Consider the following 136,923-nt stretch of genomic DNA (forward strand, 5'->3'; position numbering starts at 1 on the left):
GCAGGCCGTCACGGCGCAAGCTCATCCACATTGCTGCCTATTGTTATCACGGCTATGTATAGCGCAGCAGGCTTTCATCGGATATTAGGATGTATGTAAACACATGGCCTCCCACTGATTTATTAACAATAATTTGTAGAATTTCAAAAGCCATGTGGAACTTTCTTGCGAAATTTATTCTGATCAAGCAAGAATGTTTTACATGTGGATGCTTATGTGGAAGTGGGAGTCGCCGCTCGGAATTGAAGCGGATTTACATGGGACAGGAGATGTGAGCCAATCTCTTTTTTTGTCAATGGACGCTACAGCTTCTTGTTTGCTTTCAAAACTTAGCTTGTAGCAGACGTGTGGACATTTTCAGCATGACGTCCCTGATCCACTGGTGAAAGGACACTTTGATCCTGTCCTCTTTCATCTATAACTGCTTCAAACAACAAAGAGTATGCAGCAAAGTGGTTAAGATTGAATGACTGTCTGTGTCTTATGTGTTGTGTTGAATTATTTTGTTATGTTATTATGACTTCAAGATGGCACCGCGAGAGTGGCTGCCTTTACAGCAGCTCCTATACTTTTTGTCCTACTACTTCCTTCCTTTCATAACTTTGCTGCTGTAAATTGGGAGTTCCTCCATTGTGAGACGAATAAAGGTTTTCTTATTCTTATTCTTATTATTCATACATTTAAAATAATATCAGTAAGATGGCTCGTACAGTAATTAAAAACACAGCATCCCCGCCAGTGCCGCAGTGACCCACATTACCGACTTTCATGTGTATATATTGCCAGATATTGGTGATCCTGCCTTTTCCGGGTGTCTTTGCGTCAATACTAATATGATGGAACCTCTAAAGATGAAGGCTTCAGATATGATGACATTTTGGCCCAAATTTTGCGCAAAAAAAATACATTTAAAGCTCCAACCATGAGCATCGACTCATCAGGATGAAATACTGTATCAGCACGCATTTGACTTTTTCTTTGGCTTTTTTGAGTGACTATTAAAGTAATAAGACTCCAATGTCATTACAGTGGATATAAAATGTCTAAGCAGCCCTTTTCCCTTTCCATTTTTTGTGATGTAACAAATGACACCAAGATAATAATAATTTAAAATAAAATAAAAACGTTTTGGTGTGTCCTCTATGTGCTACGATTCAACTGAAAACAACAACTACACAAACTACCCCCATGTGTTTGGGGGCATTTTATCATGGTCCAAGGAAATTAAGGTTGAATGTTTAGGCCATCATCTCAAATGTTATGTTTGGCTCAAACTCAGCACTGCCAAACACCAAAAGAACATCAAACCTACAGTGAAGCTTGGTGAGAACATTATCCTACTTTGGAGCTGTTTTTCCTTCAGCTGAAACTACGGTCTTAGTCAAGGTGGATGGAATTAGTAGCAGTTCCAAATACCAGTCAGTGTGAGCCTGAAACCTCCAGGCTTCTGCCAGAAAATAAATAAAGAAATAAATCCCGGAAAAGCCTGACGGAGCAACTGAACTTTATTGCGCGTTAATTAATCAGAGTCACTTTGAAAGGCGGCAGGTGTGTGCCAACTCCCATTTAACATGAAGTTGAATGTACCGGTAATTGCTTGTGGAACGGTATTCCATTGATGTGAATACTGCCTGACTGCATGCTGTTCCTCTGAAGGTGGTTGTACAATCTTTTTTGGCTGCACCTCTGATGACTCTAGTAGCAAAAGATTGGAATTGCATAAAGGAGGAGGAACTAAACCATGCACGGTCCTACATACTTGACAGGTATTTTTGTCGATGATAAGATTTACATATAGATACACATGTATATGCATCATTACCTATTATTAAAGTTATGTGATATCGTTCTATCTTTTTTTTGAACATTTATACTAAGAATATATACTTAGCACTTATTGAAGTTAAGTTTGAGTGGTGTATGATATTAAAATGTTCCTATTAACAGCGAGTCACTTATTGTTACGTTTGTATGCCTGTTTAGAATATGGTAGTGATATTTAACAAAGCGTAAGTGCAATTTAAAAAAAAAAGTTGAATGTTAGTGATACTGGAAAAGGAGATTTGGTTTTCCCTCTTTCCAAGTAAAAATTTGAGTTTGAGATCATTTTTCATGACCTTCCATTGAATTCACTGATTTAAAAAAAATGTTTAGTATGTGCACAAACTTTGACATACACAATCACTAAGACCATCAGACCATAACATCTGTTTCTGCATTTATTTACTGGACCACAAGGACTTCAGTTAAGTGAACACCCCAACACTGTACTGTAAGGGTGGGGGCCCAGGGGCAAAAACAAACAATAATACAACTTCTTAAGCCATCCTTTCATCCATTCTGATCCTGTTCAGAAGGTCACGAGGAGCTGGACTGGAGCATATCCCAGCTGAGTCCTGGTGAAAGGCAAATTTACATTCTGAATCGGTTGCCACTGTCAACGTCGTCTTTATCATTCAAGGAACATAAGGAATTCATCACAGTTACTTTCACACATATGAATGAAGAACCACTGAGTTATTTTCATCGCTAACGATTAAAAGTGCATAAAATGAGTGTCATAAACACAATAAAAAAAAAAACAGGGACGTTATGCCCCAACATGACAACCAAACACCTCTCACCTGATGTGTCATACCCAGCCGGTGCCCTCGGCTACAAAACTCCCTCATGCTGAAGTAGAAAGGAATAAACACAAAGAACATTTTTCTTTTTTTGGGAATCTGTTTATGTCTTCCTCTGCATTTGCACCTGGCATGTTATCATGTTTCCGTTGTGTGTTTCTGGGTCTGCAGTGTTGTCTGTGTCGAAAGAGCGAGGGCGAGAAAGTGCTGATATTAATTTCGAGGCCGCCACAGCACCCACCACCTAAAAAAAAAAAAAAGCTCATGGGAAACAGTTGTTCTTTCCCACAAGCGGTGACACGTTCTGCTTTTATGACTGTTGCTATTCAGCGGCCACGTGACAGGGTTGCGTTCTCCATTACTATTTACAAATTAAAAAATGATGCCTGGTTGGAACAATATCTCATTTTTCTAATGTCCAAAAGGATGATTCATGATTCGAATGCTCTAGATCGGGGATGTCCAAACGTTTTCCACTGATGGGAAAAAAATGAAAGGAAGAGGGTGGCCCACTTCATCCCGTTTTTCGGAAACATGCTGAAACCAATAATTTTATGAATGAATTTGTGATAGTAGGTCAACATATGCTGTGAGTTTAAACATAGTAAAAGGAAAGGTAAGGCAGATTTATTTCAATTGTGAATTTTATACACAAGGTAACTACCGTATTGGCCTGAATATAAGACGGCCCTGATTATCTTTTTCAATACAGTACTCAAGTTTGAAAAAATACTTTTTGAACACCAAATTAATTTTTATACAGAAAATAATTAACAATAACAATATATTTGAGAGGAAAAGCATGTTATTTTGCCTCATTAAAATCTTAATATTTGAACATTTAAATATGTAAACTAAAGTGCAATCACATTCGTAAATGAATGGCTTCAGGTTTTTGAAATATAAATTACATCATAACTTCTCCTCAGCTGCCTGGCCGATCTTCAACCCACTTTTCTCCAGATTGTCGCTACGTTTCTCCATTTTCTGTTATCTCTTCTATTATTTTCTTCTCTTTTCTTTCTTACCGCTATTTTTTATTTTTCTTCTTCGTGGTACCGCTATTTTTATTTTTATTCTTCGTGACAGGGGTTCACTTTGGCCTGGGGAGTCAAGTTCAGCATTCGCTTCAATGATATCTGGCGCTATCTAGCGTCGGGAATGGGTGTAATGTCGAGACCCCGACTATAAGACGACACCCACTTTTTCAGTCTCATTAATGCAAAAAACACAGTCTTATAATCGGGCCAATAGTATAGTGTGATTTACATAAGTGTGATTTACGTAATTTAAAGAACAACATTTAAAAGCAGGTATCAACAGAACAGTTTAGACATTGAAAGCTAAGTCAGGAAAAAAATTGCTTCGTAAAGTTGTTCAAAGAATGTAGAGTGATTTTTGTGTTATCGTTGACAAAGTAAAATGCTGGTATTAGTGTAACATCTATTTTTAAATGATTTGTAATGTCTCTTTGTATTCAATTTAAAATACATTAAAATTTGTGATCGCGTTTGATAATCGAATGTATGAAGTAAAAAAAAAATCCTGTGACAATGTTTTGTTCCACTGGAAAAAATGAAATAAGAGAGAAAAGTAATATTGTTCAGTTTTTTGTCAAATTGTTTTTTTTTTTAAACATTGTGTGCTGCCTTTGATGTTATCACTATGATGTCATGTACTTAAAAAATGTCAACTTTGTTCTCCAATGAGGTACCAAGTGCAGTTGAATTTTAGCTCAAGGCAAAGAGTGCCACAATAAACTTGGAATGTGAAGATCACAAAATGGGCCTCTTTCAAACACAACTCATCTTTATCTTGAAATAAACCATCACAAGAGGAAACTACAAAATTCTAAACAACCTTCAATATCTTTTGTTGACGGTGGCATGTGCTTTTTATTATTTTTTTATTTACGCTGTGTTTCGCTTTACGGGAAAAATTAGGTTGCTAAGACTTTAGGTTGGCTCCATACCAAGAAAACAAACTAACTCTCTTACTCATTCATTTGCTTTTTTAATCCCAACTTCCAAATGTTTTCTTACAAATTGCGAAGACCAAGCAAATAATTGTACATAAATAAATAAAATGGTCAAATGGGACAACTTAGATCAAAAGACTCCCCTTTTCTAGTGACTCATATATTATATGGTTTGAGAGAGACTCAATCATGCCACTTGTTCCATGCCTGTCAAGCCCAGCCATTGAAATATTTATCTTGTCAGTGAAGACTCAAATTCACCTCACTTTGTTCTATATTTATAGTACCATCTACTCTGTGTTTCCTTTGACAAACACACATGCACGGAATCCAACTGAGTCACCAGGTCTTCCTTTGGCAAGTCAAAGTGTTCCACTGGAGCCTGCTGCAGCCCACGCAGAGTCACTGAGCACGGGCATGCCTTCACCGCAAAGTTTCCTCTAAAAGGATTCAGCAAGTCGCACACCCCCAGGCAACACCAAAAGTCCCGACAACAAACTGGAAAAGAGGATCAACAGGTGAGTTATGCCACTTCCTAAGTGAAAAATCAAGACAGGGATTAAAGAGGTAGACACAAGAGCTGGAGCTCCTCGAGTTGCCTCGAGGGGTCAGGCTTGATTGGAGTGGAGGTTTGATGAGGGTCCACCTCGTACCAGCCTCTCTTTTCAACAAACTCCGGGAGACGGGGCAATGCACAGCAAATATGAGTCATGGGATTAAGTCAGTTAGAGTGAAGAAGCATGTGACGATAATAACACAGCAAAAGGAGAATGGCGTCATGTTGACTCATAATTATTACTTTGTAAGTAGATCTTTTTTTTCGCCCCGACAAAAGAAAGCACTTCCTTCTTGTCGCTGTCTTTGTGTCTCGTGAACTAATCGAGTACCATGGACTTTTTTTTTTTTTTTGCATGACCTTTTAGAGCCATTTTCCCCCCTATTGCAGTACACTTCAAGAGGAGTGCTTCTGACTCGTTTGGGTGTGGTGTTTATTGGCCTGGCAACCAGCGACACAAAAACAGAGTCGGTCAGAGTCATTTACCTCTGCTCTCGTCTTCTACTACAACATCTATTTCAGTCTTTCATAAGGCTGGTTAATTAACCCTTTTTTTTTTTTTTTTTGCAAAGATTGAACAAATACTGTCTTATCCACACATCCGTTCAGTTTGTACGATAATGATTCCAAACTGGGGTATTTTGATCACTGCAGGAGATCATCAGAGTGCGAAGGAAATCAAAACATTTCATTTAATTTGACTGAAAATTCATTCATTCATTTTCCAATCCGCTTTATCCTCACGAGGGTCGCGGTGGGTGCTGGAGCCTATCCCAGCTGTCTTCGGGCAGTAGGCGGGGGACACCCTGAATCGGTCGCCAGCCAATCGCAGGGCACACAGAGACAAACAACCATCCGCGCTCACACTCACACCTAGGGACAATTTGGAGTGTTCAATTAGCCTGCATGCATGTTTTTGGAATGTGGGAGGAAACCGGAGTACCCGGAGAAAACCCACGCAGGCCCCGTGCAGAACAAGCAAACTCCACATAGGGAGGCCGGAGCTGGAATTGAACCTGGCGCCACTGCACTGTGAGGTCGACACGCTAACCACTGGATCACCGGGCCGCCCTTGACTGAAAATTATTATTCACTAATTGCAAATTTACCTTTGTTCATCTATCTGCTGTACAGTGTGGTGAGAGGGAGGACAATTGAAAGATCTTTTTTTTCATTAGATGACAGAGGGTAGAATAATCGTGTCCTGTTGTCATTCTTAATCGAATAAGTCACTGCTTCCTGCGAGTGCATCAGCTTTGTTGCTCATTAGACAGGCCCAGGTTTCATTGAGTGATTTAATATGTGAGTAAATTGAGAGAGACAATCATCATTTGAGGACTCACACTTTTTGAGACACTTTGGTTAAGTTTTCTTATGTAAAAGGAGTTGAATCAAAAAGCTGGTCAACGCTGTTCTGTGGCAATTGTAGGGTTGTAGGTGAGCTGGAGGTGATTTTTGGCTGGGGGCTTGGGGTCCAGGGTTTACCAAGCTTCTCGGCCAATTGTGAAAATGGGCATTTGCTGAACAGGTAATTTGATGTAGTTTCACTGATGTGTAATGCAAAAAGAATGTTGCCGTCTTCTTAAAAGCACTTACAAAACGTGTGTACTTTTCTCATATTGTGACCACACACTCTTGAGGGCAACCATAACTAAAATGTGCTTGCGATGCAAACAAGTTTGACGCCACTGCTTTCAATTAACCATCGGTGTGATAAGTCGTTTGTCGATATGTGCCCCTACGATTACCCGTTGAGCAGTCTAGGATGTACTGTGCAACTGCCCCCATGTCAGCGTGTTAGGCTTTAGCTTACCCCAAATGAGCACTTCTAATCAAAATGAATGTTGTACGTTATGTGATTTTGGTGACTCAAATATCATTTGATCATTTTCAGCATTATGTTTATCACGACAAGAAAAATATGATTGTCTATATCGTTACATCTTACTCAGTATTGATCGGCTGTGCAAAAGGGTCATACAGACAAGCGTCATACAGACTCATCGTAATCGTGTGTGCGTGTGTGTGTGTGTGTGCGCGCGCGTGTGTGTGTGTGTGTGACTTTCATGCTGAAATTGAGTTCAGTTTAACAAATATGGTTTCTTTCCCCATACTGTCACGTAATGGTTCTTTCTTAGAAATCAAATCCAACAGAGAAATAGCAGGAAAAGAGTTCCACTTTGTCGTTGAAGATGAATTTTGACAGTCACAACACGCTGAGAAGGCACATGTTTGGACTAATCTCCACAGTAGGATGAGGGTTAGTGATTAATTAACATGTTGGGTGTGTGCGGCGGTTTGGTCCACCTTCAGAACTTCCTCTGCCCTCTGAGCCTCTCCGCCCACACACACACACACACGCGCGCAGACACACACACGCGCACACACACCGCCTTGAATCAACCCACTGACAACTGCTGATGCATTCCAAAACCAACTGACGTCAAGTGGGCGGAACCCAGGCCGGGGCCGGGCTATAAAGTTGCTCGTCCACATTGTGCTTCATTCACAAATAGCCACCGTGGATTACTCCAGCACGAAGAGAGGCACCTTCCTCGGGCTGCTCTGACCCAGGTTGACGTAGACAATTTTCGTCCCAACATTCTCCCAAAAATGAAAATGTCCGCGGCCGAGATCTCGCAGGTGCTCAAAGAGGGCGAGTTGGAGAAGAGGAGCGACAACCTGCTCCAGTTCTGGAAAAGGAAGACTTGCGTCCTGACCCCCGACAGCCTCAACATGTACGCCGACACGCAAAAGCGCACCCGGGGCAAAGAGCTCAAGTTGCAGTGCATCAAGAAGGTGGACTGCGTGGAGCGCACCGGCAAGTTCGTCTACTTCACCATCGTCACCACGGACGACAAGGAGATCGACTTCCGCTGCCCGGGCGAGGACAACTGCTGGAATGCGGTGATCACCATGGCCCTCATCGACTACCAGAACCGAAAGGCCATTCAGGATTTCAAGACCCGTCAGGACAACGAGAGCGCGTCCCCGGGCCAGCAGGAGCGACGCATGGCGAGGGCCCCGTGAGATTAATATGGTGAGTTCACGTTCTCGTAAGAATATCTCGAAATAAAATGAGAAAGCGCTTCAAATTGAAAACTGTCATACACAAAATAGTATAAGCGTTGCGAAATTCAAATACAAGTGGGAAAAAAGTAGATACAAATAGAATGGAACTGCAATACAGCACAATAAAACTGTAAAAACACCAGACTAACTAAACAAATGAACTTTCCATCTCCTTAAAACTCGTTTTTATCCCATAGCCTAATTCCCTTCAAGTGGTTTCTCAACTCTCCACTCCTTGTTTCCCCTCAGGATGTGTGCGTGTGGCCCACACAAGAAATAATCATTCAAGGACCAACCAAAAGGGAACGATGACGTCACCGGGTCCAGAGATGAAGGATTGGACTGAGATGTCACAACGACTCTCGCATGTCCAGCACAGATTTTCCAAACTCCACTCACATGGACTGAAAAGTGAAGTTTGCTCTCATGGGAGGAAGGGGGGGGGGGGGGGGGGAGATGCCTATAAAAGAATGTCTGTTAATTTATTTGTTTCCAGGATAGGGTGTCTACTGGTAAACTGCACTTGTTTAAATTATTTGCTTGTTTCAAAGCGTTATGTGTTGATGTATTTATTTCAATAAATATACGTGCATCTTTTTGGACAAACTGAAGCGTTTCATTACTTTCGCTAAAGAGGTTATGTTTGTTAGGGGGGAAAAATGCTTCTGATTTCCACAAACCGTTTCGGAAGGGTGAGACATTTGAGTGCAGATTCATTTTTCCTCCTGCTTTTTTTTAACAATGCATTGTCTGCTTAATGTCTCGTTCTGTGACAAAAATCGGTACCAGTGGTGGGAAGTACAACTACTTTGTTCTTGGTTACTGTACTGATTTTTCAGACATCTGTACTTTACTGAAGTATTTATTTTTAGGATGATTTTTTTTCTTACTCTCTGAAAGAAGACGCTGTATTTCCTACACCTAACTTTTTTACGTTTTTAAACCTGGATAATGACTTTTTTTGGTGCCAAGTTATCAAATTAGGTATTGCACATAATTGACAGTAAAAACGATGTGTACCTTAACTTTTGTACTGAAGTACATTTCAGACTCTGTCTTTTTTTTTTTTTTTACATAAGTACAGGAGTTGAATTATACTCCTCCTGTTACCGGTGTCTCTATTTTCTGCAAGTATTTGTACATTAAACAGTACAAAGTGTGAGTAGTACTGACACCTCGAAACAGCACAAGTGATGAGCTTTTATCATTGTAAATAAAGTATCGACTTGGCAAAATTGGATGTATATACGTGAGATGGGTGCTGTATTTTTTTGGAACCGGTGCAGATGAATTTAAGCAAATTAGTCTTCGGCTTCAAGTGGTCCACTTTCTAAAACTGAATGCCATTCTCCAGAGTTCTTCCCAGCCTGCAGTGTGAGACTCTGCCCATATCTTATGACCTCGCAAGTAACAGTATACAGTTCACTCCGGGGAAGTTCTCTGCGACTACATTTCTCGGGAAATGCCAGACATGCTCAGTCGAAGGAGAAGGGTGGACCGGAAAGTCCCTTTCCTTTTCTGAGTCAGGTGGAATGTGGCTCTTTATTGTCAGCGGGAGTCTTTCAAGCTGAGGTCATAGCTGATAAGCAGAGTAGAGTTCTTCTGAACACACCTTAACTACTTCAAAGGTGTGGTGCGAGTGTGATCTGGCACACGTACTGTATGTTGTTTCACAATGTGCCTTGCATGAGCCCAAATGCATTGGGTGATTTTCTGACAGTTGTGAAGGAATGTGCTGGATGCGATTCTTTCCTCTCATGCTTCCTTGTTGGACTGGACTTCAAAATGTACTAAGTATTGAGCACTTGAAATTTCATGTCAATTTCTTCAAGTAGAAATTGTGAGAATGGAAATGCATAGATCAACTGTATTGCTCTTGAGCAGACTACCCTGTATTTTCATGACCGGTACAAGCCCAGCGTCTCCCGAGTTCGAAATATGCATGGAGGCAGACTAGACCAAAGCAAGCCGGCACATTTAAAAAAAAAAAAAGACAATTTGTGCTGTTGTGGGTGTGAACACAACCGGCTTCCCTACGTTGCCTTCAAATGTGGTGCACTCACATCTCACGTGAAGACATACCGAATCTGTGTGGAAATTGATGCACGACAAGATGAGCATTGCCTCTGTTTTTGGCTGGTGTGGCTGCAGGCAATGTAAGCTTAAAAAACATGTAAGGGGAAAAAGGAAACATAGGTAAGCATGGGAAATATCTTTTTTTTTTAACTCTTTACTTTTAACTCACCCTCAAGAATAAGCTCAAAACTCAGATCAGAAATGTTATTCCTTCCCACCGACTTTGTAAAAGTACGTAGTTTCTTGAAAAGAGCGAGGCCAAAGAAATAGAGTCGAGGCGTGTTGCGAGCGCACATGTGCCGAGGTCAGAGGTGAAAGGAGGCTAAAGCAGGAGGGAAATACAAGTTGGGGTCGCGGTCCTTTTCCCCAGCTTTGAAATGGGATTCGCCCTATGATAAAGGCAGATGGGCTTCCCTTCTAAAAATATGGTCGAACAAATTGGCACCATTTTAATCTCGCGCACGTGACGTGCCTAAGTCAAAGGGCTCACGAGGTCATGTGGGCTGAAGTTTTTGTTACTGTGGGAGAGCTGCTCATTCTTCTTTGTGAGTGCACAACGTTTAGCGCTACTCTGGGGGAACATTCCTGACTCAGCAGCAGGTCAGGAGTTGGACCTTGTCACGGGTGGAATGAACCCCGCACCCACGCGCATGCCGGCGTGCACAATGTGTCTTCCGCTCGAAGTTTTAACTATACAAACATCATCTCCATGTCGTACTTGCAGCGTCGCGATGAATACATTGTTTCGTACTGATGGAAAAGATAAGCGCACAAAGACATGCAGGATGCGTCATTCATTGTTAGACGGTTTTCCAAATTCCGAGTCATTCTGATCTGTCTCACAGAACTAAATAGGAATGTTTTTGTCTTATATATGGAGTCATTTACACTTCTTTCACCGGCTCCAATCGAATGAGGTCCACAAGATTCAATTAAAATACAGATAGAAGATATTTGATCAATCACACACTGTAAAAAAAAAAAATAAGTTGAGTGAACTGGAGATTTCACAAAGAGTTTACAGAACAAAGTGTTGCATTGATTGTGATCCAACTTAAAGTTACAAATAAAACAACTCAGCGAATTGTTTTCGAACAAACGATTTGCTTGCATTGTTGTGCTAACGAACATTGTTGACATGAATGTCGATAATTTATATTTTGAAGTTGATTCAACTTAAATTGCTGCTTTCGCCCAAGAAAATACAAAATTGTGTTTTGACAGTACTTGAGGGAAATTCATTTTCGATATTCCAAAATCACACATATCCTGTAAAATCATTACTCATCCTGCGTGTGTGTGTATGTATGTATATATATATATATACATACACACACACGCAGGATATATATATATATATACATACTGTACATATATATATATATATATATATATATATACACACACACACATATATATACTGTATATATATATATATATATATATATATATATATATATATATATATACTGTATATATATATATATATATATATATAGATAGATAGATAGATAGATAGATAGATAGATAGATAGATATATGTCCATCCATCCATCCATTTTCCGATCCGCTTTATCCTCACAATGGTCACAGGGCGTGCTGGAGCCTATCCCAGCTGTCTTCGGGCAGTCAGCGGGATACACCCTGGACTGGTTGCCAGCCAATCACAGGGTACACATAGACCAACAACCATTCGCACATGTATGTTTTTGGAATGTGAGATGAAACCAAGGTGCCCGGAGAAAACCCACACAGGCACGGGGAAAACATGCAAACTCCACACAGGAAGGGTGGGGCCTGGAATCGAACCCTGAACCTCTGCACTGTGAAGTGAACGTGCAAACCAGTGGCCCACCGTGCCACCTCATCTCAATCCACAAAAAATAGATATTTCAGTTATTGTATTTGCTTTTCAATTGTTGATCCTTTGGATATTTCGGCAATAGAATGACACAAACATATTATTGAAACACCTGGGAACAGTTTGAAATGGTGAAAGCAAATTCCATAATATGTCTAACTGAACATAGAATGAACTAACATGGCTGCCATGTTTGAGTCACACGTCGCTATGAGGTCTGGCACGTTGCCCACTTTTCCCACAATTTTCTTGTCATTTTAATGAGGTCAGGTTGCAGCTGGATGACGCCATTGCTCTAATGTGGGTGTCGCTCTGCTTACAGGAAGCCAACCCAACAGACGGTCGCCCCCTTGCTTCCTGTCAGAACATGAAAGGTGACGCCAACAGGATGAAACACCGGCGGCGTCAAGTGTAAATATAAAAGCTCTCAAAGCCAAACATCACAGTCCACCAGGATGTGACGCAAACGCTAAAGAAGTTTGCTCACGACCAACCACGACCAGAGTTATTTGATTCAAGAGGTGTTTTTTTTTTTTTTTTTTGCCTCCTCTGACAAGAGATTTTCACCAGCTTGTTTTACTGGAAACAACCTCCTTTGGTATTTTACAGCGTGATACATTACATTACTCAGGTGATCACATACCTGTGTCCATACGTGAGTCAGAGCCACGCCCTGAAGCTATGGCTCGGCCAAATATGAAAGCCAACGGTTTGATCAAGGCAAATGAGACAATGGAATGCTGGACCAAAAGCCTTTTTTTTCTTTTAATAATTCACTGGCATTCACATTCATTCCTTTAAATGGCATAGGCTTCCCATGTCAAATTTCCAAAAGGACCTGATTCTTTGTGTGCTGTCATGACAACAATGTTTGTTTATGTTTTTAATGGACATTCATATTTGCTGAGTGACTCACGGGGGAAAGAAGTCCACACATCGGCATCTCCGCCTCTTCTCTGGCCCACTTAGTGAAGTGAAGTTAGTGACGCAAAGACCTTCGGGCTCCAAGACACAATAGCGATACGAGAGATAACGGATAGAAGGATTCATTGCGTCACAACCCTGGCCCGTAAATCACAAGACAGAAACCAAAATATCCTCAATAATGATTATGACATTATGCTTTTGTGAGTATTTTCCCTTACGTTGACATTGCGCTTTCTGCGAGATCGTTACTCAGGAAACGCTGGAAATAAACATCATCCGCAAAAACAAGCATTTACATGTCAAAGTATAGTTATGTTGTTCTAAATATAGTTAACAAGAATGTTTTTCAAAGGGAATCTTGTGAATGTGGCACATATACACACACACATACACGCACCCACACACACACACACACGCACACACACACACACACACACACACACACACACACACACACACACACACACACACACACACACACGCACACACAAACGCACATACATCGAGAGTTGGTATAAGGGCAGCCAGCTGGGGATCATGTTGCTGGGCCTCAGCTGTCCGGACAAAAGCTTCAGGCCGAGGCAGGAGACATTGTCAGGAATGTCTGCAAGGCAGCAAGGAGGTGGACGTCTAAAGGATGAGCAGATGAAGGCGTCGCAAAGATTTACACCAAATAAAGACTTCAGAGGAGGACTTTAGTTGGATAGGATTTGAAATTGAAGTTAATACTTCAATATGTACAAAGCTGCAACATCAAAAACAAAACCAACAATGTAGAAAGTCACAGTAATCTGTGCGTGACGACTCTCATCACATTACATCTACGATGAAAATAAATAGGACTCGAAATGGTGTACAGTTTTGAAAAGCATGTCTTGACAATGATAATCACGCTATGTTTTGACTGACAAAGAACATACGAAGTTAACATAAATATATAATTCTCTACATTCAAATTCCGCATTGTATCTTGCAAAGCTGATTTGCGCTTGCGTTTGGGCTCACTAGATTGGACAGGTGTACCGAATGTTGTGGCAAATTTTCCCGGATTGTGCTGAACATTCGGCTGCCACAACAATTGCAGATTTTGTGCGGCACATATATTACAAATGTACAGGAGAGGTCGCTTTACTATACTCTACTTACATTTGCCAACAGTGTATGGGCCATTACATTTATTTCATGCATAAATGCACAACAAAATGAGGAAAATGTATTTTTTTAATCAAGCAAAGTTCCTACACATTAATCTGATTGCATATTTAATAAATAGGGCTTCTCTGCTTTGTGCAGATGATCTGGTGCTGTTGGCTTCTTCAAGCAGGGCTCTCCAACTCTCACTGGAGCAGTTCGCAGCCGAGTATAAAGCAGTCGGGATGTGAATCAGCACCTCCAAATCTGAAACAATGGTGCTCAGTCGGAAAAGGGCGGAGTGCCCTCTCCAGAGCGGGGATGAGATCCTGCCCCATGTGGAGGAGTTCAAACATCTTGCGGTCTTGTTCACAAGTGAGAGGAGGATGGAGCGGGAGATCGACAGATGGATTGCTGAAGGGGCTGAGTCAAAAGGCAAAGTTCTCGATTTATCGGTTGATCTAAGTTCCTACCCTCACTTATGGACTTAAGCCGTTGGCCTGTGACCGAAACAAAATACGATCCCGGATACCAGCAGCCAACATGAGTTTCCTCCGCAGGGTGTCCGGGCTCTCCCTTAGAGATAAGGTGAGAAGATTGGTCATCCGGGAGGGGGTCGGAGTCGAGCAGTTGGTCCTCTGAAGTGAGAGGGGCCAGATGAGGTGGCTCAGGCATTGTGTTAGGATGCTACCTGGATGCCTCCCAGCTGGCTTAGGAACACCTCGGGATACCTCAGAACAAATTTGACGAAGTGGCTAGGGAAAGGGTAGTCTGGGCCTCCCTGCTTAAGCTGCTGCCCACACGACTGGACCTTGGATAAGCGGAAAAGAATGATGATGAGGATTATGATTAAGCAATGACCCCCCCCCCCCCACCCAAAAAAAAAAAGGCGTCTGAGATTGACCACTGCACAATTTGAGTAGTTCAGTATGTGTACTATATTATCAGATGTTGAATTTAAAAAACAGACAATCAAATTTACAGTATTAGTAGAAACAGATAGCACAGATGATGAAAAGGCTCATATTTTGATATGAAAATCTCCGTTAACAGCAGCACTGTGACCTAGCGGCTGGCATGTATGTCTCACAGTTCGGAGTTTTGGGGTTGGAATTTTGCCGTGATATATTGACTGTCAACCTCTCAGTGCCTTGACCTCACAGTGCAGAGGTACCGGGTTCAATTCCAGCTCCGGCCTCCCTGCGTGGGTTTTCTCTGGGTACTCCAATTTCCTCCCACATTCCAGAAATATGTGGCAGGCTGATTGAACACTAAACACACTCAATTTTGGGTCTCTAGGTGTGAGTGTGAGCGCGAATGGTTGTTCGTTTCTGTGTGCCCTGCGATTGGCTGGCAACCGGTTCAGGTTGTCCCCCACCTACTGCCCGAAGACGGCTGGGATAGGCTCCAGCACGCCCCGCGACCCTTGTGAGGATAAACGGATCGGAAAATGGATGGATGGATGGACCTATCAAGGGTTTACTCTGCCATTTGTCCGAAGTCAGCCAGCAGCAAACCAATTGAGGACAAGTACTGAAGGAAATGGATGCTTGGATGACACATCATTCACACAACCGAACTTGCATAGCCAGTAAGTGGTTAGTACTGCTGCCACACAGAAAGAGCGTTAAAAACCATGCTTGGTCTTCTTTTGTGGAGTCTGCATGTGCTGTCTGTTGCTTCTCTCTGGACTCCCATTGTCCCCCCCCCCCCAAAATTGTTAGTATAATTTAACACTCGAAATTGTGTGAACATTTACGAGTTTTTTAGTGTGAGTCCACTGATTCACTGCGAAACAGTCCAGTTATAAAATGGACGAATGAACCAAAATGGAGAGCAAAACATGAACCTCCATCTGCATTGTTTTCAAGCACACGTGATATATCTTATAAGAGAAGAGTGAATTCCACAGTGACTGACTGATGAGAGTGTTGGTGGCTCAGAAGGTTTGGAGCTGTTTCACTCAGGCAAAAGAGGCTCCAGGGAGCCATTTGTCTTACTTGCACCTGCCTGAGTGGGTGTGTAAAGAAATGACCAAGAACAGATGACAAAAACATGATATCTCCCTGTCTCAATGTCAAATATGAGACACGATTATTTTGTTTAAGTTTAACTTCTTTTTGGACAATCTCTTCATCAAGTGTCGTGTTTCAGACATGCTGTTGAACTAAAGCCGTTGGATGTACATAGATGAATAATACGTGAGTAATTGAAGAAATCCAGACTATCGAGAGTGAGAGGAATCAGGGCAGGACAAGTGAGGACAAGGTGAAGAATAGTCATTGAGGTGTAGCTCAAAACTCCAACGCAGCACATTGTGTAACCGGCATGAAAGTGAAGGTGAAACAAATGCCTGCAATATAGTGTAATAACAATTCGGGGTAAACTTTATTATCATTATCAAAATGAGGGGAAATGATTTGAGTTCTGCACCAGAGGTGAGAGAGTGAAAGAGAAAGCAAGATGAATGAGTCGATTAAGGTCATGAAGGGGAAACCCACAACAGAGAATATTGCAAAAGGAAATATCCACGGGTAAAATCGCGCACCAAATAGTCAACTACTAAGATACTGCACCCTCAGAAGGAATCTATTTAATGCTTTCGGAAAGGAAATGGGTTAACTTTAGCAAACACAAAGACACACCAGCAAACACTGCCTAGATACATTCTTACTTGAGTTGATTATTTGATATTTTGCAGCAGGGAACTTCCAAGTTGATTTCTGCATTGGGGAAAGCAGTCGGGGGATTTGCATCATTTTAGTGGAAATGATTTAAATGAACTCCGGTAATAATGTGCAGATTCGTTTTATCCCTCAAGGCACATTGTAACGATGTTCGACCGTAACATACATTGTCCTTTTACCATCATGTAGAAAGGTCCATTATTTTAATATTAGCATGAACGTACAGTCACAAGTTACAGTCAGCTTTACTTTTTTTGACAATTATTATACAATATAATACTGTACTCCAGAATGAAACCAAAGATCAAAACCTGTTTCTATGGCAAACTTAAATTTGGTAAGCTGTACAAAGAAGAGGCATGGAGACTGTTGACATTGGTCTGCAGTCCCTTAGCCAATCAGGATGCAGAACACAATGCACTGTAAAAAAAACAACAACAAACAAATCCAAAAAAAAAAGCACAAAATCAAATCGGTAAAACAGCGAAGCCGTGAGAGGTGAACCGTGTCATAGCGAGGGTTCACTGTCCAACCGCTTCACGCGGTAGCCTCGCTGTGATGCTGCCATTTTCTTTTTTCAAAAGTAAAAGGTCAGGATTCCAAAAGGTCTTTCTCACACAAGTCATTTCCTCTGCAACAAATCCAATACTTTGTTTGGCTACTTGGCTCCAGCCGCGGTTCACATCCCCATTGCGGCTTTTGACCTGACTGCCAAATAATCACACCAGATTGATCATTTAACTAAGGTGTGTACCAAACAATGTTTAAACTGGGCGTCGGCTTCAACTTTACGTCTGCATACTTTCACAATCACCCAGGACCAGCATGCCTGGGAAATGAAAAATTATGATGTAATCATTCACTGGCCTAATTACAAATGGCTTTGTATGGCTTTTTATATGACAAGTTAAGCCTGGCACTAATTGGCTCTAATTTGAAGCCCCATTCACACTTTGCGAGTCCACTTTATAAATCTCATGCATGTAGAGGAAGGAAACGGAAAGACTAAGCCTTGCACAAGAAGGAAGTGCTTCTCTTCATGGCCTAAGGGTCTTTCCCAAGAAGAACAATGGTCCCCTCAGTCCGAATTCTGCCCTCGTGACTTTGCAAAGTGGCAACCTTTTGGCAAATATTCAACAGTTGTTTTGCATGCAACGTTAATCAAATTAGACAGCAGGGTCAAAATGCAACGTAGTGCTATCACATCACACTTTATTAGGTACCCCCGTGAAATCGACTGAGATCCTGTTTGAGAGTGTCTCTCTTTACAATCTTTTGCATTTTTCCCATTAGAAAAATTTGGGTGGAACATTTAGCATTATGGCATGTCAAAAGAGAAAATAATTGAATATATATATAAAAAATATCATGTGGCAGTTACAAAAAAAAAAAAATTACTGCGCGCTGACCAAAGAGTTTACATACAAAAAGTTATATTTTCCCACAGATGCCACTGAAATTATGTGAGGATACTCTAAATCACCGGTTACTTGGGAATGCAATTTTCGGTCTTGTCTTCTAGACAGGAAGTCCCAATGATGTCATCTCCCACAGATGTCATCTTTAAGGTGCACAGCTACATGCAGACACAAGGCAGGATGTCAAAAACAGCTCTCTTAAGCCAATGGCTAAAACATGACCGCAAACGTCTGGTTTTTATCCCCACGAGGCGCCGTATAATGTCCACGGCCGTTTGAGTGTAGATCTCCGTGAGTTGTGGGAACCCAATTTCAACGAGGACCTGTACCCAGTACTGAGGGAAGCGTGAAGAGAGACATATTTGCAGGCTTTTGCATGACAGATGAGAAGAGTAAGTGTGAAAAGTGAATCCTCTTATAAAACCTGCACCATATACGGTTGAAATGGAGACGTATTAGACACAGCGGCATTGAAATATGAAAACGGGGGCACACAAGCAAGACAAAGGCTATACAGTACAGCAGTCAGCAATGAGTAAGACAACAGTCTTACTCATTAAAGTTTCCCAAAGTTTGAGATTTTATTTTGGTTTTTTGAGAGCTACACGGTGCAGCACAACTAAACAGTTTTGCTCAGATTCCCGCATTTTTTAAATGGTTTTCCTTAGCAAAAAGAAGTTTAGTCAGGTATACTAAAAGTACACTTTGATTTACACTTTCTATATGAAATTGGAAGCAGTACTACTGTATCTTTTAATCACGATATTTTTATAAACTTTATTGAAGCATGCTTAGTATACTTGGCTTGTCCTAAAAAAGTATACAGACAGATACTTGTAGTATACTTTTAAAACTTAATTTGTTGCAATTTAGTATGAAAATGTACACTGTATATTTACATGTTTGGCTGGCAACCAGTCCAGATTGCACCTCAGATCTGGTAATTGTTTCAATGACCCAAATGAGGAAGTGCTATGGAAAATGGATGACTGGGTGTTTATTGTGCATACAGTGTAAAGAAATGTGCAGTTGTGAAAAAAATGTGAGAGATCATTCGAGAATCTCTTAAAAATTAAAAACAGATGTTGCATGGCTTCATTGGCTTGAGAAAAAAATTAAGTAATATGACAACAGAGTCCACTAGGCTAGTGAACGTCAAAGTGTGGCATGTAAGAATCACCGAATCAAAAAAATCCAGCAAGTATAGCTCAGCTGTATTTAACTTTAAATTACAATACATTTGCATTTCATATTCTAAAAGTGTTTGTTTTCCAAGAGCTATTTAGGTGCAATTTTCAGTTACCACATATGTGCAATTCTATTTGAATGAATATTTATTCGAGTACTTTTTTTAAACCCTTTTTGCGCAGTATTAATGTTCAAACTGTGCATTGTGTTAGTGGTTTACAATAATATTACATCAACTTTTTGGATGAACACTTGGGTCTATTGTGCTACTGTATTTTAATGTTGGTCGTCGTTGTGGTGGTACTCGGAGAGCAAAGTATTATTATTTTTTTTTTTTTCCGCTGCCGTTTGATGTAAAAAGAACCAAAGCAGTAGGCCATTCAACTGACAAACCTGGGGCTGATGACACTTTGTCTTTCTGGATAGAAACCCAGAAGTCGGGAACAGGAAGCCACTCAGCAAAAGAGTTTTAAATCAGCACTATGAAACGACAGAATTGAGCATGAATATGATTTCTCAATTTAATCTCTTTATTATTATTATTTTTCTTTTGGTATTAAATCTAGGGCGGCCCGGTAGTCGAGTGGTTAGCGCGTCGACTTCACAGTGCAGGGGTACCGGGTTCAATTCCAGCTCCGGCCTCCCTGTGTGGAGTTTGCATGTTCTCCCCGGGCCTGCGTGGGTTTTCTCCGGGTACTCCGGTTTCCTCCCACATTCCAAAAACATGCATGGCAGGCCGATTGAACACTCCAAATTGCTAGGTGTGACTGTGTGCGCGGATGGTTGTTCGTCTCTGTGTGCACTGAGATTGGCTGGCAACCGGTTCAGGGTGTCCCCCGCCTACTGCCCGGAGACAGCTGGGATAGGCTCCAGCACCCCCCACGACCCTAGTGAGGATAAAGCGGTTTGGAAAATGGATGGATGGATGGTATTAAATCTAAAATCCCGAAGAAAAAAACCATGCCATCTACTGGATCCGGCGGCATACTACTTCCCGTCTTAAATCCAGTCGCCACTGGTCAGACGTCGTTTTCCACAATGCAACACACATGAAGACAGAGGGGCCTTTCACAAAAATCTGAAACACAATCTGCATTCTTCATTCAACGACTGGCGAGTGTCTGCAGGCTGCGCCTCAGCGGCTGGGGTTTTGGCCGAGGTGAGGAGAGAGATGTTTTCAAGGGTGGGGGGGAGATGCAGGGCACATGGAGGGTGAGTGGATTGTTGGGTAATGAGTCACTGGAGCCTCCTTCAAAGCCTGCTGTGCAACCTCAACAACCCTCTCTGCTTCTCGCGCCCGAGCAGGGAGGTCTGCAGGAATCTGGGCCAAGATGGAAGAGCTGAGTGGGCAGTCGACATAGGAGTGAGCCGCAAAGAGGTCAAGTTCTTGCTACAAAGGCATGAGCGTTGTGATAAAGGCATCTACTGTTGAAAGTTTGGAGGCCGCTTGTAAAGTCGCACTTGTCGATGCTTTGCGTGCAACGCAATTCATTATTTTTCCCAGATGGAGCTCGATGATGTGCCTGCAGAAAATACCCAGGGGTGGCGTCCGCTCCTCATCGTTGAAATGTGTTTCTTTTTTTTTTTTTTTTACCATTCAGATTTCATATTCACCCCAAAAAAAGAAGCCTTATGATTTTTCCGTTCTGATTAGTTCAGCTATGTTTATACTTATGATTGGTTGAGCGTCTGCACCAATGATTGCTTTATAGGGGAGGATGATGTCAGACATGATTTAAAAGTCTTTTTCAAGGTGCACTTTCAAGGAAAACCAGACTTGGCTAGGTCCATTAAAGTCACTGCGGCCTGTTTCAACCCGGGGTGGGGCTACTTCACAGCTTGGGGAGAGATTTGTGTCAAAATTGTTCACAGAAATACATCTGCGATTTTCAGATCCACAAATATATTTGTGATTTTTTTTCAGATGCACGAATATATGCACGAGTTTCACATCTGTTTTTTTTATTGTAGGTTGTGCATTTTACATGACTTTCCATTTCTAAATATTCAATTCTGTATTGTGAAGTATTGAATGTGCATTTGTGTATCATCAGAAAGGCGAACTGTATTTTATTTATTTTTGACATCACCCTCCCCCCATTTCAAGATATCCACACCCACAGGTCTCAGATATTCCCATGTATTGAAAGGCCATCCCTCCTCCGTCCACGGGTAGGCAGTGTCGCTGGCTCCACTAAATGGGAATTTCCCGTTTCTTGAAAACTGAAAAATGAAATCCTTTATTTGATCTTCTAGAATGTGTCTACTAATATTAATCACACAGTGGTGCTACTGATGTTGAACCAAATGTTCCCATCAAAATTAAATGTCATGTTATTAATTCCTTCAAAAGCACCACCATTTGTGACCTTATTTTCATAAAGAAAATAAAAATCGCACGGCCGGTATGTAACGTATAAAAACATTGATTTTTTAATTTTTTTTTCAATTGAACTCGATCAACAAACAGCTGCAGCTGGTTTCATTTCACCTTCCACTCTTTGCTCTATTGGCCCCCCAGTAGCTGTTTACGAGGCGGACGGGGAAAAAAAGAAGACGACCGGCATCTTCGCACTCGCACCGCAACTTCGCCATGCTGCGATGACAGAACGAGTCGTGGCGTGAAGTGGAGGTGGCTCACCGCATCTAATAATGCGCGAGTAAACAGGGTGAGGCAACAAGATCAAACAAGTAACACTCACGCAGATGTCTCATCTATCTTTAGTGACCATGTGACCACATGAGGCTGCGAGACCACATACATGCACAACAGATCACAGGTCGCTTAGGTCACCACGCAGTCTATAAACTTTTAGGAGGTGTGACAAAAAGGGCACAATGCCCCCTTTTCCCTGATTGGATTTTCCGCTTAAACAAACACAACATAGTAGACAGTGGTGGGAAGAAACGAAGTATGGATTCATTTGTGATTGTACATTGGGAGATTTATTGGGCACTAAATACCTATTTGGTCCTCCGAATGTATTTCAACACCTCCAACTTCTGGCATTCAAAAATTCCCCTTCCAATCAGAAAAAAATAAAAATAAGGCGTATTGTTTCGCAGGGTCAATTTAGCAGACATAAAGCTGTTAAAATGTATCCTGGTGTTCATGCAGGACCTGATTCAGTCTGGATTATTCTGTCGGAATTCAGATTGCAGCTAAGTGACTTCTTTTTATGTTGTTGTAAGATATTGTTGATTGCATAATAGCCGGGTGGAAGTGATTCATCAACATTAAGGCTTTAATTGACGGTTATCACAGCTCACTCTTCCCTCTCGAAGCTTTGTGGATCCTCAGCTTTTGTCAGCACAGGACCATCTGTACCGCACTCATTCTTTTCCTTAATAACCGCACCAAACCCACACAACTGACAAGAAGAGGCACTGCTGCATTTCCAAACAAACGAGTGCCCAACCCTAAAGGGAAACAACTGAATGTCAATGATTCATCTTTTTGATCAAGACAGACGAACCTTTGGTGAGTCAACTTTGAACTTTGAAACTAAAAGCGTGCTTCTCTCTATCTCTGCAATGACAGAAAGATTGAATAAAATAAAAGAAGAAATGAAGTGTGCTTATGTAACACTTTATCTACACCATATGGCGCCCAAAGTGCTTTACAAAGCCTCACATTCTTCCATTCATGGGAGGCTGCTGCCAGGTCCACTGGGAACAAATTCGGCTTCAGTGTCTTGGTCACTGACAGGACACTTGAAGGACACATAGACATGGTCACTTGAGTTGAGAATCGAATGCACAACCTTCGAGTTGGGAGACAGCCATGCTACCACTGAGGCATGCCACCCTATAAAACATCCATCCATCCATTTTCCGAACCGCTTGATCCTCACTAGGGTCGCGGGGGGTGCTGGAGCCTATCCCAGCCGTCTTCGGGCAGTAGGCGGGGACACCCCGAATCAGTTGCCAGCCAATCGCAGGGCACACAGAGACGAACAACCATTCACGCCCACACTCACACCTAGGGACAATTTAGAGCGTCCAATCAGCCTGCCATGCATGTTTTTTCGGAATGTGGGAGGAAACCGGAGCACCCGGAGAAAACCCACGCAGGCCCGGGGAGAACATGCAAACTCCACACAGGGAGGCCGGAGCTGGAATTGAACCCGGTACCTCTGCACTGTGAAGCCGACGTGCTAACCACTGGGCTACCGGGCCGCCCGCCCTATAAAACATGAAACTGATATTTTCAACGTAATTTTTTAAAAATCACTCATTACACCAAGAGTTGGGTTCATGTAAATATCCATCCATCCATTTTCTATTGTTTGTCATCAATGTCACAGATGAGCCGGAGCCTATCCTAGCTGACTTACATTTTACCCTACCAAATAGAGCGGCGGAATACGACCTGGACTGATCACTCACCAGCCCAGAGCACCGAATGGTATTGCAAACCACCATTCATCCTCACATTCACATGACAGTTGATTTTGAGTCATCGGTCAACCTAATGTGCATGCCTCTGGAATGTGGTAGGATCCAGAAAATCTAAAAGCATCGACACAGAAGAGCCTGAGATAATTAGAATGCAGGAACCCTTGAAGATGAGGAAGACGTGCTAACACTAGTCCACCAGTCTCTTGCAAAATATGCTTTGCAGAAGTGGAGATCTCCAGCAGATTTTCATCAAAAGAGACAAAAAATTGTGGCCGACTTGTAATTGTTTTCGATTGTCTGACCACATTGTTGCGGGCTGCAATTCTGCATAAGGCAGCGTGCGCTATGAAAATCCTGAGACACTCGAGGAATTAATTTAAGGCCCCACGCAAACGCAAAAGAATGGGAGCCTTGTCGGTTTTGCTTACAGACAGTTAACGCCTCCTGCAACATAGAATTTGGTCATTGTCGCAAAATATGAATACCGAGCTTAACTGACGAACACAAATCACAACAGCTAGAGGAATTTTCAATTCTGGGATACGGTAAATGCCTCCACTACTTGTCCGACGGCAATTTGTGTTTGTTTGTTTAAGCATTTTACATTAGCAGGTTTCATGTAGTTTGACAAAACACTCATAGAAGGGACTCTCCAACTTGTTTCTCGGGCATTTTCATTTCAACTTACTCAGTACCACACCTCTGCAAGGAGCCAGTGATTTTTTTTGTTTGTTTTTTGGTTGATCACATTTTTACATTACTGGGCAAAAACAACAACAAAAAACATCCATTTATCCATTTTCAAATCCCACTTTTCCTCATTGGAGTCATAGGATAAATGGAGTGGACAGACAAGATTTCAGAAAAGGTATGTTTTGAATGGATCATAACCACTTGTGTGTCCTCTCTTCAAGCTACCAACAAAGAAACTTGCCTCTACATGTCAAACTGGCTACAGACAAGTTTGGTGGAAAAAAAAAAAAGAGATACATTTGACTCTCTCTCCGACGCACACGCACACACACACACACACACACACACACACACACACACACACACACACACACACACACACACACACACACACACACACACACACACACACACACACACAAAGCCTCAGGGAGCAGCACACAGCCAGACTCTCCTCCCTCTCTAGCCTGCTCCCCCTCAGTGGAAGACAAGTCCCAACAAGTCCTCTGTCTCGACTCAAAACGTGGTCTGGCTTTTTTGGGATAGGCCTGGATAGCCTGGAAGTGAAAAAACATCCTGCCTGAGTCCAAAACAACCACTGCAGCACATCTTGCTGTGGGTGCAGGACTTCCCACTGAGATCAAGTTGAAGAGGAGGAGGGTGGACCTGGTCTGAGACCACTGAGACTAAAAGAAAGCATTTTTTTGGCCCGAATAAAGCAGTTAGCTTAGCTTAGCACAAAGATGGACAACAAAGACATTGTTACACAAAGTTTTTCCAGCAATTAGACTTCAGCAAACGCAGGACCAACGGTGAAATAAAATAGTTACCGTCCACATTAGGTCACGAATAATCGTGTCGAACGTCTTCTTCACTTGTTTTGACACTTTGAAATGCACATTATCGCCACCTACACGATATAAGGGGAATAGCATGGACCATATTTTACAGGGCAATCGTGATATGGTTGTAAAAATAAAATAGGAGCCTTAATACTGATTGAAGACTTTGTGCTCACCAAATGTTCATTGACTGACTTTCAGTCTCAGGGGACTGTACTTTGGCTGTCAATTGGAATTTAAAATGCTTCAGCGTAGTGAGCAGTGGCGGGCCGTGCATTTCAACCTTAGGCCTTCAGTGACGTCACATACATCAACACAATACAGTGTAGGCTCGTCAAGCAGCACTTAATTCCAGGAGCATTTAGAACCATCAAGTATGCATTCACAAATATGAGCAGGAAACTAAATTTATAGATATTGTCAAAAATAAAAAGATGATTTAAAAATACTAAATAAAATGCCACCCAAATTACGCTGTGTGATCTTAAACAAGTCTGTCCAATAAATTGCGCAATGTCGCAGTTTCATATAAGACACCAACCAAACAATAACAAAACAAACTATTCTTTGAAAATAAAGTAAACAGATCATTTGCATTTTGAAAATCGGCGATACAACAGCAAATGACTGTAAATGTTGAGCAGCTGAGCTTGAACGAACGTTCGTGGACGAAGGTGACTACAATGCGCCATTATAAATTGCAGGTGAGCAGATTTATTTGATACATTTTTGTATTTTTATTTTTTGTATTTTTATTTCGTTACCATTAATTTAATACTAACGAAATAAAATGACAAGAAGAAATGTAAAATAAAATTCATTTACTCACCAATGTAGTGCCTGTTCACTGAGCTGCAAATCTACGCGAGTGTCCCCAAACGTTTTTAAATGCACCGTAGTTTGTAAGTGCCCAGCCGTGCTCTGATGTTTCCTTGTTGCCTTGGTAAAACAACTTAAATGGGTAAATCCAGTGTGGCTCCAAACACCAAATCGGTCCGTTGCAAGCAATAGGCATTCCCAGCAGTACAATTTGCAGCGTTTCTCAAAGGCTGTGAGCCACGGGTACCGTTCATAATTGCTCGTCTGAAAATGACGGACAAACCCTTTTCCTTGCTGGGACAGGCTAGCTAGCGCAGGAGTTGGGTGACCTCTTCGTACAGTATCAGCTTTTCGTGGAAGGTCCGTCTTGAAAATTGTGTGGAAAGTAGTTCTGCAACCAGATCAACGTCTTCTTCTTCAGCCATTTTGGGTTAAAATGCAGTGATAGCTCCCTCTAGCAGGCGTTATCCAATCACCGAACGCGCACGTCCAGTCTCGACGTAAGCCCTTCTAGCTGGCCCTGGTACGCAGACTCGTGATCTGATTGGCTATTGCAAGCTGACTGTGCCCGTTCATTTACAGCACACAGGGGCCTGCTCTGTTTAATCTGAAGGCCCCGAGCAAGTTTAATTTACCTGGCGACACAAGCTAGCTGAAATATGATTGGTTAAAATCTCTACCATAATAAATAAGTTATTTATCGAGTGGCTTTCAATGTTATTTAAAGTAACATTATTGAAAGCCACTCGACTAAGTGGAAATAATATGACGTAAAGAATACAGAGAATAATTTTGTTTACATATTTATGAAAATAAAATAACATGAATTATCCATCCATCCATCCATTTTCCGAACCGCTTAATCCTCACTAGGGTCGCGGGGGGTGCTGGAGCCTATCCCAGCTGTCTTCGGGCAGTAGGCGGGGGACACCCTGAATCGGTTGCCAGCCAATCGCAGGGCACACATAGACAAACAACCATCCACGCTCACATTCACACCTAGGGACAATTTTAGAGAGTTCAATCAGCCTGCCATGCATGTTTTTGGAATGTGGGAGGAAACCGGAGTACCCGGAGAAAACCCACGCAGGCCCGGGGAGAACATGCAAACTCCACACAGGGAGGCCGGAGCTGGAATTGAACCCGGTACCTCTGCACTGTGAAGTCGATGTGCTAACCACTGGACTACCGGGCCGCCCTAACATGAATTAAATTTATGTTATTGTATGAATGTTTAGGCCAGCAGAGAAGGCCTTGCTGGCCCTGAGGGTCCGCCACTGGTAGTGAGATATTGGATCACATTGGAAAGAAAGGTGAAGAAGAAATATGCAATGGAACCTATCAGCACCCAAAAAAAAATATATATATATATATATACAGTATATATCAATTTTTTTTTTCATTTAAAGACGCATGATAGTAGCTTTTATATTATGTTATACTTCTGTTTCATTCATCAGTAATAACCTTGGGAAATTATGCCCGTTGAATGACGTGGATCCATCGAACCATGAGAACCTGAAGGAACTGGAATGACTGCAGGGAATTACTATTTTTGTTTCACGAATGAATCTGGTTGTGATCACATGTTTCTGTAGCACCACCACAAACAAACAAACAAGAATGGGAGAGGCAAGATATTTTGGGACTCATTAAAATACATTGAATCGCAGACAAAGAGTGAGTTCACAGGCAACATGTCTTCAGAAAGCAAATATTTAACCCTCTTGTTACCCATTTACACACCTTATTTCACCCTAATTTAACACACAATCATAAAGCTTGGACAAGTACCGGTACTTGTATCCATTGTACGTAACAAATGTGTTAATTTAAAAACAACTATTCCTTAGGTCGACTTCAACCAGAGCTGGGCATTGCATTCCGTTCCTGGGACGAAACTGTCGAACGCTCACTTTGGGGACGGGGGACGAAAAGTTTTTTTAAGCAAGGACGGAGGTGAGTTTTCATCAAGTCCCTTTAATCGTCCCTAAGCGGGTCAAGTACCCACGGACACCCATTTCACTCACGACTGACTGAAACACACCCAGCCTGTCTTGCGAGTGTAATCTGCCAATACACTGCTTCGGACTACTTCATGACGTGCCGCATGTCTCACGCATGTTCACCATGTTTGTATGCGGGAGGGAGTGACTTCACTTTGCTTCAAGCAGACAAGAGGAGGAGTACTTGTCCTCTGTCCAAAAAAGTTGACACATCGCCAGTCAATCAGGTGACCAACATTGGTTGTGTTGGCAGCTAAAGGCCATCACCAAGATGACACTTCAACAGCTGTAAACCATTCAATCCAGCCAGTAAAGAAAGATGGCTGTGTTGTATGCCTCTCGGTCCGGTCCCACATCATATGTCGGACCCGTCTCCAAGGATTCGGGCCATAGGAAGCCGCGCACACCCACTAAGATGCTTGTCCACCACTCCCCCCCTCCCATTTGAGGCACAAATTTCTAAAACCAAATTTTTTATGATTATTATTGTATTTTATCGTAGTAGCTATTTTTGTGTCGTGAACTATTAATGTTGAGTTGCTTATTACTAAAACAATAAAATTATATAGAAACAGTGATGTCTTAACTGCAACAGCCAATCACGGCGTTACTGAAAATAAAGTTCGGTAGGCAAGCATATACGCGACGAATACTTCAATGTTTGCATGCGATAGTCCTGCACATTCTTCAAAGTGTGGCATTGTGTAATGTGGCAACACATGTCATGTGTTTTGTATTTCATGGACGACGCCTTTGAGGTGACATAAGCTTTGCAATGAGCACCTCTAAGAAGATATATTCTAATACTTTCAGACACTGAATTGAGCATAAAATGTCAACAAAAATGTTGGTGTCCATTGATGGTGCGTCAGTGTATGGCAAGTGAGGAGGGACATATTTCATTAGTGTCGGCAGCAAAAGCTGCATTTGAGCCTTTTAATACAGGATTCCATGGGAGCCACAAACTCTTTGGGAAGCTAAAGTCAAGATTCTGTAGCAGACAATTGATGATTATGTCAGCCCATCCGCCATATTGTATGTGGCTTAGATATTAGCCATAAATTCAGCAAATCTTATCATAAAATCCATAAACAACATGCAATCAAAAGCAATAATTCCATGTTAGGGTAAGATGCCCATCTCTGGTCTCTACAAAGTACTGACATGAAAAACTGACCATAAATACCTTTGCTTCATGTAGTCTGACCTCTTTTACCTCTGAAGTCTGACTTCACTTCAATATTCGAAGTGAAATGAAGAGTAATGAGTTCAATAAAAATCTGGTGATATGGAATAATACTGTGATTTGTTTCGTTCGAGCCTCAAACGTTCTAAACATGGTGAAGCATAACGGGGCCTGCAGGAATTTGGAGCCCTATGAAAAAGAAATGTCATTTTTTGCCACTTCATGTCCCCAATGTTCTAGGGCCCCCGTCAGTCACGGGCCATTGGGAATCGTCATCCCCTCACGCCCCGTCCACACAACTTACGGGGCTCAGGAAGAGGATGGGTCTCCCACCATGAGTGCGACTCTGGGATTGTCATTTTAGTTAGCCCTGCAAGGGACAGGCTCGGGAGACGGCAAACACCCACAAGCTGATATCTATTCCACATGCGTTACGATAGAGGCGATAAACCCACCAAATGTATGTTTAAATCATTTTTTGACCATAGTCTACAGATATGATAACATGAAACGTTATGCGTTGAAGATACAGATATCAGTTAATATCATTAGCAATTGAGAAGGCAAAAAACCAACACTACCTTTCAGAAGTCCGCTAAATAGCCACTCTGATTTGCTCCTTCTCACAAAAATTGAACAAAACTGCGGTAAAAACATTTTATATTGTGAGACTAATAAAATAACTGCCTCACTCATTTTTAACTTGCTGTTACAATATCGATAAAAATAGCAATGTTCTTGTGCATCTCTCTTTTTCTACACACACACACACACACACATTTCTGTGTGTGTGTGCGTGCGTGCGTGTGTGTGTGGTATGCTCATCAGCCTCACAGAGCAGAGGTGCAAGGTTTGATTTTGGCTGCGGCCTCCCTGTATGGAGTTATGGAGTTTGGATGTTCTCGCCGGGCCTGCATGGGTTTTCTCCGGGTACTCCGGTTTCCTCCCACATTTCAAAAACATGCATAGCAGCTTAATGATACACTCTAAATTACCCCTAGGTGTGAGTGTAGGGGCAATGCGATTGGCTAGCGACCAGTTCAGTTCAGTTTTTTGAATTAGGAATCAGGAAACGAGCCAAGCTAAGGAAAGCCACTTTAATACAAATGGTATTTTGGAGCTGTTTTTATAAGTTTTATATTTCTGTTACCGATTTGAAAATAAGTACATATGAAGAGGAAAAAAAGTTTCAAGTTCAAGGCAACCACGTAATTAAGAGAAAATCGAATAATAAAATCAATCACTCCCAGGCCTCCTGTATTATGTGGAGACTCCAAACAATTTAGTTTCTGTCAGGGCGAGGGGGTTGCAAGCGATTTTCTACTCCGCTGGATTGACAACTGTTGAGGCACAGCATTTCAACAGTCAAACATTAATAAAGAAAAAAGGCATTGTCGGAGTTAAACGTTTTTTACTGTAGTGCTACAGTGTGCAACAAGTGTGAATGAAAAAAATTGGGCATCATTGTGTTTAGAGTTTTTGTTCAGTATAACAAAAGTAGGTGGCATATACAGTCCCAGAAGGTGGTGGTGATCGGATATAAAAACAGGTAAATAATGAAAAGGACTTAAAATGTACACAAAATCATTCAGAGTCGACTTTCATGACTAAAATTTGATCCCGTTGGGTATATCAGTACTGGCACTGGACTGAAATGTTACAAAGTGGGCACTGAAATGAAATGTTAGAAAATGGTCACATACATGGCTTTGCTTTTTAGCATAACTCAATGGCTTTCTGACACACAAAAATACATCCATGAGAGAACAGCACGTAACACTGGGAGCAAGATTGTCATCCCTGCGCTCTAAACTCTACACTCCAAGATGAGTTACAAAGGGGGTAAATCACACAATAAATACATTCTGAAATCTTTTTTTTTTTTCACAGAGTGTAAAAGCACTGCGGACAAATATGTACATACCTTCTCAAAGAACATATACAACAAATCAGCAAGTGTTTTTACATTTGCAAAGTTACCTGAAAAAGTTGTGGACCATAACAAACACCAAATGGCCATTTCAAAAACAATTGTGTTTTACCGATAGTTTCTCTAAAGGCCAGAAAGATTGGGCTTGGAGGGCTTATGGCTCTGGCTGTTTGTGAGAAAACGTCAATACTTGTTAGTCAATTTCCATCATTAGTCACTTGACATTAAAAATCAATGTAGTTGATCTTATTTACATTTGTGTGTTGCATGCTGCTCAAGCCATCTGCTATCGACAACTACTGGTAGTTAACAGACACAACAGATCAAATTTTGGTGATGATGGCTTATAAGAGTGTTAAGTACATTTGTAGATAATCTTTCAGGATGAATGAAATTGTAATTTGGTTTAAAAACAAAATGTCAAACAAGAGACCTCGCGTTATGGTATCCAGGAGGCATAGGCAAAAATGATTCCATTAGCCAAAGCAACTCCACATGCTGCATCCAGCGCTAACCGAACAGAGTGCTCCACAATCGTCCCTTCCATTATGCCACAGTTGGCACACAAATTTAAAGACACTTTTTATGGCTCTCGCTCTTGACCCACATGAACCTTCCTTCCTACAGTACGTGCCACTAGAAACACACACACACAGTGCTCCCTGTAAACAAGAACTCTTTGTCCTCTCGGATTATATATACTGTTTTGGTAAAAGTATGCTCATTACAAGACGAGACAAAGCGGATGTGTGAATATAAAACAGAATTGCACTGTTGGAAGATGTTCTTTTTTTTTTTTTTTTCCTTTTTGGCATCAGCGGTTAAGGCCCAAAATCTGGAGTGGAAGTTGCACGAAACATTGACGCAGTGCTATACCTGCGCACATAGGGCCTTACAGTACATACATACAATTCACAAAAATATTCACAAACAGACAGTATTGCAGGGCAAGTAGATAAAGACACTAAGGAATGGTGGTCTCGAAATTCTTACAAATCTTCATTGTACAACTCATCCTTTTTTTTTTTTAATTGAAAGACTCTCTTTGTGATTCCTTTCCGTCATCCCTTGTCTCCTGTCCAAAGTGCGTGGGTGCCGGTGCTCTTTCAGTTTGGCTACACGAGGGGGAATTCTTTCTATCTGAAGATGTCTGACAGGCGTTGGCTGTGTTTATTGCTATAATGTTCATGCTATTCCTCTCCCTATAATAAAAAGTATGGGACTAAGTCCCTCGCCCAACACTCATCTGAGTTCTAGGCTCCCCCCCTGGCTGATTACTTTGTGCTTGTGGGTGGGATCAAATGTCAGGTCGGTGATGGACGGAGACCTGAGGTTCTCAGGCATAGATGTAGCGGAGGAGAAGATGTGAGAGGAGCACCAAACAGACGATCACACAGTGCCGACCCATCCATGAGACACTGTCATCTGCTGCCCTCTGCTGAGTGAGCTGACGAGTCAGAGCTGACAAGTTCCTACAAAGACAGGCGAGGGTTGCTTTTATTGCCAATAAATAGAGAAGGGCAAACCCTTCTGATCAAACCGCTCAGGGGCTCACAATTTTAAATGTTACCCTTGTCAGTGCTTGCAAATCCTTACACGCGCGTGTGTGCCGTCAACACAGATTTTCGTCCGACTCCTACATTGCGAGATGAAATAACTATGGCCTATCAGGAAGCGCCCTGAGGCTTGTGCTGTTGCTGAACACAAGTACAGCGTTTCCTTGCCTAATCCAGATTGCTACACACTCACGCATTTCGCTTCTGGCGCCCATCCTTTGACAGTCGATGAAAATCGTTGCAAATTCTGTGGCGTTGTGCTCGCTGAGACGCCACGAATAATGGGGCGAGGTGCAGAGACACAACTGCTCGCGTTGAGTGTTTGTATAACGTGTTTCCCAAGTCATTCACCACAATAACAAAGACAGGAAGAATTTGTAACCGCAATGTCGTAACTGGAGAACTTAACTGTGCATTTCTTTTTGACACCTAACTTTCTTCTTCTGTTGTACATTTAATTGTCTAAATGCCTTGTGGCAATATGCTGCCTCAAAAAGGTCACGCATCTGGTTAAAAGAGATGAGGATGTCACCATAGTACATACTACCTGCCGTAAGAGCGTAAAATGAAATATCTTGTATCTCCTGATTATAAAAGGCTGGAAAGGCCATTTGGTTTTTTTTTTGGTAATTTATGCTGCCTAACAAAAGCCTGCAATTAGGTTAAAAGTAAAACAATGATTATGCGAAACATGTTCATAACATTATTATTATTATTATTATTTTAGTTATGTTTAAAAAAAAATCAATCATTGTCTATTCATGTATTTTACCTGATCAGAGTGAAAAGTAAATTGGTTTATTCTAAGCTACAATAAAACACAACTATCTTGAGGAAATATACCATTCAAAATATTTGGTAGTACAACACGTTTTCAAGGAATTTACACAGTTGTCATGCACACTGTAATGTCCGGTCTACTGTAACTTGATTGCGGGCTCATTGTTGCCAGAGGACATGTAACTTGACTTCAGTGCACTGCTGAGTCGCAGTCAAAAAGATGAATACATAAATAAGATGAATATCGAAAGCACAAACTGATGGCAATTTTTTTCCGCGCTATGTGTGGATTATTTCATAACAGCAAGATGAGATGTTAAAATCCGTAGGTTTACTCCGCCTAAAAACAATCACAAAAACACAGCTGCTGTGCGTTGCTTCACCTCTGAATGTCTTGCTGCGTCTTCTGTACGGAGGCGATGGAGGTCTGGAGGAGGGCCATGTCCTTGCTGCACAGTGCACAGTGGTTTGAGAACTCTGAAAACATGAACGTTACAAATGTTAAAAAAAAACTATATAAAGTCAGTGTCATGAATATCTCACAAAATAACCTCATAATGACAAACTCTTATGACACATGAAACTAAAAGCAAAGAGCTGACTTACTGCAAGGGTTTACTTGAACACTGTATTCATAATCTGCCAGTAGATCCGATGAGTTAAAAATTTTATAATTAGTCAGAATGAATTCAAGAACAATCATCAACACCAAACCAGGCAATATAGTTCTTCAGCTGAATTCCCGTGCCTGTCCCCAAAATAATGTCTTTTCAAGTGTTAATAACGAATAATTATATCTTTTATGTGTAATTTCAATTGATGGTCACCGATGTTATGTTGTCCTAGTGTCGCTGCCATAGATCGTGACCTACTGCGCATGAGCCGCAAATCGTGCAGGGGCCACAAAAAGTGCAAACAATGGAATCAGAGCTGCCATCGACTGTAAGCCTGAGAGCGAGTTTTCACTTTACGCCTACTTTACTGCAATTATATGACTTTTAACAGCAAAATAGGCACCAAAACAAAAATCTGCGCCGCCATGTTTGATGTCGCAGCTCAAACCCAATTGTGTATGCCAGTGAACTAACACGCACTGTGACAATACTGCAATTTTCTTTCGCTTGAACCCACGCTCTCGAACACTATGTGCACTTCCACTACGTATACATTTCAATGAGGACCATAGGGTGGAGTGTGGGTATTGGGATTGGGCCTCTGATGGCCTTGTTGGTCTGCGTGACGATCACCTCTGTGCAAGCTCGTTCAAACTAGGTCATGAGCTCAAAACAGAATGCCGAATCCATCGTAAGACCCCCTGGAGGAAATAAAGCTAAACAGGCAGATATTCTCTGAAATACTGATCTGAATTTCAACAATAATCAAGTTAAAAACACTCTTAAGAGTGCTGATTTGACATTAGATGTTATCTTCATCTCTCTCCTCTGTATTTTTTGGTTCCTGTTTACTCAACTGATAAACCAAACATGATTTCAAAACAACAAGCTTTTTTTTGTGTGTGTTATAGAGATGTAGCCAATTTAGTACCCAAGCACGTGCAAGTGTACATTCACATGATCGTTACCGCCGTTGTAACTAAATGGTATGATAAATCATACCATCAACAGTCAGGGTTTCATGAAATGAAAGGCTTTGGTGTACCGTCTCATAGTCATCTCATAGTCGACTTCTACCTCATGTACTCATTTGTTAGCTCACAGACAACCAGAATGATCGATTGTCACAGAAGGCCAATACCGTTTTGCATACTGCCATTGATGGCTCATTCTTTCAAATTATATCTACAGAGCACAATGCCACAAAAACGTACGTTTGCTCCTGCGTGTATTATTAAATGAATTTAAAACAACTAATGTGTTGAGCAAAATATATAAGGTATATGAGTGCATTTTATTTCAAGTAACTATGACTGGATGGTACGATAAACAATTACCTCAAAGCGATGTTGTTTGCTTGTTATAGTGTGAAGTATGGATTCTGGTTATATGAAGGGATCTAAGAATACTGCATCCATGTCAGTCGCTGGTATCAAAATTTCCCCAAATGTGGGGTTGCCACCCCTGGGCCATCACGTAGCTGTTGTGTCAAAGCCTCACCCTCATTATCAGAGGACTCGTGTGTTGGTTCTGGGGTGCTGCTGCTGCTCTCAGTGTTCTGGCTGCAGCTGGATGGCTGACTGCTGGCTTTCCTGTGTGTTCCGTTCACCTTAGCCTGGTGGGGGGGGGGGGGGGGGGGGGGACAAAAAACCCAAGATTTTATTGATCAATTGCCAAATGACTGTGCTAACAAATACCACCACACATGGCTACACAAGTAATTCAATCGGATAATCCAACCAGTTAGACACAATGACTTGTCTGTCTCATGTAATACAAGTCGATTTAACTCCTGTATGTTTGGGTTGATCATCAAGAGCTTTAAAATAATGTTGATATGACAATGAGCTGCTGCAAGTGTAAAGGTGAGTGACTCACCTTGCGTTGGCTGGGCCAGCTGTCGCTGTAAGAGAGGCCATTGTGTCGTTTTTGTGTTTTCTCCAGCGTTTGAATCACTCCATCTCTCTCAAACTGAACTAGACAACGCTCTGGCTCCCATGGCTCGGCTCTAAATTAAAACAAGATTGGACCCGTTATTCAACAGGTCAGTTGTCACCTGAACCTAAAAATGAAGAGACAGGTCTGTGCTTTCTTTTAAAAGTGTTCGTACTCCACATGCTTGTAAGTCCACTCTGAGGTCACTGGGTCCTGATAAAAAAGCCGTGGGGTCCAGGGCTTGTCTCCCCTCTCTCTCGACTCTTTGCGCTGAGCTTCTTCCAGCACAAACTTCTCCTGTGTGGCTTGCAACTGGTCACGCTCTATGATTGCTCTGGTCACATGCTGCCACAGCCTGTTAAGTAAGGAAAACAGAACCTCAAATATACTGACAAATAATACAGGAATATACATGTCAACTAACGGATGTGGTTTTCCTCACCTAGCACAAATGGGGTAACATAGTAAGCAGTAACAATTCTTTTTAACTAGATTGCCAAGAATAATAAACAAAAAATGGCGAAGAAAATGCCATTTCATTCTTCTGAAATCCACTGAAGAACACGTGATTTACCTTTCAGACTCAAACTCTCCCTGCTGGTCAAAGTGGACCACACGTCTCTTGAGACGACTGCGACGGACATCTGGGCTCGGATTCCACAATGTTGCCTGCTGTCCAGAGCGCTTCTCATGAATAAAAACCTCACTGTCCTGATTACAAAAAACCAAACAAATTGCAATGAAAGGCCAGAAATCAACAAATGATGAAAAAGTAAAATTAAGATGTCAACTTTTCGATTTTACTATATTTCTAGTAAGGGATGGGCAAGATCCCCTCACATCTTAGGAGGACGGTAGAAATACTATTTTTCAGCAGAGGCGAGGAATCAAGGAGCCACCAACCTTTGTGAGACTGAGAGCTGCTTTCGGCATACTGATAAGTGTGAAGAGCTACCAGTTTGAAACACACTTCTGAAATAACCTACTGCCTGAAGACAGCTGGAATAGCCTCCAGCACGCCCGTGAATCTCGTGAGGAGAAGTGGAATAGAAAATGGACGGATGGATGGATTTTTATTTCATTGCTTAGCAATTTTTAGAACAGGCCCCCCAGACTACTCATGCGATCCTTGGGGGCAACCTGGTGCCCACAGACATCATGTAGGTGACCCCTGACCTGAGCTAAGTACTTTTTCTAGTTCTAAGTGATATTTCAAAATCGAAAAAAAAAATACCCAAGGATTTGGAAAACAACACCAGAAAAGCGGGAAGAGAAAGGTTCTTGTACCCAATGTCCATCGATGGTGGCAGCAAGCTCGTCCCCCTCAAAGATCTTGCCACTGATCTGATTCACAGAGCATGGGCCTCCCAGGAAGGGCTGCAGTGAGCACAATCACATTTGTTTCCCCTTGTAACTGATGCAGACTGCAGAGCTCGAATTGAACAGCAGATGGCGACAGTGTACCTTTAACTTGAACTCCAGCTCAGTGAAGCATTTGTTTTTCTCACACTCGATAGTAACCTTTCCACCCAGCTCTAGTGTCATAGTGCCATATAGGATACCTTTTGAGGACAGACATATGTGTTACCACTTCAGTGTTACCATTTCACCTCAGAATATGCACGTTGAGGGCTTTGAAGGTAATCCCTGTTTTTTTTTCTTACAGGAAGTGTGTCGTAATTTTTCCAATTTATGTAGCTTCAAATGTTGCACCAAAGTGAAATAGCTAAGTAGACAGTTACCTTTGCAATGAGCATAGGGCATCGTGATAACATACTCCTCCTCCCTGCTCAAAAAGACCAGTCTCGCTTTGCCATCCAGGATAGCAGACAGAGAGTTACCTACGCAACAGAGCAGCAGAGTAGAACTTGGTTAGTATTCACAATAGCACCTAACCTGCCTTTAATGTAAAAATTTTGTCATTTTAAAGTGTTCAATAGGTTTAAATGTTCCTGAACAGCGATGTATTAAAATAAACACAGCAACATCAAGGGGAAAAAATGAAATGAAAAGGTTTTATTTTTGAACAAATGGTAATTGAGCCAAATTATCAAAATACAATAGGGAATGGGGTAAAAGAAAGCCGGTATTCCACTTCTGTCTGTCATGTATGACTATCAAGCACTGAAGTGGACAAGAACACTAAGTGTAAATTACTACATACCGTAGAATTTGGACTTTGCCAGGATGCTTCCACTGATGGAAAACCCATCCTTCCTATTGCAGACATAAAAGGCAGAAATGGGTGGATGGTGCGAAATCTGGAAAAAGAAATATTGTGACATGGACATTGTGAGCTGGAGAGTAAAAATGGGGCTGTCAAGATCTGGCAGGCATCTGTTTCAAACTTGAAGGTGTTTCTGATTAGTGGGTTTGCAGAGTTTGAATTGCTGTTTGCCAGATTTATGGGTATGAGTCGATGTTTTCACCTGTTCAGCTATGTAGAAAGTGCAGCCTTGACTTTGGGGATGAGGCCAACAGCAGCGAAACGTTTCCCCCAATATTGGGTTGTAAGGCTTCTTTAGACCCTGGAAAAGTCAAAGATGCAATCAATAATATGTCAGTGAATTGACCAATAAATGCTCACTACTAACTTATTTCGTAAATGTATACTACGTCAATTATCCAATTAACTTATGAACATTACTTATAAACATGATCAAAAACTTCATTGTAACGTATGCAGCCACACAGTCTTCAATGGTTTCCAAAAGCATTATTTCAGATATTAGCAAATCAGTTGCTTCATGAAACGTTCATGGAAAAAAATATTCATTCATTCATTTTCAAAACCGCTTTATCCTCACTAGGGTTACGTGGGGTGCTGGAACCTACAGTATCCCAGCCGTCTTTGGGCAGTAGGCGGGGGAGACCCGCCAGCCAATCGCAGGGCACACAGAAACGAACAACCATTCGCGTTCACACTCACACCTCTGGACAATTTGGAGTGTTCAATCAGCCTGCCATGCATGTTTTTGGAATGTGGGAGGAAACCGGAGGACCCGCAGAAAACCCACGCAAGCACGGGGAGAACATGCTAACTCCACACAGGGAGGCCGCAGCTGGAATCGAACCCAATACTGTGAAGTCCATGTGCTAACCACTCGGGCCACCCCGGAAAAAAAAAAATTACACCAGCAAATGATGGTCCAATAATTTTTAGATGACTGTATACGTCTGAGTGAAGATTGTTTAACATTTGCTGTCTGGTGTTAGAAAAGAAACATGTAATTTAGTGTTGCCCTACACTAGGGTACAAATAAATTGACGTAGAATATATCTTACCTTAGGCTTCTTGTAAAAGCCAGACAAGTACCATCTGACTACCTGCTTCATACGGCCATATGAACTGTCCTCCAGTGCAGCTCTAAAGGAGTTAGTAATCATTACAAAATATGAAAACAAAGACAATCAGACATTATGTTACAGCTGTACGGCAATACTGACTGAGAGAGCAGATCAGCATGATAGTAGTAGTCCGATAGCTTGTCCAGGAAGGAACGAGGCTCCAGGATGAATGTGGGCAGCACCACCTTTGAGAGGTCCATGCCCGGTCGTAGCTGCTTCAAAATACCCCAGATCAAACCCTTATTTTCCTCTGAAACAGTCTCAACCTGTGACGCCTCCCCAGCCTGAGACACATAACACAAGCATTACAGAGCTGCAAGTTTCTGAGCAAAATTCTTAAACAGGCAAGAAAGGACATCTAGTTTACGTGGCATCTCACCTCTGCCATCTCTTCTGTGCCCTGCTCAACATAAACTGTTCCCTGTGGCATGGGAGACATCGCTTCATCTGATTGGTCCACATCACTCTCCTCTGTCAACCTTCCTCCATTATCAATGGCAGAAGCGTCCCAGTCATCGTGACCATCACGCTCTGATTTGTCCGAAAATCTATCATGGTCCATGTGGTGATTGCCCAGCAGCACAGACTCATTCAACCTTATAGTAACAGAGATAAAACATCTAGATTTAAGTTATGCATACAATGAACTATTCAAGCACTCACATGTTTTAACTTGTCACTGAAACATTTGCAGACTACTTCAGTGATTTGTTGGCCAATATTTTGTTGTGACAATTACAAAACACGCTGATGTCAAAGAATTACGCACGCCCTGTGAACTTGTCATACACATTGGGAGAGGGAAAAAAAATCAAACTTGTTTGTGCTGCTTGTATGTTGTGTTTGTTAGTGAAATGTCTGAATTATGTTGCATTTCCGTTACAGTGAAAAATCTTACATAAGACTTCCTGTAAAACGAAGAATGAGATTCATTCTTAGAAATAGGCAGGTAATTTGAGATTTAATTGATGGATTAATTTCAGATTAGCTGAGTGTGGGGCAAACTAATTTATGCTGCTGAGATGTGCAATTGTGTTCTTTCGGTCATGACATACAGCTCTTGACCCTATATGGGTGAAAGGGGCACACGTGAATCTCTTGCATCCTCCAGGAATAGATCTGGTCTTCTTTTCCAAAGCCAGGACAAAAAAAAAAATAATAATAAAAACTGCTCCCATTGGCAGACTTTACCCGGGAGGCTGAGGAGAGTGATCCGCCCATATATGGAACACACACTTTCAGTCCTACTTTGGCTCAAATTAAACCATCATTAAAAAATACATTTTCCATTTTACAGTTGGTTCCCTTGAAGTGGGTGTGTTCGGGATTCCTCTACCCGACGACCCTACCCATAGAGTCACTAGATGGTACTGTTGAGCCTTTAACACGTTAAGTTAAAATTCAAAGACACGCTTTTCTTGAAATTATTTTCCATTGACTTTTCCAGGACCTTTGCATCAGCTGCAGTACAAGTCAAGTTATCACAACATACACGAATAAATTCTACCCCCAAGCTTTTGATAAATGTTATTTTCTACAAATGTACCTTACACTGTATTTTGTACATTAAAAAAAAAAAAACGACATGACAACTCAGAGCTCTGCTCTCTGTGCACATAGACATTATATTAACCGAGCTGAATTCTTCATGAATTTTTTGTCATTTACATATTTTCTGTTTCTGTTTTCAGACAATGGGGAAAGTATGAAATAGTGAGTGAAACGTTGCCCGGTTTGGCGACCTGTTATGTGTCTCTATCTTATCGTCATGAAACCTGAGATATATTTCATCAGACACCGCACAGCCGAAGGTGACGGCATGCACACTACAGTGTTCTGACACTCAACAGAGTAGACAGAGAGAGGCAGAAAAATCGCACTCGATATACGGTATACAGCGACACTCTTGAACTGAGTCTCCAGTCTGAAAAGTCAGTACATCCAGCAACAAAGTCATACATGGAAACACAGGGCAGCAGAACTGTTCTAAGGGAAGATGCAATTTGATTGGTTGGCAGCGTTACACGAGGCAGAAAAGCACTATAGATCAATGTTGAAGGCAGATGAAACCACGAGGCAGGGAGAAGCCGAGGGAGGAAAAATTATTTTCATGACAACTAAAGCTTTTCCTTTTTTGTGTGTGTTTTCCATGACTGGAAAAATGCTATATCATTTTCCAAAACGCATGAGAACCCTGAAAGTATCGTTTTAAAGACACTCAGTAGTGCATAAGTAGTTACAATATAAATATAGTCGAGTGTCTGTAAAGCCCGAAAGAAAGTAGAAGAGTAAATCTAATGAAAAGCCATTTTACAGACCTGTCATTGGATGTCAGTGCACCCGCTGCGCTCCCACCTAACAAACTATGACACCTCTCAACCAGGAACACAAATGCTCATATTAAAAGAAAAAAAGTCTTCTTCCAACGTACGTGACGTTCTAGTCGAAAATTAAACAACAAAAAACGGGTTTATCAGGAAAAGAAAGGAAACAACGAATGAGGAACTCAAATGTTGACAGACCAGAAAAATCACATTCCAGAACAAAGTAAAACCATAAATGCCAAATCTGGAATTACCAAACGCTAAAATGTTCTGCATCAGGGACATAACTTCCGCTAAACCCCAAACATTGAATGGCGCATGGAAAATGTCATTTTCAACTGAATATGTTGTTACAAGTAAATCCAGAAGAGTAGGCGAGCACGTGTCCTCCTACTTACTGTACAATTATGTCTTCAATCGTAAAAACCGCTAAAAAGATTAAAGTCCTGTGTTCTTAACAGCTACAAACCTTTGTTTGTTAAGGCTTGCTGAAAGGCAACACTTCTTATTCTTTTCTGAAAGGCACATTGCTCACATTCTTCATGACTTTCCTGCTTCTTAGTCACGTGACCCTGCTGGCTGTTGTCATTGGCTGGAAAAGGCTTGATGATTTCGTCACCATAAATTGAAGCCACAGAAAAGTGGGTGGAGAAATGGCTGCCTTGAGGGATTCAAACAGCAGGTTTACAATAGATGATCTTACCAATACCCCCAAATGACAAACCATCAGAAAGAGATTCCCATAATGGCACGCTGATGGACATACGTGACATTATGCACAAAACAATGCAAGTGATGCAGGGTGTAAACTGGGGATTATTTTCTATTGGGATGGACTGGAGAGCAGCAACTGCCAACATTTATTGAGCAAAGGAGCATTGGAAAATCTCATGACAAATCACTGAACAAAAATGTCGCAAAAATTATAAATCCAGTGCTATCTGTGAGGAATAGGACTTGAGCCCTCCCGTGAATAGCAAAAGAAATCTTCAAGCAATTGAGACCACGCCCCCCCTAAAAAGGTTTTTACTTACTTATAGAGTCCACAAGATAGCAGCAAAACCCATTTTGTCTCAATCTACTCAACTCACTTCAACCTATTTTCTTGAATGCAAAACCATAAACATGCGAGAGATAACTGCATTGAAATAATGACGATCTGGCCTCAATTTACTCAAACATTTACTTGGGGTGAAATCTGGACATATTTCGTTTAACACAAAGTTTTGTCAAAAGGTGGATGCACGGGTTAATTGAAGTTTGGACCAAAAAGTGAAACGGCATTTAATTGTTCTGCCTGCCACTATTTATCAAAGGCACACATAGAAAACCAATATACATTTTCGCAGGAAATAACTCTTTTTCAGAACAATTATGTGGAATTGTTAAATTTGGACAACCACCGCATACCTGCTGAGTTCCACTTATGTGCCTGCTGTTGAGCATGCAGTAAAATCAGTGAGTTCTTACTTACTGCAAAAGCTCTGTGTCTGCTAGCGTGCTAGACTGCAGAAGATGGAGAAAGTGAGAAGACTCAGAATTTGTGCTGATATCTCCTTCTTTTCCTGACTTGGCCGTGAGCTTGTAAAGGCTGGAGCAACTCAGAGAAAGCTCCAGCGCATCCATCCAGCATCGGCCTGAAGAAGCAAACAGTTTTAAATAAGTGTGTGTACAATAAATTGAAGCAGATCTCCAGACTGCCTCTAAATGGTGACATTTTGCCCCCAAAATCTGGGACACTGCAAATACATTTTTCATCTACTCGCGCATGTACGACCAGTATATTTGATGATGTAAAATAAACAATTAATTAATGAATAGGCAGTAGCAGTTGGCTTGAATATTGTTTGTCAGTGACAATCTGACCTTCAGCCCATTTAACAGTATCGTAATACAATGAAAATGAACGAAAATGTGAATATTTCATTTGCAAATCGATTGACAATGTTCGCCCCTAAATTTTCTACTTGTACCCCTAAACACTGCTATTAGTTAAAATAGTTAGTTTGGAGCCCTGTGAAAGAAGAGAAACGTTTGGCTTACCCACTGCCAAACTCATTCTCACCATCAGACTCAGAAGACGCTCTGAAGATCAGGTAGCTGCTTGGTAAAGGCTGTGTGATGGAGCCAACAGTTTCTCCTTTGGGACCCTAAACATACAGATAAAACACCATGAAATACATCATGGAACTAAAACATTAGCAATCGTAAAAAAAACCCCAACTTATTTTTAATGTTATGATGAACATCTAATGGATGAGAGAGAACTACAGTTAATATTGTTAATCTTTGTGGTATCGTTATGGTCCACCATTAAAACTTCTTTCATACCGACTATCAATCTCTTCACGCATTGTTTTTGCACAGTGTTTTACGTAGTGGAGAGGGGGGCATTGACCCAGAAAGGTCTATTTACAGCAAACTTGGCCATCAGCAATTGTTAGCCGATCAATTGGAGCAGCCAGGCATGTCTGACCTTGACAGCCCAAATGGACTGGTCCAGTGGATGGTAAAGCTTGAAGCAGAAGCCATCCTTCTTCGAGGGCCTCTCGATGAGCTTGCAGGCACTCAGCAGGACAGTGCCAACCCAGTGGTCAGTTTTGGGGGTCTTATAGATCAAAAGAACACCAGGTTTCAGGGCACACCACAGCTTGGTCCAACTCTTTAAAGAGCCACGGATCTGAAAAAGAACAAAGGCGATGGAGGGACATTTTAAAGATCACACCTCATATCAAAAATGGAACACATGATACAAATATATATGAAGAGCATAAATAAACCCAAATATAGACAATATTCATTTCTACATTATGTTCCTACCTGTCACTAATGCACTGTAGAACATACAGTATATATGCAACACTGTTGTTTTTGCTGCTATTTTTCATGAAGTGAACAGAAAGCTCTTAGGCCGTTTCATATGTGCACAACAGAGCTATTCCTGTCAAATGGTGTTTACAAATCAGTTTTATTCCGAGCACTTCTGTAGAGATAATTGAACCACCTGAACAATATGGTATATCAAGATGCTGTTTAGGGGAAGGACTATCTGTAGGTGGGATCAGAAACACAGTATCTGATGTGACTACTATTTGCCTCATGCAGTACAAAATAGTGTATATCATTCGCACAGAGTTGATCAGGTTGTTGATTGTGGCCGGTGGAATGCTGGTCCACTCTTCAATGGCTGTGTGAAGTTGCTTGATTGGCAGGAATTAGAGTATGCGGTGGTCATCTAAGCAGATCCAGAGTGTCCTAAACACGCTGAACTGACGAGCAATTCAGGGAAGCTCCTTTTATACCCCATCATGTTCACCCATGAAATTCTAAGTTAATGATTATTTGATAAAAACAACTTTATCAGCTTGAACATTAAAAATCTTGTCTTTATAGTGTATTCAATTAAATGTAGGTTGAACATGATTTGAAAATCATTGCATTCCGTTTTTATTTATGTTTTAAACAACGCCTCACCTTCACTGGGATTGCTTTTGTACAACAGCTGTTATCGAAGCTAGTTCAAGAGGCTGCCGACTACAAAAATACTGTCATTCTATGAGCGTCTAAAATTGTTGTTAGACTTGCCAGAGCTGTGTGTTCAAAGGATGTGGAATGGTCAGAGCAGCTTATAAATAAAACCTACAGTATTATTTTTGGCCATATGATCTCAGTAACAAGAGTGCATAGCTTCAGCAACCTCACCTTTAGCCAGTTCGACATACTGACAACACTCGGGTCCTTCAGCGCGCTGAACAGTTCTTTGGCAGCCCGCTTCTTTTCTTGACGGTAATTCTGCTTTTGGACCTGTCAAAGAGGTAGATGACAGATAAGTCATCAAAGCATTGCATAAACTACGTAGAAGCAGAATCCAATAAAAATACAATTCATTCACAGTGCTGTGAAAAATGTTAACTATAGAAAAATAAAGGTTTTGTTTTCATTGTGGATTTTACAATGTTATTATAAAACTAATCCCAAGATAAATGGACATAACTTGCTTTTTTTTCTTTTTAAATTGTGTCTGGCATGTGATCTTGATGAGATGATAACGACGATACTGTATGATGCATGTGTGTACCTTAAGAGACTCTTTTCGAGCAAGCTTTTCTGTCGGTGAGGGACATTCCTTTTCCAGACCATTAAACATCCTAGACTCAGACTGGAGTACAGAAGGAAGAGAGGTAGGGAGCAGAAAAAAACATCCCTCTTAAATCTCAGTGTGTTTAGGTTACAAATGTAATACCACTAGTGCAATGAGGTTTATCGTTTGAAAAGTCCAGAAAACCTAATAACTGAAAATCGCACGATGTTGTGGTGATGAGGTAAATGACAAGACGAGGAGACGAAGATGAGTCATGTCCCTATTCTACGACAAAAAAAAATAGGGGGCCAAATACAAAAAGAATTAACTGTGGCCACTAATAGGAGCATTGGCCTTCTTTTGCAGTGGTAGTTTGCTCATTCTTCATGCCCTAGTCAAAAAAGATACTGTGCTAATGACATAGTAGGGCAAATGCCCACAAAGATTGACAAATGAGTGCTGTTTGCCCCCTGTTTTGATGTTCATTCTCATCCTGCACTATGTGAAGGTGTATTCCGTATTTTACGCGCTACCCCTGGTAGTCTGGAGGGACGTCAAAGAAATCACCCAACTTTGCACACACATCTGGCCTGGCGAGAAATTTGGCATTTTGAAGTTTTCGTACACGAGAACATAAAAAAAATAAAAAATAAAATATCCAGTACGGAGGAGAACGGAGACCTATCCCAATAGAGTGTGTGTGTGTGTGTATGTGGTGGGGGGCTTTCTTCACATGTAAACATAAGTGCAGAGGACAAAGCATCAAGAGGAGCATAAACAAGACATCTACTGTATATGCCAGTGAAATTTGTCTTCACTAATCCTAGTTGATATTTGCAACAACTTCAAACGAAATGAATGAAACAGATAGGATGACTTGAAGCAAAGTGAACAAAGGAACAAAGCGCACAGCAATGCGAGGAGCAGCACAATGTCGAAAAGGTCTAGGTTACAGTTAATATGCCTTTGGTTCCCACATGGCCCTGACAAAAACAATTCCAGTTTCTTTTCCCAGCCACAGCAGTGCTGCAGATTTACCTTAAACAATTGATCAGGTGGTATTGACATTAAAAAAGTGTTGGGGAAGCTGTGAGGTAATTGCCCAATTAGGAATGGGTTCTTACCTTGCTGCCTGGTGATTGGGCAGGACTAAGTTCATTAGTCATCATGGAGATATCGTGCCTGTCTGTCTCACTGCCTGGTGGGAACCCACAACACAGTCACATGAACCGAGGGAGCCAGTCAGCTGACAGACTGTTATAAGCATGACCGGGCCAAAGTAGCTAATGAACAGCTGCAATCTTTTGTATGTGGCTTCTTACCTGAGCTGAGGTTGTAGAGGTCACTGTCTCCTCCACAAGAAAGGTTTCTTGTGAGGGTGCGGGGGTCAATTTTGGGTGGGGAAGTTGCATTTGGGCACAATGACAACCGACGGTGGTACAAACTCTCTTCCTTCATCCTAACAATTAGCTCACCCTCTCTGTGAAAAGGACAGGTAAAAATGACACAACAGAGGAAAATATGAATAAAATATTAAGTTATTGCCATTATGTTTGCATCCAAGAACTACTTGATCTTTTTTTTGGTCACTGTGCTCAGACTGCACATTGTCTTTGAATGAAGACAGAGTGTGTTGCACCCCCTGATCACTTCATGCTCAGCCCCCTCATCACTCTCAACAGGCAGCCCTCAGCAAATGCTACTCCACCAGGCTCTCAGACATCCACAAGCAGAGTGCTGTGGATTTAAAGTGCCACGACTGCCGAGAGTCGTGGCTCTCAACATATGGATGATTGAACTTGTTTATAAGTGAGACTGGTCAATTAGACTGTAAGATACAAAGGTAAATGGAGCATGGGTGTTTGTCAGCTCGAACTGTCGAGAAGGCTACACTGTGTTCTCCAGATATATATTGTAGTTTAGGACTATAATTTGCTAGATATTGGCTATTGAAGCTTTGTGAAACGTTTGAGGCCTTTGCATACTGATGTGGAAAAAACGAGTCAGAGCCTCAAAGCCTTATAAAATAGACATTGGTGACACCTGGTGGTCAACTAGATTCATAGCAGCCACCATGGTGAGTAAATTGATCATTCTTACACTTGTGTCGTCTGTCTTATGACCCGCCATGTACATATGCAACATTTTATCACTGTACCAGTAGTATGGTTCAATGTCATGTCCTGTTCGGATTTGAATAAACAGGAGTTGGATTCGTTTTTTATGAAGCAAGATGAAAATATTTCAACAAGTCAAATCGGTTTTCTTTCAAGCAGGGGCATGGGGGTTACAGAGTCCCTTTGATGACATGAAAGAAAAAGAAAAACAAGGTTGGGTTCTCTTGCAAAGTTTTTCCATAACACACATTGATGTTTGACATGTTTGACTATCTGGGCGGCCCGGCGGACAAGTGGTGAGCGCATCGACCTCACAGAGCAGAGGTTGTGGGTTCGATCCCGGCTCCGGCCTTCCTATGTGGAGTTTGGATGTTCTCCCCGTGCCTGTATGGGTTTTCGCCGGGTACTCCGGTTTCCTCCAACATTCCAAAAACATGGTGTGAGTGTGAGTCTGGATGGTTGTTCGTCTGCGTGTGCCCTGCGATTGGCTAGCAACCGGGTCAGGGTGTCCTCCGCCTACTGCCCGAAGACAGCTGGCATAGGCTCCAGCTCCCCCGCGACACATGTGAGGATAAAGCGGATCAGAAAATGAATGAATGGACGGATGTTTGACTTCCTGTAACCTGGCCGGAATTTCAAATACCTTTCCTTACCTGGATATATAAAGGTTAATAAATAAACAAAATAAATACGTGATTTTCTTGACAGTATAATGGAGTTACCGCAGCATGGGGTACTTGGAATCTGTAAATGTGCTTGTATGGCACGGTTTGGAAAAAGAAAAAGAACATTGCAATCATAGATTGCAACTTTTAATTTGTGCAGTTAAAAAAACAAAGCAAAATACAGCCAGAAAACTGTTACAAAAAGACATAGTGGCAATTTGTGATGCTCTCTAGGAGGATCCGTGGTAATGTTCTATTCTGGGTATTACCAATGCTGAAGGCATATTTAAGGAATTTGAATGACGAGAATGTCTTCCAGCCACAACTGAATTTTAAAAAAGGACCGTCATTGTTCTGTATGGCTGGAGCGATCCATAACCATAACCACATTGAATCTTTTATCCTGGTATGCCCTCTCCCTGAAGGCACGTGATATGGTTCGGAAGGTGAATGCCAGCATAGCAGAAAATGATCCAGTTAAGACTGGCAGATGACACGGACTCTTTGATGAGAAAAGTCTTCCATTAGGGAAAGTGAAGACCCTATGAAAACAGCCTTGAAACCCAACAATTATTTTATACTGCTTCACAGCTGCCAACCTGTAAAAATTCACTTGCAGAAACACCCGTCCATCCATTTTCCAAACTGCTTATCCTCACAAGGGTTGCGGGCGTGCTGGAGCCTAGGGCAGTCGGCGGGGTACACCTTGAACTGGTTATTTCCACAACAATTTATCAATATTTTCATATTTGTATAATTCTTTAAGAACCAATGCAGCGAGACTCCACGCATGGCAGTGTTTTATTTATATATGCAATGATTTTTTTATTGCAGAAACAGGTCCATACAAAGAACACAAGCACAAAAAAGGAAAAGAAAAGAAAAAAGTGATAGAAAACGATACATTTTTCATATAAAACTATTGCTCCAATGCAATCCAAGCTTGGAGGTAAATCTGGAGCAACTTTTCATTCGGCTGAACAGGGCTTCTATGAAAGAAGCCCTAAAGCTACAAATCAGCTATCTTAATAGTGCCTCAAATAATTTACTATAGTAGTGCCCACAGGACAACCTGTGTTTGACCTGTTTAGCTGACGTGATAAAATAGAAGATACTGTATAGTATTCCTCCTCAAAAAGAGAAAGTTGCTCCTCAAATGAAGTCAGTGGTTACCAAAACTGGTCAGCAAAGACACAAAGTTATTACGAGCCTTGAATACATCATCATAATACGATGAATTTCTGGCACAATCTAACATACCAGTTGTCAAATCTACAATAAATTAAGATATTCAACAAGAACGGATATCATGGGATGATGCAAGGGATGTAGCCGCTGCCGTCCACAAAACCATTGCTCCAGTTTAAATTTACAAAAGTGCCTGGATGTTCCACATCACAACTGGAACTGCTTTGCTTCCTCAGGGCCTTGACAAGTTCTTATCATATCAAGTCAAGTCAAGTACAACTTTATTGTCAAAGGTGCTGTACATACAGCACCTTCTTCCCTCTTAAGACAACATAAAACAAGAGTTCATTCCATTGTTCATTCCAACGTTTATCAAGAAAACTAAAGACCATCAGTCTGCCAATTACACTTGAACAAAAGAGCATACGGCAACAATGACTCGCAGGATATAAGTAAATCAACAAATGAATAAATTCAACAGAAGAAATTACATCTTTAAGTGTGGCTCAGGCAGCGTACTGACCACATCCAGATTGAGATGCTGTGGCATGACCTAATTAAAGCGATTTACACCAGACATCCCAAGAATAGTGCTGAACTGAAAGAGTTTGGTGAAGAGGAATGGTCCAAAACTCCTCCTGACCGTCATTGTATGTGTCTGATCTGCAACTATATGAAACGTATGCGTGCGTTATTTCTGCTAAAGGAGGCCCAGCCAGTTGCTAAAGCCAAAGGTTTACATACATCTTCCACTCTGCCCGTTTGTTTGGTATTTGTTTTAGTTTAAGAAACTGTGCTGTGATGAAGATGTCAATCAGATTATCGTGCTAAGGAAAAAAAAAATAATTAAAAGGAAAGTACCATATTCAGACAACACTCGAATGACTCCTGTACACTTTATACGAGCAACATAATTATAGACGGTGCACGGTACAATTATCTTGTCAGAAGTCACCAAAATACACAATCTTCTAAAGATAGGTGGCGGAAAAAGAAGCAGAGTACCTAGTCATTACACTTTATAACCATATGCAAGATGAACAAGTACTCTCAGCCAATCTCATCTCAATCCATCTATAGCAAGTCGGCCTTGTGGAAAATGAAACATTTCCTGCCCCCTGATTCTAAATAAAGCACAGATATGTTCTTAGTTCTGTGAAACTAATCTTCTTCAAGTCAGAAATATGCAACACAAACATCAATCCCGTATCAGCACTCAAAATGCTTTACCGTTAAACGCAAAAATACTCACAATGTTCTTTTTGTACAGTACCACCACAGTGATTAATGGGCTTCAGTCACCAAATAACTTATAAAAATAAAATTACAAGGGAAAATATGAAGTCGAATATGAACAGAAAGCAGCAGTCATTTCAACAGAGGCTAAATCATAAGATTGCAAATTGATCGGAGTTCTTTCATTATGACAGTGGTGGTCAAGTAGGGGCAATGGTGGTCAAGTAGAGGAAAGCTCTTCTTACCTTTCACCTGAGTTGCAGTACTCACAACATCCAGAGGCCTTTGTCAAAGTCACCTGTTTCACCTGGATGGATACACAAACACAAACAAGCCGTCACTTAAACACACAAAGTTAAGTCCGATGAGCATTACATCCTGGGTTCCTCCTTTCAACGCTCCTCGCTAAGGAGGGAGGAGACTCAAAACCTCCCGGGTCCAGGCTCAGTCCTAAGGGAGGCGCCTCTCTGGGACTATTTGCCAACTGCTCACACAACACTGGTACTCAACTCCTAACTCTGAAAAGCTGCAAATGAAAAACGACTCTGCTTGAATAATTGTTGACTCATGGAAAAAAACAAAAACAAAAAAAAAACATTATTGAGAGTAACAGTTCATCAGACAGCAAAACTATTGACTGAGTCCAGTGTTGCCTTTTCCCACTGAAACAAACCAAAGCAGCAGCATAGCATAGAAGTAGTCTGTAATTATATTCCAAAACTGCTGATTTGTTCAACTAAATTTGTTGCCTTCCTAGTTCTAATTAGCGGAACATTCTGTGCAACAGGTATTCAAATTGCAAATGTTCCCAATGTCAAGCCAAAGGAACAGCCTGCAAATGTGGCTTGAAGAAACATTTTTAACGTTTTGAGTGAAAAATATGCATGAGCAAAATTGCATTTAGAGAACGCCTGTGCACAGGAACTCCTGATGTGACATGAAATGTCTGGTCTACAGACTGTGGAGAAATAATGTGTTCTTAATTGAGCTGAACTAGTTTGTCTAATATTAAAATGAAAGGCTTAGTAAAAAGTACCTTTTTAATAATAGCTTATTACAACATTGATTTGATTTTTGTTGATTAAATATACCATGGGCGCAGGGTTCAATTTTGGCTCCAGCCTCCCTGTGTGGAGTTTGCATGTTCTCCCTGTGCCTGCGTGGGTTTTCTCTGGGTACTCCGGTTTCCTCCCACATTCCAAAAACATGCATGGCACGTTAATGGAACACTCCAAAATGTCCCCAGGTGTGAGTGTGAGAGCGGATGGTTGTTTGTCTCTGTGTGCCCTGCGATTGGCTGGCAACCGGTTCAGGGTCCGCCTATTGCCCGAAGACAGCTGGGATGGGCTCCAGCATTCCCGCGATCCTTTGTGAGGATAAGCAGATTTAGAAAATTGATATATATATACCCTTAAACAATTTCATTTTATTTGACAGAAGGATTTCATTACAATCACCAATTCTATGAACTTAGGCAGAACCGTTAATGTTCTGAACTATTCGAATATGTTGAGAGGATGGGAATCATTGGCGATTAATTTTCGAGTTTTTAGAAAAATGTGAGATTTTTTTTGTTTGTTTGTTTAGCACACCCCTAGTGATAAGCAACAAAATGTATTTTCTTCTCTAGAAATATGAAGAAATGACTCTTCAGACTACGGGACAAGGTCAAGTCAGAACCACAGTAGCAATTTAAAATATCATTTTGGTGTGGAGAAGAAACAGGAAGTCTTCGGTTGTCGGTGGAAATAGTTATCGTGCGTCCCGATTTGAGACCATTGATTTATACAGACTAAACGGCTCCTGACACGGTTATCCGGATCAGTGAGAAGTTGCTGCTGACTATAAAATACACAAACTGCTGAACGATCATTCAAGACATAATAATGAAAGGGTCATTGGAGGTATAATGTTAAAACCAGTCGAAAAATACACATGCCTGCAGCCTACAAACTTCAAGTCTCACAAAGGTTATTTGCACAGCCTAAATATGTATTTGTGTGTGTGTGTGTGTGTGTGTGTGTGTGTGTGTGTGTGTGTGTGTGTGTGTGTGTGTGTGTGTGTGTGTGTGTGTGTGTGTGTGTGTCTGTCTGTCTGTCTGTCTGACTGTCTTAACCAGTAACCTCAACAACGACGTCCTTGTTATGGTTTCCGTCCATTGAAAGATGAAAAAATATTAGCGATTTCCACAGTCAAACATAACTTAAGGGAACACAACTGGGAAGCTTTTAAATGTGACATTTTAAGCATGACTGGTTCCTCATAAAAATGTCTAAACACAAACATTTTACAAGATCTTTCATACAATGGAGGGGGCCACATTATTTCAACAATGCTACTGAGGCGTTGGGGGTCTGTGGGTGCGGTCACATAGGACCACAAACCTCCTATGTACTGTATATGATGGGAATTAAGAAGATTTTTAATTCCCATCATATATATACAATATTGTATATATATGTCATTGTATATGACGTGATACACAATATCACATCATTCCAATATTGGTTCGGTTTAACTATACAATTTTTTTATCGATTCTCTTTGCGATACCTTTTGGAGAAAAAAGGAGATTAAACAAGTATATTAGCATTCACTTTACATTTTTTAAAATAGCATGACCTTACAAATCTCCAAGAGTATGGTCTTAAGGGGTCCACTTCTAGGATTTTTTGATGGAGTGCCACGGGGTCTCGAGAATTAAAAAAAAAAAAAAAAGATTTGTTTTGAAAATAAGTATATTCTGGGGACCTTTACTTTCTGACGGATTTATTTTCTCCTTGTATTTTTAAGTTATAAAGTTTTCAAGGATTCAAGGAATTTTCCTTTCCTTAAAATCCAAGGATACAAATATGCAGACTTTTTTTCCTGTCATATCACACACGTTTCCACATGCCGTCAAGATTTGGGAAAATAACCCAAGATTAATGAAATACGATTAAGGTAATATTTAACAATGACAATTCAAGAGGTTTGACTTTCACTGTTTTTTTTTCCCCACGGTCATTTTGTACTTGACAAAAAGAAGAATGTTGCCGAATAAAATGTTCAATGTTCGGCAATGATTACTAACTTGAAATAAATGAATAATCAGTTTAGTAATTGTTATTTGAATCTCAAAAAAATAATTGTGATTATTAGTGTTATTATTTTTGTCTATAGTGTCTGGCCCTAATGCCAAGCTGTGCCAAGTTGCTATCTGGGCCAAAGGTGTCCTGCTTTGAAGAATTGTAAATTATAAAATATATTGTTTTGATTGGCATGTTTTTATTTACCAAATAATTCCACCAATATTTCTTCATCATGTCTATGACTTAAGTATTCATCTACAATATAGGGATTTTTTAAATGATAAAAAAAAACACTGAATTGTGTTTCCAAACTTTTAACTGGAATTACACATACATACTGTACATACATGGAATTTGTTGTAACCATTCAAATCTGCAGGACAAATCTAGCAACATAATTATTTGCATTTTACAGGGACTTTTGGTTTCCACTGTATGCCTTAAGTGTATGTTCAAATAGTAATGCAGAGGGTGGCAGAGGGCAAGCAACACAAGTCCCAGCTGGTTTCAGAGCAGGAACAGGGCTGTAGAGGTCAGCTCAAGAGTGAGCTTGAAAATGGTGTCTTTAAGTATTTACCACTGCACAGCATGAGAGCTGGGACATCTGTTGTGCCTTGCTGCTCCAACGAGCAGTGATTAAAACACAGCAGTTATCACCCACGAAACGTGACTCAAACAGCTCTTCAAATTCTCACTCGCCATCATTCTCCTCCATCACTTTCATTCATCATCCAAGGGCTGAGCAAAGCCGGAGTTCTAGTTGACAGGCTTAGGGAGCAACACCATTAAATATCCCCGTCTGCGCAAGGTAGAGCATTATACGTCACGTGCAGACATTAGCGTTAAGAGACCAACACCAGGAGATGTCAATCATTATTAAAGGTAAAATGTGGGGGTGGGGGGCAATGGACGATTTAGCGTTCATCAAAAGGACATTAGCTATTCAGAGTATAAAGTAACACAGACATAAGCCGAGTGGATTTTTTTATTGATCGTTTGACCTACTTCCTTTGGCCTGTCAGTATTACTGATCAGAATGGCATTACAGGGTCATTCAGCATTTATCGCTCTTGATAACAAAAGGGTGGGTGAAATTCCATATATGCCATAAAAGGGCCTATGTTGTCATGATGCTGCTTTTATCATTAATAGGATCACACCATGTTTTTTCTTTTGCTCAGCAAAATGGCATTCATTTTCCATTATATCAATCAGTTTTGGAGCAATATGTAAATGAATAATTGCACCTGGGATGCCCCTTTTTCATTGCCAAAATCGATCCGTTTGATTGACTGGTTTTAATTGTATTTTTAATGGAACGTGCAAGTCTTTCTTTGACTGTTCCGCACTTTTGTTCCAATGCAAGCAGAATAATGCCACCTGTAGGACTTTAATAGCAGAGGTCTGCATGGATGCAGCTCAGCGTCCAAAAGTTGATGGCATGTTGTCCTTCTTCAGCCAATAAACACGTAAAGTCAACTTTATTGTCAAATGTGCAGATGAAATTTCTTTCCTCTCAACCACAGGAGAGAGAGGAGCCGCTGCGGTTATCCGCGCCACCATCAAGAGAACAGTTAACATCCATCCATCCATCCATCCATTTTCCGAACCGCTTGATCCTCACTAGGGTCAGTTACATAAAATGACAAAATAATACAACACAACACATAAGACACAGACAGACAGTCATGCAATCATAACCAATTTTCTGCATACCCTTTGTTGTTATACACTTTGAAGCAGTTATAGATGAAAGAGTACAGACTAAAGCCAAAGCACACCACTCGATACTTTGAGACCATCTTTAGTGTTTGTAAATCTGTTACTGTACATTTCGTGTTATTCTCACTTGAAGCTAAGTCCCACATTTCTATATGACGAGCTTCTTATCTGTGTCAAAACAGATGGGAGAGGCTGAGCTGGTCGACACATTTAGTCCAGCATGTTTCTTTTATGAACATTTCGAAGTTTCCACTACGACGATAGGTGTCAAAATAAACCAATCGTATTGTGAACAGGGGACACGGCAGATGTTTCACTTATTATAGTAAATTAAGTCGAGACTGGTCCTCAAAGACCCAAATACTCTACTAACTTGTAATGACACTGCACTTGATGAAAACAGAATAAAGGGGGACACCGCAGTTTGCCATTCGGAATCTGGTTATATTCAGTCAACACGCTCAATCAGAAAACGACAACGCCTACACAGGACACAATTTTAATGTCTCCCAGGCACTTAGTGTGATCTTTGAATCCCTCGTCATGTCACACACCACTTAATATCCCACGTTACATTCCCGTTTCGTGAGCTCGAGTCGTGCATCATTTTGAAGGATGAATATCCTACTCACGTTCATCCTTGATGTTTATCTCGAGAGACTGCTCTGTCACATGTGCCGATTTAGGGGTTCACATCTTTTCCTTCGATAAAACCATATACATACGCCATCAATGGGTTAAGCGTCCAGAGAGACGTGCATTGCTTTCCAGGGGCTACCACAGTTCACATCAATCACAGTTGTTTATGGTTGCCATTGAACTAAAGGGCAGTGAAGTAAAATAAACATTTTTTTAAAAATGGGAACAAGGCTCGGCTAGCTCGTTAACGTGGCCAAGCCTGACTTGTCGCTGAAGCTAAGCTAGACACGTTAGCCTGCGCCCTGCCTCACAATACACCAAAGTGGGCGAATTCCTCCAAACGGCGCACTGATAAGTATTTCCAAATAACACCCACTTCATAGCACAAAATGTCCGAATACTTGCCAGTCAGTGTAATCTTTGCAAGCAAGCAAGTGGTAGAGAATAACACCATCGACTGCACGTTTGTCTGAGAAATATAAGAAACATTGGCTAAAAATAGCAAGTTATCTCAACCGACCTGATGTAGCGAAGAATCCCCCAGATCGCAAACTTACAGTATCGGTCGTGTTTTATGGATCATGCAATCGTCTCCGAGCTCCCGTCCCAGTTCGGCGTCATATCCACAAGGACCAAGGAGGGAACCGTGCAACCAGGGCCAGCCCTAGCCAATGTGACGCCCGAGGCGAAATTACATTTGCCCCCACCCACTTGCCTGCCCCACCACCATCGTCGATTTGTACATACACAGTACAGTACTTACAGGACAAGTTAATTGTCAAAACAGCTTTTAATGAGACAACATCACACAATTTACAATATAAAATGGAACATATTTTTTCTTTTCTTGACAGTTTTGTGACTGTCAAACAAATCACCAAGGGAAAATGTAGCGGCTTATCATTGCACAAATCAAAAGGAGCAAAAACTTCACCTTGAACCAATATTCCTTCCCTCTTTTTCCTTCTCTGTGCTCTGAATGGCTTTGGTAAGTTTAACATGTTTGCTCAGTTCCCCAGGGTCACATAAATTTGCTGTGTTTGCCTTTCAAGACAATGGAGAAATCAAAAGTTTTATGAAATGAGTACAAGTTAAGGCTAAATAATGAGGTTAAACAGCTATACATGTACTCTGCCGTATTCATTGCACATTAAATAAGTATGCATACAGTATTTTGGCCAAAGTGCAAAAGAGCTGCCTGCTGATGACCACATCAGCTATCTTTAGCACAAAAACTACCAGGGCCATCATTTTGACGCTTCTCAAACTTTGGTGTGTTACCTTTTACAAAGACTACCAATGTTCCTGGCTTTTTGACTCTCTCTCTCTCTCTCTCTCTCTCTCTCTCTCTCTCCCTATATATATATATTTATCCTTATATATATATATATATATATTACCCCCAAACTAGATGAGTGGTTGCAACAGATCCCGGGAACAACATCGGACATCTCAGTCCAGAAATGTGCAGTGCTGGGAACAGCAAGGATACTGCGCAGAACCCTCAAGCTTCCTGGCCTCTGGTAGAGGACCCGAGCTGAATGAGGGACGGACACCACCCGGGGGGGGGGGGGGGGGGGGTGAGACGAGGAATTTTATATATATATATATATATATATATATATATATATATATATATATATATACACACACACTGGGGAACTCTGTTGCAACCACTCAATTCCAGCTCCGGCCTCCCTGTGTGGAGTTTGCATGTTCTCCCCGGGCCTGCGTGGGTTTTCTCCGGGTACTCCGGTTTCCTCCCACATTCCAAAAACATGCATGGCAGGCTGATTGTACTCTCTAGAATTGTCCCTAGGTGTGAATGTGAGCGTGGATGGTTGTTTGTCTCTGTGTGCCCTGCGATTGGCTGGCAACCGATTCAGGGTGTCCCCCGCCTACTGCCCAGCTGGGATGGGCTCCGGCATCCCCCGCGACCCTAGTGAGGATTAAGCGGTTCGGAAAATGGATGGATGGATGGATATATATATAATGTGTGTGTGTGTGTGTGTGCGCGCGCGCACGCATGTGTGTGTGAGGGGGGTGGGGGGGGACTTGCTGATGTTGTCATGCACAGGTGTCTAACTCAAGGCCTGGGGGCCAGATCTGGCTGCCACATCATTTTATGTGGCCCTTCAAAGCAAATTATGTGTGTCAACTTCCATATTCCTTACTAAAATCTGAACTGAAATATCAAATTGTCATGTGTAATAAATAACGATTAACGAAAGATTTTGCAATAATTGCGTTACCCCATTTACATTCACTTGAACAATAATTGAACAAAAAACAAACAGGTGTTTACCTACATCCACACTGCCACTGATGGATGCATGTATGAATGATTCTTCATCTCCATATGCGCCCTGCCACTAACTGGCCACCAGTTCAGGGTGTAGTCTGCATTTCCCCCAAAGTCCGGGCGGCCCGGTGGTCCAGTGGTTAGCGTGTCGACCTCACAGTACAGAAGTCGTGGGCTAGATCCCAGCACCGGCCTTCCTATGTGGAGTTTGCATGTTCTCCCTGGGTGTGCGTGGGTTTTTTCCGGGTACTCCGGTTTCCTCCCACAATCCAAAAACATGCATGGCTGATTGAACCCTCTAAATTGTCCCCAGTTGTGAGTGTGAGCACGGATGGTTGTACGTCTCTGTGTGCCCTGTAATTGGCTGGCAACCGGTTCAGGGTGTCCCCTGCTTACTGCCCGAACACGGCTGGGATAGGCTCCAGCACCCTGCCGCAACCCTTGTGAGGATAAAGCGGATCGGAAAATGGATGGATGGATGTATAAGAAGTCCCCCAAAATACATAAGGTTTATTGGAGACTCTTACTGTCCATAATTGTGTATGTGTGTGAATGGTTGTGCTGCCAACTTACATTTAGTATTTAAATATGTCAGATGAATTGTCACTATTTCAATGATTCGGATTACCCTGAAATTGCTATATCTAAAATATGGCTCGAAACAATGATGCAAAATCATACCCAATTCAAGCTGGCATCAGTTAAAGTCAAAACAAACATAAAATTGTGTATACACCTTTTATTTGAGTCGGGGGCCAATGTTTTTGCATTAACGTGCACATTATTTCAAACAGCACGAATAACTGAGAGCCCCTCTGGTGGCATTCATAAAAACAAGCAAGAAGTGTACATAATAACATACATCCCCATTTTGCTTTGCACATCACCCGAATCATAAATGTGGGTCATTTACAGTTCTGCATTGTACCAGCAAGCATAGCATAGCAACTAATACAAACGTAAACCAAAGTCGAGACTCCCCCCAACCCCCATGACTGTTCCAAACTGGCCAAATCATACATCTGATATAAACTGCCTCTTTACTTTCAAAATGAGAAACATACAGTAAATGCATCCAGTGCATTGTTCACATCAGTGAAAAAAAATAAAATACCCACAAACACCATCATATATACACATAACAAAAACAAACTACATAACAGAAAATAAGTACTCATTGCACAGTTGAAAGTAACAGGATGTACAAAACCATAATAATCTCTCATATTATTCAATTCTATTGAAAGCGCTGTTTCAATGTGGTGTCACTTGAGTGCCATCTGCTGGTTTCAAATCACAGTGGGGACGCACAAGACCAATAATTCAATTCAAGACAAGTTTTCTTTAGACTTTAAAAGTGTCACTGACAATAACAGCCATAAACCTGAGCAGTCATATACAGTAGTAACCAACATAATTTCAATTGACGGCTACATGATTCAAATATGTTGTAGGAAACTAGAACACCAGTTTAATATTTGGTGAACAATTTACATAGTAAAATATTACAAGTTTTCGATTCAGAGAACTAGAAGATTCCAAAACAAGAACGTGACAAATGGTGTTTAAGAAAAAAGTAGGAGACATGAGTGGTTCAGCTGGCTTTATGGATTGTGGTTCCCATGTTTATAATAATCTTTTCTGGGTTGCACATTCTCATAAATGGAGAGTGCAGCGGTGTTTTGGTAGATAAGATCCACATTAGTTCCAGTCCTTGATCGGATTATATCCATTGCACATTGGTTTAAAATCACATACTGGTCCTGCACAGACATAAAATCTAGATGTTAACCACATTGTCCATGTCTGACTATGACACAAAGAACTCTGAATGTAGTGTTGCACACACCTCTGTCTGCACCATGAGTGGGCGGTGCATGCGCAAGTCATGGACGACGCCATACACATCCACCACATTTTCCCTTTCAATTTGGAAGATGAGGCGATCAATGGCTATGAAGGTGCCAGTCCGCCCCACGCCAGCACTGAAAGGGAGACACAATGACAGGTGCTCATTTACACGGCATGGAAGGGGTACACATGTTTACGCACCTCATCATTGGTTCCGACACCAGGTGACAACTGTATATTATTTGGTCAGAAAGTTATTTACTCAGCTGAGTATAGTTAGTCATATTGCCTTGCAGAAAAGAAATGAAAAAGGCAGCACAGTGATTAGCATGTCTGTCTCACAGTTCATCTTTGTATCATGGTTAGTTTATAATCAGCTGGATTTAGATGAATCTTAGTTTTCCAGAAAGTACCTGATTATATGCAGTGTGCCAGTGAATCCCCCAAGACTACAAACATTCTCAAAGTGTCCCTGACTGTTAATCTAACAAACCTGCAGTGGACCACAGTGGGGGAGTTGGTGGAATATTGGTCCATGTGTTCTCTGACCAGGTGTCTGAAGCTAATTAGAAGCTCAGTGGTTTCTGGCACCCCGTGGTCGGGCCAGGCTGTGAAGTGGAATTGGCGAACTGAACGAGTCTCTGCTGTTTTCACCTACGGGCACACATGGGTGAGCATTAACAGATAGAACAGGTAACTGAAATCCCAACAACAAACTTTTGAGCATGTTTTTCATAAAAATAGGACATGTTGCCTAATATTGCGGGTCCTGCATAGGAATTTACTGTTTGCACGAGGGGAGTCGTGGTTGCTCACGAAAACTATTGATTTCTCTCTGTCAAAAATGTAACATGATGATCAAACTTGACTTCTGGGACAAGAGTGAGGAGCCACCACAATTTAATGTCTGTTGAAAATTCGGATTTACAAAGTACAATTACCGTTCAGCAAGGCAAATAATATGATTTTTGCTCATGGGCTTCCCTTACATTTTTAATTTCAAAGTCCCTAATGGTCCAGTCATCAAGTGGTATCTCAGAAGTTGTTGTTACACGGATGTATTCAAAGTGCTTGGTGCTTGAATGCCAGTACTGCTCACATTTGATCTGTAGAGAGAAAACAATGAATACTCTACATCAAAAACACATTATTTTATCCTTTTAGATAGAACACAACTTTATGTAACGCCACCATTTGTCATACAACATATGGTTTTATACTGTTATTGTTATCTGTTGTTTTTTTGCTTTGTTCTTTTTCTGTATGCCCTCTCAAATCCAATTCTGTCTGACTGCATTCCCAATAAATATCCATCAAAATATAAACAACCACAGAAGGAGTACCGGTATGTTAATACAAACCATAAAGGCATACAGATTCAAAATATTTCCTGACTGGGCAGCCAAACGGGACAGTAAAGAAAAAGGAGGAAAAAAAAGGTATACAAGCTACATTACAGTTTGTAATGTGAGTGTAGCCTCACACAATCAGAGAGCTAGAGCAAACAACTAAGGATGAAAGAAAGAAAGAAAAACAGCACCTTCTGATGCAAACCTCTCTGCAGACAGCATTGTCAGTAATAGTCCCGTTTTTGACACTAAGCGTTCATTGCTTTGTTTGAATAATATGCAACTTAATGACATGGCATTGGTGCATTGGCAGGCTATCTATACAAATGTCCTTGTTCAGCATTATTGAATACAGTTTTGTGTGTAGTGTGTGTGATACTCACTCTGCCTTGCTCATTACAGCGTGTAAGCATGACCAGGGTGTACACATTCTTCTCCCATATCATCCTCCAAAAATCCTTGACAGTGCTGGCCAAAGGACCCTGAGCTGCAATAAATTCCTTTTTGGAGTTGTAACCCTGCAAAGAAACGGCAGTCCATGCACAGAGATCAACTCAGTTCAGATTTCCACCAGACTCACAGGAAACAATATGAATGAAGTGGTGAAGACAAAGGGTGTGGAATGACGAGGCAATGGCTTGGGCAGAAGGAGTCAGCACGCACCGGCATGTAGTTAGCATTGATGTAGTCATCATAAGGACTTCCATGAATGATAGAGAGTTTCACTCTAGAAGAATCATCTAGGAGGTATGAGAAGTGGGAGCATTAGACAAGGGAATTATGATGAAAATGGGCATGCTGGGCAAGTGTTTATGTCTTTATTTTTGGGAAGAAAAGTTTCATGATTGTAGTTCACCAATCACGACACTTCATGAAGTACACTCTTAGAATAGAACGGCATCCTTATAAGAGCTGTATCAAAATTCAGTTTTTACAATAATAGTTCCCAGTCATGACCGACAGTAGACAAATTACTAATTTGACACTGTTTAGAACACCTGCCGAAATGTGATGCGAGGTACAACATGCACCTACTTTGGGCTGAAGGAGAAAGGCAGACTACCTATTGTAAGACGACGCTCCAAACAAAAAGGGGGGCAAACACTGAGTCAAACCAAGAACACCTTTGTTCTGAAGTAACAGGACTAACAATAGTAATCATAGAGTAGAATTATTATTTATGTGACCAACATAATTGAACATTGGTATTTTTTAAAGTTTCAGACAGCTCTTGTACTGGATCTCATTAGATTATGCAAGTGTAGATAATTTTATGGGGTACAGTATTTCTTTTTTTGTGGCATATAGCAGAGGCATGGATGGATTTACTGATTATATGTACAAGTACAAGGAATACTAGTTTATAGACAGACAAGTAGTATTGTCGAGTTGGATCTACAGGATGCAGGTGACTCACAGGGAAGTACGTTGTTGTAGCGATTCTTGGCCTTGTTCTCTTGAATCAGGGCACATGCTTTTGACTGAGATGTACCAACCAGCCTTAGGTCCTTGAAAGAAAGTAAAACCATAACCCAGTGTTAGTATGCATACTGTAAGGACTATTAAAATTATCATTTGAAAACTCATCCCTCACTGTCTTATGACTTTTATTTTAATTATTTTAAAACATTGTCACGCTACAACAAGAATAGTCAATCAGATGTGGCACAAGGCTTGACCGAACAGTGTGTTGACATTCAGGCGCCGGTATACTTAGGGCTTTATTTTTGTGAGCAAGGCACGTGCGCTTGGGTGTCGAAAGTGGCGCGTCTTAATTTTCGTGCAGGTGAAAGCTTCATTTTTAGCGTGTTTGGAATTTGGCAGCTGGCCCTGTGCCATGCTGGGCGTTCCGGCAGAACAAGGGTGTTTTCTTTCACATGCGTACCTGACAATTTGGTGGCTGAAAGTAGACTTACATTTTAGACCAAAGTTGTGGCGCAGGTGGTGTCACGCGATTTCGATCGATTGAATTTGACCGAGGCGCTGGCACAAACCGACAAATTTGCGCTCCAGGCACATGTGTGCCGGATGTCACAATAGTTCATTCACAAGTACAGTAAGACAACACAGTGTCTCAAACTTTCTAAATAATTTTAGAAAATGAATCACTGAATGCATTATTATTACTATAATCTTTGCTATGTCTTCAAATTCACCCCCCTGGCAGCGGCACAACGATGAGTGGGGGTGTGTGGGAGTGTCACACATGGACACCAGGGATAAGGTTGGAAGGTGCGCTCCAAGTGCCTGCTTCACAGCAGTGATATGTGATCGCCCTGGCCAACTTTACAACATGCGTGAGTGGAGATCTTCTTGTAGCTCCTTATGAATGTACTTTGTGCACGTCAACCTCCTGGATGGACTCCAACCACCTGCTTCCTCTTGTAATCCCCGAAGTCACATCCTTCCAAACCACTTCGTCTTCTCGTACCACGAGTGTTTCCTAGCGCACGTTCCTAAGTACCGGTGCTCTCAGCCCCTCGTGACACTTGTGCTCCCCAATCTCTATGGCGGCAGGCTGATGAGGCTCAGGCCCCCATGCCGGCTCTCCTGTGCGTTTGGGTCGACTGCATGCTATACCCCATTAGTTAGACCAGACTTTGCGCTAGACTTGCGCTGGGCACGAAAATAGGGGCCACGCAACATCCTCATGAAAAAAAGAAGGAATTGGACATGGCTGGGCTTGGAAAATCACCGTTCCCACTGGGTTGTTAGGCAATGTTATCATCTCTCTTACATTTTTATTTGATTGTACATTCCCAAAAATATAACGGCACAAGGAAAAAAAATTACGTGTTTGCAACTTTCCAATATGAATAAGCCATGCTACCAACGTAGCAGCCTTGCCTCACGTCAGCTTGCGAGGGGGGGAGTTCAAATTCTTGTTAGCAACTTGAAAACTGCAAACTCCACCTTGAAGCCACACTAGACAAATATCAATTTTTGAAAAAGATGTGGAACAAATGTTTTACCTCAAACTCCTCTGCAAAGCCACAATTAGAGTCCGCTTTCTGCTTTTTGTAATAAGCGTCGTAGTCCTCCACACTGACTGCGGCACTTCTGCTTGGAGGACAAGAGTCCAGGAATGAGAACTTTTTGGTAAGCAAAGTGATTCCTTTCACCTTCATTTTGAAGGTTCATACTTACACTTTGGCTCTAAAAAGAAGAAGAATGTAACACTGGCCGACAGTTTGGGAAGACAAAGATGAATTGAAATGTACGTACATATGATAAGTGAAATGAACGTCTTTACCTCAAGGAATGAATCTGGATGTCGGAGGATTCTTTTTTGGATAACCTACAGTACATCGTATATAGAAAGAGTTGAAAACCTTGCCGTATACACACACGTGACTTGACATGACTTCATGAATGGGACAAACCTTTTCCAGTAAACAATGAAGCCAATAAGAATGATGAAAAGAATGCTGAAAATCCCCAACGTTGCTCCGACAGCAACGGTGATAACGACTATGACATTGACAAATATTATGACAAAACTTGAAAGAAAAAGAAGAGAAGCACATGATATGAGCATCCCACATTGAACCTGCACCATACCTGGGTCCTGTGGGAGTTTTATCATTGGATAGAAATTTGTGATTGAGGCCTTGGATGCGTCTGACCCAACCTTGATTAGGTTGTCTTGCAGACTCACTCTAGTGAACAACACAATGGCAAACCTGCAGGATAAAAGAAATGAAAGCAAAACAACTACTGCAGTTATGTGATGAATATGAATATTGCAAAATGTCGGTAGTGGAAATCATACCTGCTGTCGGTCCAAAATAACGATGACATGTTTGGATTCTGTGTTTTGCTTCAAATCTTAATTATTCCATCCATTCTATGTTTTCTGTGCCTATATTAGTGATGCACAGTTGCCAACGCGTTTTCTTTTTCTCTAATTCCTATGCAGGACGTTGAGTATTGAGTCTACATAGTAGCGCAGCCTACTTTAAGATACCTGCAGATAAGTCTATCTCCACAATAACATCTAACAAGAAGTCACTTGGATACAGTATTTACACATTCTGGCTACGGGGATGGAATATGTAACTATTCAGATTAGCAGTTTCTATTCATGTTTGCGCTGCGCTATTTCTATTCAAGTTTGTGATTGCTGCGTGGCCCTTTTTTTTAAACAAGACCTCAGGCTTAGTATGCTGCTGCAAAAAACAAAAGAGCCATTAAAAATCAACCGTACTGCTTGGTGGAAAAATGACTGGAGTAAGGGAACAGTACCAATAGGGGCACCTACAGTACCCATCCTTTTTTTTTTTTAATTATTGAGAAAAGTAGATGCATCTACAGTATGTAAGGACAGACTTTATTGGGCTTGAATTCATATTTTAGGAAGAAGCCGCTATTTGTGATTACAAAGAAAAATAATTAAAGAGCAATATCTATTGTTATCTCTTTAAAACTATATTTAAAAAATACCTTGGTGATCTTATTTAGATCTGTGAAGAGCAAAATATTCACAACACTTGGTATGTTGCACAGCAGTTCTACACCGCTGCAAACTTTCGCTATCAAACAACACTGTTGAATTAATCCACAATGTCAAGAAAAATTATTATGATCTTGGTAAAGATATATTTTCGATGCAAAAGTTATATTGGATGGATGAATGCAAAATCATTTTTCTGCTGCATGTACAAGATGTCTAAAGTCTTACTGATATCTTCGATTGCCGCGAAGGGCTCCGTTGGTGTAGCCATTCCATTGCGAACCATCTCCAATCTCGACAGACAACATGTTCTCTTGACTGCGTGATCGACCGTTTCTCTCCTTGACGGTTGCCAGATATACCGGAGATTGGTTGTCAATCCACTGTTGATATGTTTTCTCCAAGTACTGACTCATATTAGCCGTGTCAAATTCTGAAGGTACAGGCATAAAAGACCCATTAAAATATTAATAGTCTTACAATGCAAAACACTTTATCATTTTGAGGGAGGAGAATGAAATGACAATCCGGTGAAAATAAGAAACAAGTGAATTAAACAAACCTTTTATATTTTCAGTCACTAGCACACCAAAATTAGTGACTGGCCCACTGGTGTCAGCTATCAGGCTGGAATTGATCTGAATGGTGAATCTGTTGTATACTTTCTCGTTCACACTAGCCAGTGACTCGTAGTTTTCTGGAATTGGTGGGTCTGCCAAAACATAACAGCAAAAATATTGATTGTAACTTTAACAAGAAAGCTAAATTTAAAACATGTCCAACCTGTGATGCCAGTCCTGCAGTAGAGCGACACTGGAGTCGCAGGTTGTCCACAGCTCAGTGTCTCCATCATGATGTTGTATGAAGTGTGGTGACTTAGGTTGGAGATGGTCTGGCTACAGCTTTGGTTACAGGTTCTCGGCCCAGTCATTATTTTCGTATTATTCATAGTGATGCGAAAATCACGAAATTGGCCTCTGGGCTCCGTCCAGGTCAAAACAATTTCTGCTTTTGGATTGTCTGGACCTTTACATGTTGCATTTCTCACCGGGCTTGCATCTGGAGTAGATATGTAAGACAAACATTATTTAGACACATACGGTTGTCTACGAATTTATAACTTGCACCGTTTGCAAAGTGTACCTGTATACATTTGGAATGACTGTTTATTACCATTTTAAGTAATTCCCCATTTGTAAGGGGCATGCATTTGTGAGATAGACAGCATAACCTGCAGTTCGCACTGGTGCATTATGTGTAAGATGTTTTGAACATACCTGTGCAGGCGGAAATCCTTCTGGGAGCACCCTGTGTGCCATCCTGCGTCTCAGTGATGACAGAAAAGTTATACCTACTGCCAGAGACCAGGTTTTTGATAGTATGCATTGTTTGGTCAGTCACAGCACTGCCATTGAAAGACCAGTCTGCGCTTTGCCAGGTCAAATCATAAAGATAGCTTTCCTTATGTTCATCAGGTTGAACCCACGTGACTGTGATGCTTTCCTCCTCTGTAGAAGTGTTGAGAGACTTCACATGCAAGGGTTCTGAGAGAATTGCAGAGGTGTAAGAGTTATCCCTGAGATCAGGCAAATTTGTGTATGTAAAGGTTTAAAAAAAAAAGCTTACTTGTGGTGACCAAATAGGCGTGAATCATATCGCTCCTAAAACCCAAGACCCCGATTGTTGCTATGGAAATGTTGTAGGGGGTCCCAGAGAGCAAGGGCTCAAAAGTATGACAAATGTTGGTGGTATTGATGTGTCCACTTCCCTCAGGCGGTGCAATTGTGAGCTGGTAGAAGAATGATGTACCATTCATCTGGGGAGCGTGTGTCCACCCTGCTTCTATTGAGGTTGTGGACTTAGTGATGATCTCAATAGGCCCAGGTGGGTTTGGAACTTTGGGAGTTGGTAAATACATTGTGTTAACTTCAACAAGCAACGATATGTTATGCTATGCAAATTTCAAGAAGACGAATGCCATTAGCTCAATTTAACCAATAATACAATTGTAAAAAAAAAAAAAGTTATTATATTACTATAGAAAATAAAGATATTCTGTATATTGTAAATTGCAATCATAAACAAATATTGCACTGGACTGCTGAGATCCAGTGATACTTTGTCTCATAGACAATGAAAGTCACTGTTTTCAGTTTAGCACATCAACACCCACATCTGCGAGAACAGTTCATTGTGTATATGCAATTGTCTGTCGATGTTCCTGAGAAAGAATGAGACACACTAAATTGCTTCTTCTGTTGAGATTGTGTGATTGTCAGTTGAAAATGTTTTGAAAACACATTTGATGAAGGAAGGTACCTAATGTGGTAGCTTGTCTCAGACAGATGCATATGGGTTTTATTTGGTAATGACAATGACTATATTTTCGACCCCTTTGTACAGTTTTGTTTGGATAGCTGGCTGGATGATATCCTGTTTCAACTGAAAACTGGATTAGTCATCACTAAAAATTGAACTATTAAAAGCAAACTCAACTGCATATGACTGAGGGGGATTTGCAAACGAATTAACCAATTCAATTTTGATGCAAGTCTCGTCATAATATTGTGCCGGTGGACCCGATGCTGTGGCTGGTGAGGGTGTACACGAGTGTGTGACCAAAAATTGCATGAGTGAATTTGTACTTACAGGTAGCATTTGTAACAAATTCAGATGACACGTTGAATGATCCACTATGGGATATCACCTTGGCGCTGTACAGCCTTCCAGCAGACAACCCCTTGAAAAGCAACGAGTTGTTGCTCGACGCTACTGTTTGTGACTGAGCTACAGAAGAGCTGTTCAGGTGAACACTATACAGCTCTACATTCCCTGCTGGAATAATCCATGACACCAGGACTGACATGTTTGAACCTTGACTGGAGATTGCAAGTTGTACTGCCTCTGGCACTGATAACCCATGAGAAGAAAACAAGAACCGAAATTGGAGAAATTAAGAGAGGAAAGTCCATCCATCCAAATGGCAAATCAAAGTCTTACTTGTGTACTGAGGAATGCAGCGTTCTTTCCCTTCTATGCCATCCCCTGCTTGGACAAACACACAAAAAGTGCAGCGTGTTCCAGGATTGAGTTCTGAGATCACTGCACCTTGCGTTGTCACAGTTTTGTTTTGGAGGCTACAGCCAGTTGTCTCTACCCGATAGGTGTACTCGGGCCGGTGTTCTAACGGTTCCACCCAAAGCAATTGTATTGCAGTTGAGTTTATGGTTTGCGCCTCCAGTTCATTAATCTTATGTGGTCCTAGAAAACACAGGTAGAACGGTTCCTTTATCAATATGAGGACGGCTGTTCAATGAGCATCATTTGCATATCCATCCATCCGTTTTTCGATGCGCTTTATCCTCACAAGGGTGGTGTTGGAGCCTAGCACACCCGTCTTCGGGCAGTCCCAGCCAATCGCAGGGCACACATTGGCGTGTACAATCACACCTCCGGACAATTTAGAATGTTCCATTAACCTGCCATGCATGTTGTTGGAATGTGGGAGGAAACCGGAGTACCAGGAAAAAAAACCCACGCAGGAAGGCCACAACCTCTGCACTGTGAGGTCGATGCGCTAACCCAGAGGTGGGCAAACTACGGCCCGCCGAAGGTTGGTCCACAATTAAGGTTCGATGTGAATGATTGCATTCATTTCAATTGGACTTGTAATGACAGGCATTTCGCCGCCAGGTGGCGCATTGACTTTAAGTTGCAGAACACGGGGGATCTTTTCGACCACCTAGGACCTCTGTATCGCTCTACTTCTACTGGTCTGATCACAACCCATCTGCAGCAATGCACAGGCTAAAATAGGTCATCAACAACACTGTTGTCATTTTTAAAAAGTATATTAATACAGTACTTTCATGCTTTTTTTTCATTTGATGTTTGATAAGGACTGTCAACAAATGCATTTTTTCTTTTTAATGTACCATAGCTCGTGCTGACCTGGCCCTTCTGTCAAATTTTAAAAGTCAATGCGGCCCCCGAGCCAAAAAGTTTGCCCACCCCTGCGCTAACCACTCAATCAGCGTGCCGCAAATTTGCAGATCATTATTCTCATTTGCGACTAATTTTTCCTAAGATTTCCCACCAAGGTGGACATTGCTGTCCCAGTCCAAAGCATGGATATGATGAACTAGGGAATTTGAAAAGAACAATAATAAAAAACAGTAATGCATGCAGGAAATTTTAAGCAATAATGGATGCATTTCATTCTATATTAAAAGAAGAAGAAGAAGAATTTCAAAAATCAAACAAAGAGGGTAAACAGCTAGAGAGCTACATTTTAGACTGAAAAAAAATAATGAGGCAGCCCGGGCTTCCTAAATTAGGATGTAAATACATCTGCATCACTATTATGGTAGTAGCCTACCTCTCATGTTTGCAGTTGCTGGATAACAGTCACTGTTTCACGAGCTTCATGACATTGCTGGTTTGTGCAATTTAGCTCAGAACTGCTTTTTCATTTTGCTGCTCTGCTTGTTCGCTTTGGCTAAACCAATACATCCAGCCATCTTCTGAGCCGCTTACTTAAAGTATAATTTGATATTCTTTGATCTCAAATCAATAATTTTCTTTATAAAATCGTTGTTGATGCCAAATTCTCTTCAGATGAGGCTCATAAAGTACTTACGTGTAAAGAAGGAGTTGATCCGAGGAAATGCCAGAGTGCCATCTGCTGCTTGGGTGGAGACAGTGAAAGTGTAGTTGTAGCCGGAGAAAAGGCCAGAAATAACGGCGGACAAGTTTCTGGAGACCACTTCAGAGGGTGGAAACGATCCATTGGTGACCCGCACCAGGTAGGAGTAGTTAAGCTTATTTTCTGGTTGCTCCCAAACCAACATGACGGCATTTGTTGTAATTTCTGCCGCTTTCAGCATGGTCACGGAATATGGTCCTGAGAAAAATGTGGACAAATAGGTTAAGTTTTATGGATTCACGGTGATCCTCCCATGCTAATTCACTTACTTGTATAATTATTTGCCATGACCTCTGTGCTTTTATAATCCATCACACCAAGAGTTGCAACAGAAATGGAGTATGGGCTTCCAGAAGTGAGATTCTTCAAAAGAAACCAGGTGTTTTCTGTCATGGAGTGGCCATTGACACTGAATTTGTATTGATTTTGATCCATCTCATCTGGGTGGCCCCAGGTGAAATTAATGGAGCTGACAGTCTGCAACTCAATACTTATGGGTCCAGGAGGATTTGGAACTTATCAAGAGAAAAAGAACACTTTTATTTGTTCCGATTTGAAAATAGAGTACAAATCATCTTCAAACCATTATGAGTTAACTCACAAGTAGCATTGCAGTAGGTTGAATTGTCACTCTGTAAAGGTCCACTTTTGCTGATCACCACCACACAATAAAGCACCCCTGGCTTCAGGTTCTGAAATAATGTGCTGAGAGTTGAGTTGCTCAGATCCTCCTTCGAATATTCACATTCTGAGTCTTTGTTCAATAGGACAGTGTAGGAATCCACACAGCCCATTGGAGCACTCCAGAAAACTGACATATTAGTCGTTGTCCCGATGGCCCTGATGTTTGAAACTACACCAGGTTCTGAAAAAAGAAGACAAATATCAGATTACTCGTACAACGGCCAGGATGCATATTGCATATTTACTCAACTGCAAAGAATAACAGTCAGCTATAAGGAGTAATTAGGGGTTTATATATACTCGAGGTTGGGGGGTGGGTATGTGTGTGTGTGTATATACTGTATATATATATATATATATATATATATATATTCTCCGGGTCCTCCGGTTTCCTCCCACATTCCAAAAACATGCGTGGCAGGCTGATTGAACACTCTAGATTGTCCCTAGGTGTGAGTGTGAGCGTGCATGGTTGTTTGTCTCTGTGTGCCCTGTGATTGGCTGGCAACCAATTCGGGGTGTCCCCCGCCTACTGCCCGAAGGCAGCTGGGATGGGCTCCGGCTCCCCCCGCGACCCTAGTGAGGATAAAGCGGTTCGGAAGATGAATGAATGAATGAATGAATGAATATATATATATATACACACACACACACACACACACACACACACACACACACACACACGCACATATATAGTCCTCATTAGGGTCATTGAACCCTATCCCAGCTGACTTTTGGCAAAAGGCAGGGTAAACGCTTGACTGGTCACCAACCTATCACAAAGCACAGATTGAGAAAACAACCATTGAGACTCACATTCACACTTGTGGCCTATTTAGAGTCTCCAGTTAACCTACCATGCATGTTTTTGGAATGTGGGAAAAAGCCAGAGCAAGCATGGCAGGAATATGCTACCTGAGTTGAGATTTAGACCCAGAACCTCTTGACTGTGAGGCAGACATGTTAACCACAACGATACTGTGCTTTCTACCCATTGCTCATCAATATCATAACTGATCGTTTTGATTGACAGAGTGATTGTGAGCGCGAATGCACGCTTGTGGCCCTTGTGATTTACAATAACTTGGGACATTGGGGGGCAGCGTATATTAGAATAAAGACTATTATTATTATTATTGTTATTATTACTTCAAAAAAAGTAAAAACGTGTGAGGCCATACTTGTGTATTGTGATGTGTGTTCCAATGTAGAATTCAGCCCCTCTACGACTGTGAACACCTCAAAACTGTAAAGAGTTCCAGGGATCAGATTGTAGAAGGTGTACATTTGTGTTTTAGTTGTCCCATGCTGAACCATTGTGTTGTCCTGGAATGCAATTAGCAGATAGCTGTAGGTGTCCTTGTAGTCACTTGACCCGAACCATGTCAACTGGATAGCTGTTGTGTTATAATCCTTAACTTTGAGTTCAGTCACAGCTCTAGGCACTACACAAAATAGAGAAGAGTTTTTTTGTTTTTTTTGGTCAGAATTAAAGTTAGACAAATATTTTTGTGATAATCAATATGACCATGTTAAGAAAATGTATCGGCGATTTTCAAAAACAATATCTTACTTGTGTAAGTGAATGTCTGCTCTTCTGTGGATTCACTTTCTGCTGCTGCTAATGTGGTGACGCTAACGCTGTACTTAGTTCCCGCTTCCAGGTCATGTACATCAGAGATGTTATCACTGACTGTTTGTTTATTTACAAGTGCTCCTGTAGAGTTCCTGGTTTGAACCAAATAGGAGAAATATGTCTGCACGCCATGCGGGAAGGACCATGCCACATTAATTGAGGTTGTATTGATTGGACTGGCCACAAGGTTTAACACAGGGTTGGGAACTAGGAAAAAATAAAAAAAAGAAATAACAAATCACACAGTATACAAATATGAAGCTGATATACAGTAACTAACGAAAGTTGGACACACTTTTAGAAGAAAGAGTAGGTAGCTTTAGGTGTGTTCTAGAAGTCCTAAAGAGAAAGCCTCAAGCTTTTAAACAATAGATCAAGAGATTTACATGCGTGCTGCCATATTAGCAGTTTTTAAAAATGTATTCGGCTGTCCATGTCAATCTATTTTAACTTTGGCCTCCAAATATTGGAAATTGTAACAGTGTGCAACAATAGTTGGGAATATTCGCTTTTCTGGTGATATTTCAAGATTAACCGAAATTGCTCTTTGACCTTACTGGTGAAATAATAATACATTCTCGAAACTTTTGAACACACAAGTCCAACTGTCCTTTTTACTCAACTTGCTGTTCTTTAATAAGGATCTGAACGGCAACATTCAACAAAGGTGTTTGAATTATGAGTTTATGACTACTTTCCACATGTTGAGTGAAAATTATTGAAATACTAAATAATTGGACACGTCTATTTAAAAAAATCTTGGAATACAGAAGGTGTTAAGGCAGATCTTTGTGGTGTACTCACAGGTGTATGCTGATTTTTGAATGGCAGGGCTCGTCAGATTCTGAGGTCCGATTGTGTACACGGATATATTGTATTCTGTTCCAGAAGAGAGCTGTGACAGCACCATGCTGTTATTGATGGTGGTAGTGGTTTGCATTTTACCACCTGGTCTTTGATAGGTGATGTGGTAACTGATGAAGGGAGCATCCTGCATCTTGGTGGGAGTCTCCCATCGAAGGTGAAGTGAAGTAGTTGTCCTTTGAGTGATATTAAGGGAACCAGGTGGTGTCGGAACTGATCGTTTGTAAAAAAGGAAAAGAAAACAATTAAAGACATTTATGTAATTAGAGATTTTTATTTCCACCTCGAAACACTCTTTCAGATCACGGTGAATTTGAAACCATCTTAAAAAAGTTCATCAACTTACTGGTAGCAAATGCGATGTGGGTGGACGTGCTGCTTAGGTTTCCAGCGACAGCGGTGACTGTGATGAGAAAAACTCTCCCGGGATACAAATCATGAAAATGGGCTGTGGTGACTATTGTTTTGTTGCTGGAGGAATAGAACAGATCTGCATTGGAAATGTTCACCTCATAGAAATCAGCTTTGCCTTTTTGTAAGGTCCACTCAATTTTTAGGTTGTCAGTTCCTGCGGTGGCCATTATATTTTCAGGCCTCTCGGGCCCTGAAAAATAGGAAAGTCGAAAATTAAGATACTTTTGTAATGCGCTGTTATTTAACCAGTATTATGCTGTGGGTACAGTACACTTGTGAATCATAGTGTCTAGGTATTTGTCTGTCTGTCTGTCTGTCTACCATTAGCCTGTTGGAGGACCCGTGCCCAGTGGCAGAAGTCGAATTCTCTGACACATTTCACCTTGAAATGCCTTCATAGTTTAGAGCTTGTGTTGGACCCTGCACAGATTTAAGATGCCCTTGTGATGGTTGGAGCAACGCAAACACAGAGGAGATGCCTCAAAGTTTCAAATGAGGTATTCTTATTTTTTATGTTTATTTTTGGCATCTGATCCTCACTCTGCACTGATATGATTACAGATAAAAAAAAGAAAGCTGCAGTTTTGTCTGATCTATCCAAATGACATTTTCTTCAGTTTTGTGAGTTATCGTCATACATTATGTCACAGACCACAGTGAGTTTACTTTCTTTGACAGAATACTGACAATTTTGTCCATGTGTATTTGCCATGCTGGCAGAAGGTGTGTGCCTTACTTGTGACTTCGGCGAATTTGTAGGGTTCTCCCTCGGTTTGGTTGTCTCCAGCAATGCAAACAATTGTGACTGGATATGATGTACCAGAGACTAAGTCTGATAGCACAGCAAAGTTATCATTTGTGTATTCGATGAGCTGCGCTCCTTCGTTGTGCCATTCCACCCGATATACAAACACCTCACCATCAGGTGGTTTCCATTTCAGAGATATTGCGGATGTGTTTGTGGAAGCAGAGGGTTCACGAATGATACCTGGTACTACAGAAGAGGAGAGAGATCAAAATAAGAATTGGCAAGTAGTCAAAAAATAGTTTATGGACAACAAACATGGCAAAGATGGGCAATGTAATAGAGGAAGTAATTTTGGGCGACTGAATGTTTCCCACATTAAGGGAACTGTTTGAGAACTTTCTGTTCACTGCTAAGCAACGAGCTACTGTGCTGCAGTTTTGTCAGTCAGTCGTTATTTGGTCAACCCCAATCAAAGATGTACTTACTTGTGTACAGAGACACAGTTTCACTATCGCCTTCAGTCATTCCATCATCTGCCAGTGTAGTTACATTGACGTTGTACATGGTCCCAGCAGACAAGCCAGTCATGATTTTTGATGTTACAGTCACATTTTCTTTTTGGACGATTTTTCCATCAGTCCATTGTACCCTGTAGAAAGAGTAGTTTCCTTCTGGTTTGGTCCAGCTCACCGTTATCGAGGATGTTGTGACATGGTTGACTTCAAGATTGGTGACTTTTTGAGGTTCTGAGCAAAAGGGCAGAAAGTTATTGAGTTGCCATCTGGAAACATAAGGTTCAGTTCAGGTTCAGTGTTGAGCCTCTTCTTACATTAATTTAGTAGGGCTTTGTGAAAAATCTTGCTATTATGTATAGGTTTTGTCTTTGTTACAAAGTAATATGTGCTATGAAAATACAATGCCCAAATCATAAATGTCTTGTAATAATGACAACATTTTGTGAAACCTTAACCTTCAATTGCCTCGAAGTTGTAGTTACAGTTTGGAGTTTGACCACCATTTTGGTTTGCGTCATACATGATATCATCATATCCTCATAGCACACCTGACAAGACCTCATTTCAGCCCGCATCAAAGGGTTACCTTTACTTATGTTTTTTCACTTTTTCTAAAAGGACAACATGGGCACCGCCAGCCACTGTCTGACACCAACACCCCAAAATTAATCTCCCCACGCTCAATCAAAGCATATTAGGAAGTGTGCGGCTTTACCATCATTATAATATACTTTGTACTTCCCAATCTGTATTTTTATGGCTTGACAGTGGGTAGCTGCACATTCAGTCGGGTCTTGTTTGCTTTAAACCTGACAATTAACTTTAGCGTGCTTAAAATACATGTTTGCAAGGCAAAAGGCCAACTCTCCCACTCATGCGCAGTCACAATTGTGAAAGACACGCTTTGGAACTCAAACCCGAATTGCTGCTCCGTAACAAAAATATATTGACTTTGGTACCTATCCCTAGTCTGCAGCTAACCAGGACTCTGGACATGTCCGTCGTAGTGAAGAGGGAGCTGAGCTAAAATGTAAGGAATTGGAGAAATCTCCATTTATTGGTCGACCCAAGTTCCTGCCCTCACCTATGGTTCCGATCATGACCAAAAAAAGGAGGGATACAAGTGGACAAAATAAGATTTCTTCACAGGGTATCCAAGGTCTCTCTTTGAAATAAGATAGGAAGCTTGGTCATTCAGGAAAGGCTCAGTCGAGCCGCTGCTCCTCCAGATCAAGAGGAGCCAGATCAGGTGGCTTCGACGCCTCCCTGGTGAAGTGTTCCAGGCATGTCCTATGGGGAGGGGTCCTCGGAGATGATCAAGGGCATGCTGGAGAGACGTTGAGCGCTATTTCCAAAAACAGCGCACGTGCGCTTGGCGTAAAAACGAGGGCATCTTAATTTTCATGCCAGGCAAGTCGAGTTCACGGTATTTGAGAATTGGGCACACTACAATGGGCCATGCTGGGTGTTCTGGCAGACAGAGGGTGTTTTCTTTTATTCCCCTGGCGCATCTGACAATTTGGTGGCAGAAAGTAGACTAGATCAAAGTTGTTGTGCAAGTGGTGTAATGCAATTTGATTAATTTGATGAAGGCACAGACAGATTCTGCGTCCTGTTGATATGTGGGGGGTGAAGTGGTCATATAAATAATCAAAATGGAAGGTGATCTCCAAGTGCCCACTTCTCGGCGGTGATCTGTGATCGCCCTGGCCAACTTCACTTCATCCACCAATGGAGGCCTGCATGCAGTCACGAATAAACGTACTTTGTGTGCTTCGATCTCCTGCATGGAAACCAGCAAGTCGATTTCTGCTTTTACAGTGTCAACGAGTGTGTGCGCCTCTAGTGCGCTGACGTTAAAAGGATTGACTGAAGGCACTCCCATTGGCTCAGACATCAATCGTCTGTGATCACTCAAACAACAGCACTTTCTAACTGTGCCCATCTACAAAAATACCAAAAGAAAGAACTCCACCCATGCGCAAAGCTAGTTTGCGCTAAACTTGCGCTGAGCATGAAAATAGCGCTATGTCTTGGCCTGTGAACCCCACAAAAGAGTTCGAGAAAGGGCTGGAGAGAGGAATTTCAGGACTGTAAATTGGTTAAATGATTACTTTCCCATTCTATTCAGGGCAACTTAGAAGTGGAGTATGGCTCAGCTAAGAGGCAGTTATCCTGTCAGCCACAGTGCTTATTGCTTAAATTTTCATACAATTGCCCAACACTTAGGAGTTCATGTTGTATAGTTTCCTTATTTCAGTTGACTCACTCATTGTGACCTTTTGAGAGCAGTTGAAACAGTTGAGGAAGACTTGATAAATGGCTCCAGGAGTCAACCCAGTAAGCGAATCATTTCCAGAGATGTTCCCAACGGATAAGAAGCAACTGGAAGGCGAGGCAAGTGTGACTGTTGTTGTTGTTGTTATTAAACGTATTGTTTCATTTGGGTCACACATCCTATCTGCGAGACAGAGGAACAACAAGGATTGGAATGAACGGAAAAGCAAGCATCCAAAGTACTTTTGACATTTGAATTTACAATACTGAAGAAAGTCTACATTGTGAAGGTCAAAATGTACTTCAGTGTGTTAAATGAATGTGTGTACGCACCAATAGAGTCTACATGGGAGCCCTGAAAGAAAACACACAAAAACGCCTTTTAGTTGCATGCAACAGCAGATGTCAGCATTGACTTTGAATCATTAACCGGAAAAGCAAACATGTGGTCATTCAGCTCTGGCAATAACACAAGGTTATTTTACAAATACTTTTTAAAAAATGTAATCGCGTGAAAACATGTTGGTTACACATATCTTGAACTTCATGCTGATCTTGACAGCGTGAGAACATGAGAGCAGTGTCAATGCAACTATTCCATCACAAGATATGGTTATGTTTGTACTTTTCTGGGCTTAATTCTCTCTACTTTCTCTCATTCATTCATCCATCCATCCATCCAATTATCCAATTGTCTATGAAAATAGAGCCTAGTAGTATTTCGACACAGTTTACAAGGAAACACATTTTCAATGTGAAATCCATAGTTCTAAGTACTGTAATTCATGAAGCGTATTGCGATTATTTGTTACTTTCAATTACATCATTCATCTTTGAAATGGACACTAAGTCTGAAGTTGGTTAATTATTATGTGATAAAGAGGCTGTAACTGATTGAATGACCTTACTAAAAACAAGGAAGTAAATCCTGTTGATTTCAGTTCTTTGGCATTTGATGGAAACCTGATAGTTCACCTCAGACTTGAAGTCTATGCACCCTTAGTAGCACTATATATGTGCTTTAAAACTAAATTTAGTTCTGCCTGCAAATTACTGAGTAGCCAGAATCATTCAGATGTTTCCTTTCACTTTGTTTAGGTGTCAAACTCAGGTCCTGGACCTGAATTAGGTGTGTTGCAACAGGGAGACTTGGAAAACATGCAGGACAGCGGCCCTCCAGGACCTGAGTTTGACACTTATGGTTTACCGCAAGACCAAGCGTTTAAACATGCGTCACTTCTCAAAAACCCAGTTGGTAACCAATTATTAACTTTGCCTAACAGAGAGAGAACAGAGTATCACAGAGGGTCTACCTAATATGAACTGACAAATTAAGCCTGAAATAATCTTGTACTCTATACTAAGAGGCTAAACATTGCAAAACTCAATGTGCTTCCAAACTAAAAACTTAAAAATCAATCCTAAATGGCAATTATAACATTTCTAGCAGTATAATGTCATAAATGTCTGTTATAGCTGAGAGGTTAATCATTTTTATCATGCATTCAATAAAATAGCTAAAATATCCATCCATCCAATAATCCATTATCTGAACGGTTTTATCCTCACGAGGGTCACGGGCGTGCTGGAGCCTCTTCCAGCTGTCCTCAGGCATTAAGCGGGGTACACCCTGAACTGGTTGCAAGCCAATCGCAAAGCTAAAATATCAATTAATATATTACCGTATGAATGTAATTCATATTCCTGATAAAAAGCCAACCAAAAGTAATTGACCTTTATTGAAATAAGGCAAATCACTAGACATAACTTTAGTTGAATTCTATTCCAATCCAGTCACAGTTCCAGGGCTTATCTAATTAATGCAGCGCAACCACCCACCTCTCCCCAGAGACCCGACTTTGCATTTGTTTCTTTTTTTACCCACAGTGGCCTTCCTCTCAAACCCTTTGGGCCTCTATTCTTTCTAAATATGACAGTGCCACCTGAGGGGGTCAAGGCTGCAGAGTGTGTCACGGCTGCGAGCGCAGTTGTTGACTTTGTGTATGAGTAAGACATAATACATGCGGAAGCTCAAAGGTTGAACACAATCTGCTGTAGGAAGCGGATCGAAGCTCATTTTATTGGATGGATTTTGACATGATTATATTCTTGTTCCTCTCTCGATATGCTTTGTTGAAGCTCATCCAACTGTCTCAAAAACGCCACAAAAAGTGAAACTGCCCCCGATCGCAATACACCTTTGATGCCAGATAAAATTAGCTCTTGTTAGGTCTCACTGGTTTTGCTGGCGTCTGGAACATATGTCGAGAGCCATCATCTCTGCCATTAACTAATTTTGAGTTTAGGGGGCATTGTGGTATTTGTTTGGTGATTATGTCAACTAAAAACACCCCATAGTTTGGGATGGATTTTATATTAAAAGAATAATGCACAGCTATGCGATTGGGCAATTTGTTCTTTCAAGCAGTTCTTTTAATACGAAAGTGAATATCAAGCCTGAATGGCAAACCAGGACCAAGGTCAGTTTTCTCGGCTTTCACACTGCAAATGAAAGCAGCATTCAGCAAGCATTTTCATTGTGCTGCATTGACGTCAGTCTGGCGAAGGACATGATGCAGACACACTTGGAACCAACCGTCATGTCTGTCTTTTGCTTGGATTGTGCAATTGGATGAACTGGTCAGTTTCTTCAAATGAGTTGGAAAACAAAATTATCTTCAGCAGAGATTTCACTGACCCAAATCCTTATGATCCTTTTATCACCGTTGCAAGAGACGTAGGCATGCAAATGTTCCTTGCTTCTTTTTCCATAAGGCAAAAACAATACCTACAGCTTGTTGTGTGAGTTCACATTGAAAACGCATTACAAGGCCTTAGGCCCTTCTTCAGTCTATTGATTTTTCAGACTTCCACCACTGCAACGTCATGGAGCTCATTGCAATGTCTTCTTTAGGCAGGAAACGATTTTGGACAGAATCAGTCGTACCCGACTAGTGGCTACCAAATTGTGCACATCCTTTTTCCTACGGCTTCAACTGACAATACTAGGGACGGGCATAAGGTTCGATGAGCTTGAACTGATTACCATTGTCTTTTGCAATTGAGATAAAGTGGAATGCCCTACCTGGCTGCTACCAGCAGAGGCGCTGCTGATTCAGTCTCAACTAGTTTGTGGTCTAAAAAAGACTTAGTTCGCTATGGGAAGCTACGTCTACGCAGACCTCTGCTTTAGCCCTATTCTTTCGTGCAGAATTTCTCTTTTCAACAGTGTCACTGTTGCGGAAACATTACTTCTGAACATTTAGAGAGGCATCCTCCCATCTCATTTTGAATAATATCTGTATTTTAAATAATTGATTGTTCTTTTCTCCTCATAATCAACCAAGTTTATACAGTATAGTCAAATGTCGATTCGTTGTGTCATTTTTACAAAATTCCACAAACTGACTAATCAGTGCCCATTAGTTTGAACTGGCTCATCTACAAAACGTCTCACGTTACTGCCAAAAGAACAAAAATGACAGTCTTATTGTTTTTATAGAAATACTGTATTAATGTTAAACCATTTCTGAGCAAGTGGACTTCTCTAACTGTGCTTTGTGTGCTTTAATCGTGTGCCAAAGCATCACATATTTTCTTCTGCCAAAATAAACAAAGCAATGTTTCAAGCCATTAAGCCTCAGAAATGACTCAGAGAGAAGATGTAAACCATACTCTTAAGTCCCGAGAGGGAATGGATGTCCGACAAAAAATAAGTCATGTTTAAATGCTGGAATTCTTTTTGAATGCTCAAACATATCTTTGCTAGGACTCAGCCCGTGACCTTCTGGTTCTACGTCCCCAGTCTGTGCCCTTTGGCTGAGTCTGGGGAAGAGGAGGAGGAGGAAGTGGCCACACTGACGGCTACGTAAACATTACATCAACCCGAAAGGCAGCCGGCCTGCCTGCCGTTCTGAGTCTCGCTCAGCCCATCTTTGCTGCATGCTTTCGATAACACCCAAGTTCCTTCCTCCGTAACAAGATTCAGACCACAGCACAATCAAGACATCGCCTTCAACGCTGTCACCCAAGGGTGAGCCTTGTTGTCCTCATCTTCTAACAGTCTGATGACTTGGAACAAAGACACAGAGAACAACAAAGTAACCCTGCCGCTTGAACGATGTGGATGGACATGTGACATGGCTGGCCACTGGTGTTGATAACAATTCAACATTTTATGTGACATAGTGCATCACTGTGCCATGAGTACAGTAAACAGACAAAAATATGTTCAAAGAACTCATCTAGTTGCAATAAATGTCCCTCATGAAAATGACATGGGCCCCGGAACACCTGAAAATTTGGTGAGAAAGAGTAGACTAGACTTTAGGCCAGCTAAAAGCTGGTCTAAGTTGTGGTACTAGTGGTATAATGCGATATTGGTGGATTTGATCAAAACGCAGGGAGATTCTGTGCTCCGTTGATGTGGATGGCATCGTATTTCCTTCATACTGTAAATATGACAACAGCGCGCATCGAACCCCCTGAATCCTTGAAGAAATACAGTGAATTCATTGAGCGCATTATTATTATTATCTTTATCATATTCTTTTTAAAACACCTCCTGGGCTGTGTCACAGCTATTGGACACAAACACTCTTCCAGCACCCACTTCACAGCAGTAGTCTGCTTACAAAAAAAAAACCCTAAAGAAAGAATTCTCCATCCATGCGCACAGTTTGACGACACTTTGTGCTAGAAAATTGTGCCCTGGGTGCTCTGTTCCTTCATTACTGTGATTGGGTAAATGCTCACATGCACATAATACTATTACTAATGATATTATTACTACTACTACTAATACTACTACTACTAATAATAATAATAATAACAATACAATGGTGCCCTGCGATTGGCTGGCAACCGATTCAGGGTGTCCCCCGCCTACTGCCCGAAGACGGCTGGGATAGGCTCCAGCACCCCCCGCGACCCTAGTGAGGATGAAGCGGTTCGGAAAATGAATGAATAATACAATGGCAGGAATGTAATATGCAATCTAGTATTATATTTAGTAATATTTATGAACAAAGGTTTATATTCAGCAACAGGTGGAATTTATTTCCTGAAACATCATAGCAATAAATTAGAACGCAGATTAAAATCTGGACTGTTTTTATAGGTCAAAATGAAAACTGAAAAAAAGAAAATATCTCAAAAACTTGAAATAAAGTACTATAAAGACATCTTTAAAATGAACCTCAAAAATAGATTTGGGGACACATATTGTAAAACCATCTCTGATTAAAATTTGCTGTTGACCAGTGTTATGAAAGAAAATAAATTGCAGCATGGGACCTTTAAGCACTTGCATGGCTCATGATCCAACTACCCAAGTGTTTAATATGTGTGCATGTTTAAGGAATGACTGACAGCCTTTTTACTGCTCCCCACCGAATGGGACAATGTGCACATTTATCACTGCAGCAACTTGACTAAAGTTCACATTGCACTAATTCATTTTTAAAGGTCAGAGTCTGTCTTTGTATAGTTGATTGGCTCAGAGATTTCTCCTGGGAAACATGTTCATTGTTTTAGTGCTAACATGACTTCCCGTACCCACCCAAAGACCCTCGATAACATAAAGGGCTTTTAAGGTAAATATTTAGTTGCACTTCAAACCTCAGTCTCATTAAGGTCACATACAAGAACAAAACGTACCACAAGACTTTGAATGCCAGACCTCAATCTTAGGGGGGCATCTTGGTGGGTGGGCACGACGCACTGTGGCCCACCCATGGCAACAAGTTTGGAGAACACATTTCAGTCACTTTCCAATGACTTTTAAAACCCTCTCAGGCTCAAAATAAGTTCTTGTTACAGGTAAAGTAAAGGTACTTGGTTGTTACAAATCTGAATCACCTGCCCTGAGAGGGTTAAGATAATTATTTTGTTGTAAAAGTCTACAGAATGACATGGATAACCATTTAAAGGTGGCAGTAATCACATGATGAGAAGAATCATTTTTAGGTGTAAGCTATTGTGGTTAATGAAAAAAAATCTTTTGACTTTTATTAGAAGAGTGCGGAGGTGAAAAAAACTGTTGCTCATTCGCTCCCAAAGACGTTTTTAAACGTCTTTTCAGATTTGGCCTAGAATTGGCTGGTACTGAATGAGTTAATGAGCTACCTTTAAGGAGATATATTATGCATTTTAATTTCCAATTTAGAACAACTCCCACGTGTCTTAATGACATGCCTGTGACATATTTTTACTAAAACCAACCCAAGGGTCAAGAATTATAGCATATCAGACTGTGTTTAGGGAACCCACGCAAGGGAGAACTCCAAATTCCAAACCATTTTAACATGGGCCAATGGCGAGTCTGGTTTTATTTACCATGATGACTGTTGGCGGAGACGCACATTGTGCCTATAATCTTCACAGACTGCCTCTTGTAATCTTGTCGGCAGGTTTATGTGTAACAGCAAATCGATCTAATGCATAATGTCCAGGGTATGGGAAATCGTGTACTCCCATAAGGCTAGTAAAAGCATTTTGATTCGTGGAGGCAGCAGTTTCTGCACTTGTGAATGTTTGCTATGGACAAATAAACAAGCATGTCTAATATTTCCTATGAACTGTTATTATTCAAGTATCATGCCTTGATTGCCTTTGAAAATTCCCTACATTTAAAAATATGTACATTGAGAGCCACTTCCACACAAAGTATTTCAGTCAATAAGTCACTTAATCACAACATTGTATGTCAATTTATTTTCCAGGCTTGTTAAATATTTTCCTGACTTCTGGAAGAAGATTTTTTTTTTTTTAATTGAACAGAATGGACTGTTTTCTCTTGTGATTGGACAGTTAATCCATCTGGACTGTTTTTGTGCTCTGCATTGCAAATCAGATGGTTGATGTTTGCCAGCACTTCTGTGAGAGCAACATAGTAAGGCTGCGCATTTGCTACAAGCATTCAATTGGACACTACTAAAGGAACAGCCCAAGTGAGATGGGCTACTTCCAAATACAGCCTCTCTTACCAAAAGAAATTAAGCATGTGTGTGTGTGTGTGTGTGTGTGTGTCTCCAGGTATCCGCCTCCCAGAACACAACCTTGACTCCTCTATCACTGTGTTTTGCTGTTCCAGCTAAGTCACGACACACTTTAAAAGACGTTAAGAACAATTAAAAAACAAAACACAATTCTTTGTCCTTTAACTGTGCATGCTTTGGCTACCTGTGAATTTCAGAGCACCTTATTAATTAAGAAACTGCTAATGAATATGACAACTGCAAATAAAAAAAAACATGTTTTTAACATTGACATCTGTAACAATGAAATGTCGTATGTCTGGACTGTTGTAACCTGAGGACCCCCTGCAAAAACAAACATAACTAAATATTGAAAAAAATAAAAGAAAAAAAATAAAATTGTCTTTTTCTGTTTTTGTCGGTTTTTCATCCATCTTATGGAGTGACTATTTCACGTTGTACTGACACCTGCTGGCACCTGAAATTAATGTCACAGTGCCTCTGGGCTCAGTTTGTGAATGCCACGACTCACTTGTATTCCGGGTTTGGTCACGTAACATTCAATGTGGCTCTTATAATTCCTTTTCAATGCAGCATGTGAGGGATGCACTGATAGTCCTTGACGTCGTGGAAGAATAAACGGATTTGCTTGTGTCCTGCGGCAGCTCGAGGTGCGCAAAGTGCGTTTGTAAGGAATTGCAAGCAGACCTTAATGGCCGCATGGTATAAAGTTGGCTCAGGAGAGAGGCCGCCCTGTACGTGTCCATTTGTGACTGCTCCTGCGGTACCATTCAATCTACTTTTGCCATGGCACACTGGAAGCGATTTTTTTGTGCCTAGTCAATCCTTTTTTTTTCTTTCTCAGCTGTCTTTCGTAGGTCTATGAGTGAGGCCAGCAAAATCTGGGTGATATATCACCAACCAATCGCAGGGCACATATAAACAGACAACTGTTCACAATCATCTTGCCACTTATTGACAATGTACGACTGTCTGTGTTTTATGTTATGTGTTGTGTTTGTTATTTTACTTTATGTTAACTGTTTTGTTAAGCGCTTTGTTACAGCTGCAGCTGTTGTGAATGCGCTATATAAATCGGGATGTACAGTATTGTATATTGTATTGTATGTTTCTGAAATGTTGGAGAAAGCCAGGATAACCATGCACGCATGAGGAAAACATGCAAATGCCACACAGAAGGATTGAAACTGAAACTCTCAAAACTCAAATTCAAACCTCCCAAATCTTTCTCTTAGGCAACTCTACATTTTTGGCAGACAATGAAAAATAAAACCTGAATTCTTTGTGATCTGACTGGCTCATCTGGCCCTGACCTGTGTAGAGGTCACAGATAAAATTATCTGCTATCTGCTGACAATAAGGCCTTTGAGGTCGAAGGTGGAGCCTGTGTCTCATTTACATGCACTGGGGGAACTGTGACTCTTTGTAGTTCATCTTGTACATGCACAGCCTCGAGTCGCCACACTGGTTCTAGGCAACTGTGTTTCTTTAAAACTGGACCATCCTCATCCAGTCTCGAGTGTTTAGTGAGTAGGTGGAGGTCACGGCATTCCACAGAGAAAGACTTGATTTGTGACTTATGTGACGCATTTTCATCATTTAGATGCAGTTACACAAATGCATTCTGCCGAGACGTGTGTTTTATTGTTTGGTTACTCTACTGCGCACGTTATTCAGTCATCAGCTGTAAAACAAGGAAAAGTAGCATAATATAAGTGAGCAAAGTTTGTGTGAGTAGACTCAGAATAGTGTCAATCACACTGTGGTCATATTCACTACCGGCCACTTCTTGTGAAATTGACCAAACGTCCCATTTCCTTGTTCCAAGATGTTTCCCACTGATAGCAGTGTCACCACCTTTTCATTTCTCGTACAGTGAGTGGGCCCGTCAGAGAGAGAATGTAACCATATAAAGGCATGGCCATTCGCTCCATACCATGATAAACTCATGCAAAGTGTTGTACTTTTCCTGAGTCATTTGAGCGTGAGGATCAAGTGAGTTCACACGCACGACTGCCCTATTCCATATTGACTTTTGAAGCACTTAATTGAACACCCAACAGGCTGAGTGCTTTTTAATTTATGTCATCGTAGATTCATGATTGTGTTGGTTACCATGAGTTCGCAGATAACACATGTCAATGTTGTAGCTACATTTGATCTACTTTAGTAGGATTGCATCCCAGTCAATGGAAGACCAAATTTTCCACCTGGAATGAGGAGGCCAGATTCCCCGCTACGTCTTATGCTGTTTTGATGAAACAATTCGTCTGACCTCTCAGAGGTTCACAGGCTTGCTCACTAATTGAGCTTATTCAGTTCCGGTCTGACTTGGTGTGTTTGCGCAACACGAACCGCAATAGGTTCAACTGGACAGGGAGATGTCAGAACAAATTTTATGTTTCAAATTTCAACATACATCAGTCACCCAGTCCTTTTATCTTAAATGCTCACAATACCATCCATCCACCCATTTTGAACACCGCTTATCCCAGCGGCTATCGGGTGGAAGGTGGACTATAACCCTGAACTGGTCACCAGTCAGTCGCAGGGCACACATAGAGACAAACAACTATTCACACCAACATTCACACCGTCCTGCACACAAGTAAGGCGAGTATACCACTACACCATCAGGGGCACTCACTATATTATATTAACAGTAACTAGCAGAAAACTGCAAATTCTCAGTTGAACTATTAGTGGAGCCTTTTTCTGTAACTGTAAACATGGTTCGGCGTTGTTGTAAAACACTACTATGTTCAATGTATACACTGTATTTTTATGAATTTGGCGAGGGCCAGCAGGCTTATCTGCCTCAACTTTGTAAAACCAGGAAATGAGTGTGGGCAGTTGAGTTGCTTGCTGCATTGCTGTCGGCCAATCAGATGGCAGTGATGTCACAGCCGAGCTCGACCCCAGATGTGATCCCAGTCTGATGGAAAAGAGAGCGCTCAGCCACTGTTAAAGGCTGTAAAATGAAAAGAAATTTAAATGTGTTATGTCGCAATATCTCTTTTCTGGTTCCATGGACATTTTGACGTTTGTATTTTTTACCACCTGTGGTACCCTGCTGTGGTGGAATAATGAAAAAAAAAGGCCACAAAATAGCCAAACACTTGTTGAGTTAGTACTGTAGAGGCTCACTAAACCAATGAATTGTCTCTCAAATTGAGATGTTGAGATACGTGAAGTCACTTTGGTTATATTTTTATGTAAAAAAATTGATTGATTTCAGACTCGTACATTAGAGCATTTACATTCGTAGCCATCCCTTGTTCTTGCAATGCTCACTTTTAACCAAAGAGCTCCTTGCCGTGAGGCAACAGTTGCGCTTCAAGTAAAACCTCAGCTCAAATAGATTTGTTTTAACTTTACAGTCGCAGTGCACAAGAGATGCCCAAACGCAAAAAGCATGTGCACTCGCCAGGCACATTTCAGCCCATTAGCCACCTCGCAAGCCTCCTCGCTGCCCATCTTCAAAACCCTCCTCAAAACTCACTTGTATTCTTTGACATTCGACTCAGCATGACTTAGATTTGTTCTTGGTTTTACTGTTTGGTGCTTTCTACCGCCTTTATTACCGATTTGTCTTACTGTTTATTGTGCATGTTAAATTGCTCCATGTACAGCACTTTGTATGCAGCGATGGCTGTTTGAAAGTGCTCTATAAATACTGTTGACTTGACTTGACTTGACCATTCAGCGAAAACCAATCCGGCCATCGGCTAACGATATATAAAGCGGGATGACGGGTTGCTCACTGCATGAGATAGACCCACACCAAAAAAAAAAACACATTTTGGCAAGAAATATTGTGTAAAATATGTCGACACATTTTGATCCGTAGGGTTTTCTGAAAAATCATGCTTTAGGCAACTGGAAACTGTTTTAAATTGAGAAAAAAAATCACAAATTGTCTCCTTTCAAGGACATTGTTCTATTCTTGTTTGATTGTGAAAGATGAAGAAACATATGGGTTGTATCAGTATGCAAAAAAATGAGGAACTTTGAAATTTCCCCTTTTTCAGACTGAACTTCCTTTGTTGGACATATTTTATCTGACTCAATGAATCTGTCCTTGTTAAATTGTTTTACTCTTGTATATAGATAATCATTTTGGTTTTTCATGACCTAATGGAGTACAAAACAGTGTCATAACCCTGAGGATACATAACCCAAAGTATGATGAGAAAATATTATATTATGAGATCATGAGAACTACACATATTAAAACAAATCATGAGTTAAGATGTTATCAATTTAAGCATTTCATTTCTAACAGGTCTTCATAGCTCACAAACATGATTTGTTCTTTCCAGAAGATTGAATGGACGATTGTTGCTGTCTGTCATTTGTCTGTTATAATAGTTCAAAAATGACATCTTTCATTGGCATATTGTGAATACTCCGCCCAAACTTCTGCATTTCCTGAGCGAACGCAGCCATGACTTTTTCACTGGTGAGAATGTATGACCTTTAACAGGCACAAAACTGAACAGGATGTTAGATTGCACTATACAACTACATCAGCCATAGTGTGGTTTCTTATGTAATGCTAAATGCACCGTTTACTATGAAACAATGGACACTGTTGTCACTTCTGTCGTACATACTGCATGTAAAATCAGCCCACTGAGAGATACTGGCGCGCAGGTTGTGACTGGGAAAAATTAGAACTTCACTTCATTAGATGGGGTAGTTGCACCTAAGATCATACATTAGTTGTGGTGTGAGGGATTGTTTTGGCCACGGGGATGGCAGGAGCATTGAACTGTTTCTCATTCCAATCTTAACCCATCTGTATTGGCCACATGCCATTCTCAACCCCGCTTGCCTTTTTTTCTGTCCGGAAAGACCAGCGCAGCGAGGACAGGTGGGTCAGTCTACACACACTCAATTATGTAATCCCACTTCACTGGCATGCATTTTTAACACTGTTCACTGTGCACTTAGTGTCACTGGTTTGTTCAGGTTATTAGTATTACATTTCCACAAAAAAGTTTGTACTCTAATCCATTCATAGGACACTTCTTCAGGTACACCCACATTATCCAATGGTATCCAATTTACGTGTGATCATATTCTTGCATTTACAAATACTGTACAGTGGCAGATTAATTAGACAACATGTTTATTGATGTGATTGTATTGTGTAGTGGTGCACATGTTTATGTCTCTTGTTCTGTACATCGAGGCAGTGCAGTGATCGTTATCACTACAAACCACAATAACAAATGTGGTTGTATTACTATCAGCAGTCAAAAGTGACCATTATTGTATTCCACAGCTATCCTTGGGATGAATTGGATTCACAGTTGCAGTCGTATACAGTTTATGCCTAAATATCTTATACAATACAGAATACAGTCCGAACATATCTGATATTACATTTACATCTATCCATCCATCCATCCATTTTCTAATCCGCTTATCCTCACAAGGGTCACAGGCATGCTGGAACCTACCCTAGCTGTTTTCGGGCAGTACTGTATATACAATACAGTATACACTAGGCCAGGTGGAATACATTGTTGTCATCGTCGTCCATATTTAATTATTATCATTACATTTTAATCTTCTTTTTTTCTTTCTCGGTTACCAGTCTGGTTCATTTCTGACCAGCAATTTTCATAGGTCAATGTGACCAGCTGTATGAATATTTAAAAGGTTGACTTAAAAAATATATTAAATGCAATTTAAATGTAATGAAACAATAACACAATGATAAGGTTTTTTTTTAAATTGAATTGTTAACTCTGCAAATTTTAGCTTTGAATTTCTTTTAAATTTCAAAGGATTGTGCTGATGTTGCTCATATTGAGTCCAGCGGGTTTCTCTGGACAGCCTTATTACACTCCGTTCTTGTCTTGTGTTAAACAGCCAATCGTTGTTCACATTTTAACAACTAAAGGTCAGTGTCTTCATGACGCGCTGACGTGAATTTGCTTCAGATTAAAAAGCCCCATTCATATTAGTACAAGCCATCACAGCAGCCGTTGTATCTTTTTGCGACATTTCTCCGCAAACTTTGCACCTGATGTAAAGTAAAGTCAGGCTGCTGTGCAACAGGTGCACTCAGCCACTCCTGACTGAGCGCTGTCTCGATTCTAGCAAGGGACACATTTCTCTAGCGTGACTATATAAGAGCTAAAGAAATTCTGTTTACCTTTATGAGCGCGCTGAATTGAAGAAAAGTCCACAAAGTGGCGATGACGCGCAGCGGCGACGTCTTCATGATGACCACAAAAAAAAAAAAAACTTCACGTAAAAACTTTTTATAACCACTTGGTATACCTCCCCAAAAAACGTTATTTGTTTCTTCTTTCACTGTCAAAGTGTCATGACATAAAGAAGGGCAAAGCGAGATGGGGAAACCTTGTTCCTCTGTTGGAACAGGGAGGAGCGCGTCATTCGGGGAAAGTTGCATGAAGTAGTTCACACTCCTCCTCCTTCCCCCTCCTCCTCCTCCTCCTCATCATCATCATCGCGGAGGGCAAGTTGGTCAAGTAGAATTGAAGGAGTCATCCCACATTCCGACCATAACTTGGCCACAAAGGGTGAAGGAATGCATCGTCCCCTTTCGGGGGCGCTAAACAGAGCAGCCAAGGCAAATATTTGCAGGAAACCTCCCTTTAAGTTATCGTGATCTTCTTTACAGTAGACAGAGGTGATGATATTACCGTGTATGCAGAAGTGGAGTAAAGTACGAGGAGGAGGACGTAGGAGCAAATGAAATGTGACTTTTGCATGCAGAGAAAAGAGTTGAAGTGCAAGGTGTCCGCAGAATTTCAATAGGCGAGGACTTTGGTGAATTGATTTCCTTAAAACATCCCAAGGAAATAATGGAACTGGGAGTAACATGCCACGAGGTCAAATCTTTGTGATCATCAAACCTTTACTTACTGTATACAGCCAATCTTTAACAGCAATATTTGTAGTTTTCATAGAGCGGTAACAGTTGGTCTGTTCTGCTAAACGCATAACGTAAAGGTGATAGAGCTCACAGAGGCACATGTTACTTTTTAATGTGAGTGTAAAAGTAGACTTTCAGTCAGCAGCTAACCACTTTTGATTGTAAAACATGAAAACAATAGCTAATGACAAACATGTGATTTTAAGGCGAATCGCGTTTTTTTCAACTGGTTAGCATTCTGAATTGTCATGAATGTGTAAAAAGAATGTAATACTGCTATTAGGAAATAAACTATTCAGCCTCAAGTTTCATGAGAAAAGGTGTAATGCAAAAGAGAATCATATCGTGCAGATGCATGTCAGTTTTAACAAAGGTTGAAAGAAGCTAACAACTGGGGATACTAAAATGTAAAGACAAGAACACGATAAATGACAATTTGTATGGAGATGCAAGACTGAAGTTTTCAGACACAAACTGGACTCTTACAGCTTTGAATCTTCACATGTGTAGTATCTATTTTTGCTTCTTACACAGCTTGTTGTCACAAAAATAGACTTGAGTCCCATCATGGATGTTACAATTTACAGTATGTCATAAGAAAAAAAAACACCCAGCAAAGCAAAACCAGTGTAAAAACTTTGCACACAGTTAGAAATGGGTGTGGCGCTGTAGTGGGAGTGAACACAGCTGAGTTGATTCACAGCCAATGGAAGCAACTCCTCACATTGCCCTTAAATCCCGCACTGGGTGGGGCGCTACATGGCAGAAACGTAATGTACTTGCTCCCTGATACTGGCTGAGAAAAAGGGGGGTTGGGGAAATCTGCTTGGACCCTCCAGGTGCTACCTCAGATAAGTGACATGTCAAAGCAACGCACGTCTTTCAAGATGTTAGATTAGCTCTCGTTGATGCCTCTATATGAAGTTATGTCTGTTAGCACCCACTATTGGTAAAAAGTTCATGCAACAGCTGATACAAATTTACTTCCGGAGTGTGTCAAATAGCTGAAAAAAATAAGAAACGTATCATCAACGGTAGTCTATTTTCTCTAACATGTGTTCGGCCGTAAGTGGAGATTTGATAACAAGTGATGTTCGCCTAGGAAAAAAAACAAAGTGGGGTGTGGGGACAAAATAAGCAGTTTCCCAAGAGAAACGACATAAATTACAGATGTATTTTACTATTTACTTTTATGTGCAGCAAGCGAAAGCCGTTCATAACTGACAACTGCAATATTGCGGAATTATAGGGATGGACCCCACAAACGTAAATAAGTATAAAATTTAGGTACAAAAGAGGTTTTTTTAACAAACGCAAGACCGACAACGTAAAAATAATGACACTGGTCAACACACCAGGATAAAACGAGAGAAACAAAAAGCGCTCACAAAAGTAAGCTCACAAAGGAAAATACAGACGGAATTGCTTGTCTCAAAAGGACAAGAGAATTAAATCACGACAAATGCCAACCGAAAAAAAATTACCAAACAAAAAGGCTACTTCCAAGAAAACAGAGAGCAATAAATGAGGAATGAGAAAAACAGCAAAATCTGGAAAGTCGACAAAATGGCACATGCCCAGTGGCTTGGGCAAGGCGAATTATCCGACAGTCAATTGTCGGCTTGGACGTCCTTAAATACATCGTCCCTTAATCATGATGTGTAACGGGTGCGCAGCTGGAAAGAAGGTCTTCCTCTGCCACCTGCTGGAAATAATAGAAATTGAATCATGACAAAAACTTGTTTTTTTTCTCGGTATTTGGTGTTGCCAATATCTTAGATGAACATACAGGTTTCCTGGGATGTAAATGGACGATTTAACAAAACGGGCACTTTATCCTATTTTTCTCTCCTCTGTCCTGCTTCCGTGACCTGGGTACCCTTCTGTCATCGTCCCTCCTTTCCTTATTCATACAACAAACGTCCTCCGTCCCCGCCTGCCTCCATCCTGACATTTCCCCATTCGGTCCCATTTATTTGCGTAGCACTGCCGATCCAATCTTGAATGGTGCCTTTTGCGACAAGTGTGAGCAAATATTATCATAGACGACATATACACTGCAAAGTGAAGCAAATTGTAAAGATGCCTCCTTTACACGCTCCTTGGAGATGTATTATCAAGCAAAAACTCACCAGATTAACACAGAATTATTGATTTTATTGCATGATGTTATTCGAGCTCAATTGTATGATATTTGCTGAATTTATGGCTAATATTAAGACCACGTACAATATAGCGGATAGGCTGACGTATCACTTCGACCCAGTTCAACAACTGTCTGCGACAGAATTTACAAGAAAAAGGAAAAGAATACAGTATGTGTCTTGATTTTAGATTTCCAAAGAGTTTGTGGCTCCCATGGAATCTTTTAGTAGACGGTCCAAATGGCTCTTTAGATGACACTAATTTAATTTGTCTCTCCTCACTGAGATATAAGTTGAGCCCGGCCACTGCTCACTGGAGTCGATGCAGGAGATCAGCGCATGCAAATTACGTTTGTGAAATTTCCAAACACAGGAAACTAGAGTTGCCCTGACATGAAAATGAACTTTTTGCTCCAAGTGCACTTGTGTCTGTTTATGAAAATAAAGCCCTAGATGGCTGGTTGACCCAATGCAGTGGCACGTCTAGCTTGAAAAGCACCTAGTGTGAAATTCTTTCTCCAGTTTGTCTTGTTTGTTGGTTTGTCTCCATCTGTTGGCATCGCGGTGTAAAGAAACTATGTTGAAGTGAGTTGGCGTGTTTCATTTAGGCAAAAGCAGGGCTTTGCCGCCATCTATAAACAATAATAAACCTCCACACACACACACACACACACACACACACACACACACACACACTATCCCTTTCAGTCCTGGGCGTACGCCACTTCTCACCTGAAGTCAGCAGGGATGGGCTCTAGTTGCCTTTGACCCTAAGCAGTACAAAGAAAGATTGCATGGCAATGGGGCCTCTTTTGCCAGACTCCAATGCAGAGCAGCAGCACTCGAGATCTCATTTAAAGTTTATTTATACAATTTTTTTTATCAGCTTTCTGCCACAGCACTGTGCAGGAAACGGCAATTAACACACATACAATATGCTGCGCATTGTACTTGCAGACATGTAAGAGCAGATGCCCTTCAAAAGCACAACATCATGAATGAGAAAACCGCAAACATAAGCTATCCAAAATGTTTCAGTTTTGATATATGATAAATATGCCCTGGAATTTTTAGCTACTCGGCTAACAATAACACCACTCCACACATTTACACTTTTTCTTTGTTCCTTGATGGATTTATAACGACAACTGAGAATAACGGATCATCTCATGTTCTTCAAAGGTTTTTGTGCGATATCAATAAAGTAGGATGTTTGAAATCACACTTTTTGTTGGTGATTGTTGATCGGTGATTGGCATACACAATATGATGACCAATCAATAGTGGCTGAACCAATTTGGTGATAGCACTGTGATTGGTCGGCGGACATTTCAAAGGTTTTCTTGCCGCTCTCCCATAAATCGACTTGTATTGGCTCCCTGCGATGCTTAAAAAAGCTGCCAGTAACAGGTGTAGAAAATGTGTGGATGTTTTCGGCCCAAGTTTGACTACTTTGACTGAAACAAACTGTACCAAAGCGACGGTTTTATTCAAACAGGCCAAACACAAAGCCTTAACTTAAACTGCAAATAAGTAGGAAAACTAAACTGAGTCAGGCAATCAGAATCATAAAAAATGACCAATCTCAATGACCGATGGCCTGGGTGAAGGACTTCAATTGTTTTTCAGTGAGCAAATATAAATCAGCCAAGGTCAGTGATTCTCAATTGGTGGGGCGGCACCCAAAAGTGGGTCACGGCTTCATTTTTGGATGGGACAAGTAGGGGAAAAAAACCCCATTGGGGTCATTGCTTTATGACAGTATCAACATACGGCTCACTGCTTTTCATGAAATTTCATTAAAACACTGCATCTACGATAATTATGACTTTACTGCTGTCTGAGTGGGTATGTTTAAAGTAGCTCACGCTGTACATATTTTCAAAGGCAGTTGTTTAACAATGCATTTTCTGTATTGTTTGTGACATTTAGGAAAGTGGGCGGCAACTTCGTGAGGAAAATTATTCTCATTGTTTCATGCAATAGTAAGCCCACTGCTTGGTTATGCAACTTATGTGAGGAAAACGTTGAAATGTGTTTCTTTTTTATGGAACACTGTATACAATTTGAAAAATGAGAGTGGTTTGTTCTGTAATCCAGAGCACCTGAAAAAAACAACAACTTGTAATTGTGTCCTATGTTTGATCAATGTCGTTGGAAAGATTTCAAAGAGAAGTGCGGCACAATGACCTTTTTGGAGTTCAAACATCGGGCTGATAAGCTGAGTGTTTTCCCTCCTTCAAAGATGTTATAAGCAGGAAACGAACCAAAGTGTACAACGTTGGAAAAATAAAATAAAGAAGACAATGGAAGTATGCGCTAATGCATGCTTGTATGTTTTGGCTGTCAGCCATCAACTCATAATGGATGTTTTATCAAAGATAATGAGGTGTTCCTGGGAGGATTGTGTACACAAACCATTGCCTTGTCGTGGTAAGAAGTTACTTCTTGGGAAGAAGGCAAGTCTTCCTCAGTCTCAACCATCCCATGTGTTAAGGTGATGAAACTATGTAGGAGGATGCCTTTGAAGCATTTAAATAAACATGACCATTTCCATGGCCTTCTGTGTGTCAGACAAGAGATAATTCGCAGTAGTGTCATGACTTGAGGTTTTCCATTCTCTTGTTGTTGTTTTAGCTTAGTTTACTTCATTATCGGTCATATGTAGCGGTCAACATAGTGCAACTCTAATTCTACTGATGTGTCAGCGCTGATAGTTGAACCTAGAACTGTGAGGCCAACTGAAAAAGGACAAACAGGAAGAGGGATGTTCTTCTCTGGCATGTAGCCCATCTAAGGGGTTTGGTTCCGCCATCCATCCATCCATCCATTTTCTGATCCACTTTATCCTCACAAGGGTAGTAGGGGTGCTGGAGCCTATCCCAGCTATCTTCGGGTAGTAGGCGGCGGACACCCAGAACCGGTTGCCAGCCAGTCGCTCACACTCACACCTAGGGACAATTTAGAGTGTTCAACTGGTTTGATAGCGAGCAGCCAGAGACAGCATGATTGCGTCAGTGGAAGAAATAAAAACACCATGCAAGCAGATGACATGCACATGAATCAAGTGTGAGCGAGTCATCATACCCCGAAACGTAATGGAATGTCACCATGCTATTGTCTGCCTGGGTTTTCTCCTGGTCCTCTGTAGTCTTTCTAAAATATGCGTGTAAGCTTAACTGAAGATTGTGAGCACATAAGTATTCAATATACCATGGAACACAGTGATGACAAAATCTCACACAATACTGTTGGCACTTTGTCCACGACCAAACATGTCCATTATCCCTTTAAACTTGTGTTTAGATTGAACCAATCATGCTTGAGTAAAGCTTTCCGAGCATAGCTTGTCCTTACAGACCACTGGGCTATCCCATCTCACCATCTGCATAACTTTGTGTCTCAATTGTTTGTTTATGTCAAGCAAATTGTCATAATTGCCCCTATGCCAGATGGACTTGTTTATATTTTCATTGTCACGGTGTGTTGTTTGGATTTAAATTCCAGAGTAAACAACTCTCATATTTGAAATGATGTTGTTTCCATGGGTGGATAGTTACGATCAGAGGATGACTGGCAAGGAATCAGGGCCCTGCAGGGAGGGTGATGACCATTTTCTACATCTCAATTTAGTTTAGATTTGCACTCGATTATTTCACAGGGCACACCCACACACACACACACACACACACACACACACACACACACACACACGCACACACACGCACACGCGTATGCTGTATCAAAATTAACTCTGAAAATGTCCCACTTCCTCTCCGGGAGCCGTCACCTTACCGTGGTGGAGGGGTTTGTGTGTCCCAATGATCCTAGGAGCTAAGTTGTCTGGGGCTTTATGCCCCTGGCAGGGTCACCCATGGCAAACAGGTCCTAGGTGAGGGACCAGACAAAGCACGGCTCACAAAACCCCTTATGACAGACAAAATCGATGGCACTCAGTTTCCCTTGCCCGGACGCGGGTCACCGGGGCCGCCCTCTGGAGCCAGGCCTGGAGGTGGGGCTCGTTGGCGAGCGCCTGGTGGCCGGGCCTACACCCATGGGGCCCGGCCGGGCTCAGCCCGAAGAGGCAACGTGGGTCCTCCTTCTCATGGTCTCACCACCCGTGGGAGGGGTCAAAGGGGTCGGGTGCAATGCGAGCTGGGCGGCAGCCAAAGGCGGGGACCCTGGCGGTCCGATCCTCGGCTGCAGAAGCTAGCTCTTGGGACATGGAATGTCACCTCTCTGGCAGGGAAGGAGCCCGAGCTGGTGTGTGAGGTAGAGAAGTTCCGACTGGATATAGTCGGACTTGCCTCCACACACAGCCTGGGTTCTGGTACTAGTTCTCTCGAGAGGGGTTGGACTCTCTTCCACTCTGGAGTTGCTCATGGTGAGAGGCGCAGAGCAGGTGTGGGCATACTCATTGCACCCCGGCTCAGTGCCTGTACATTGGGGTTCACACCGGTAGACGAGAGGGTTGCTTCCCTCCGCCTTCGGGTGGGGGGACGGGTCCTGACTGTTGTTTGTGCATATGCACCAAACGGCAGCTCAGCATACCCACCCTTTTTGGAGTCCTTGGAGGGTGTGCTGGAGAGTACTCCTGCTGGGGACTCCCTTGTTCTGCTGGGGGACTTCAATGCTCACGTGGGCAATGACAGTGAGACCTGGAGGGGCGTGATTGGGAGGAACGGCCCCCCCGATCAGAACTCGAGTGGTGTTTTGTTATTGGACTTCTGTGCTCGTCACGGACTGTCCATAACGAACACCTTGTTCAAACATAAGGGTGTCCATATGTGCACTTGGCACCAGGACACCCTGGGCCGTAGTTCGATGATCGACCTTGTGGTTGTATCATCGGATTTGCGGCCGCATGTTTTGGACACTCGGGTGAAGAGAGGGGCGGAGCTGTCAACTGATCACCACCTGGTGGTGAGTAGGCTCCGATGGTGGGGAAAGATGCCGGTCCGTCCTGGCAGACCCAAACGTATTGTGAGGGTTTGTTGGGAGCGTCTGGCGGAATCCCCTGTCAGAAGGAGTTTCAACTCCCACCTCCGACAGAGCTTTTCCCATGTTCCGGGGGAGACGGGGGACATTGAGTCCGAGTGGACCATGTTCCGTGCCTCTATTGTTGAGGCGGCCAATCTGAGTTGTGGCCGTAAAGTGGTTGGTGCCTGTCGTGGCGGCAACCCTCGTACTCGCTGGTGGACACCAGCAGTAAGGGATGCCGTCAAGCTGAAGAAGGAGTCCTATCGAGCCTTTATGGCCTGTGGGACCCCAGAGGCAGCTGACGGGTATCGACTGGCCAAGCGGAACGCAGCTTCGGTGGTCGCCGAGGCAAAAACCCGAGCGTGGGAAGAGTTCGGTGAGGCCATGGAAGCCGACTTCCGGACGGCTTCGAGGAAATTCTGGTCCACCATCCGACGTCTCAGGAGGGGGAAGCAGTGCACCACTAACACTGTGTACAGTGGGGATGGGGCACTGCTGACTTCGACTCGGGACGTTGTGAACCGGTGGGCAGAGTACTTCGAAGACCTCCTCAACTCCACCAACACGTCTTCCTTGGAGGAAGCAGAGTCTGAGGACCCTGAGGTGGGCTCTCCTATCTCTGTGGTTGAAGTCACCGATGTGGTTAAAAAGCTCCTCGGTGGCAGGGCCCCAGGGGTGGATGAGATCCGCCCGGAGTTCCTCAGGGCTCTGGATGTTGTGGGGCTGTCCTGGTTGACACGCCTCTGCAACATCGCGTGGTCAACGGGGAGAGTGCCTCTGGATTGGCAGACCGGGGTGGTAGTCCCTCTTTTTAAAAAGGGGGACCGGAGGGTGTGTTCCAACTACAGAGGGATCACACTCCTCAGCCTCCCTGGTAAGGTCTATTCAGGGGTGCTGGAGAGGAGGGTCCGTCAGGAAGTCGAGCCTCAGATTGAGGAGGAGCAGTGTGGTTTTCGTCCCGGCCGTGGAACAGTGGACCAGCTCTACACCCTTAGCAGGGTCCTCGAGGGTATGTGGGAATTCGCCCAACCAGTCTACATGTGTTTTGTGGACTTGGAGAAGGCGTTTGACCGTGTCCCTCGGGGAGTTCTGTGGGGGGTGCTTCGTGGGTATGGGGTACCGAACCCCCTGATACGGGCTATTCGGTCACTATACCACCGATGTCAGAGTTTGGTTCGCATTGCCGGCAGTAAGTCGGAATCGTTTCCAGTGAGGGTAGGACTCCGCCAAGGCTGCCCTTTGTCGCCGATTCTGTTCATAATCTTTATGGACAGAATTTCTAGGCGCAGCCGAAGCGTTGAGGGCGTCCGTTTTGGTGGCCTCAGTATTGCATCCCTGCTCTTTGCAGATGATGTGGTGCTGTTGGCTCCTTCAAACGGGGCTCTCCAACTCTCACTGGAGCGTTTCGCAGCCGAGTGTGAAGCGGTTGGGATGAAAATCAGCACCTCCAAATCTGAAACCATGGTCCTCAGTCGGAAAAGGGTGGAGTGCCCCCTCCGGGTCGGGGGAGAGATCTTGCCCCAAGTGGAGGAGTTTAAGTATCTTGGGGTCTTGTTCACGAGTGAGGGCAGGAGGGAGCGAGAGATCGACAGGCGGATCGGTGCAGCGTCTGCTGTGATGCGGACGTTGTATCGGTCTGTCGTGGTGAAGAAGGAGCTGAGCCGAAGGGCGAAGCTCTCAATTTACCGGTCGATCTACGTTCCAACCCTCATCTATGGTCACGAGCTATGGGTCGTGACCGAAAGAACGAGATCCCGGATACAATCGGCCGAAATGAGTTTTCTCCGCAGGGTGTCCGGGCTCTCCCTTAGAGATAAGGTGAGAAGCTCGGTCATCCGGGAGGGGCTCAGAGTCGAGCCGCTTCTCCTCCACATCGAGAGGAGCCAGATGAGGTGGCTTGGGCATCTGATTCGGATGCCTCCTGAACGCCTCCCTGGTGAGGTGTTCCGGGCATGTCCCACTGGGAGGAGACCCCGAGGAAGACCCAGGACACGCTGGAGTGACTATGTCACCCAGCTGGCCTGGGAACGCCTCGGGATCCCCCGGGGAGAGCTGGAAGAAGTAGCTAGGGAGAGGGAAGTCTGGGCTTCCCTGCTAAAGCTGTTGCCCCCGCGACCCGGCCCCGGATAAGCGGTAGAAGATGGATGGATGGATGAATGTCCCACTTCCGCTACACACTAATAGCACAAAAACACTTCTCTGAGAGTGAAACCAAACGAGTCATCTTTCCTGTCAAAGTCACACCCAGACTAGAGTGCAGTTATAGTTTTCATTCTCTCACTTACTTTGCTCATGTGCCCACTCTTTGTTCTAGTTTTTTCACTTATGGACATACAGCTTGCTGCTCCTTTTATTTTATTTCTGGGACAGACTCAAGTGTAACTTACAAAGGGTGAGGGTGTACAGTAGATTGAGTGTGATGGTGTAAAAGCTAAGAATGACAGGAAATGTGTTTGCTGCTGTCTTAATTAAAAAATACATTTCAGCATAAGATTCCTTCCTGCAGAGAGTAACCAAACAAACATAGGAGACCTTTGCCAGGCGGGACAAGATCAAGCAGATGATATTTCACTTTTTATTCAATATAGAGCAGTTAAAAACCAAAGTAAAAGCTTGAAAGTATTTTCTATTTAGACGTTGCTTTTGAATGCCCCAAGATGTTTTTGCCAAGCTGAGAAAAGCAAAGAAAGAAGTTGAGATCCATTCCACTGGTTAGTATATCATAAGAGATAATACATATTCCCAGCATGAAAATATGTCCATATAAACACCTTAAGATGGAATTCATATTAGCTTTTATTGTGGTCTATAGAGGTGTATATGCGTGTGTGTATGAAAATTAGATAAAATCCCAATGCAATTGCGCTTTCTGTCTGCATTCGATTGACTCATTCCTTTCAATAGTATGATTAAAGTTGACTCTATGATTTACGTAGAGTCAAGTCATAGTCAGGAATATTTCAAGGCAATGTTCATGTTAGATATCCAGTTGGCTTGAGGTAAATCCAGAAGTGAACACTAGATGTCGCCCATGGCATCCTTAGTACCGCGACCATAAAAACCATTCTGCCGACGTTCTTTATTACATATGTCAACACAATTGAAAACCGTAATAATTTTGCTCTTGAAAAATTCTTGGAATAAAACCTTACTTGTAGTAACAGGATTTTGATGTCCCGGCGCCATGTCCATAACCTTAAAAAGATGAGCAGATGAGTAGTTGGCTGATTGAACCTGTGGAGGATGGTGACATGAGGGAGAGATATGGATGTGAAGGAGATAGAGACAAAAAAGAGGGGTTCCCCCCTCCCACATCCCATTTATTTGTTGTTTTGCAGCTTCTGTATTCGATCATTACGTTTTTTTAAAGCAATATGAAAAGGCTGGAATTAATTATTTTAAATGCCATATTCGGGAAAAAGTTAGTCTGTACTTAAATCACATTTTTTTGTTTGAAATAGCAAAACGTACCTGTAAACTCGAAAATAATGAAATTATGTCTTACATTTAAAGTCAGATCGTGGGTAATGCATTGTGTACGTTGATATGTTTTATAAATGCACAATATTCACATATTTATAATTAGGTGATAGTTTATCATCACTTTATTAAATATTCTAAATGTTTCCGATCATTATATACCAGTGTTACTATAATGAGCAAAACACAGAAAGGAAGCAGACTGCCATATGATAGATGACAGATTGTGACATGCTTAGTTGAAACCGGTCAAATTTTTGTTCTCAAAAATCCCCATTTTAACTTATGTGACACCATACAAATCACGTTCTTTATGACATCTGTCAACACAATGCAGTCTTGCAGCGTGCTTCATTTGCTAAACTTCTGTTCCCACTCAGCAATGGTGTGAATGCAAGTGCAAATGGTTATGGCCAGTGATTGACTGCCAACACGATGCCTTGTTGAAAAACGGACGAGTTGTAATGGGGAGCATGAGTGTAGGTGGTCAGTTCGGTCAGTTAGGGTTAACTCAAGCTACATTTCGAATTATGGTGAACAATGAATGAATATACAGGCATTGTTTAATCAACTGCACATGGAGATAAAAAATAAAAATAATGAGAGGCAATATTTCTTTTCAAGCTGTTCTCTGTGGTTTATTTCAGAGTGTAACCATATGGTGTGATGGGAATCAAGAAATGACAGAAGTACAATAACTTGAGTGGCGAGATGCAGAGATAGTGGAGAAGGAAAGCAGGGTTTTCCTTTAAAGAGGTTATCCAGCCAAAACACACACACACACACACACACACACACACACACACACACACACACACACACACACACACACACACACACACACACACACACACACACACATACACGTTTGATCAGCGAACATGTTTTTCATGAATCAAAAAATATGGCAGTCTCTTATCAATAAATGATCACATTTTTTGGGGGAGGGGGTGTTAAAATCAACATGTAAATTACTTACCGTACATTCTTTTGCTGACATAAGATTAGCTGACCATATACAGTACTGTGGATGTCAAGTCAAGTCAAGTCAAGTCAAGTGCAGGTACTTTAGTGTCAAATGCGCTGTATGTGCAACATACAGCACAGATGAAATTTCTTCCCCCTCAACCAAACAAGACACCAAGAGGAGCCGCTGCGGGTGCCCGCCCCACCATCAAAAGAACAGTTAACATAAAATGACAAAATAATACAACACAACACATAGCAGACAGACAGTCGTGCAATCTTAACCACTTTTCCTGCATACACTTTGTTGTTTGAAGCAGTTATCCAAACATTTTCCTCAGAGGGCCACTTACAAAAAAAGTTGCTGGAGCCCCTTTCAAATATTTTGATTTACCTTACCGGTAACATAAATCACTCAAGAAATTATGCAATGTTATATAATGTAGTCACTTCGAAAGACTGCTGTGATAAGGTAAACAGTTAGGATTTTTTTTTTTTTTGTAGTGGGCCGCAGTCTTGTATCCCACTAGAATAGAGCCGCCCCTCCAGTGAAAATCAGCTCTATCCTATCTCCCCCTTCAAAAACAAAAGAAGAGAAATCTGTAGTAGAATGATCTGTTAAATTGGACACATTGGACTTGGACACTAAGCAGAATAGAAGAAGAAGAAGCAGAAGAAGAAAATGTTTTTGTTTTTGAAAAGGAATTATCTTTTTACTCCACAGAGTTATGAAGAAAACTGTTGTAATTGTAGCTGTAAATATACTTGTGTCTTTGCATATGTAGCATATGTAGAAAATTTGATTAGTCGTAGAAGTGGTCATTTAGTCCCCATTACTCCTATTCACTCCTGTTTCTCGAAAGCTACAATTCGACTGCTGACCAACATAAACTGAAAAAAAAAAAGATTTTGGGATGAACTGAATTTAAACATGTGCATTGGTTGCAAATAATTATAATGTGACAAACTGCTACAAATTTCCTGTGTTTTTAAACAATACAGAAATACATTTTAATTATGTGCTACCGAAAATCAAGTACTGTACTTGTTTTTTCCAATGTAACCCCGCCTTTTTTGTTTTGCAAACTAGCATGTAAAAGTCATTTTCAATATACATTAGGCTGCAAACAGCTAAAAAATACAAATGGCCCCCGGGCCATAAGTTGGACACCACTGCTGTAATCCATGAATACTACTAAATATATGTGTAAAAAAAGGAGTTCAGCACGTTATCGAAAAAAAATATTTGCAACATTTATGTCCCTCTAATGTGATGAATGGGGATTCATCACCCCCCCTCTCTCTTTCGCTCTCTCTCTCTCTCCCCCCTCTCTCGCTTGCTCTCTCTCCTTCTCTCTCACTCGCACTCCCTCATTCTCGCTCTGTTGCCAAGGCTACCGCACAGCCTCTTGCTGCATATACCTAGATGAAGCTGCCGCCTGTGGATCTTACTCTGCTCCCGGATACAAACAATAGCGAGCCCATCACAATTGTCATGGCTCTTTCTCACACGCAAACACGCACCGCTTAAGTCCCCGCGGCTTCCGCCAGCCTCGCATGTGTCTTTCACCCTGTCACCGTCGGTCTGTCTCATCCGAGCGCGCATCATCTCCAGCAGACAGAGGAGCGGCAAAGGAATTGGTATTTGGCTGCTGCTCTTTGGCTCAGAGGGAGAAGAGCACCAGATGGCCATTTGAAGGAGAGCTCAGTCAGGTAAGTGGACTTATGCTAACCAGACTTAAGACTGGGGATGAGTGTTCCGGCCCTCCCTCTCCTCCCTCGGTCTTTCCCCCTCTGTGGTTATGCGACATGAGGTGAATACCAATAGGAGGATGAAGGAAGCCCCTGTGGTTCATATGGCTGCCGTGCTCTCCTGGCTGAGAAAAGGTACAGTCATGTAGCCTGCATGACCAACACGTTGGTTCTTCATCAGCCTTGGATTTTTACATTCCTTTATTGGCATTTAAAAGCTTGAGGTGTGTGTGTGTGTGTGTGTGTGTGTGTGTGCGCGTGTGTGTGTGTGTGTGTGTGTGTGTGTGTGTGTGTGTGTGTGTGTGCGAGACAATGGGGGAGTTACCACCGAGAGATGCAACAGTCCACCTCCCCGGGGTGATTCATTACTAATCTATCCCTCTCTGCTCTGTGTGGTTGCTCGCGCACACCGTAGATACGAACGTGATATGAATGGCCTTTTGTCTAAGTATGAATGACGGGCTGGGAATGCCATTCTTCCATCGATGTTGTGATGCAGCGCACTCATATCATGCAATTTTCTGTTGGCGCGAATCCAGATTTAGCTCCTTCCGCCTGTAAACCATTGGCTATGCAGCATATTTTAATTATTCATGTGGTAGAGCTTCGGCTGAATTGCATGTTTACATGTGATATGGATGAGATTTTTTTTTAATTCCCATAATTGCTGCAGAAAGTCTGAGTCTAGTAAACTAATAAAGGGGATTGGGTATCTGCGCCCACGATGCACGGCAGGACGTCACATTTCAACTTCAAGGTCATTTCTTGTAAGCTACTGTTTGTATTAATGATCATTAGTAAGCAGTCAATGAGGGAGGTCTTGATCCTGTGACTCAATCTCATGTTTCCATTCTATCATCACTTTCAGGAAGATTTCCTCTTTGGCATTCAACAGAACACTTGACACTTTGAGTCAGCATGAAAAAGGAACTGCTGCTGTACCTGTACATTTTATTCGTGAAGCAATAGAGATAGTCTCTGATGACTCATATTTGGAGCAAGGGGACCGTTGCCCCATTAGAAGTTCCAGTTGCCGCTGTTTTTCATTCAATGGAATGCCCAGTGCAACCAGGAGACAAATGCTACGTTTCGCACAATTTTCAAATGGTTCCCAGGTATTTTAACAGCATATCAAGGATCATAAATTGCGGGACAACACACCCTATTTCTGGTTTTGCTAAAATTATTCAGTTTGAGGGTGGTCGGTTTTGTCTGATGCAAGTGAGCGAGTATGTACTATACATCACTCCATATACTGCAGGGCCATTGGCGACCATGGATGTCATTCCCATTTCAATTTTCACTCAAAAATGCAGCAGTTCTCATACTATGCCGTCTGCTGTATGTACAAATCACCAAGCACATACCGTGTGAACAATTTCACAGTGCATTCATGTATGAGCTCTTTGTTTAATATAGCAACGCTAACGATGATAGAAGGAGTTTCCTGCCAGGGATGTGGGTGTATTAAACTGTACATTCCAGTGGACAAACTCCGGTCATCTCTTGAAAGTTGGTTTGGATCTTTGTCCAGCTGAAGTGATCATTTTATGGAGTGAAAGCTTTCTGTGGGAGTGGTTATTATGTAAATTAGTACCACTATTATGTAACAGTGGGGATGGTGGGGGAAGTGCAAAACAGCTGACTCTGACACACTTGCAGAAATCGGCAACTAACAGATTTGTTTGTCATTTAATTTCACACTGGGGAAAGCACTCCAGAGACTACCATTAATAAGTAAAAAGTATGTTACTGTCTATAACTGACCATATGTTATGACCAAGTATGTTACTGACCAAGCTCAAAACCTGGGGGGACCGAGCCTTCTCTGTCGCCGCCCCCACCCTCTGGAACGCTCTACCACAACACATCCGCAACTGTACTGACCTCCAATCCTTCAAATCATCCCTTAAAACTCACCTGTTCCGCAATGCTTTTAATACCTTTTAATCTCTTTTACCCATTTTGCTTTCTGTTCATTTAAATGTGCTTTTGTAAATTATGTATGCTTGTTTTAAGTGCACATTTTATCCTGTGTTTTAAGCTCTTGTAAAGTGTCTTTGAGTGTGATGAAAAGCGCTTTCAAATAAAATGTATTATTATTATTAGTATTATAATACATCACTTCGAAAGTAAAACATATTTTTTTAAATTTCCCCCACACGGAACAAGGAAGGTCAAATTAAACCTAGAGTAACTGTTTGACTTACTTAAACATGAAAACAATGAATCATCCAGACAAAAAATAAATAAATAAAATCGCAATGTGTGTGTTTGCTCAAGCTATCTGTTGTAGTACCAACATTGGCCTGTGAGAGGCACCATGGTGCAACAGGCCATCCGAACAGATGTAAAATACAAAGAAGAAAGGAAGAGTAGTAGTCGTAGTAGTAGTAGTAATATTAGTAGTAGTCGAAGAAGAAAAATGGAAGACGTGAGTCTGGTCTTGTCATTTTTATTGTATGAATGACTTGATACAAGCACTCAACATGACTAAGGTGCTGCTCTGCTTTTGTCATGCAACAGTGTCAACTTCAGCAAGGGTCCTAATTTGCTATTGGTGTGTTTAACCTCACACATAAGGATTTGCATATGGAAATTATGAACAGATTTAACAGTTGGACAATATTCTGAGCATCTGATCATTGAGGAAAAAATCACTCTGAACACATTTCACACTACAGGAAAATTAGTCAGGATTGTGTTTCAGAAACATCAGAGAATCAAACCTTTGCTTTTTGCTGATTGATCATAGCGGGAGGGAAACAGCTCAAATTGGCTTGATTGTTAGTATGTCGGCTGTTCAGGGCACAGGACAGCCACATGCCATTTTTTAACTGAAACATTGCACGTCGAAAGCTAACCGTAAAGTTCATATCTCAATACTGGATGCAACTTGTTAATGGTTCATGTCCCACAATTTTTTCCCCTGTTGAAAAAAAATTAAAATCACTAGAAATGGTTAGTAAAACCTGTATGCCAGAGCTTCGGAAAGCACTGCCTTAATATAAAAATAGAATGCTGACATGCTGTTATGCCTCCATTATTTTCCAGACAGAGGAAGAAGGATCATCAGGAACATCCATTAAAACATGAGCCATCTGTCACCCAAAGAGAAAAATAATGACAGTAATTCCCTTTGTTCATGAAATGTCTGCCCATAGACAAGGATTCCGGTAACTAAAGGGTTTCGTTCGCACTCACTTTGATGTGTTAATGAGTGCAGATCAATAGAATATATATATATATATATATACTGTATGTATATATGAAGATGAAGGTAGAGGACTCTATCTATCTATCTATCTATCTATCTATCTATCTATCTATCTATCTATCTATCTATCCCTACATGAAATGTACTTTAAATGTAGCATCTAAATTTGCCCGGGTGTGAGTCATTTCACAACAGATATGGCTGCGCATGTGTGCACGCGTTTCTGTCTGTGAAGGTAAAAGGGCATTGAAGTTAAATTATAATACAAACAAACAAAACATATTCAGTATTCTTACTTCATTTTTATCGTTATACCCTGTTTTTTTTTCATATCCACCGCAAGTAATATAGGGTGTTGTTAATTTTTTTAGTTTTTAGTCATCTGATTATAATAGTGTGATACACAGGTCAAACATAAAACACAAGCAAGTCGAAAGAACTATGACAAACACTACGACTTTTACCTTGAAGACTAAAAGCAAAGAGAAGCCGTATTGTTTAACAAACTTGCACACTGTTTTTCTTCTGCTTGAGCCTGTGTCTAAGTGTGTGTACAGGTGTGTGAGAGCTCACTATAATATATGGGTTACCATGGATACCAAAATGCCAGCTTCAATGCATCACTACCTCAGCCTGCTTCACCTCCCATTCATCCCTGCATCCACTCACCTGTCCATCATTTCACAGTTCCTCCTACACACAATATTCCCCGGCATTCGCGTGCGTGTATACTAAGCATGTATGCATGTTGTATGTGTGCGTGTTGCCATGGCCACAGGCTGGGAGAACTAGTGTCATCACTTCAAACCCACCTTCACAGCTAGAGGAGAAAGAAAAACACTCAGAGGTGCAGCTTCACTGCCTACATTACCTGTACACACACACACACACGCACACACACACACGTAAAGACACACATGGACTTGGTCTCATTTTGCACAGAGCTCATGCTATTGGTTCTCAGTATGGCACGGAAGGAAAAGAGGGAGACCACAGAAAGAGAGCTCATGCATACGAATTGCAACTGGAGCAATCAGAATGTTTTGGGAGGGTGTCCGGCTGGATTCATCTCTGCCTCTTCGGGAAGGAGAGTGAAGGAAGCGAAGAAAGAGAAGGATGACATACAGTATTAACAGTTTACTATGCCACCTTACATCCCGAGCATGAATGCACAGCTGGCAGCTGACAAGAGTGCGACTCAGATGGAGTATTACTAACCCTGCCTCAGCAGGACTGCAAGTGCTTGAGTCACAATGAGGCTTCAATATGTATTTCGGGACACGATTCGGGCTGTATTTAGACTGTCGAACAATGTCTTTATTCCTTCGTATCTAACATCGTCGTACAATCACTGACATTTTCTGCCTTACAGGTTGCTGCTCAATGGCCAACATTGACTGGTTGGCGCAAGATACAGGATTTCTCTTCATCATGTGATCTGACTCCCACGCCATCCTTTCCTTCGCTCTACCTTAAGTGAGTGAGCCATGCGACCGGCTGGCTGCTTTCCAAATATTATCTTTCAAGTGGTAATCATTTTTCGTCTTGTTTGATCGTCTTGATTCCGAATAATCATTTTAAAAAAATGCAAAATAGCAAACGAGGTGACAATCTTTTACTTTCAAACAGCCACACAAAGCATGTGGTACAAAGCAAAACACCTTTATTAATGGTATGGCATCAATATCCGATTGGTTCGACCCCATCGCAGACTTAGCATGAAGAGTTGTTATTTCAATGAAACACAAAAGAAGGTAATTCTAACAAGGAGTACAAAATCCTTTTGCAAAATAGTTTTGTCCTCGGAATAAGTAAATGTCTGCTTCACAGTAAACAATGACATTGCAAGCACTGACCATATCGGTGCTGAGTTCTCCAGAGTATTTGACGGGATGTGGAATGTTTGGTTTCGTATCGTGGTCAAATGGTGGAGGAGAGGCAGCAGAAGATGCATTCTAAAAACACGCCTGAGCCACCTCGGATCTATTCTGCGTCTCAGCTTACCTCAAAGGGAAAGCTCAGACTCTGAAAAGAGGAAACTCATTTCGATCACGCATACCGATGATGTTGTTGTTTTGGTCAGAACATACATCAATGACTGACTACAGAGCTTTTCGCAAAGGCACCATAACTTCTCGACAGACCAACGCAGAGTCTGCATCATTGTAGACGCGGCACCAATCCGCCTGTCGATCTTCTTTCTTCCCCAAGTCCCCAAGCTACTTGACTTCATTGAAGGAGTGATCTCATTCCCGACCCTGAGAAGCTATTCGAGCAAATGTTGACGATCACAGCTCACCACATCTGCAAACAGCAAAGGCGTAATAGTGAGGCCAGCCAACCAGGCCCGCCTCAATGCCTGGGCTGTGCAGAGAAATTCCATAATGGTCATGAACAGACCATTATGGCAAATAATGACCTGTTGCCGGCAATGCGGACCATACTCTGACACAGCCGGGCACCAAGCGTTTTCCGTTGAGCTCCACCTCCAGTCCTGACTACTGAGGTGGGACCTGCATGGTGACTCATGTCTGGGCTAGATGTTACAAAAATTGTCTTCATCATAGGGAGTGTTGCTTTATATGGACCTAGGACTTTTTACTCTAACGAACACGAAGCCCCCAATAACTTAGCTCCGAGGGTATATGGGACACTGCTAGAGGCAAGTCGGTATACCGTAAGTTCCACAAAATGAGAAATGAGAAAATTGAAAAAAAAATGTACCACTAACAAGGAGGGAAAAAAACATAAAGGGCCCTGACGAGTATGGACACAAGCAATCAACAAAGTATGCAAATCAATCTGAACTAAACAAGGCAGGAGTAAAGCAAGGAAGAATACTAGGAAAATGCCATCACTTAAAGGGAAGAACAAGGAGAAGAAAAAACATCCAACTAATGAGCCGTATACAATCATGAGACCAGACAGAACACAGCACTACAAATGAGCAATACAAAGGAGCGATATAGCGTCTTCCTGGTGTCGCAGTAGAGCAGAGCTGATAGCTCACAGTAAGGCGCCTCCTTGCTTGTGCCGCCGATGGGAGAGAGGAACAATAAAGGAGGAGCTAAGTGAAAGAAAAAACCAAATCAAACTCAGAGTGGATCATGACAGGAACAAAACAATAGGGTGGCGCATGCGTTTGTGTGTGAGCGTGTGTGTGCGCGTGTGTGTGTGTGTACATATATGCATGCATGCATGCATGCGTTTATGCAGTTGTGTGCTTTCAGTAGATGATCATGCTCAGAACGAATGACAGGGATGAGAGCCACATGGTTGCCAAGGCGACGGACAGGGCTGTAAACACATTACCCCTGACTCATCTCTCCACAATTGAGAGTCTCTCACTCACACACATACACACACACACATACACGCACACACACACACACACACACACACACACACACACACACACACACACACACACACACACACGTACACACGTTCTCTGTCTCTCTGTCTCTGGCTCTGTCTCTCTCTCTCTCTCTCACTGACTTTCTTTCTCACTTTTTCTCGTTCACACACATACACTCACATAATAGAGTCCAATCTATGCTAGACATCTGCAGATGAGATCCACTTCAAGCCACTTAGCTGCATTTGAATGCGCCTGTGGAATAGGTTGAACTCTTTGTGTGTGCGTGTGTGCGTGTGTGTGTGTGTGTGTGCGTGTGTTTGTGTGAGAGAGAGAAAGAGAGAGAAAGAGTAAGAGACAGAGAGAGAGAGAACCACACACACACACACACACACACACACACACATTTCCTATATCACTCACTCATTCTCTCTTATTTCGAATCACACCCATCACACACAAACTGACAAACACAAGGAGGCAATGAGTAGGCTATTGAACTGGAAGCCATTGTATTGTGCCCAGTATTTTGTATTTCAGAAGCTAAGCAACAAAGAAAGACAGCAGATAGTAAGATGATTATGATTTTATTTTCATAAAATAATCTGTCATACATTTTTTGAAAGTGACAAAGAATGGGAACATTTAAAAATGTCCATCAAATATTTTTAAAAAGTTCACACCAATGTTTAAAAATTACATGCAATATTCTGTGACACCACATGTGACCACTTTAATGACCTTGTCACAATGTCACAATTCATGACAGCTCACAGGAAACTGTCACTTAGCATACCACTTACTTGAATGGGACTGACATATATTTCATGGTTTTCCCTCACGCATGTATGTGGAACAAAACTAATATTCACAAATAATAAAATACAGAAGACCCCATTTCTAGGTAAAGATACATTATATACAGAACTTATTATAGAATACGTGAGAAAGGGGAACTGGAGTGTTTATTGCTTGAAGTGAAGCATTCTAGGAGTTTACAATTTGCATTTCCATCTGGGAGAGTAAAAGATAACATTCGTGCCATGTCTCAGTGAAACCACATGAAAAATGCCACTGGAGGAAGAAGAGAGATTTGAATTTCCAAGTTTTTTTCAATCCACTCTCTATTTCGAGTTTGTGTCAGCTAAAATATTAAGGTATGTTACACACTGTGTGCTCTGTTGACAAGTGTTATCCTGCTTCAAAAGTACTGCCAGTCAAAAAAAATTCTCTGTATCACATTCAAGCTTAAAGAGAAAGACCCACAGTGCTGTGTGACTGTATGTGGTCCCCAATTGTAATTCTTATATTTATAAACAGAGTGCATTCTAAATGTTAAGTTTGCCATGGCAATATTCACAGTTGAAGGCTATTTGAGGCCAAAATGGAGTGCCTTAAAAATAAAAACATATGTTAAGTCTAGAGAGACGATTATATTAATTTATTATTGGTTGTTTTTATCCGAACAAGTAGATTTGATGTTTTGTTTAATGTTTTGTTTAAAAACATCAACAACAACAACAACTTGATTCTGAAGTGCCACTGTTAAAATGTGCTTCCAATGAAGTATTGGCCAAAGTGGTTGTCAATTGTATGATAAATGAAGTTGAATGTACTTTTAAAATCCAATACTGTCATCAGTGATGTAACAAAGTAATTAAAAGTCAAGTAACTAGTAGTGGAACTAAGTTACTTTTTCAACGTAACTGCGGCAACACTGCTTATAGGAACAATTAACTGTCCAGAATCAACATTTTTCATCATCTATGAACCAGGACGCAACCTGTTAAGACTTCACTTTTGTTAATGGGTCATCTTGGTTTGAGCTCTGAGGTATGCTGACAGATATTCAAATTATATGCGGTCATTATAGCATCGCCATATTTTGTTTTCATTGGCATCACAGTTCTGTTCTGTATATTGCTATATTGGTTTTAACTGGTCTCCATTTCCTCAGCCTTATGTGCATGCAGTATTCATGTGTCAAATCCTTCCCACTACGCAGGAGCCTTCTCTCAACAGGAGGATCATGACCCGCCGCCTGAGCAGCTCCACCCGCTCCCACACCGAGGACTCCATCTTCCTCAGGCCTGATGAGGACCCCGTTTGGCTGGATGAGCCCACAAAGACAGGAAAGAGAGTTGATGGAGCCACTAAGACGGAAGGCTTGCTAGGAAGCACGGAGGGGAAAAGTTCACAAAAAGAAGAAGCGTTTTTGCACAAAGTCTATGCATTGGTGGTTGAGTTCCACTACTGGGTCGCCCTCTTTTTTGTCTCCCAAGTCACGGTATGTGAATCGATGTTAGGGGGTATGGAATGAAACACCCCAAAAGATACCTTTTAATGTATTTTGGGTTCAGCTCCTACAGAGTAAGAGTATGAATGTGAGTGTAAATGGTTGTCCGGTTATTTTGCGTGCCATGCGATAGACTGACAAGCAGTATAAAATGTAGTCCCTCTTTTGCAGGATTTGTGCAGTAGAATTAGACACACCATTTTGATCGGCAAATGACCACAATAAGCAGCATTATAATCAATCACGTATAGAAATTGGTATGCACAGTAAGACAAATACCGATTTGTCTTACTGTTTATTGTGCATGTTAAATTGCTCCATGATGGCTGTTTGAAAGTGATCCATAAATACTGTTGACTTGACTTGACTTGACATAGACAGTATATAGATAGATAGATAGATAGATAGATAGATAGATAGATAGATAGATAGATAGATAGATAGATATAAAGCTCCTTTGTAGACAATACCACTATATGCCTCGAAAATGCCTCACTGATTAGGGCACAAGGCTGCACTTGGACAATTTGCCTGTATTTCATCCATCCATCCATTTTCCGAACCGCTTGATCCCCACTAGGGTCGCGGGGGGTGCTGGAGCCTATCCCAGCCGTCTTCGGGCAGTAGGCGGGGGACACCCTGAATCAGTTGCCAGCCAATCGCAGGGCACACAGAGACGAACAACCATCCACGCCCACACTCACACCGAGGGACAATTTAGAGCGCCCAATCAGCCTGCCATACATGTTTTTTGGAATGTGGGAGGAAACCGGAGCACCCGGAGAAAACCCACGCAGGCCCGGGGAGAACATGCAAACTCCACACAGGGAGGCCGGAGCTGGAATCGAACCCGGTACCTCTGCACTGTGAAGCCGACGTGCTAACCACTGGACTACCGGGCCGCCCGCCTGTATTTCAGTGGTTGTGTAATTGGCCAGGATCTTATCTTCGCTTCATGCTTGTCACCGAAAAACAGCCTTGGTGCTGAGCACATGTGAATGTGAAACAACCTTGGTGCTGCACAAATGTGAATGACGGGCAACACAGTGACACTCTGCCTTCCCTCTTTCCTCTCAGGGGTACTGGATGTTCTTCGTGGTGGAAGGAAATGGGCCATTTGCCTCTATCTATAAAGCTCTCCAGGTCATCGACTTCTGTCTCGGGTTTGTCTTACCCTCCCACCCGATATTCGGAATGGACGTAAGTTTGAAATGACATCATATTGTTGTTCTTCTTTCATAGGCCATCTAACTGCATGTAAATAAACTGCATCTTATTCATTCGACTTTAGTTACTTGGACATTTGATTTCTTACCTCAGTACACCACAGTTTAATTTAGGACAAGATAATCAATATGTGACTTATTACAGAATTCCAGCTATACCAGACCTGAGTTCATAAAAATATGGGATGTACAAATGATAGTAAATACAGATATTCTGTCAGCAAACAGTTTACTGAACAAAGAATGCCTTTTTTCTACATGAAACAGAATGCAAAGATGTCATATGTCCAATGTGTAATCCCTTGTCCTCCTTGTCACTGCTCTTGTCAGTCCGTGGCGCTGAGGCATGTGGTAAACACGACACAGCAAGCATGGATCATCTACGTCACTGCAGGCATTGGCGTGGCCATCTGTGTTTTTATGGTATGCACAAACTGTATGCACACACTTGTATGCCAAATTCCACACTTGGGTCTTTTTTCCATCATTGGCTGATTATTATGGGTAACCTTACTTAATGCAAATTGATGAGCAGTTGGTAAATTGATATGATTTTTGTGTGCATGTGTTATGTATCTTTTGTGTTTTGATACAGGGCAATTGACTATCACTGCATTCAAGATACTTACTATTGCAAAAAAAATTAAAAATAAATAAATTGTGCATTTGGACTGTAGTAACACCCCCAAATTAAAAATTGATTGCTATCTCGATTTCTGTTATCCGGTTTGATCCGTGACTCGATTTTTTGTGAGGAGAGGGGAAAGCAAGAAGAGGTTTTGATTGCAAAAAGTGGATTATTTATGAGAACAAAACAAAACATGACAAAATTATGAAACTTTTTTCTTTTCGCTCACAAAAATACTAAAAAATACACAAAACTAACCCATGTGCCTGAGATTAAGATCAAGAAAACAAACATTGAGGCAGCAGACTGTTTGCGCCTCTCTCCTTATGAACTAACACAAGCAGTAACCACAATTTTGCCCACTCATGTCACATGACATTCTGCTATTTCAAAGGTGAGGCAGGTTTGCGCCCTAGAGGGTCGCGATTTCGGTTTCGATATGATCTGTGGTGGTCCGGCACGGTTTCCGGAGTTTTCCACAGTGACCAACCGGGCAGGGTTTTGAGAAAGACTTCTTCCATCAGCGCTTCATCTTATCAAATGGATTCCTCCACTATTCTAACAAACATTGTAAAGCAAAATTCTCCCATCTGCGGCCCCTTCTCAAGTTTTTAAATTTTTTTAGTTTTTCATGCCCTAATGTGGCGTTACGATCAGGCGATGTTGTTAATATTGGTCAACTGTGGGCATGTCTAGCCCTTTGAGACTTTTTGTGAATCAGGCCTATGTAAACAAATTTGACTGGGCTTGACAACAGCCCAAGGTTCAAATCCACACAGCCAACATCTCAGGGTTGAAAGTCAAGTGCGCAAAAGCAGCAGGCTCAAAGCCCAGATTGCCAGCCCAAGACATTTTAAAAATTCTAACCAGATTCCTACCAATTGAAGCTCAACAGAGGATGGAAGACGCAACAAGACAACGACCTAAAAGACAGGAGTAACCAAATTAAGATCCTGAAAGATTTTTTTCAAGCGATCCAAATTTTTCCCTGACCATTGTGCAGGGATGACCTTCAAATACTGGAAACATTTGGCTGAGGTTGTTGCTGCTATCAGACGATCAACCAATTGCTAAATCAAAAGGTTCACATGCTTTTTCAGTAATTCAGTAATTGTTGTGTGGTTTTATTTATGGTTAACTGTGTTTGTCTGTTGTTGTGAATTATTGTAGATGAAGATCAGATCACCTTCTATGACCAATTTATGCTTTATTTATGTCACTCAAAAGGCATTATTGAGATTATTTTTCTTGGAATAGTATGCTTGACTGACCAGCGGCTACATATTGCGCTTCTCCTCCACTCATCTGTCTTCAGGTCATCCACATGGTGTGTAGGTGGCGTTACGGCACTGGCTTATGGTCATCGGGAAACACTTCAAGGGACATTGGAGATAGACGTCAATCTGTGAGCCGCCAGCCCTCCTTCACCCTGTCAGAGTGGACGGATGCCCAAGAGGACCTGATGGATCTGGATGCCGTGCCTCAGACTCCAGTCTTTGAAATAGGAACTGACATCAACAAGCCAGAGGGAGATGCGGCAACTCTCACAGTCACACCAGTGGGGCTTCAGGAGAGGTTTGTTACTCTTGATTTGAATTTGTGGAACGCACTGGCATAGAAATTGTCATATATTATGTAGGTGTTTTATTTGAATCGGTAAATCTCACACAGGAGAGGCTCCAATGTTTCACTGACCTTGGACATGTGTACACCGGGCTGCACGGAGCCTTACGGCTACGGAGCGCAGCTTTCCCCTAGAGACCAGTCAGCCCAAGAGTACCTGCGGCAGGGAACACACATCCTCACCCCTGCCATGCTACACACACGGGCCATGGATGACCAGAGCCTGCAGGCTGAGTTCTATGTGAGTGCAACAAGAGCAACTCACCCACCTACACGTTTCAGATATCATACACAAAGAAGCACTGTGTACACCCAATGGAGCGCTGTACACCCGTAAGCTTTGCCTCAGTTTGTTAGTGGGCGAAGGAAAGATAGATACCAGCTTCATTTACATACAAACTCACAGATGATTCTACTGTCTGCTGGGCAATCAGAGATATGTTCAAAACTGCAAACAAGTCACACTACCCTCAGTCATGGCCATTTGCTACACATCACAAGTTGTCTCGAAAACTGAATCTTCACCACTTCATTATCTTATGGCATGGACGACATCGCCCATTGTTCCTGTTTCTGGTTTGTCCATTTGTAGGAAACGCCCATGAACTTTGTGGATCCTAAGGAGTACAACTACCCAGGGCTTGTGAGAAAGAACCGCTACAAAACCATCTTACCCAGTGAGTATGGCTGGATCCAACGTATTGTACAATGATATTGATATTATATGAAAGAATGATCATGATTTTTACGGTAGCTATAGACGAAGATTACACTACTTTCATACAAATGCAGTGCAGTAAAAGAACTGCGTTCAACTGTCGCAGAGCCATGTCGGCGTTTGTCCAAACGGAAGAGTTGCTCATGTCTGACCTGGACTATGTCGCACCGGAATCTAGCAAACTTAACTTGGCCCAGGAAGTCAGATGAAAAAAAATCCGTTTTTGGTATTGTGGTGGTTGTTTACATTTGTGTAAAACAGCACTGAATTGTACTGAGAGATGATGTGTGGCCTACCTCGAAAGGAACAGCAATCAAAATAAGCACATTGTTAAATTCTCATCACATCACAGTGTCAATCAAAACATAGTATCATTAAGTTGGGATTTGTAAAGGTAAGTTTTTTTTTGTTGTTGTTGTTGTTTTTTTGTGAAGGATGGGGGAAGTATAACGTGTCTTTTTCATTTCACTTTGTCTGTTGTTGATACTGTCTACCTCCAGACACACACAGCCGAGTGATTTTAAAATCACAAGAGGAAGACGATTTCCTCACTACATATATCAACGGCAATTATCTCAGAGTAAGTCAAATGTCTTTGTAAGCAAAATGTTCATTCATCATTGTCTGATCATTTTTATAAAGGTTTCCACAACAAAATATCACAATTATTCAAAAGAGGATTCCATTTTAACCAGGGTTATGGGGGTGAAGAGCGTGCTTACATCGCCACGCAGGGTCCAACGGTTAACACGGTGGGGGACTTCTGGAGGATGGTGTGGCAGGAGAGGACCCCAATCATTGTGATGATCACTAACTTGGAGGAAAAAAATGAGGTTTGCTGCTCAGTGATGATAATATTGTATGAGTTTGTGATCAGTCACTGCGGCTGTCACGCTGTTCATTTTGTCTGTGACTTTTTTTTCCAGAAATGTGCCGAGTACTGGCCTGAGGACACTGTGACCCACGAGGAGATTGAAATTGCTGTTGTTACGGTTACACAGGAGGACGACTACAGTCTGAGGGTGTTTTCGTTGAAGGTAAGGCACGCAATGGTTAATGCATTGCAGAAAAGAAAAGACCTGAAATACAATTAAAAGCAGGCCTTAGTGGGCCTGCCTCACAGTCAGTTCAGTGTTAAAATCTCAGGTCATAGTCCAGTTTGCATGTTTTCCCTGTACCTTGTTGATTTCCCCCCATATTCCAACAACATGTTTCAGCTGCAGGAGTTGAAAACTCATATACTATACAGAGCTATTAAACACAGTAAAATACTTTTCAGAAGGCCACTTCCTATCTCTGTACGAAACATAATTGTGTAATGTAATGTGATTGGGAAGGGAATGATGAGATGGTGATTTGGGGGCGTTTTGTTAGCCGGTAGCTAAAAATTAGTTGCAAGTTCATTGAAGATTCCAAAAAACGTACGAGAACCTTAAAGAAACAAAGTTACATTTCCATTGGATCATAGAGATACCTGCTTCACAGTTGGCAGGTACTGGGCTTAAATCTCTTCCCGTATGGAGTTTGCATGCTCTCCAGCTTCCTCCCGCACTCCAGCATCATACCATGTTAGTTAAGTAAAGGCTATAACCTTTCTACACGTATGAATGTGAGTGTGAATGGTTGTTTATCTAAATGTGACCTGCTATTCACTTGGGTCAAGTCCAGGCTGTAATCCGTCTCTTGCAGGCCTAGGTTCTAGCTCCCCTGCAAGCTTATGTTATATTATTAATGATCAACTTACATAGATAATGGATGAGTGGATGGATGTGTTTCATAATATACAATTGTAAGCTCCAATACTGTAACTGTCTCTGATTTATTTATGACTTAGTCATGGCTTGTATTTTCTAATAGGTAGACTCAAACCTAGATTTCTGAAGCGCGATTAGAATGATTACGCAGGCAAAATTGTTCAGAATGTGATCCCATAGAAAAAGGTGTTGCCTCCTGAAATGTTCCTGGAAAGTACTACATTATTAGTTAATATCTAACGAGCAACCCGTTCACCTTGACGTGACATGCAAAAATGACTGGAAAAGTCTAAATGTTAATGATTGTTAGACTCAAGGAGAGCCAGTGGATGTAACTGGACAGCAAAATCTGAAAATCTTCACTGTACTCCTGCCTCAGGGACACAATTAAATCTCTTCCCATCTGTTAATCCGTATTTCATGCCATTGTGCGGGCCTGTTTGTGCATTTGCCTGTACACGTGTGTGTATGCACATGCCAGTGTGGAGATGAGGAGCGGAGTCTGCGGCAGTACTGGTACACCTCATGGCCTGACCAGAAGACTCCAGACAAAGCGCCACCTCTTTTGGAACTTGTCCAGGAAGTGGAAAGAGCCAGGGAGGAGGCCCCACCCACTAGTGGACCTATAATTGTGCATTGCAGGTATCGACATCAAATCGGTTAATAGTCATTGTGGTGCTTTAATAAAACATAAAGCAGCTACAATATCAAACATTTTGCTTTATTGAAGAACAGGCCAGATTGGTTGAACGACAGGTTATGACTACAGGTAAACACATTAATTCCTCTTCATCATTTTGTTTGCAGTGCTGGAATCGGTCGGACTGGCTGCTTCATTGCCACCTCCATCCTGTGTAAGCAGCTAAGGATGGAGGGTGTGGTTGACATCCTTGGAACTACCTGCCAATTGCGCCTGGACAGGTGATATATAGTCTCCTTATCTACAGCATGTCAAGTGTGGATAGAGATACTGTAGAGGCTGTTACACCACCAAATTCTTGTAAATTAGGGGTGTCAAACTGTAAAGGGCCACACTGTGATTATGATTGCTTGGGGGGGGGGGGGTAGTTATAATAGTGAAACACCAGGAGTGTAATGGCGTGCTAACAGTCACGGTTCAGTACATATATTGGGTTTACTGTCATGGTTCAGTTCTCATTTCCTGTAAATGAACACAATACAAAATAAACTGCTAATGTTTTATGTGAACAAGAGCAGATGTAATGACATTTAAAATGAAACAGTAATTTCTTCTGCATTTTTTTAGAACAGTGTAAAAATAATGGATTGGCATCTTTTTTTGGTCATGAATTAATGTGCAATAGAAATCAACACGAATGCGTTTGTACTCTACTTCATTTTGTGTTACTTTGTGTGTGTGTTTGTTTGTTTGTGCGGGCACCAAAAAAGGTTTTTATTGAATTTACTCAATTTTACATTTTTGAAGTAGACCATCTACAGCTACGAAACAAAAATAAGTGAATTCAACACACCGTTTTTTTTTCATTGTCTAAATACAGTATGTATCTCAGTTCATTGTGAATGTGTGTTCATCAGGGGCGGGATGATCCAGACATGTGAGCAGTACCAGTTTGTACATCACGTCCTCAGCCTCTATGAAAAGCAACTGTCTCACGCCTCTGAAGAGTAGTGCTTGCACCCCAGCCACGCCCACACCGAGACACGCCACTGTACACTGTACCGCTTCTGGCGGTATGCACCACTGTACCAAGCATTATGTCATATGTCACCCTTTAAAAAAAGGTCACATCATCATCTTCATCAATGACAGATGCAGGCTTCTTGAACAGTAACCTGTAATTGTTCCAACAATAAAGCAGGCATGTCAACTGCTACATAATGATCCTACTTACCCAAAATATTCTCATTTGCCATCCTGAGGTTATTACATTTATCTGCATGAGACACCACAGACTCATGAGCTAGCATCCGGCGCTGGTGTGTGCATTTCGGGTTAAAAACCTTATACAGGCACTTATTGGAATTAATAGGAATTACTGAAAATCTACCAAAATAAATGGAAATTAATTTTAGCATTAGGAAAATAATCATATTCATGTTAAATGTTGAATTTATGGCAAACTGAAATGTAATTGGATTTTCGAAAATGCAGTTTTATGTAGTTTCAACACAGATTGGATGAAACTACAAGTCACTCATTATTTGAAGTCAAATGATTTTTTGTTTTTTTTTAGAATTTATTTATTTTGCTGCATATCTACTTATGACAACAGAAAATGTTCTGTCATTACTATTTTTTTTTAAATAAAAGTACTCCAAATTTCCTGACAATCACAAGCATGAAGAGTGTCCAACAGTGTTTTCAGAATTCTTTAGCCGGACTTCCTATCATTTTTTTTTAATGAATTAAAAACGAGCACTACCATATCACAGCATTACATTTACACTAAATCTTGCTTGGTTAACTTTTTCCATCATGTCTTATTCTTATGATTTTAAAGAAACACACACACTGTCCTGTTTCTGTATTTGATACATTCAGGAGCCACCTCATCTTCAGGTTGCATGGTGCTAAGTGTTCCTTCAAGGCATGTGCAATGTAATGGAACAAAGGAATGTAAAACAGTTAGGTTATTATTGAACTAATTAGGATTTTTGTGCAACCTACAGTACACTAGTTCGACCATGCTGCCTGTGCAGTTCTCATGGTTCATGATGTTTACCATGTTAAGGCCACATCAACAAACTATCAGAGTCTTCACAGAGCCAGCAAGGTTGCGAGGGAGCCGCAGCTCAAGCCAAATGCTACGTGTTCAGAAAGACCTTCTGTGCTTGTGAATATCCCGTTTATGTTGTGCTCCTTCGAGCCACTTGCTCTGTGATGCCTCTGCTCTCAATTGTAGCTTCAACACGTGCGTAAAGTTAGACGCCCATGATTATTGTATAGACAGGTCTAGCCGAATCTGTGTGAAGCACAATATAACAACTAAGGTTGTCACTCTTATGTTCCGCTGTAAAGCTTTTTTTTTCTTTCCTGTATCGTTTAACGGATTGCATGTGCTGTATGGGACTCCGTAGGTCCACAATCAAAGCGACGTGATGGGTTGTCCTGCTTTTTGTCGTGTAAAATGGCGTGAAAGCCTACTATATTGCTTGCTCTCAGCCAATGCTTTTGATACAGTTTGCTTTTTGTGAAACCAACCAGAGATATTTTTAGAACATTTTGATACAATCCTTTTGTGTAGATGCCTTGTGTGCATTTTCATCCCCACCATGATGTACATACATAGGTCATACTGTGAATTACGACGAACATAAATTTTTATTGCAAGATTGAAGACAGAACAAAATGTGACAAGCTATCTTACAGTACACCAAAATTAATTATGTTCAGTTTCAGCAGTATTATATTCTGTACTTAAGCTTTGCTCTAATATGCTTTGCTGTTTGTGTTAGTTTTTACTATTTTCTTTTTCAGAGAATTTTACCTCAGACTGAGCAACACAGTCCCCAGTGCAGTCCATCTTGGACTCTCAAACACATCAAAATGAATTGCTATGTGCAAGGCAGCTAAAACAGTTCAGACCTACATATTTTTCCTTTGAAAAAAAGGCTAAATCTGTTGCAACGATAGAATTGAAAGTGTTGATCCCAGCAAAATTACATTTCTGTTTGTCACTTTACCGAATACTCTGTGTCTACTGAAATTCACGTTTTACTTGTTTAAAATGCTTACATTATCTCGTTGTAAGAATACAGGAAGAAATGATTAAATAAGAATCGCAAAATAGTAAAAATACAGAAAACCAGCAATCAGTATTCCTTTCCTCTGCAACAGTATTGCTTTAAGTTGTGAATTTTTGCGAATAAAAATCGATTTTCATGAACCTGTATTGTTTTCTATTGGATTTTATTCACGTGAAAATATTCACATGGCCACTATTAAGCCGCTTTCTTTTTAGGTTTTCACCATAACCGAGGGACACTAACTTGTACAACAACGGCGCAGTTATATAGAGGTGCCACTAGAGGTCAGTGTACCAAAATATAAAGGAATTGGTTTTGGTCACTGCACCATCAACCAGCTCGTCACTTGCCAACAATATCTTTGTGTCTCAGTACTTAGATATTATTTATTTATTTATTTATGTATGTATTTTTTTAATTTAATTTTAAAAATAAACATTGGGTTTACATGTATAGTTGCCTTAAAATTGATAGCCCATCCATCTTCTGTATCACATGTCCGATATATAATGTATATTTTTGGAACATGGGAGGAATACCCACAGAAAACCCATACAAGCATGAGGAGAACATGTTAACTCCACACATCCACACTGTAAGGCGAGGACTTAGCCGAAATTTGACCCAAGAATCTCAGAAAAGAAACAATAAAAAATTAATTAATCATTAACAGTAATGTTCTTATTTTGATAAATGTTGGGGAGGGGAGGGTTCTCTGCATCATATACTGACACACATTCATGATTTAATACAGAGCAAGCTCACAGTTTAAGCTAACTAATCTCCTCCTTAGGGCCCAGTGACCACAAGTGGGCCCTCAAGAGCAATTAAAACCCATCACAGCCTAAAGTAGTCTTTTTCTATGTCATTTTAATTTTATCGACAAAGAACAGCGTAATACTGTATCCAGCCATTCGTTTTCAAAACAGCTTCCTCTCACTAGAGGTGCGGGTAAGTTGGAGCCTATCCCAGTTGACTTTTGGCAAAAGCAGGAGATACCTTGTACCGTACGTACTTAGTCACGAGCCATTTACAGGGTTCATATAGGCAAATGTAGCCACCCTAGGTGCAGCTACTAGTGGCACCCTTCTATTAAGTTGTCAGTCAAGGGGAAGTGTGTCAATCTATCAAATCTATTTGAGTTAGGGTGCACTACTTAAGGTCACAGCGAGATTGGCAACAGCAGACTCTAGGTAGAGTCAAGGGGAAACCTCCAACAGGAAGAAGACACACTGACTGAGGTTTTTATAAAAAAAATATATTGGGTGAATATTTACAATAGGAGTAGATGGGAAACTGAACCAGAATGCATAAAGATGAACAAGGAAAAAAAACATACAGTAAGTTAAATTGTTATCAGTTCTTATCAATTGTTTTTTTTTGGTATCAGATCTGACCCATAAAAAAAACGACTGAGATCTCAGATTCAACAAAAAAAGAGGGAAATCCTTTCAACTGTCCTACCACCCTCCAGCGGACGGGTGGCTTTGAAGTCCAAGATGTCCTTCACCAACGTCCCACGTGGCATCCAATCTCCAGACTACGTAGTCCAATCTTCTGATGGTCTATGAGTCCCAAAAATAAAACAGCCTGCACAAAGTGCGCAAGGCATTCACTAAACGTGGCAATAATCGGCTAGGGAAAATAACGATTTTCTAAAATTGGCTCGAACGAAGGCCACAGCGCTATTCGCCGTGAGCACGTTAGCTTAGCTCGATGCTAATACACTTGCTATGGAGCGCACGTGTCGGTACAATGGTTTATCCCTTTTTCTTTCTTTTATAACGGCACAGTTATATCTTATATCAACAGAACAACAATCTCCATTTTCACCAACTTCATTCCTGACTGTTTTTTTATGTTACAAATCGAATGCTAGAAATGCTAATCGGACATATTCAACAAAAAACACTCACCAGGAACGTTATCTCTTCTAAACCCTTCTCTTGCCTTGAGAAGAAAAAAAAAGAAAGATTGCCACAGGATTTAACTTACTATCTTGTACAGGTAGAGGTTCAAGGACTAGTTTTCATTTATCGTTCTTTCGTTTCGACCCGCCTGGGAAAAGTGCGAGAATGTTTCTGTCTCTCTCGCTAACGGGTCCTCGCTCCGAGCGCTGCGGTGCGTTCATTGTCCCTCGGAAACAGCAGTATCACAAACAAATATCACCCTCCAGAACAAACAATAAAATAACAGCCTTATCAAGGCTGGGTTACACTCTCCCCCTCTAAACGGCATGAGTCCCTTCATGCCCCGTTACCCATCCTGGACATTATGAAGGCAATGCCGCAGCCTTCGAGAACGCAACACATAAAGCTTGTATAAAAGAATTAATGGCTAAGCTCAGTGGCTCTCCCAACTCATCATAGGTAAACTTTTTAGGTCGACGTCTTTCTCTACCAGAGCGTCGCAAGCCTACCGTCTCTACGTCAACATCATCAAGTTCGATAGCCTCAGCAATAGGTCTAGAGTCTGATGGAATGGAAACCCTGTCAGTCAGGGTGTTTGTCATGTGAGGTTTTTGGATATCAACTTCAACCTGGTCTGGACATCTAGCGTCTGTGGATGATAACTCACCACTACCCAAACCAGGAATCTCATGTTGTGAGGCCTTGTCAGATTTTTCAAAGTCAAGTGTCGATCTGTCTGGCACTGCAATATCAGAAGGTGACGCTCTGGGTTGAATATGTGTAGGAGCTTGAGATTTTGGGGGAAACTTTTCAGTTTGGACATAGGGGCCCTTCGTGATTATCTGTGGCTCCCAAGAGCCAATATAAGTGTCCTCTTCATCACTCTCTTCTATGTCACTGTACACTGCTTCAGCATCACCGTCGATGGTTTTCATCTTGCTTCTTTTGCTTCGTGTCCAAATCTTTCTCAAATTTCCTCCTTGAGGATCTGATTCACTTTGGTCCACAACAGGTAAGAACCCACAAGGGAGAAGTAAATCCCTGTGTAAAGTGCGGTGAGGGCCATCTCCGGTTTCTGGTTTAACAACATAAACAGGACTGTCTCTGATGCGTCTTACAACTGTGTGAATGGTTCGTTCCCAACGGTCTGCAAGTTTGTGTTTTCCTCTGATGTTAACATTCCTTACCAGGACTCTGTCACCGACATAGAGCTCAGCAGCCCTTACCTTTTTGTCAAACCGTGTTTTATTCTTCTCACCCATCTTCTTCGAGTGTTCGGAAGCAAGAGCGTAGCTCTCCTGGAGGTTGTCACGAAGAGTTCTGACATAATCTGCATGTGATTTGGGGCCACTTTTACCGGGGTAAGTACCAAGGACAAGATCAATGGGCAATCGAGGCTGCCTGCCGAACATTAGTTCATATGGGGAATAACCTGTTGTGTCATTTTTTGTACAATTGTAGGCATGTGTCAAGGGCTTCACAAAGTCTCGCCAATGGGATTTGTCCTTTTCCTCTAATGTGCCCAACATGTCGAGCAGGGTCCGATTATAGCGTTCTACTGGGTTTGCCCGGGGATGATATGGAGTGGTACGAATCTTTTTTACCCCGACGAACTCACAAAGCTCCTTGACTAACTTAGATTCGAAGTCTCTGCCTTGATCACTGAGCAGGCGACAAGGGAAGCCATATGGAATGATCAAATTATCCCAAAGAGCTTTAGCTACCGTCTTAGCTCTCTGGTCTCTCGTAGGCACTGCTATGGCAAATTTCGTAAAATGATCCGTCAATACTAACACATTTCTTGTGTCTCGACTGTCTGGCTCAATGGACAAGTAATCCATACACACTAATTCAAGGGGATAAGTTGCATGGATGTTCTCCAGTGGAGCAGCCCTCTGGGGAATCCCCTTCCTCATGACACATCGGGGACATCTTTTGCATTTGTCTTCAATGGACATTGCCATTTTTGGCCAGTAATACCTAGCTCGTGCAAGATGTAGGGCACGGTCAAAGCCAAGGTGACCAATCTCATCATGTACACCTCGCAAGGCTCTTTCACGGTACTGATGAGGTAATACCAACTGGTAGACTGGTGAATCTTTGTCTTTACACTTGCGATATAACACTCCATTACTGAGCTCCAGTTTGTTCCATTGGTTTAGCATGGCTTTAACATCAGTAGATTCACGCTTCATTTCCTTGGGTCCAGGTTTCACACCTCCTTCTAACAAGGTAATGACGCGAGCAATAGAAGGGTCAGCTCCTTGTTCTGTGCGCCAATCGGCATCTGTCATTGAGGGCAAGACGTCTTCCCCATAGGCTTCAGGAACTGCTGAAGGGTCAATAGCTAGGGACTCCACAACAACAACCGGTTCTGATGGAAATGGAACAGAATGGCGCTGACACAATGCAGTGAAAGTTCCATGGTCTACTTGGTTGGATGCCTCAATGAGGCGTTCTTTCATGTCATTAATTCGAGTTCTCTCCTTGCAAAAGGCCTCATCTTCATGAGGTGGCTCTTGTGGCCGCCGGGACAAGCCATCAGCGTCTTTGTTTGCTTGACCTGCCCGGTACTTAATGGTGAAATGATACGTAGACAAGGCAGCCAACCATCTATGTCCAGCTGCATCCAGTTTGGCACTTGTCAAGACATATGTTAGGGGATTATTATCAGTCAGGACAACAAAAGAGGAACCATACAGGTAATCATTAAACTTGTCGCATACGGCCCACTTGAGGGCCAAGAATTCAAGTTTATGTGTGGGATAATTTTGTTCACTTTTGGAAAGCCCCCGACTAGCATAAGCAACTGCTCGAAGCTTCCCTCCCTGCTGTTGATACAGCACAGCTCCCAAACCATCCTGACAAGCGTCAGTGTGTAGTATGTATGGAAGTTGTGGGTCTGCAAAAGCGAGAATAGGTGCTGAGGTAAGTTTCTCAATGATCGAATGAAAAGCTGTCTCACACTCTGGAGTCCAGAGGTCAGCAAGTGAGTGATTGGGACGACGGGACAACTGGGATGGCTCTCGTTTGTAAATCTTTCCTCGTTTCTTTGGTGGATGATAGTTTGCAGTGAGGTGGTTAAGGGGTTTAGTTATCTTGGAGTATCCTTCAACAAAACGGCGATAGTATCCAGCGAAGCCTAGAAAACACTTCAATTCTTTGAAAGTAGATGGACGTGGCCAGGTTTTCAAAGCTGAGATTTTGTCAGGATCGGTATGAACTCCACGTGCATCCACAACATGACCTAAGTATTTCACTGAATCTCGAAAGAGTTGGCACTTTTCTGGGGACAACTTGAGTCCATAGTCTCTGAGACGTGACAACACCTTCATTAACCTGTTTTCGTGCTCCTCTAATGTGTCTGAGAACACAATTAGATCGTCCAGAAAAACAAGCACTTCGTTGAGGTGGAGGTCACCAACACACTTCTCCATGAGGCGTTGGAAAGTGCCTGGAGCATTTGTGACGCCTTGTGGCATCCTGTTAAACTCATAGAAGCCAAGGGGGCACACGAAAGCCGTCTTAGGCTTGTCCTCTTCGGCTACTTCGACTTGATAATAGCCAGACTTAAGGTCCATGACAGAGAACCACTTTGCTCCACTGAGAGCTGCAAAGGTCTCTTCAATATTCGGTAGGGCGTATGCATCTCTAATGGTCCTCATATTTAGCTTGCGATAGTCTATGCATAGGCGAATTGAGCCATTCTTTTTCTTAACTAAGACAATGGGTGAAGCGAAAGGGCTTTGAGACTCACGAATTATTCCAGCATCGAGTAACTGTCTGAGATGCTGCTTCACTGCTTCTCTGTCACTTGGGTGGATAGGTCTTGGTCTTTCTTTGAAAGGTGTCTCATCATGTAACCGGATCTGATGTTTTACAGCAGTGGTGTGGCCATACGACATTTCATCAAGGGCAAAAACTTCAGAAATAGATTGTAGCTTTTTCTGGATGCGCTCTTTCCATTCACATGGGATGGGAGACTCATCAAGACTGAATGGGGGTCTATTGGTTTCCTGTTCCGGTTGACTTGGGGAAAACTGAGCTTGCACAGATTCTAAAGGGGAAACCAGCTGGGCTGCACAAGCTTGAGCCACGACACTAGTTGGCCGTAATGTCACACTATGTTCGCTCACATTATGCACTATGACCGGTACTTTGGTACTGGCCCTAAAGGGGATGTCCACTAAAGTCGATTCGATTAGCAGTCCTCCTGGTAATCTGTACTGGTCATGCTGTTCAAACACAAATCTTGTGTTCTGGTTCTTCCGTCCTAATCTCACAATCCCCATAAGGCACAATTTTTGGTTTGCAAGGACTGTGATTGGCTTCTTACTATGCAGCATGACAGGGTAGGAATGAGTATCACTTCTCTGTGCCTGGGCAACATGTTGGAGGATCATTGCAAACTGTTTAGAAGGTAAGATCTGAATAAACTTGGGCCCATTTTGCTCCACTAATTGCTCATGGAGTCGCAAAAGCACGTTTGTCCCAATCAGTAGTGGGATTCTACTGTTGAAGTGGCATTCAGGAACCACAAGTGCGAGTACGACCAATTGCTGCTCTTTTCCCGCTATGTGCTGTGGAAACGAAATGTTCGTTTGAATGTAGCCTAAGTATGGGACATTTTGTCCTCCAGCTCCTTCAATCTCAAGAATAGTGTGGATGGGTTGGATGAGAAGATGGGAAAGGTGCTCTTTGTGAAAAGTTTCAGAAATTGTCGTCACTTGTGAACCGGAATCTATTATGGATTCGCATGGCGTACCTTCAACAAGTACAGAGGCTGCACAGCGTGGGCCTATAAGACCTTGGGGTAATATCAATTGAGGGTTAAAAATGTCAACAGGTTGGGTTTGGCATTCAATGCCCAGGGATTTGGGACTCAGAGAATCAAGGGTTTCAACTCCTGGACGTCCCACCGCAGGAGCTGTCACTAGTTTAAAGGAAAGGGAGCTGTAGTTTGTCTTGCAGCAAAGTCTGCTTGTTTCTTCTTTAACTCTGCATTCCTTTCCTTGACAAGCGTGGGATTTGGCTCATTCGTGCAATGGACTGCTATATGATTTCCTTCCCCACACTTGAAACAAAACCATGCACGAGGCATTCCAGGGATTCTTGTAGAGGCCTGTGTTTGTCTCATATTTACAGCAGAGAACTCCTTCGGATTGGGGGGTTCGGATTTGCATGTAACCTTCTGGTTCTGGACAAGTATTTGAACTTGTCTGGTCAATTCAGCAATTTGATTTTCAAGTTTAGCAGTTTCATTTGGGGGTTGCTCAATGGGTTGTGGGGATACAGCGGTGTTTGTCAGTAGGGTGGTGTCTCTCTCTTTTTTGCTCAACTTATCGACTTGTCTCATGAGTTCATTGATTTTCAAATCAAGTTTCACAGTTTCGTTATCTGATGAAGTGGGGCCTACAAGCGGTACTTGGTCAAAGACTGGAATGCCAAATGCAGAGTGGGCATGTGCAGCAGCCTTTGCTGTACCCAAATGTTTCTTCATACGATCAAACTTGGCTGACCGTCGGTCTTCTTCTGTCCTCAACATGAGAAGGAGGTCAGGGAATGAGGGAGGAGAACCCTTTTTCCCTTCAAGTTGGAGACCTATTATCAAACTCTGGTCCCAGCAACCCCGAATAAATTGTTTAAGGAGCAGCCCATCTGCATTCGTAGCAGCTGCTCCCCCTCTAAAAATTACTCTGGTGAGAAGACTGTGGAGGCGGCTCAAGAAAGCAGAGGATTTTTCTCCGCTGTTTTGGTTCGAGCAAAGAAAGGAAGTGAAGAGTTCTTCTCCATCCTCGACAACACCGAAAGCAGATTCTAGCTGATCGACATAAGTGTTTGGTGACGCAGTGACACCAAGGGGCTTTACAATTTCAGAAGCAGGGCTGAGCAAGCTCTCAAGGATCCTCCTCACCTTGTGTGCATCAGTCAAAGAAGAGTCACTGAGTAAGAGATCGACTTGGCTGCGCCATGTCTCATAATCCACTTCACCGTTGGGCCTAGGACTTCGACCTGAGAAAGTGCGTATTCTCGTGTGTGATGTGTGAGTTGGCTCACTACGTACAATGTGCTCAACTACTACCTTCTGAACATGAGGAGGGTTGTAAAGGCTCTCATCTATGCGGACATTCCTAGGGCTAAAAGCGCTACTGGGTTCCATTGGTTCACTTCGATCGGAATAGTGAGTGGCAGTGTCAACATTCTGGTCGTCATTCGATTGTGTTGCAATCTTTGGTGTGGGGTCTGTCTGTGATTCACTTTGAAGAAAGCTAAGGAAGCCAACCTTCCCACTACTCCCCATAGACTCAAGTTCCCTAAGGTATCGACGGGCCACTTCTTTGCCCATCTCGCCTTGAGTGATGTCTCTAACAGTTTTAGAAGTCCAAACTGAACTTGGATCGACAGGGCTTACAAGTCCCCCTAAAGTCAATGGATCAATTTTCAGAATAGCCTGTTCTGATTCAAGAGTTCTGCCTTTAGGCTGATGTAACTCATCAGGAACTCGAATGACCTGAGCTATTTTGCCATTTATCACAAACACATCAGAAATGTTATCATCGGTGCAAATTTGTTCAACCCCTGTAACAAACAAGGTTTTCTGACCATCAATTCCAAATCGTTCACAAAGATCCATTTTTTTCTTTGCAAAGAAAATCAAATAGACTAACCTGTCACCTGTGTCTTTGGGGTTGCGTTGGAGGTAACTAAGCTGCTATGCCAATCTCCTGGCTGGCTCGCCAAATTGTGTAGCCACCCTAGGTGCAGCTACTAGTGGCACCCTTCTATTAAGTTGTCAGTCAAGGGGAAGTGTGTCAATCTATCAAATCTATTTGAGTTAGGGTGCACTACTTAAGGTCACAGCGAGATTGGCAACAGCAGACTCTAGTTAGAGTCAAGGGGAAACCTCCAACAGGAAGAAGACACACTGACTGAGGTTTTTATAAAAAAAATATATTGGGTGAATATTTACAATAGGAGTAGATGGGAAACTGAACCAGAATGCATAAAGATGAACAAGGAAAAGAAACATACAGTAAGTTAAATTGTTATCAGTTCTTATCAATTGTTTTTTTTTGGTATCAGATCTGACCCATAAAAAAAACGACTGAGATCTCAGATTCAACAAAAAAAGAGGGAAATCCTTTCAACTGTCCTACCACCCTCCAGCGGACGGGTGGCTTTGAAGTCCAAGATGTCCTTCACCAACGTCCCACGTGGCATCCAATCTCCAGACTACGTAGTCCAATCTTCTGATGGTCTATGAGTCCCAAAAAAAAAACAGCCTGCACAAAGTGCGCAAGGCATTCACTAAACGTGGCAATAATCGGCTAGGGAAAATAACGATTTTCTAAAATTGGCTCGAACGAAGGCCACAGCGCTATTCGCCGTGAGCACGTTAGCTTAGCTCGATGCTAATACACTTGCTATGGAGCGCACGTGTCAGTACAATGGTTTATCCCTTTTTCTTTCTTTTATAACGGCACAGTTATATCTTATATCAACAGAACAACAATCTCCATTTTCACCAACTTCATTCCTGACTGTTTTTTTATGTTACAAATCGAAAGCTAGAAATGCTAATCGGACATATTCAACAAAAAACACTCACCAGGAACGTTATCTCTTCTAAACCCTTCTCTTGCCTTGAGAAGAAAAAAAAAGAAAGATTGCCACAGGATTTAACTTACTATCTTGTACAGGTAGAGGTTCAAGGACTAGTTTTCATTTATCGTTCTTTCGTTTCGACCCGCCTGGGAAAAGTGCGAGAATGTTTCTGTCTCTCTCGCTAACGGGTCCTCGCTCCGAGCGCTGCGGTGCGTTCATTGTCCCTCGGAAACAGCAGTATCACAAACAAATATCACCCTCCAGAACAAACAATAAAATAACAGCCTTATCAAGGCTGGGTTACACAAACAATCACTCACACTCACATTCACACCTAAGAACAATTTAGAGACTTTAATTAATCTAAGGGCGGCCCGGTAGTCCAGTGGTTAGCACGTCGACTTCACAGTGCAGAGGTACCGGGTTCAATTCCAGCTCCGGCCTCCCTGTGTGGAGTTTGCATGTTCTCCCCGGGCCTGCGTGGGTTTTCTCCGGGTACTCCGGTTTCCTCCCACATTCCAAAAACATGCATGGCAGGCTGATTGAACGCTCTAAATTGTCCCTCGGTGTGAGTGTGAGTGCGGATGGTTGTTCGTCTCTGTGTGCCCTGCGATTGGCTGGCAACCGATTCAGGGTGTCCCCCGCCTACTGCCTGAAGACAGCTGGGATAGGCTCCAGCACCCCCCGCGACCCTAGTGAGGATCAAGCGGTTCGGAAAATGGATGGATGGATGGATGGATAATTAATCTAACATGCATGCTTCTGGAATGTAGCAGGAACCGGTATCCCACTAGAAACTTAACACAGGAAGGCCCAAGCCCAGAGAGCTGTGAAGTGCTAACCACAAATCTACTGCCACAGAATAACATTAAGAAATGTTTTCAATTTTTTCTAAACTAAAGCTTTTGCACATTGTCACATGATTTTACCTAGCCCTAATTACTCAGCTTTCTTCATTTGTATTCTAAAACCATTTTGTCACCCTGCTTCAGGTGCCTCTGTTCAGTTACGTCAGTTAAAGGTGAAGTCTGACGTACAACCTGTGAGCCAGATTTGAATGTACTGTGATTTCACTTTCCCCGACCGCACCCTCATTCTCCTGACTGAAGCTACACCCCTTACGAACATGCAGCAGCTCGACGTACACTCTGCACTGTGTACAAGCTGACATTAGCCAAGACTGCTATCTTGGAAATAGGCCTATGGTTTATTCAAATTGGAAAGTTATCAAATGCGAAATCTTACCGGTTTGGCATTGTATTTCTTTTTAATGTAAACTCAATTACAAAATAGAAGCGAGGTAATAAATTTACTTGACAACACAGTGAGAACAAAGACAAGGTCATTGTTATCCAGGCCAAGCGATGAAGCAGCAATTCCATATATTTAGCTTTTATTATATTGTAAGGATTGCCCAGATCCTTCATTTGAATTTTTGTTGCTAACCGGAGTACAATAATCTGCCCAAAACTATGAGAGTGACGGAGCTGTGTGCCGGTAGACCAGAAGACTAGGTGTGTGTGTGTAAGAATGTGTGGTGTGCACAGAAAAATGTTGACCCATTATTTGGTCACATTTGTCTCCAGTCTGTGATTGGTCCGTTTTAGCGTTTAGAAATAATAATTAAAAATTAAATTAGAGGCATAAGATGAGTGAACAGAGAGCTGATTTTTCAAAAGATCATTTTAATGATATTTAACTGTCAGGTCACACAGACAGTTGTAACATACATGAAAAAACATGTTTTTCTTCTTTTTTTGAGACTTCAGGCTCTATCTATCTTTGAAGCTCATATCTTACTGATCACCCAAGGTTTGCATGTGTGTGTAAATGTTGTTTCTTCTCTGTCAGATGGTTGTTCAGTGTTGTAAACGGAATCAAAGACATTCCCAAACAATGATCTCTCATTTTGAACATGATAAATATTTGATGGTGACAAGAAATACTGTTTATAGCCATAAAACAGTTTGGGAATGTCTGGCAAATGGCTTCACAACTGTGCAATATTGAACAAACGATGAGAAAACAATTACTGCACAGTACATTCGTTACTTGCAGGCACACACATGAAAACCTTCACCACTCAAGATACGGCTTAGTGGGGAAGTCAAGCCCCTTCCGCCCCCCCCCCCATTAATTTTTTTTATTTTTAATAACAATACACAAACATAACATGACGAAACCCAGGAAACAGGTGAGTCGTGATTGGTCGTTACCTGAGCCCTTTGGAACTGAGATGTTATTCATAGTAAATAACAAGTGGAAAAATATCAGCCCCCTGAGATGGATAAAAACAGGTGGATTTTGATGCTTCATATTCATATTCTACCAATATTAATGGAAAGAAAATGTTTGACTTGACTTCCCCTTTAAGTATTTACATGATTATTATTATTTTATAGTGATTTTCTTTCCTGGCACTTCATATTTATTGCTGTTGCATTTTTTAAAGATAAAAACAAGAAACTAGATGGCACATTTACAGTCAGTACATAGTTCTTGGTTTCTTTTCGTTGCTTTTAGTTGGCCTAAATCAGGGGTGCCCATTAGGTCGATCCTGATCTACCGGTAGATCTAAGACAGGTTCCAAGTAGATCCGAGGAGTGTCGAGGAGAAAAAAAACAAACAACCATTTGTGTGTCTTTGTACATGTCACTAATATATTTTTTGTGTTAATGTACGCTGCACCCTAATCATCCTATCAGTCTAATTTTCACAAAAAAATATTTAAAAAATAAAATAAAGCAGGTAAATCTTGAATTTACGATGGCGCGTGATTACGTCACCGGAAGTTGTTCGCGCTCAGCAGTCTGCAATTGCAGCTTTTGATCAGAGCTGATGCGCTCTATCTTTTATCGTCATTATTCTCATTCAGAGTGTGCTTCGTGTACAATTCACAGACGGCACTGTCAAAGAATAGAAATCTAGGAAGGTCCAGGGAAGCACGTGTGGTACGTGTGAGCTACGATAGTTAACAGGCTGCAAAAGTGCATTGCATGCCTCAGTTTCAGGCTGTTTCTCATCATGACGTGCGTGTGTGTGTGTGTGTGTGTGTGTGTGTGTGTGTGTGTGTGTGCGCGCGCGCGCGCGCGTGCGTACCGGTAAAGGTAGATCCCGGGAGGTTAATTGATCGAAAAGTAGATCTTCGGTCCAA

The 136,923-nt window shown here is 41.7% G+C and overlaps 4 protein-coding genes and 1 long non-coding RNA gene across 13 annotated transcripts; 2 read left to right on the plus strand and 3 right to left on the minus strand.

Annotated features, from left to right (window-relative positions):
- Positions 1-7,651: 7,651 nt before the first annotated feature.
- On the plus strand, positions 7,652-9,474 carry phlda2 (pleckstrin homology-like domain, family A, member 2). The gene is made up of 2 exons (XM_086110296.1): positions 7,652-8,198; positions 8,480-9,474. Exon 1 carries the CDS (start codon positions 7,772-7,774, stop codon positions 8,186-8,188), a length of 417 nt encoding a protein of 138 aa, XP_085966422.1. The 5' UTR covers positions 7,652-7,771; the 3' UTR covers positions 8,189-8,198; positions 8,480-9,474.
- Positions 9,475-30,856: 21,382 nt separating this feature from the next.
- osbpl5 (oxysterol binding protein-like 5) lies at positions 30,857-57,340 on the minus strand. 4 transcript variants are annotated; one of them, XM_086108784.1, is made up of 24 exons: positions 57,192-57,316; positions 52,331-52,605; positions 51,485-51,546; positions 47,356-47,513; positions 47,158-47,231; positions 46,031-46,111; positions 45,655-45,756; positions 44,429-44,632; positions 44,018-44,102; positions 43,427-43,589; positions 40,008-40,224; positions 39,728-39,912; positions 39,566-39,647; positions 38,710-38,808; positions 38,445-38,541; positions 38,023-38,121; positions 37,745-37,842; positions 37,568-37,657; positions 36,855-36,991; positions 36,456-36,635; positions 36,224-36,353; positions 35,846-35,960; positions 34,115-34,208; positions 30,857-32,867 (listed from the first exon to the last, which is right to left on the minus strand). In XM_086108784.1, the coding sequence occupies exons 2-24, from the start codon at positions 52,445-52,447 to the stop codon at positions 32,732-32,734; spliced, it is 2,805 nt and encodes a 934-aa protein (XP_085964910.1). In that variant the 5' UTR covers positions 52,448-52,605; positions 57,192-57,316; the 3' UTR covers positions 30,857-32,731. The 4 variants fall into 4 exon arrangements, with proteins under 4 accessions (XP_085964910.1, XP_085964911.1, XP_085964912.1 ...); XM_086108785.1 differs by lacking the exon at positions 52,331-52,605 and having other exon boundaries at positions 57,229-57,340; XM_086108786.1 differs by lacking the exon at positions 52,331-52,605 and having other exon boundaries at positions 57,192-57,335.
- Positions 57,341-59,697: 2,357 nt separating this feature from the next.
- On the minus strand, positions 59,698-91,848 carry ptprjb.2 (protein tyrosine phosphatase receptor type Jb, tandem duplicate 2). 3 transcript variants are annotated; one of them, XM_086109269.1, is made up of 31 exons: positions 91,637-91,848; positions 78,803-78,824; positions 78,462-78,653; positions 76,163-76,423; positions 75,849-75,923; positions 75,666-75,761; positions 74,862-75,119; positions 74,456-74,728; positions 73,589-73,858; positions 73,197-73,460; positions 71,933-72,196; positions 71,601-71,846; positions 71,266-71,529; positions 69,627-69,887; positions 69,276-69,536; positions 68,253-68,522; positions 67,904-68,170; positions 67,410-67,685; positions 67,189-67,338; positions 66,855-67,059; positions 65,735-65,856; positions 65,557-65,644; positions 65,427-65,471; positions 65,146-65,233; positions 63,591-63,681; positions 62,837-62,913; positions 62,557-62,691; positions 61,814-61,930; positions 61,318-61,478; positions 60,823-60,958; positions 59,698-60,736 (listed from the first exon to the last, which is right to left on the minus strand). In XM_086109269.1, the coding sequence occupies exons 1-31, from the start codon at positions 91,703-91,705 to the stop codon at positions 60,578-60,580; spliced, it is 5,463 nt and encodes a 1,820-aa protein (XP_085965395.1). In that variant the 5' UTR covers positions 91,706-91,848; the 3' UTR covers positions 59,698-60,577. The 3 variants fall into 3 exon arrangements, with proteins under 3 accessions (XP_085965395.1, XP_085965394.1, XP_085965396.1); XM_086109268.1 differs by having other exon boundaries at positions 75,666-75,923; XM_086109270.1 differs by lacking the exons at positions 78,462-78,653; positions 78,803-78,824 and having other exon boundaries at positions 75,666-75,923; positions 91,637-91,846.
- Positions 91,849-105,343: 13,495 nt separating this feature from the next.
- On the plus strand, positions 105,344-124,398 carry LOC147205894 (tyrosine-protein phosphatase non-receptor type 5-like). 4 transcript variants are annotated; one of them, XM_086108637.1, is made up of 14 exons: positions 105,344-105,666; positions 110,295-110,398; positions 114,303-114,567; positions 115,654-115,776; positions 116,133-116,225; positions 117,746-118,005; positions 118,102-118,294; positions 118,646-118,730; positions 119,272-119,351; positions 119,467-119,604; positions 119,698-119,808; positions 121,007-121,167; positions 121,333-121,446; positions 122,083-124,398. In XM_086108637.1, the coding sequence occupies exons 1-14, from the start codon at positions 105,511-105,513 to the stop codon at positions 122,174-122,176; spliced, it is 1,977 nt and encodes a 658-aa protein (XP_085964763.1). In that variant the 5' UTR covers positions 105,344-105,510; the 3' UTR covers positions 122,177-124,398. The 4 variants fall into 4 exon arrangements, with proteins under 4 accessions (XP_085964763.1, XP_085964766.1, XP_085964767.1 ...); XM_086108640.1 differs by having other exon boundaries at positions 105,632-105,666; positions 114,286-114,567; XM_086108641.1 differs by lacking the exon at positions 105,344-105,666 and adding an exon at positions 105,685-105,840.
- A 1,093-nt stretch (positions 124,399-125,491) lies between these two features.
- LOC147205895 (uncharacterized) lies at positions 125,492-134,076 on the minus strand. The gene is made up of 2 exons (XR_015100648.1): positions 133,774-134,076; positions 125,492-133,447 (listed from the first exon to the last, which is right to left on the minus strand). It is a non-coding gene; the product is annotated as an uncharacterized LOC147205895 (long non-coding RNA).
- Between the last annotated feature and the right edge of the window lie 2,847 nt (positions 134,077-136,923).

The sequence above is a fragment of the Hippocampus guttulatus genome, chromosome 4, assembly GCF_054856545.1.
Source record: "Hippocampus guttulatus isolate MCC_2025c chromosome 4, RoL_Hgut_1.0, whole genome shotgun sequence".
Classification (NCBI taxonomy): Eukaryota; Metazoa; Chordata; class Actinopteri; order Syngnathiformes; family Syngnathidae; genus Hippocampus; species Hippocampus guttulatus.

What these genes read in the sequence shown, in the direction of transcription:
- ptprjb.2 (XM_086109268.1), bottom strand. Translation starts at nt 91,705, where the DNA reads ATGAAGACGTCGCCGCTGCGCGTCATCGCCACTTTGTGGACTTTTCTT. An exon ending in TCAATGCTAACTACATGCCG is followed by an intron (nt 62,692 to 62,836) that starts GTGCGTGCTGAC and finishes GTTTCTTTGCAG; the next exon opens with GGTTACAACTCCAAAAAGGA. An exon ending in CACTCATGGTGCAGACAGAG is followed by an intron (nt 60,737 to 60,822) that starts GTGTGTGCAACA and finishes ATGTCTGTGCAG; the next exon opens with GACCAGTATGTGATTTTAAA.
- phlda2 (XM_086110296.1), top strand. Translation starts at nt 7,772, where the DNA reads ATGAAAATGTCCGCGGCCGAGATCTCGCAGGTGCTCAAAGAGGGCGAG.
- LOC147205894 (XM_086108637.1), top strand. Translation starts at nt 105,511, where the DNA reads ATGTGTCTTTCACCCTGTCACCGTCGGTCTGTCTCATCCGAGCGCGCA. An exon ending in TTGAAGGAGAGCTCAGTCAG is followed by an intron (nt 105,667 to 110,294) that starts GTAAGTGGACTT and finishes TCTGCCTTACAG; the next exon opens with GTTGCTGCTCAATGGCCAAC. An exon ending in GCCTGCAGGCTGAGTTCTAT is followed by an intron (nt 118,295 to 118,645) that starts GTGAGTGCAACA and finishes GTCCATTTGTAG; the next exon opens with GAAACGCCCATGAACTTTGT.
- osbpl5 (XM_086108784.1), bottom strand. Translation starts at nt 52,447, where the DNA reads ATGTTTTTGGAATGTGGGAGGAAACCGGAGTACCCAGAGAAAACCCAC. An exon ending in AATTGAACCCTGCGCCCATG is followed by an intron (nt 51,547 to 52,330) that starts GTATATTTAATC and finishes GTATCCATCCAG; the next exon opens with GTGAAACAGGTGACTTTGAC. An exon ending in GCTTTTACAAGAAGCCTAAG is followed by an intron (nt 38,809 to 39,565) that starts GTAAGATATATT and finishes TGACTTTTCCAG; the next exon opens with GGTCTAAAGAAGCCTTACAA.